This window comes from Papaver somniferum, chromosome 10 (assembly GCF_003573695.1).
Source record: "Papaver somniferum cultivar HN1 chromosome 10, ASM357369v1, whole genome shotgun sequence".
NCBI lineage: Eukaryota > Viridiplantae > Streptophyta > Magnoliopsida > Ranunculales > Papaveraceae > Papaver > Papaver somniferum.
This window is the reverse complement of record NC_039367.1, coordinates 41,792,557-41,936,735: the sequence shown is the minus strand read 5'-3', so window position 1 is coordinate 41,936,735 and position 144,179 is coordinate 41,792,557. Positions and strand designations below refer to the sequence as shown.

General features: G+C 38.6%; 2 protein-coding genes, 1 long non-coding RNA gene and 1 pseudogene across 3 annotated transcripts; 2 read left to right on the top strand and 2 right to left on the bottom strand.

Moving 5' to 3' along the window:
* The first annotated feature begins 61,594 nt into the window (after nucleotides 1–61,594).
* LOC113315563 lies at nucleotides 61,595–73,188 on the top strand (annotated as a pseudogene).
* Nucleotides 73,189–83,131: 9,943 nt separating this feature from the next.
* On the bottom strand, nucleotides 83,132–84,817 carry LOC113317177 (RING-H2 finger protein ATL1-like). The gene has a single exon (XM_026565300.1). It carries the CDS (start codon nucleotides 84,385–84,387, stop codon nucleotides 83,308–83,310), a length of 1,080 nt encoding a protein of 359 aa, XP_026421085.1. The 5' UTR covers nucleotides 84,388–84,817; the 3' UTR covers nucleotides 83,132–83,307.
* A 12,862-nt stretch (nucleotides 84,818–97,679) lies between these two features.
* On the bottom strand, nucleotides 97,680–99,001 carry LOC113317709. Its single transcript, XR_003343875.1, has 3 exons — nucleotides 98,443–99,001; nucleotides 98,272–98,352; nucleotides 97,680–98,182 (listed from the first exon to the last, which is right to left on the bottom strand). It is a non-coding gene; the product is annotated as an uncharacterized LOC113317709 (long non-coding RNA).
* A 14,492-nt stretch (nucleotides 99,002–113,493) lies between these two features.
* On the top strand, nucleotides 113,494–114,257 carry LOC113315562 (vicilin-like seed storage protein At2g18540). Its single transcript, XM_026563825.1, has 2 exons — nucleotides 113,494–113,562; nucleotides 113,634–114,257. The coding sequence occupies exons 1-2, from the start codon at nucleotides 113,494–113,496 to the stop codon at nucleotides 114,255–114,257; spliced, it is 693 nt and encodes a 230-aa protein (XP_026419610.1).
* The last annotated feature ends 29,922 nt before the right edge of the window (nucleotides 114,258–144,179 follow it).

Sequence of the window (144,179 nt, the reverse complement as noted above, 5' to 3'; positions counted from 1 at the left end):
AGAGGTAATCGACTCAGAACCGAAGAAAGAGGAGTATGTTGCACACAACAAAGCACGAGCGTATAAATGGCGTTGTAACATGTTTTCCTGACAGTAACTGAGGTTGGTGTGTATATGGAGAGGATTCGACTCAATTTTCCCTGTGTTGGCAATATGCTTGAACGTGAAAGAGATAAAAAAGGAGAGTTGACTGCTTACAGACGCGTGACGATGTAAAACAGGGGAAGTATTTTCATGCAGAGAGATTCCCGGGATTTTGAGCTATCTTTGGTCGATTTACGTGTGCATCATAGTGTTTGACTTCTTCTAGAGCATGTTTGAGAGTGTCAATAGCAATCCGACGCATTTAAAAGAAGAGAAAACGAAGTTATTCTCGTAACAGATGGTGGAGAATAAAAATAATTAAGGAAGAAATACAGGAATTAAATTCGAGTTTTTTCCATCCTGTGAGTATATAAAGGTTGGTCAGAGGTCAGAAAAGGGGATGGAGAGTTAGGGGACGAAAAAGGGTGAGAAATAGAGTTGCAGAGTTTGTCTCTGCTGCTTCCATTGAAGGAGAGAACGAAGAACATAAGACCCTAAAGAACTGTCGTTCATCTATAGTGACAACGACACAACACTGGAGGGTCGTAGTGCTACAATGACAGTCACAATTATCATTTATCGTTCTCTGTAACAGTTTGGTTTGTAACAATTGTATTTGTTACAAACCCGGTTTTAATCATTTTCTCCCATTTTCATCATTTGTAAACACCTTTTTGAGCAATAAATTATCCTTTGAGCGTGTCTACAATATGAGGATCTAAAACCCAACATTGGGACAACATAGGAAGCTGGATTTCACCATTGGGGTAACTTAATTGATTGTTTATTTACTATTTGCTTTAATTTTTAATGAATTATGATTTCTATTAATTACTCGTGACTTTGTTTGATGGAGCATGCTTAATTCTAGGTAATTTTGATGCGCCATGCTTATGACCTACGTGTAACATTTTATGAAATCTACTTTGGCAAAGAATAGAGTTGGTATTTCCTTTGTGTTGAGCTATAAATATCTGCAATTAATTTCTGAACCCCATGAACATGAAAAACAGTGAAATCCTAAGTCTCAATAAATTCTTCAGCCCGTGACATTTTTTTGTATATATTTTTCTTTTATTTTAATTTATTAATTCTTAAAATCAATCTCATCAAGTCCGAGTGAACGACAACTCTATTTACCACTATAAAAATTCGATCAATTTTTGGCGCCGCCGACGCGGATTTGTTTATAGATTTGTTTTTAGGATTTATTTTATTTGTTCTTTTTACGCGTTTTGGTATTTTTGTTTGCATTCAGATTTGGAGCTAAGCTAAAGAAAAAGAAAAAGTACTGAAAAAAAGCCCAAAAAGGAAAGAAAAGAGAAATCCAAAAGGAGTGAAGAAGAAGATTTTGTATATTATATTATTTTATTTTTATTTATTTATTTTAGAAATTGTAATTAAGGTTTTTATTTTTGTAATCTTTTATTTTTGGACATTTTTTTTCGGGACATTGAACATTGGACTTTATTTTTAAAACCCTAAGGAAGGGTTGGTTTAAATATAAACTGCACAGGGAAGGACGACAATTACGATACTGTCTCGGCCCCTCGGGTTCGTACACTGACATCAGAGTCGGTGGCCCGAGTCGACTTCAACGGTTCATCCCCCGTCTGGAACGTGAGGTAAGAATTCTAAACACCCGCGAATCCCCTGTCAGCGGGTTTACTGGATGATTTTGTATGCATATATGTTGAGGACCTGAAATCGGATTTAAATTTCTAGTAAAGGGCAAGGCCTGGCAAAATCAAGATAAGGACTCGGATTTCGTCACCGTTTCCTTCTTTCCCGCCTTAGGAACACGTAACCTACGCGAACCTAAGCCTTAAAATACTGACTAGAACGAGACCGATAAGGTAACGAGCTTAATAGGAAAGTCATTCGAAAAATATTGGTTACTCTTTTAAGCATACTTCGAAGTTCATGATGGTTTCTGTAAGTTGAATGCGTGACTGCGCCTCCTTGTAATGCCGGTGAGGCCTTGGGTATCAAAGCTCCACTGAGCTTCCCTCGCCTCTATTCAACTTACTTTAACTCGGATTGATTCCAGAGGGGTTTTCTCAAATTGTAACGAATTCCCTTTTGAAGGATTAGAAGATGGTCTAGAAACAATCTAAGGGAGCCATCATGCTTTTTGTTTGCTAGATAAAATAGGCTTGTTGTGTTCGAGTCAACCTTGTTTGTGCTTGTGTAGAATTCCCTTGCAGTTAGGATGTCAAACTGGTATTATAATAGCCATCACAATGAATATGAATATCCAACTGAACAATATGGACATCACTCTTTTTATGACCATAGTGTGAATAGTGGTTGGGAACGCCAACCTTTCGAAGGTTATGGGTCATACCATGGTGATCCCAATTACTATCCACACGTGCATCGGTCATTCGAGCAAGAAATTATAGTAATAGTTCTTCGTCTCTAGAGGATACAATCAAACTTTTGAAAAGTAGTCTTTTTATGATCCTTCTGTTCCTATTCCTTCTCTAGAAGAGTCCCTTAGGGGTTTAGATGAGTCGACACGAAAGTTAGCTGAATCGACATGTAAGTTAGTTGAGGTCAATAACGTAATTATGGACGAAAGGACTGCAACAACGACTGAATCTTTAGAAGATATCCTCAATAGATTAACTCAAAACTTAGATCCAACACTAAGGGAACTTTCTTTGGAGGAGACCCTTGAGAGGATAGCTGAGTCGACAGTAGACTTGAGTTAGAGACGAACGAAAGTATTGCTCGAAATAACTTGAATTTCCAATATAGTGTATCCAATAATACCTTTGAGAATGAAGATAGTTATTCACATAATCAAGATGACGAGGTTATAATTGGTAACACTACTTGTTTAGATGAGGTTCAACCATTTTCATATTATTATGATTATGATGAGGATAGTGATGAAGAATCTGAAATATATAAGCATAATAATAAGGAGTCTGTTACTCCCAATGAGCTTTATAATGATAATGTTAATTCTAGTACAAATCCAAATAATTTTAATAATTATTCACATATTCAAAAGGACGAGGATTTGACTAGAAATATCCTCGTTTTAGACGATGTAGTATTTCCTTTTCACGAAGCAAACGAAGGTTTAGAGGAACGAGTTTATTTAGAAACAATAGTCTTAGACAAAGAAAGTGAACTCGTAGAGATGAGCGAGGATGAACCTGACTTAGAAGAATCAATTGACCTAGAAATTAGGGAAGTTGTGACTAGTCTTTCTAGAGACACTGAAAAATCTAAGTTTGGGGGTGATTATCATTCTCAATGTGCTTTAACTCTTAAAAGGGTCCCTCACTTGGGACTTGACATTCATGCCTCAACCATTTTACAGGATTATCATCATACACATTTTCCCGAACTTCATGTCCAGAATGAGTCTTAGTTGTTAGAAACCCATCCTCTGGTTGATGTGGTTAACCCAGGATATGATACCAAAATTGACTTTGTTTTCCCACCAAAAACTTTTCTTTCAATTGTGGGAACTTATGAGTTACAAATGTGTCAGTTATTAAGTTTTGAGACTAAACCTAATTACTTTAGTAGATTAGGGTCGACACATTTTTCTAAGAATGACCACCACCGTGGTCAACTGTGTGAGTCAAATCTGATTGACTTAGAGGATCCCCAATTATTCAGGTTAATGTTATGTGCTTCTAAGTTTTTATTCGAGTTTTTCCAGACTCCGGGACCTGAACATTCAGATCTAACTTTTGAGAAAATGCAACCCATGAAAATATGTTATCTTGACCCAGTTATAGAACCTGAACCTGAGCCACAACTAGATGTAGTTGTCTTAAATAGGAAACTAGACAAGGGTGTGCTTTATTTGTTAATTTTCTTGGCATGTTGCAGATCCCTTTTACTTGTGATAGCTCTATTTGGTTTTGGTGATCCTCAGTTATTCCGGCTATTACTTTATGATTCTATAAGGTGACTAATCCTTTCTTAGTCTGGCTAAAGACTTTAAACTTAGTACTTCTTGGGAGGTAACCCAATATTCATGCGACACGGTAATATCTTTCCTTATCTCTTTTGCTTCAATTGGTAATAGTTTCTCCTTGTTCATGCTTTTAATTTCATCTTTAAAACATTGAGGACAATGTTAGATTTAAGTTTCGGGGTATGGGAGAAACTTTTTAGTCGCATTTTTGAAACTTCTAGCGTCATGTAGTATCCGGTTAGCTAAGTTTACATACTGTTTCTCACCGAAAAGAAAGAAATTGGAATGCTAGGTATAACAACCTATTGAGACATTAGAGAAAAAGACATTGAGATCCTTGAAATTTAGGAGAGAACTTATTCCTTTTAGAGGGTAACCGTGATGGACCTAACCATACATGATGGAAAGGCAAGTAGGTCAGGAAATGCCAGAAAGACAAAATAACCTCACAATATAGTCTTAGTTATTGGATTACGAGTCTCTCTCAGTAGAAATTTATCATCATCAACAAGCGGAGCGACATCAAAATCTATGAAGAAAGTTGAAGACGTTTAAGGTTTAGAAGCAACAATAGAAAAGAATAATTCAAAAATCAAAGTTGAAGACTTAGTTACAAGAAGTTATAAGAGAAAATGATATAAGTTGTTGGAATTCATGATACCAAGACATCACAAGTTGCGAAGATCCAAGTTTTTAAAGTCCTTCTCTCATGGCCATGTAAATTTTTGTCCTGTAATTTTTGTGTCAACAAAAAAAAAATCATCATTACGTTCTTTTTGTTCTATAATTAGTTTTTTGTTCAATAAGGCCATAGGGAAGTAGAAATTTTTAAGTCAAGCAAGAAATCGAAGAGAAGAGTTAATTGTCAAGGTTCTATGAGGTTCGATAGTTTATCATCAACAGTTGAAGACCGAAGAAGACGTTGTTTCTACTGAGCACTATGAGAGAGTTGAAGAAAGATACATTTGGTTGCTTTGTTAGTCCGCTTTCAATCTGGCACAAGCACTGGTTCAACTCATCACACGTAATTAGTCCAGCTGTGTAGCAGATGTCCCTCTCATCTTTATCTCTCTCCTAATCTTATCCAGCTGTAAATCAGCGGATGCATCTTACAATGTTTATCTATCTGTGTAGCGGATATCTCTTTATCTAGCAGTGTTGCAGATGTGTCTCCCCTTTGCTTTAGTTAGCTTTAGAGCTGGCACCTTTAATTTCTCTGGCATTCTAGTTACTTGGAGATAGGTTGAGAATATGTATGTCCTCATAGCTCTTTGGATACTTGTGACCAATTAGAAGTCATGGTTTTGTGGGTACACCTCTGGTAAACCCTCCTGAGATTAACTCGGTTTTGTTTTTTTATTGATTAGTTTTGCTCTAGGACTAGCAAATAATAAGTTTGGGGGTATTTGATAGAAACATTTTTGTGTCTAATTTGATCTCAATACTATATATTGTTGGCACTCGATTTTGTACTAATTTTGATGTTTTATGTGTTTGTAGGCAATTTTTGGGAAATAAACATTTTTGGAGAAATCGGCTCGAAAAGTTGCTAAAGGCACCTCTGGAGGACAACTGCTATTCGGACCTCCACTTTGGTTAAGGGGCACCTCTGTAGCTAAGGGGTACCCACAGGATATTCGACATCCATGTACTTGGTTAAGAGCTGTCATTCTTCTCCTTCGTTTGAAAACAGAAATTTGGCGGGAAATTATTATATTCACCTGCATATTCTCTATAATGATTTCTGTCAAGATTTTTGTGAGATATTTTCGTCAGAATGAGCTGGGAGTACTCTGTTGAGCTAAAACAGGAGCGGTAATTGACTCAGAACCGAAGAAAGAAGAGTCTGTTGCACACAACAAAACACGAGCATATATCAGGTTGTAACATATTTTACCGACAGTAACTGAGGTTGGTGTGTATATGGAGAGGATTCAACTCAATTTTTCCTGTGTTGGCAACATGCTTGAGCGTGAAAGAGATAAAAATGGGGAGTTGACTGCTAACAGACGCGTGACGATGTAAAACAGGGGAAGTATTTTCATGCAGAGAGATTCCCGGGATTTTGAGCTATCTTTGGTTGATTTACGTGTGCATCATAGTGTTTGACTTCTTCTAGAGCATGTTTGAGTGTGTCAATAGCAATCCGACGCATTGAAAAGAAGAGAAAACGAAGTTATTCTCGTAACAGATGGTGGAGAATAAAAATAATTAAGGAAGAAGATACGGGAATTAAATTCGAGTTTTTTCCATCCTGTGAGTATATAAAGGTTGGTCAGAGGTCAGAAAAGGGGATGGAGAGTTAGGGGACGAAAAAGGGTGAGAAATAGAGTTGCAGAGTTTGTCTCTGCTGCTTCCATTGAAGGAGAGAACGAAGAACATAAGACCCTAAAGAACTGTCGTTCATCTATAGTGACAACGACACAACACTGGAGGGTCGTAGTGCTACAGTGACAGTCACAATTATCATTTATCGTTCTCTGTAACAGTTTGGTTTGTAACAATTGTATTTGTTACAAACCCGGTTTTAATCATTTTCTCCCATTTTCATCATTTGTAAACACCTTTTTGAGCAATAAATTATCCTTTGAGCGTATCTACAATATGAGGAGCTAAAACCCAACATTGGGACAACAGAGGAAGCTGGATTTCACCATTGGGGTAACTTAATTGATTGTTTATTTACTATTTGCTTTAATTTTTAATGAATTATGATTTCTATTAATTACTCGTGACTTTGTTTGATGGAGCATGCTTAATTCTAGGTAATTTTGATGCGCCATGCTTATGACCTACGCGTAACATTTTATGAAATCTACTTTGGCAAAGAATAGAGTTGGTATTTCCTTTGTGTTGAGCTATAAATATCTGCAATTAATTTCTTAACCCCATGAACATGAAAAACAGTGAAATCCTAAGTCCCAATAAATTCTTCAGCCCGTGACATTTTTTTGTATATATTTTTCTTTTATTTTAATTTATTAATTCTTAAATCAATCTCATCAAGTCCGAGTGAACGACAACTCTATTTACCACTACAAAAACTCGATCAATATGTCTATGGTGTTTTTACAGATTATTCAAATGCAAATTATCTCGGAGAAGTAATTTAAGTGCATCATATTTTAATCGACATGGTAAGTAGGTGTACAAGGTACAATCACTTAATCTATTCGCGAACAGTTATGTTACGGTACGTGTACCGGTATGTAAACCTTAATACATAACCGAGTTCCGGAGTCCACAAAACTTTTTCGGTATGCGTACTGGTATGGATACCATTTAAGCATAGCCGAATTCCGGAGTCCACAAAAATTTTCTGGTACGTGTACCGGTATGGATACCAAACCGGTTCTGTAACCACAATTCTTTTCTAATACGTGTACTTGTTTGCGTACCAATCCATATTTACGAGTTCCCAGACTTTTAAAGGTGTGCATACGAATATGCGTACCAAAAATATGTTTGTCGACATATAACTACTTAGTTTCGTGTACTGAGTACATGTATTACGACTTCAGACTTATAACAATTTTCCCGGTTTGTTAGACTGGTATATACACTGTCTTATATCCGAATCTATAGTAGTTCTATATTTCTCTAGATCGATTCGAAACATTTCCGAATAACATCAATGACACGTATTACTGTTCCAGGCTATTTTCGAATGATAAAACTTGAATCATGATTTTGATTGCGAACAATAAATTGTCCTTAACCAAAATTTTATCAAGTATATAAAATGTTCATTAAGCTTAGTCATATTTCGAGAACTAATTACCAAGATAAACTCGACTCGAAACTCTTGATATGCTTGCGATAGTCTAATTAGTTATGCGACATCGTCTCATAGATAGAAAGATGAACATACTTGAGAAATAGGTGTTCATTCTTCACTTACCTTTTGTTGAAGAAGTTCCCTAAAAGCTTCGGTTGATCTTCGCTTTCAAACGGTAGCACGCAATGATAACTGCCACGATGTCTGTTCCTCAACTACACTTCTATCCTAATCCGAGACTTAACTAATTGTAGACTAAAAACCAAGATATGTAATGACCCATCCCTCCACCGATATTGTCCCAACTTAGCCACTGCGGTAATCCGGCAGTGCGTGGGTTTTCAACGGGTGTCACAGCGGTAATCTGACAGCAACTTCCCGGGAGGTCACCCATCCCTGGATTGCTCCCGCACGAGCACACTTAACTGCAGATTTTTCTGCCAACTCTGGAGCCAATTGTGCTGAAATGGCCTCGGTGATAGGAAATGACAAATCATTACTTATATTCCATTCGGCGAAGCACTGCCGAAATTGGGGTATTAGAATACCACCACCTTAAATTGGAGCCGTCCTCGGCTCCAGAATATGTACAAGCCCAGATCTCCGACGTTCCCTGCCCCTCATGAGAAGCACCTGGAACAAACTCGTCCAGCGTTCCTTCCCACCCTCAGTAGGTGACCCGTCGTCGGCTCTGATACCATTTGTAATGACCCGTCTCTCCACCGATATTGTCCCCACTTAGCCACTGCGGTTATCCGTCTGCGGGGTTTTCAACGGGCGTCGCTGCGGTAACCCAGCAATAACTTCCCGGGAGGTAACCCATCCCTAGATTGCTCCCGCCCGAGCATGCTTAACTACAGAGTTTTCTGCCAACTCTGGAGCCAATTGTGCTGAAAAGGCCTCGGTATAATGTAGACGTTTCTTGCCTCATGTGAAACCAGTATCTAGCTCAACGGCCTAGCATACTCTCCCATCCAAGCACAAGCGAACGACCCCTAGTTGTATCCCAAAAAACACTGATATTGTTCCCACTTACCCACTGCAGTTATCAAGCAGTGTGGGATTTTTAATGGCACTACTACGGTTATCCAGCAGCAGCTTCCCGAGTGGTCACCCATCCTATGACTACTCCCGTCCGAGCACGCTTAACTGAGAAGTTTTTCCCCACAACTCAGTCAAGTGTACTCATCAAGCCTCGGTATAATGTAGACGTTCCTTGCCTCTTGTGAGACCAGTATCTGGCATAACACCCCAGTATACTCTTACATCCGAGCACAAGTGAACTGTCCCTAGTTGTATCCCAACTAACACCGATATTGTTCCCACTTACCCACTGCGGTTATCCATAAGTGTGAGATTTTTAGCGGCACTACTGCGGTCATCGAACAACAGCTTCCCGAGAATCACCCATCCTGTGACTACTCCCGGCCGGCCAACCACTACCGTATATCGGGGTATTACAATACCACAACCTTAAATTGGAGTCGTCCTCGACTCCGGAATATATATGCAATCCCATATCTCCAACGTTCCCTGCCCCTCATGAGAAGCACCTGGACCAACCCTGTACAGCGTACCTTCCCACCCTCGGCAGGTGAACCGTCGTCGGCTCTGATATCATTCGTAATGACCCGTCCCTCCACCGATACTATCCCCACTTAGCCACTGCGGTTATCCAACAGTGTGGGGTTTCAACGGTCATCACTGCGGTAATCAAGCAGCAACTTCCCGGGAGGTCACCCATCCCCGGATTGTTCCGGCCCGAGCACGCTTAACTGCAGAGTTTTCTGCCAACTCTAGAGCCAATTGTGCTGAAAATGCCTCTGTATTAGGAAAGGACAAAACATTACTTATATTCCATTCGGCCAACCACTGCCGAATATCGGGGTATTACAATACCACCACATTAAATTGGAGCCGTCCTCGGCTCCAGAATATATTTGCAATCCCAGATCTCCGACGTTCCCTTCCCCTCATGAGAAGCACCTAGACCAACCCCGTCCAGCGTACCTTCCCACCTTCGACAGGTGACCCGTCGTCGACTCTGATATCATTTGTAATGACCCGTCCCTCCACCGATACTGTCTCCACTTAGTCACTGCGGTCATCCGACAGTGTGGGGTTTTCAACGGGCATCGTTGCGGTAATCCACCAGAAACTTCCCAGATGGTCACCCATCCCTGGATTAGTCCCGCCCGAGCAAGCTTAACTACAGAGTTTTCTGCCAACTCTGGAGCCAATTCTGCTGAAAAGGCCTCGGTATAATGTAGACGTTCCTTGCCTCATGTGAGACCAGTATCTAGCTCAACGGCCTAGTATACTCTCACATTCGAGCACAAGTGAACTGTCCCTAGTTGTATCCCAACAAACACCGATATTGTTCCCACTTACTCATTGCGGTTATCCAGCCGTGTGGGTTTTTTAATGGCACTACTGCGTTTATCCAGCAGCAGCTTCCCGAGAGGTCACCCATCCTGTGACTACTCCCGGCCGATCACGCTTAACTGAGAAATTTTTCCCACAACTTAGTCAAGTGTACTCATCAGGACTCGGTATAATGTAGACGTTCCTTGCCTCTTGTGAGAGTATCTGGCCAGTATACTCTCCCATTCGAGCACAAGTGAACTATACCTAGTTGTATCCCAACTAACACCGATATTGTTCCCACTTACCCACTGCGGTTATCCAGCAGTGTGGGATTTTTAGCGGCACTACTGCGGTCATCCAGCAGCAGCTTCCCGAGAGGTCACCCATCTTGTGACTACTCCCGGCCGAGAACGCTTAACTGAGAAGTTTTTTCCCACAACTTAGTCAAATGAACTCATCAGGCCTCGGTGTTAGGAAATGACAAAACATTACTTATATTCCATTCGTCCAACCACTGTCGTATATCGAGGTATTACAAGATATAATTTTGACAACTAAATTTGACAACAAGCTTAACAACACTTGTGAGTTCGACCGAGAAATGCTCTAATAATTAACATGTGTACAACTTTGTACACTCAAAACATGATTCCGACAATCTTAAAATCAAAACTAAGCTTAAAAAAAATCATTATAGAACATACTAGTGTACAAATATGTACATCTCTATAGAAATCTAACAAAATAGCATTCATACCCACATGACAGGTCATTCATTTGTCAAAGAGCATACTAGTGTACTAAAATGTACACCTCTACAAAAACCTAACAAAATCTAGCATCCATACCAACATGACATACCATATATTCATCCAAGTGCATTTCAGTGTACCAACATGTACACATTTATAGAAAAATAACAAAACTAGCATCCATACCTACAAAACAGGCCATGCATTCATCAGAAAGCATACTAGTGTACAAGTATATATATATATATATCTCCACTAAAAAACAAAATAAATAGAGCATTTACTCAAACAAAATAAACCATCCATCACATAGAATTTCAGTGTGCAATATGTACACATCTACCAAAATAGGGTCGATGCTCGGCATGATTCAAAAAAAAGCATGCACAACCTTCTCAGACATAGTTGATTCCCTGCATGTTACAAATAACATATATAAAAAAACATATATGCCGTATACTAAAAGCACACATGATATATTGTGGATGGGGAAAAACAGTTTGTTGGTTCTTTAGGGAAGTGAAAAGACGAGCGTGTTGTCGAGACTCCTCAGCCGAGAAAACTGTTGAACCTCACACAGATGCACTGCAAAGGGAGTGCTTAGATTCGATAGATCAATATGTAGGACTCCGGCCTAAACCAAGTCAACGGCCGTTCCAGTGTCAATTCGGTCGCAAAGAGGGAGATGGATTGATCTGTAGGAGGGAAGCTGAGAATAGTGTGGGATCAGTGATGATCAAGGATTGTGGATGTGTTGAAGGTTTCTGCAATTTTTAGTGAACTAATGAGTTCGAATAAGTTCTGATAGATTGATGAATTCTTGAGATAGTTACTCGAGAAATTCAACAATTGTTGATAGCTAGTGATCATTCGTTGTTTCCAATCATGGATTCAGAGACTTATTTATATTGTCAGAGTCGTGAACACCTTGATCCCTGTAAGTGTGACGGTTTCTTGAGTGAAAGAGTGGGAAAGTGGGAGATTGTGGTAAAGTCAGTTCCATGTCGTATGGAGACTTGACTAATCGTGCACCCACTACTTTGCTAACTCCTTCAACCATTGACACGACTTACTCACATTTCTCGTTGTGGATGAATCCACGTGATGTAGGCCGCCAGACCAAAACCCTAATTGATATCCCCCAATTTGATGTGATTGATGTCTCACGAATCGTGGAGTCTGCATGGCAGACGTGTATTAATTGGTCAGCTGTTGACTGATTAGACAGTGAGTCTAGATTTTGTTGAATCGAGCATGAGTGATGAATGCTCAGCGATTCATGGATCGAACATGTAGTTATCTTAAATGATGTCAATATTTTAGATTCAGTGATGAATTATTGACCAGTATTTGAGCGACTGAGCAAGTATTGCTCAATTCGGCGAATTATTGAATATTGAGAATTTGACGAGCAACTTAGCAAGTATTGCTCAATTCGACAAATTAAATAATTATTGATAATTTGATGTGCAATTGAGCAAGTATTGCTCAATTCGACAAATTACTGATAAATTACTAAATATTGATAGCTGGATCAATATTCGAGCAACTGAGCAAGTATTGCTCAATTCGACGAATTACTGATAAATTACTAAATATTAATAGTTGGATCAATATTCGAGCAACTGAGCAAGTATTGCTCAATTCGACAAATTGATAATTTTGACGTGCAACTGAGTAAGTATTGGTCAATTCGACAAATTACTAATATTACTAAATATTGATAGCTGGATCAATACTTGAGCAACTGAGCAAGTATTGCTCAATTCGACGAAATATTTATTAGTGATGTGACCCAATAAAATATTAAAATATTGGTAGATTACCAAAAATTATATGATTAATTCAGATGTTGGTTGCTGAATCCATCATAAATTCATTAGTGTTTGAATCTTGCTCCGAATGACGATTCGTAGAAAATTTATTCGAAACCCTAATTTCAGATCAATTATTTGTTAACTGATGAATCGCTGAAAATATGTCATGAGTGATAAAGGGACCGACCACATAGAATGATGGGCGTCCATGTGGTGCCCAGTGCTCGAGTGAGCATGCACCAGGGTCCTCAGTTGGAGGATTGGTGAAAGAATTATAATTAAATGCCGGTTTCATCATTTACTGAAATATTGTTGGGTTCAGCATTAGGTGATAAAATCTAGGTATGAAAGATGGGACCGACCAAGAGAGCATGGGACCGGCTCTTGGTGGTCACGGGACCAGTTGTTGGCCGTTTGAGCAATCCCCGGGTTGGTTGGACAAGGTTTGGGCCCAATATGAGCAATTGAGCAAATTAGGTTAGAATTATGAAAACGTGTGGGACCGACTTTGTGCAAGCCCTAGGTATGACTCTGGTCGGTCATGAAGGCATGCACGTGGTGCCGTAGTGTCCGTGTCTCCGTACTGAGAGTTTCAGCATTTTCTGATGTGCGTTCGAGCAACATTGTGAATTTTCAGAAGAGTTTCATCTTGACTGAAATTCTTGATTTTTGTTGGAATGTGCATGTATGCTCAATTGATCAACATTTTGTAAATATTAAAATAAGAGTATTTTAACATTTAAAATTGCCGTAAGAGGCTAGCCGGTCATGTGACCATGTTGGCTTTTAGTTTTTCATGATTCGAGCAAAATTTGAGAAAATATGAAGGAATAATGAATTTTGCTCAAACCAAGGAGTTTCATGAATTGAGGAAAATAATAATTATAAAAGACTAGGAATTGCAAGGTGTGGGTCTGACCATGGCTAGGGCATGGCCGGCCGGCTATGTTTCCCCGTCCCGCATGCCTTTCCCTAATTTTATATTATTATTATTTCATGAAACCGTGATATTATGGAGAATCCATGAGTTTTCGTTGAAACAGAGAAGTTCCATGAGTTTAGGGAATAATAAATATAAAAAGCTAGGGATTGTGAGGTGTGGGACCGGCCACGGCTTGGGCATGGCCGTCCGGGTATGTTGCCCGGTCCCGCACGTATTTCCCTCATTTTATAATTATTATTTTTCATGAAACCGTGATATTATGGAGAATCCATGAGTTTTCGTTGAAACAGAGAAGTTTCATGAGTTTAGGGAATAATAATTATAAAAATCTAGGGATTGTGAGGTGTGGGACCGTCCACGGCTTGGGCATGGCCGGCCAGCTAGGTTGCCCGGTCCCGCACACCTTTCCCTATTTTATAATATTATTTTTCACGAATCCATGAAGTTATGGATAATTCATGAGTTTTGCTCAAACAAGGAAAGTTGCTAAAATAAAGGAGTTTTCATGAGTTCATGAAAATAACAAAATAGGGAAAAATAATTGAAGAGGCATGGGACTGGCCACGGCCAGGGCACGGCCGGCGGCCGGTGGGCCCGGCCTCTGGGCATCTCTTATTATTTTGTTATTATTTGTTTTTTTCTCCTGTTTTGCGTAGGATTCCTCATTTGTCCATATTTTTGAATGCTCGTTTGTGCATCCAGGTGCTCAGTCGTGCATCATTATCGAGTACACTTGCACCATTTTTGTGGGGGTTACTCGGTGATGATCCAGATGCCCGATTGTTGAGTATTTATTACTAATTTATGAAATTCAGTGGAGAATGATTCATGAAACATAGTAATAAAAGTGAGTAGTTCTTTATTATCAATACATATGATCAGCCGTGTATTCGACCATGAATTCGGAACAATAGAGTCGAATATTACCATTCCATGGGATCGTGGATTCGACCATAAAATCGGAGTAATTAAATATTACCATTTCATGAGACCAGCCGTGGATTCGATCATGAAATCGGAGTAATAAAATTATCTATTATCATTTCATGAGATTAGCCGTGATTTCGATCATGAAATCGGAATAATGAGATGATACAATTGTTTATTGTCATTCCATGAGATCAGGCCGTGGATTCGACCATGGAATAGGAGCAATTGTTATTTCCATTCCATGGGATCAGGCCGTGGATTCGACCATGGAATAGGAGCAATAGTTATTGCCATTCCATGGGATTAGGCCGTGGATTCAACCATGGAATAGGAGCAATAGTTATTGCCATTCCATGGGATCAGGCCGTAGATTCGACCATGGAATAGGAGCAATAATAGATCATTCTGAGAATTCAATGGTAAATTTCACGGAAGAATTAATCTATTACACAAGGGATATTAGCCAGTTAAAGCGTCATACCCATTCCGAAGGTGTATAGTCAGAAGACAGCGAGTTGCCGAAATCCTGAAGACGTTGTTGCTCTCAATCTACGGAGAACCGCCTGGATCTATACATAGTCAGGGAACAGTGAGTGTCACCGACGTCCTGAAGGCGTTGTTGCTCTTAATATACGGAGAACCGCCCAATCGTTCTTCTATGTAGAGGCGGGTCTTTCTCATATAGTCAGGGAACAATGAGTGTCACCGACGTTCTGAAGGAGTTGCTACTCTTAATCTTACGGAGAACCTGCCAATTACGTTAATCTACATAGAGGACATGATGAAATGCATGGAAGTGAACGCTCAGCTAGTGGAGACCTTTCAGGAAACATATTCATCATGGCTTCGTAAAATATGAATCGTCACATGCCTGAAGCCAACTCAGGAACATGCAGTATCATGATTTTACGGTTTTGTCCTTTGTTGAAAATTTACCATCAACATTAAGTCCCCTGCTTAGTGAGGGACAGTCATGTTCCGCAGTAAGCATTAGATGGTGATTTTTCAGTTGACGAAATCGGTGGTTGAACTCAGTCGTACAAAGGTAGCTTCAGAATCCTCAATTTACCCCAATGGTGTCATGTACGAGCAAATGCATAGATAAGGACCCTGATAGCAAGATAGAGTGTCATCCCGTGAGTACGGAGAGATGAGGCACTGCTGATTTGGACGCCCGGAGGCTCAGTTTTGGTCAGTTTAGTATTCATGGGCCCGAGCCCAAAAAAGGAAATCTTTGTTTTAGGAACAGATGTTCGTTCGTTCATTAGTTCAAGAAACAAACAAAGATCCTTAGCATAAGAGAGATTCTATTTATTAAATATGTGAGATTTTACAAAATGGAATAAGCTCTCGTTTCGAAGGTGGAGGCTCGCGCGAGGGATTACGTGAGTTTCACATTAACATATATTTTTGTAAAATCAATGTTTTGATTTTGAACAGCTGTTGGAAGTAGACAATCATATATGGTGAAATAATGTCTGTATGTGAGTTTTCACAATTGTAGAATGGACGTTTGTCCAATTTTTGAAAAATCAGTGAATGTTCACACAATGAAAATTTATGTGAAATTAAATTTTTGATTTTCCGCAACTGCTAGAAGTAAGCAATTTTTGATAAAATACTGTTTGTATGGATTTTGTGATCCGATAGTGTATGCACAAAACTAATGAGTGTTCACTCGGTGGGAGTCGCTCACACGGTGAAAATTATGTGAATTGTTCACAGTTTTATGAAAATCACGTTATGGTTTTGAATAACAAATTTTGTTCGTCTTTGCAGGTTTGAAGGAGCGAACAAATTCTCGAGATTGTAGTCACTACAGCTAGTGAAATTGTAAATAGGTAAGAGTTGGATGGTTACCATTTTTGTAGACGCTGTTGTGAGCACCTTTATTCCATGATTCATTGTTTTGTCGAATCCTACGTTTTGTATGAACGATGCGCTGAAATAGCCACTTTGTAAGAATGATTGTCTCCCATGATGATATTTCCAAAGATGGTGTTTCCAGAGATGACATCTCTACGAATGAGACTTTAAGAAATGGTACTCCTGGGACCTCTGAGTGATGGTGAGAGATCCTTCATACCGAGTTGTACTTCTGGTTAGTTTATTAGCTTTACCGCAGGATGATCGTATAGTGAAATCCCGGATCAATGTAGACTCCACGGAAATGGAAGAAAGTCTAGGGGAGCGGAGAACCCAGAAGTAAGGACTACAGGAGGTTAACAAATGACGTGCAGTTCCCAGCCGTTTCTTTGGTGAGTTGTTAGCGCTCCTTGTGTCATGAATTTGACGTGCAATTGGGATAACGAGACCAAGGTTTGTTATTTCTTTTCATACTTTTTCTCCATCTATTGCCAGTCTTCAACTTGTTCCCGGACAAACAATTCAGGAATCCAGCACTTATGAAGAAGTCGATGTAAGTATCTCTTTCGTGTGATTGTGGCATCTCCTTGAATGAAATAATAATAATTGTTGTTAATGAATCCAGGAATAAATCGTTATAGATAAGAAGCATGTTGATGAGGTGCGCTCTTCTTTGGGGCATGGGAATATGGAGAATTCCCGAAATCCTGAACCGAATGGATATATCGGCGTTGTCAATGGAGATTCCGGCATTGTCGAGCCTTCGAATGATTTAGAGACTCCCTTAGTAAGTATATATCCTGTAATCTCTTCATAGAAGTATGAAATTGCTGATTTGTGAATGAATGAATGAGAATCCATGTGAGTATACGAGTAATTTTGTCGAAATATGTCACCAGAAAATTTCAGACTTCAGCCTTTTAGTAAAACGCTGTAGAATCTTCGTCCGAAATGGGATTTTCGCGGTCTGCATATGTATCTTCGTGCCCAGAAAATTTCCAAGCTTTTGTAGAGAATCTGTTTGAGTTTTGAGCATGTTTAGGGCCTGAAAAAGGCGAAATAGTAAACTTCCAGGAGATTTCCAGAACTTTTTCAGATTGTATGTTGTCCAATGTTTTGGCCACATCTCCTTGCTCGTTTCTTCAATTGATGTGAATTTTGGATATGTTGTAGAGGACATACATACGAAGAGATTGGTATATTACCTATCCCTAGATTCTTCACCAATTTCTCCCAACTTGCGGCTTGTGCGGGACAGTGTAAAATCATTTTAGACGAGCTTGTTGTAAAACACTCATGTTGTGTCTTTAGACCATTCGCTTGTGTCTTGAACGGTTGATGAAGGATTTTAATGTCATTGATACATTTGAGATCAGGACCCCTTGATTGCTACATGAGCGGGGTGCTTGCAGTGGCATCTTGTTTCTGTCAGTCGCAAAAACATCAATTCTGAAATCCTGGTCACAGGACCATAACTGAGGTTGCTCTCGAGAGGGGGTGATGTAACGACCATGGTTTCATGTCCAGGTGGTATCATTCCTTTTATGATGAATGATCAGCACATGAGAGTCTGATTCCATGGGTATTGGACTGTGAAACTAATCGCCATGATCAGTGGACCGTCAGTCCCCAGTATTTTGTCAAATCTCTCCTTTTCGTTTTCCCTTCTTCTGGCGAGACCTAGATAGAGGACCCAAATAGAAAAATTGATGCAAAGACCTAGGTGGTCGAAGTTGGAGGTACCTTAACGAAGGATTTAGCGGAAGGACCTGGTGGACATTGATCGACTGTGGAGGTTATGAATCCCGTCTAAGAATTGCTGCTTGCATGTTGTATGCTCTGGAAGCTGTAGGTACCTCATACGACGTCGAAATTCGATGTTTGACCCCAAATTTTGAAGCTAAGAGACTGAGTTATCACATGAGCAAAAAATCACTCAATTTGGAGTTGCAGAGGTCAGACAACAAAGCGTTCACATTTGTAATTTGTAATCCCGTACACATTTTTTAGATTTCGTAGATCTGACAGTAAAGGCCATATCTTTCATCTAGTATGTCCGACTGATGCGCCCTTTTGGTATGTTGTAGAAGAGACATAGACGAACATCTTTCGCTGAGGAAGTATTGTCCCATTCCGCACCCATTGGTACGTTTTTGTAAACCCATGGCCTGAAATGTGTTGTATCTCCTTTGTAGAGGCGATGAGAACATCTTGTAGAAGACTTTGGCTTGTCTCCGTACGTCGTGCAATCTTTGGGAAGACTTTCAAAGTTAACATGCTTTCACGTCTACACATTTTGATATGAATCAATAGTGCTTTGGAGGAGTATGATCCATCGAGTAACACTTCCAGACTTAGGATGTAGAGTACGGACAGTTGATGAAGCGGGATGTTGCTCATAAGACTGTTGTAGATGCTGAGATCACGACTGATTGTGCTCCAGAGATCCTTGTTGATGCTGAGGTCATGGATGGTGTTCCTCTAGAGATTATTGTTGATGTTGATACCGTGGTTGAAGTTGCTCCAAAGGTTACAACCATGATTATCGACATAATATTTGCTCCTCCATCCAGTGAACCTTTGCATGCATGAACTAGTTGATGAATTGAGCATTCCTAAGATGAAGGTGTACTAGGAATTCAACCCAAATTCTCCAGAATATGACTTTACTGTGAAGTGGCTTCAGGAATTGATGTTGTTGCGGAAGATAGCAGCAGCAGTATCCACTCGGGATGTGATCGGTGAGGAGAAAAAGTTCCTTAGTCGTGCATGGGCTTGTGATATAGAGAATTCCCGTATATGAAGTTTCACGGAATCATCTCAGGTTTCCCAGTGTATGTTGAAGGAGTTAGTGTCATCCATTGATGAATGATGTTGCATCTGCTTCAGAAGTCTTATCATGGGATAGTGAAGACTTATCGATTGTAGTTTGGTTACACTTTGATCGTCTTGATGTTGAATCATCTTCGAGATATTTGTGTTGAAGCCAGATGCGCCATTATCGAAGGTGTACTCTTTGATTGGGAGTATAATTTGAAGGCATCTTAGATGCTTGAACGTTGAAGCGTCATGTCCCTTGAGTTTTTAATGTCTTAGGCTTGATCTTCTCGACTCCGAGTATCTTCTGTTAATCCAGCATTCCTTTTGCGGTGGGATTCCACACTTGTGCAAACATTAAAGCTTTCTGATTTTGTGGCACACATGGACACTCCTGCAAGGTTATGGAAAAACGCCCAAAGTGTTCCTTGCCATGCTTGGATATCATCTCAGTAATGAATGTCTCAGTGAGATGCTCGATTCAGAGAGGTGGTGGAGCTATCCATTCATAACGTCTTGCAATAGAAGAGTTGCCATCAGAATGGAGTCCCCATGCTAGGATAACATGTGAGGAAATAAATGACATAAACACGGGAGGAGTGAGACTTGCTGAGTGTAGAACCTCTTGATGAATGTCAATGCATGCAGGTTCTTTGTTTCAACCTCGTCGAAGTTCAAAGTTCTTCCAAGTGCACTGATAATGGAACGTCCACCAAATCTTCTGGATCAAAAATTTCTTCATTTGAGAGATGTGCAACCAAAAGTTCTATGTCAGTACTATCTTTTCAATGTGGATCCACGCTCGTCTGAAGAACATGTCATATCATGGATATTCCTGATTATGTGAAACTTGGTTTCCGTCTAGGTTGAACTTATGTTCACTTTGAGAGTGATATAGCCATAAGTATTTCCGAGCGTTCCTTCAAGGTGTCTGATTGAGATGGGATCACGAATAGCTTCTTGTCGAGTGATGCCTGCGGCTCTGAGGATTTTCAGTGGAATGACATTGATGGCGGTGCCAGTATCGATCAACATTCTTCCGAATTCATTTCCTCTGAGATGGACTATGGTAAGCAGTCCCCAGTCGTGCATCCCCTTGTCTGCGGATGAAGGTTCAAGGAGCATTTACAGGATGGACGGATGTATGACACAATGTTATTCAGTGTCGTGAACATGTCTTTCCTTTGTGCCTTAGACAGATAGAGCAATTTCACAGATATGCTCGATCAACGATTGGACTGCTTCTTTGACTGGTTGTTCAGAGAGTATAAAGGTTTGGGAGAGGACTCTTCTGTACTCCTTCATTCCCCAGTTGAAGCTATTATGGATCAACCTTCTCTTTGAAGATGTGTTTCAAAATATTGCAGTTACTTGTTGGATGATCGATGGACTTATGAAGGCGACGATACCTAGGATTCTCCATTTCTCCTTCAGTTGGCTCTCTCCTGATGAACGATAATTTGATTGCACCATCTTGAACTCAGACTTCCAGTAACTCGATCACTCCTTCATGAGAAGAGAGAATTTTGAGTCAGTATGATCATTTCCCCGTTCGTTGATGCTGAGTCGAGGTTTGCGCATTTTAGGATTGGTTATCTTTTCTTTGCACCTTCAGAGGAGCCTGGGATGTTGGAGAAGCGCTCTGATGCTGTGTATCGGCTTTCCTTTCATTCCTTTCAGCAACAACGTTTGTTAAAGTCTGGGGATTGTACTGATCGTTGACTAAACATAGGCTTCTTCGAGGTTCCTCAACCTTGCATATTTTGCTCTTTCCAGTAAAGCATGCGCGGTAGTTGCTAATTGCTTGCCTGCTTCATGAAGTTCTGAAAAAGTATGGAATCGCAGATTCTCTGGAAAGGCTTTGTAGATTGGGATCATTCCGCTGTATTCATGCTCTCCTAGTGCCTCCATGAATCAACAGTCGTGTTCTCAAGCGTTCCCTGTTCCTTTGTAGTGTGGACGTTGGGGAAGTGTAGCCCTTCGGGAGAGGAATTCTTTGCGTAACAGCAGGATATGAAAGTTGATGACGATGAATCGATGTCTTGTCTTTTCATCGATCCTCCATAAAGCGTTCCAGGACTTCACGAGTGATGAAGCCTGCAGGTTCCTTCGTTGGTGGATTGTCTGCAGCCTTGTGGAATTCATCATCGTCTACTACATGGATCGGAGTGGCTTCAGGATCAGCAGTCGAAGATGTTTCTTTGGCTTTTCCCTTCTCTTGAGTTTTCTCCGACATCTTGTCAGTGACAGTTTTGAGGTGATTGCACAGCTCTTTTTGTGTTGCAGCCATGTCAATCTGGTTTTTGACAAGAGTCTCTTGCACCTTCATGAGATAAGCTTTCCTCTGGTTTCTTCAAGAGATTCGCTAGGAGGTGAATTATTGATAGTGCTAGTAGCATTGCTTGCAACATTGACAAGAGTGATCATTGGAGCACCAACACTCGTAATAGTGGTTGTAACATGTGGCGTGACATTAATAGCCGTAGGAGTGGTATTAGTGGTACCACTGGAGTCTGCAACGTTGAGAGCAGTAGTACTTGCGGTGGCAGTACCACTAGAACTTGCGATGTTAGAGTCGGGTGTTGAACCAGGATTGGTAACTGAAACAAATCTAAGATCGACCATCTTTGTGAGAATTGAGATTGCAACCGAGAGAATGATCTCCCACTGTGGTCGCCAATTTGTGCATGGGGAAAAACGGTTTGCTGGTTCTTTAGGGAAGTGAAGAGACGAGCGTGTTGTCGAGACTCCTCAGCCGAGAAAACTGTTGAACCTCACACAGATGCACTGCAAAGAGAGTGCTTAGATTCTAGAGATCAATTTGTAGGACTCCGGCCTAAACCAATTCAATGGCCGTTCCAGAGTTAATTCGGTCGCAAAGAGGGAGATGGGTTGATCTGTAGGAGGGAAGCTGAGAATAGTGTGGGATCAGTGATGATCAAGGATTGTGGATGTGTTGAAGGTTTCTGCATTTTTGGTGAACTGATGAGTTCGAATAAGTTCTGATAGATTGATGAATTCTTGAGAGTAGTTACTCAAGAAATTCGACAATTGATGATAGCTAGTGATCATTCGTTGCTTTCAATCATGGATTCAGAGACTTATTTATATTGTCAGAGTCGTGAACACCTTGATACCTGTAAGTGTGACGGTTTCTTGAGTGAAAGATTGGGAAAGTGGGAGATCGTGGTAAATTCAGTTCCATGTCGTGTGGAGACTTGACTGATCGTGCACCCACTACTTTGCTAACTCCTTCAACCGTTGACACGACTTACTCACATTTCTCGTTGTGGATGAATCCACGTGTTGTAGGCTGCCAGACCAAAACCCTAATTGATATCCCCCAATTTGACGTGATTGATATCTCACGAATCGTGGAGTCTGCATGACAGACGTGTATTAATTAGTCAGTTGTTGACTGATTAGACAGTGAGTCTAGGTTTTGTTGAATCGAGCATGAGTGATGAATGCTCAACGATTCATGGATCCAACATGTAGTTCTCTGAAATGATGTCAATATTGTAGATTCAGTGATGAATTATTGACCAGTATTTGAGCGACTGGGCAAGTATTGCTCAATTCGGCGAATTATTGAATATTGAGAATTTGACGAGCAACTGAGCAAGTATTGCTCAATTCGACAAATTAATGATTATTAATAATTTGATGTGCAATTGAGCAAGTATTGCTCAATTCGACAAATTACTGATAAATTACTAAATATTGATAGCTGGATCAATATTCGAACAACTGAGCAAGTATTGTTCAATTCGACGAATTACTAATAAATTACTAAATATTAATAGTTGGATCAATATTCGAGCAACTGAGAAAGTATTGCTCAATTCTAAAAATTGATAATTTTGACGTGCAATTGAACAAGTATTGCTCAACTCGATAAATTACTAATATTACTAAATATTGATAGCTGGATCAATACTTGAGCAACTGAGCAAGTATTGCTCAATTCGACGAAATATTTATTGGTGATGTGACCCAATAAAATATTAAAATATTGGTAGATTACCTAAAATTATATGATTAATTCAGATGTTGTTTGTTGAATCCATCATAAATTCATTAGTGTTTGAATCTTGCTCCGAATGATGATTCGGAGAACATTTATTCGAAACCCTAATTTCAGATCAATTATTTGTCAACTGATGAATCGCTGAAAATATGTCATGAGTGATAGAGGGACTGATCACATGGAATGATGGGCGTCCATGTGGTTCCCAATTCTCGAGTGAGCATGCACCATGGTCCTCAGTTGGAGGATTGGTGAAAGAATGATGATTAAATGCCGATTTCATCATTTACTGAAATATTGCTAGGTTCAGCATTAGGTGATAAAACCTAGGTATGAAAGATGGGACCGACCAAGAGAGCATGGAAACGGCTCTTGGTGGTCACGGGACCAGTTGTTGGCCGTTTGAGCAATCCCCAGGTTGGTTGGACAAGGTTTGGGACCAATATGAGCAATTGAGCAAATTAGGTCAGAATTATGAAAACGTGTGGGACCGGCTTTGTGCAAGCCCTAGGGATGACTCTGGTCGGTCATGAAGGCATGCATGTGTTGTCGTGGTGTCTGTGTCTCCGTACTGAGAGTTTCAACATTTTCTGATGTGCGTTCGAGCAACATTGTGAATTTTCAGAAGAGTTTCATCTTCACTGAAATGCTTGATAATTGTTGAAATGAGCATGCATGCTCATTGTCAACATTTTGTAAATATTAAAAAAAGAGTATTTTAACATTTAAAATTGTCGTGAGAGGCTAGCTGGTCATGTGACCATGTTGGCTTTTAGTTTTTCATGATTCGAGCAAAATTTGAGAAAATATGAAGGAATTATGAATTTTGCTCAAACCAAGGAATTCCATGAATTGAGGAAAATAATAATTATAAAAGACTAGGAATTGCAAGGTGTGGGGCCGTCCATGGCTAAGGCATGGCCGGCCGGCTATGTTGCCCGGTCCGGCACGCCTTTCCCTAATTTTATATTATTATTTTTCATGAAACCGTGATATTATGGAGAATCCATTAGTTTTCGTTGAAACATAGAAGTTTCATGAGTTTAGGGAATAATAATTATAAAAATCTTGGGATTGTGAGGTGTGGGACCGGCCACAGCTTGGGCATGGCCGGACGGCTAGGTTGCCCGGTCCCGCACACCTTTCCCTATTTTATAATATTTGTAGATGGGGAAAAACGGTTTGCTGGTTTTTTAGGAAAGTGAAGAATCGAGCGTGTTATCGAGACTCCTCGACCGAGCAAACTGTTGGACCTCACACACATGCACTGTAAAGGGAGTGCTTAGTTTCGAGAGATCAATCTGTAGGACTCCGGCCTAAACCAAGTCAATGGCCATTCCAGAGTCAATTCGGTCACAAAGAGGGAGATGGGTTGGTCTGTAGGAGGGAAGCTGAGAATTGTGTGGGATCAATGATGATCAAGGATTGTGGATGTGTTGAAGGTTTCTGCAATAATTGGTGAACTGATAATTTCGAATAAGTTCTGGTGGATTGATGAATCCTTGAGAGTAGATACTCGAGAAATTCTTTGTGGACGATTGCTGATGATGTAATCATGTCCTTCAATCAAGGATTCAGAGACTTATTTATATTGTCAGAGTTGTGAACACATTGATCCCTGTAAGTGTGACGGTTTCTTGAGTGAAAGAGTGGGAAAGTGGGGGATCGTGTTAAAGTCAGTTCCATGTCGTGTGGAGACTTGACTGACTGTGCATCCACTACTTTTCTAAATCCTTCAACCGTTTGCACGACTTACGCACATTTCTCGTCGTGGATGAATCCACGTGCCATAGACCGCCAGACCAAAACCCTAAGTGATATCCCCCATTGATTGATGTCTCACAAATCGTGGTGTCTGCAAGGCAGACGTGTTTTAATTAGTCAGTTATTGACTGATTTAGACAGTGAGTCTAAGTTTTGTTGAATCAAGCATGATTGACGACTGCTTAGTGATTCCTGAGTATTAATGTAGCTCGTCTAAGCAAATATTGTAAATTCGACGAGTTGTTGAATATTGATGAGTTACTGAATATACATGGATTATTCGAGCAACTGAGCAAGTATTGCTCAATTCGACAAATTGATAATTTTGACGTGCAACTGAGCAAGTATGGCTCAATTCGACAAAATACTGAATGTTGATAATTTGACGTGCAACTGAGCAAGTATTGCTCAATTCGACAAATTGATAATTTTGACGTGCAACTGAGCAAGTATTGCTCAATTCGAAAAAATACTGAATGTTGATAATTTCACGTGAAACTGAGCAAGTATTGATCAATTCGACAAATTACTAATATTACTAAATATTGATAGCTGGATCAATATTTGAGCAACTGAGCAAGTATTGCTCAATTCGACGAAATATTTATTGGTGACGCGACCTAATAAAATATTGGTAGATTACCGAAAATTATATGATTAATTCAGATGTTGGTTGTTGAATCCATCATAAATTCATTAGTGTTTGAATCTTGCTCCGAATGATGATTCGCAGAACATTTATTCGAAACCCTAATTTCAGATCAATTATTTGTTAACTGATGAATTACTGAAAATAGGTAATGAATGATAGAGGGACCGACCACATGGGATGATGGGCGTCCATGTGGTGCCCAGGTGCTTGAGTGAGCATGCACCAGGGTTCTAAGTTGGAGAATTAGTGAAAGAATGATGATTAAATGCCGGATTCATCATTTACTGAAATATTGCTGGGTTCGACGTTAGGTGATAAGACCTAGGTATGATAGATGGACCGACCAAGAGGCCATGAAACCGTCTCTTGGTGGTCATGTGACCAATTTTTGGTCGTTTGAGCAATCCCCAGACTGGTTGGAGAGAGTTTGGGCCCAATATGAGCAATTGAGCAAATTAGGTCAGAATTATGAAAACATGTGGGACCGGCTTTGTGCAAGCCTTAAGAATGATTCTGGTCGGTCATGACGGCATGCACATGTTACCATGGTGTCCGTGTTTCCATACTGAGAGTTTCAGTGTTTTCTGATGTGCGTTCAAGCAACATTGTGAATTTTCAGAAGAGTTTCATCTTGACTGAAATTCTTGATTTTTGTTGGAATGTGCATATATGCTCAACTGATCAACATTTTGTAAATATTAAAATAAGAGTATTTTAACATTTAAAATTGCCGTAAGAGGCTAGCCGGTAATGTGACCATGTTGGCTTTTAGTTTTTCATGATTCGAGCAAAATTTGAGAAAATATGAAGGAATAATGAATTTTGCTCAAACCAAGGAGTTTCATGAATTGAGGAAAATAATAATTATAAAAGACTAGGAATTGCAAGGTGTGGGGCCGACCATGGCTAGGGCATGGCCGGACGGCTATGTTTCCCGGTCCCGCATGCCTTTCCCTAATTTTATATTATTATTATTTCATGAAACCGTGATATTATGGAGAATCCATGAGTTTTCGTTGAAACCGAGAAGTTCCATGAGTTTAGGGAATAATAAATATAAAAAGCTGGGGATTGTGAGGTGTGGGACCGGCCACGGCTTGGGCATGGCCGTCCGGCTATGTTGCCCGGTCCCGCACGCCTTTCCCTCATTTTATAATTATTATTTTTCATGAAACCGTGATATTATGGAGAATCCATGAGTTTTCGTTGAAACAGAGAAGTTTCATGAGTCTAGGGAATAATAATTATAAAAATCTAGGGATTGTGAGGTGTGGGACCGGCCACGGCTTGGGCATGGCCGTCCGGCTATGTTGCCCGGTCCCGCACACCTTTTCCTAATTTTATATTATTATTTTTCATGAAACCGTGATATTATGGAGAATCCATGAGTTTTCGTTGAAACGGAGAAGTTTCATGAGTTTAGGGAATAATAATTATAAAAAGGTAGGGATTGTGAGGTGTGGGACCGTCCACGGCTTGGGCATGGCTGGTCGGCTAGGTTTCCAGGTATGCACACCATTCCCTATTTTATAATATTATTTTTCATGAATCCATGAAGTTATGGAGAATTCATGAGTTTTGCTCAAACAAGGAAAGTTTCTAAAACCAAGGAGTTTTCATGAGTTCATGAAATAACAAAAAATAAGGAAAATAATGGGAGAGGCATGGGACCGGCCACGGCTAGGGCATGGCCGGCGGGTGGGCCCGGCCCTGGGCGCCTCTTATTATTATTTTTTGTTTTTCTCCTGTTTTGTGTAGGATTCCTCATGTGTCCATATTTTTGAATGCTCGTTTGTGCATCGGGATCTCAGTCGTGCATCATTGTCGAGTACACTTGCACCATTTTGTGGGGCTTACTCAGTGGTAGTCCAGATGCTCGGTTGTTGAGTATTATTATCAGTTCTTGAAATTCAGTGGAGAATAATTCATGAAACTGAGCAATAAAAAATGAGTAGTTCTATTATCAATTCATAGGATTAGTCGTGGATTCGACCATGAATTCGGAATAATAAAGTTAAGTATTACCACTCCACGGGATTGCGGATTCGACCATAGAATCGGAGTAATTAAATATTACTATTTCATGAGATTAGTTGTGGATTCAATCATGAAATGAGAGTAATAAAATTATCTATTATCATTCCATGAGATTAGCCGTGAACTCGATCATGAAATCGGAATAATAAGATGATACAATTTGTTATTGACATTCCATGGGATCAGGCCGTGGATTCGACCATGTAATAGGAGCAATTGTTATCGCCATTCCATGGGATCAGGCCGTGGATTCGACAATGGAATAGGAGCAATTGTTATCGCCATTCCATGGGATCAGATCGTGGATTCGACCATGGAATAGGAGCAATTGTTATTGCCATTCCATGGGATCAGGCCGTGGATTCGACCATGGAATAGCAGCAATAATAGATCATTCCGGGAATTCATTGATAAATATCACGACAGAATTAATCTATTGCAGAAGAGATATTATCCAGTTAAAGCGTCATATCCATTCCGAAGGTGTATAGTCAGAAGACAGCGAGTTGCCGAAGTCCTGAAGACGTTGTTGCTCTCAATATACGGAGAACCGCCTGGATCTATACACGGTCTCTCTACATAGTCGGGGAACAGTGAGTGTACTGACGTCCTGAAGGCGTTGTTGCTCTCAATCTACGGAGAACCTCCCAATCGTTCTTCTATGTAGAGGCGGGTCTCTCTCATGTAGTCAGGGAACAATGAGTTTCACCGACGTCCTGAAGGCGTTGTTGCTCTCAATCTTACGGAGAACCGCCTCATTACGTTATTCTACATAGAGGACATGATGAAATGCGTGGCACTGAACGCTCAGCTAGTGGAGGCCTTTTAGGAAACATATTCATCATGACTTCGTAAAATATGAATCGTTGCATGCCTGAAAGCCGTGTCAAAAACATGCCTCATGATTTTACGGTTTTGTCCTTTGTTGACCACCATCAACATTAAGTCCCCTGCTTAGTGAGGGACAGTCATGTTCCGCAGTAAGCATTAAATGGTGATTTTTAGTCGACGAGATCGGTGATTGAACTCAGTCGTACAAAGGTAGTTTCAGAATCCTCGATTTGCCCCAATGGTGTCATGTACGAGCAAATGCATAGATAAGGACCCCGATAGCTGTTGTAGCTTTGAAAGTGGTAGTAAAAGTTCGTTGCTCGGACTTGAATAGATTTTAAAACGAAAATATATGTACAAATTTGTCACAAGATGTTCGAGAGGTATTGGGACTAAGGACTTGGCCAATTCTTCATGCATGTGGTATATTTTATTTATTCTTAACAATTACTACTCAAAACATAAATATATGGACTCTTATTTTGCCAAAATAGATTCTCAGAATATTAGTTATAAATCATAAGCATGGGACATCAAACATTTAAGCAAGCATGCCGCATCAAATAAAATGATAACTAATTAATTAAAATCATTTTTCAATTTTTAATCAGTGCAAAAGTCATAAAAAGAATAAATTAAATTTACCACAATGACGAAAATAGACTCCCTCCGTCGTCCCAATGTTGGGTTTAGCTCCTCATATTAATCATAATCTCAAAATGTTTTATTATTGCTCCAAAGTTGATTACAATTGAGTAAACAATGCAACAGAGAAATCGCAACAGCAGTTCCTGTTGCGAAGACGATGTTGGACTGTTACAGAGAAACAAATGGTGACGGAAAATTAAATGCTGTAGTTTACTTCTCTGTTGCAAAATATGATGAAGAAACTGTTGCGATGAAGATAAACGTTGCAGAGCAGTTGAAGAAACTGTTGCGATGAAGATAAACGTTGCAGAGCAGTTGAAGAAACAGTTGCAAATGGATGAAGGAACCGTGGCCGATTCCTTGTTCTTCACGGGCAGCAGCAGCAGCAGCAACAGAGTTCTGAAAACTCTGATTTCTGCTCCTCTGGCCCTCCTTTAGACTCCCAACTCTCGACTAAGGGTTTCTAACCTTTCTTTGATGTAAACCAACACTTATATATCCTTCAGATTCCCTAGAAACTCGATCAAATTCGAGAATAAATCTCTTATTCTTCACGTGCTGTTTGAAGAATAATCTTCTTCTTGTTGCGTTCCAGGCTGTTTTTAGCTATTCTCTCGACTCAAATATCTTCTAGGACTTGGACTAAACTGTTTTGAAGTATATCCCACGCAAGAATATCTCCCAAATCTTTCAAACCAATTCAAAACCCTAAACAGGGACCGTGTGCACTGTCTTGACTTTGTGTGGATTTTGTGACTTATCCAGCCCAATTAGATGGGTCTAATCGCTTCTAACAGGTCCCTTATGTCTTGTAGAGTCCGTGGGTACCAAATTTGCCCATTGAATCGCCTCCTAGGTCGCTCAAATCCTTGATCCAAAACTGTTGACGCTGCTGCCTTTTTTTTCCGCCAAAACCCACAAACTTTGAAGATGACCTCCCCCTATCCAGTTCCGGTGTCCCTTTAGTATATGCCCTGAAATGGGGTGCCCTTTAGTAATTAGGTTACCCCTTATCCAAAGTGAGAGTCCGTATAGTAATTTTCTCCCACGAGCGCAAAAACCACTTTTTAGTCAATTTCGCCGCAAAAGCTTATTTCTCCAAAAACACCTACAAAGACATAAAATAACCAAATAAGTACAAAATCGAGCACTAACAATATAAACAATTGGGACAAATTAGACACATAAATGCGTCTATCAAATACCCCCAAACTTATTATTTGCTAGTCCTCGAGCAAATCTAATCTAAAATAAAATGACTACACTTAGCACGTGCAGTAAGCCGTTAAACCACTAGGTGGCCCTAGTGGCGGAGTGTTGTCTCCGGGGGGTTTACCAGAGGTGTACCCACAAAACCTTAATACTCCAGAGCTTAGCTATCTACGCAGAACCTTGGAAGGCACTAAAGAATCTCCTTGGTTGGCATACTTATTGACTACAGGAAGAAGTACCCTGATGCGAAATTCCAATTGCTGTACACGAGTTTGCACTCAAGCATACTAAAATTCATATAAAGTGACAGAGCTCTACTCAGATAGTTGCACTATGGACATCATATTCGGAGTCAAAACTAATCACATGGATAGATCAAGAAGATGGATATAGAAAACATAGATGGTTTTGATGTTTACTAAGTGAACGACGTTTCCCATATCTGTCTGAAGGCCTCCGCCAAAATGAACCTATCCTAATGGATTGAGATACTAGTCTGACTAATATCAACACACTGGCATATACAAGGGTACCAGTGGTCGATAACCTAACTCTAGGTCAACACAACTGGCATATACAAGGGTACCAGTGGTCGACTTTATTGAATTTATTCCTTTTGGTCAAATGGTCTGGTCTCAATTTCTTTCTTCTCATTTTTTTTTTTTTTTTTTTTTTTTTTTGGTAACTACCATTTTTTTTCATTTTTTTCTTTTTTCAACTTTCTTTTTTTTTCAACTTTTTTTTTTTTTTTTTTTTTTTTTTGAAGGTATCTCAATCACTCTAATTCACCCTAGCATTGGTAACAACTTGAATCGTGGCCCCACCTATCACTTAGAGAAACATAGTTTAAAAACAAAATAAAATAGAAGTGAAAAGGACTCAACGAGATATGGTGAAACTATCATGTTATTTCTAACACCTGAGCTCTGTGCTTTTATGAATAGACTCTTTAGATGTTTCCATCTAATCAGATTGGTTCCTCAAACTCCTACAATCAAAATGCTTCCATCCACTTAGATTGGTTAGTGCCATCCTAAATAAGCATAAATTTCTAGGCTCTGGAGTTTATTTATTCATACTGCAACTAAGAAGTTTCTCCCATACCCCCAAACTTAAACCTAACATTGTCCTCAATGTTCTAAAGATGAAATTAAAAGCATGAACAAGGAGAAACTGTTACCATTTGAAGTGAAAGAGTTACGGAAGGATATTACCTGGTTGCATGAGTTTGGGTTACCTCCCAAGAAGTGCTAAGTTTAAAGTCTTCAGCCAGACATAGAAAAGGTTTAGTCAACTCGAACCGTATAACAATAGCCGGAATAACTGTGGGTCTTTAAAACCAAAAAGAGCTGACAAAAGGAAACTGCAGTGAACCAAGAAAATGTACAAGACTAGCATGCCCTTACCTAGTTTCTGGATAACTATCGCTAATTGCGGTTCAGGTTCAGGTTCTATGAAGGGGTCTAAATAGACTATTTTCCTCGGATGCATTTCCTCATAGGTAGGATTCAAATTATTAGGTCCTAGAGTCTGGAAAAACTCAGATAAGAATCTGGAATCACAAAATAACCTAAATAATTTAGGATCCTCTAAGTCAATTAGGTACGACTTACATAGTTGACCACAGTCAGAGTAGTGGTCATTCTGAAGCAAATGTGTCGATTCTAATTTCCTAAAGTACTTAGGCTTAGTCTTAGAACTTAATAAGTGACACATTTGAAATCTAAACGTTCCCACAGTTGGAAGAAAACTATTTGGTGGGAAAACAAAGTCAATCTGGGGATCATAGCCTGGGCAAACCACATCAACCAGAGGATGGGTTTCTAACGACTGAACTTTTTTCATGACATCATTAGGTTCGGGAAACCTAGTATGAAGATAATCTTGTAAGATGGTTGAGGCATGGATATCAAGTCCTATGTGGGCGACTTTCTGAGAGTTAAAGGTAAAGCACTAGGAAAGTGATAATCACCCCCAAACTTAGAGTTTTCAGTGTTTCTAGTTAGACTAGCCACAATCTCCCTAATTTCTAGGTCATCAGATTCCTGAAAATGGGCAATTGATTCTTCTAAGTTGTAATATTGCAGTGTATCCTCATTAATCTCTACGAGTTCATCTAAGACTATTGTTTCTAAATCGTACGACTCTGAAACAGTATTCTCAGGGTAAAACCGTTCCTCGAAACCATCATCGATTACAGTTTCTAAATCGTTCGACTCGAAAACAGTAGTCTCAAGATAAACCGGTTCCTCTAAACCTTTATCGGATTCGTAAACAGGACATACTACATCGTCTAAAACGGTGGAATCCCTAATCAAATCCTCGTCCTTTTGAATAGGTGAATAATCATAATAATTATTTGGATTTGAACTAGAAATAATATAATCATTATAAAGCTCAATTGGATTACTAGATTCCTGATTACTATGCCTACATATTTCAGATTCTTCATCACTATCCTCATCATCATAATAGTACGAAGATGATTGAACCTTATCTAAATAAGTAGTGTTACCAATTATAACCTCGTTATCTTGATTATGTGAAAAAGTATCTTCATTCTCAAGGGTATTATTGGATACACTATATTGGCAATTCAAGTTATTTCGAGCAATACTTTCGTTCGTCTCTAACTCAAGTCTACGTGTCGACTCAGCTATCCTCTCAAGGGTCTCTTCCAAAGAAAGCTCCCTTAGTGTAGGATCTAAGTTTTGAGTTAATCTATTGAGGATATCTTCTACAGATTCAGTTGTTGTTGCAGTTCTTTCGTCCATATCTACGTTATTCACCTCATCTAATTTATACGTCGATTCAGCTAACTGACGTGATGACTCAGCTAAATTCCTAAGAGTCTCTTCTAGAGAAGGAATAGGAACTGAAGGATCATAATAAGGACTACTTTTCAATAGTTTGATTGTATCCTCTAGAGACGAAGAACTAGTACTATAATCTTCTTGCTCGTATGACTGATGCGCGTGCGGATAGTAATTGGGATCACCATGGTATGAACCATAACCTTGAAAAGGTTGGCGTCCCCAACCACTATTCTCACTATGGTCATAATACTGATGATGTCCATATTCAAATTCAGGTCGATATTCATTGTATTGGCTTCTATCATACCAGTTCGACATTCTTAATTGCAGGGAAAATCTACACAATCACAAACAAGGCCGACTCGACTCCACCAAAACAAACCTAAATATTTCTAGCAAACAAAAAGCATGATGGCTCCACTTAGATTGTTTTCTAGACCAGCTTCTATTCCTTCGAAAAGGAATTCGTTACAATTTGAGCACACCCCTCTGGAATCAATCCGAGCTAATGTAAGTTGAATCGAGGCGAGGGAAGCTCAGTGGAGCTTTGATACCCAAGGCCTCACCGCTATCACAAGGCGGCGCAGTCACGCATTCAACTCACAGAAACCATCATGAACTTTGAAATGTGCTTAAAGAGCAACCAATATTTTTCGAACGAGTTTCCTATTAAGCTCGTTACCCTATTGGTCTCGTTCTATTCAAAATTTTAGGCTTAGGTTCGCGTTTGGTTTCGTTTTCCTAAGGCGGGCAAGAAGGAAACGGTGATGAAATCCGAGTCCTTATCTTGATTTGGCCAGGCCTTGCCCTTTACTAGGAAATTAAAAACAGTCCGGTTCGTCCTCAAACAATTATCACCTTAAGGCAGACAGTAACCCGCTTGCAGGAGATTCGCGGGTGTTTCGGTTGAACTTACCTCCCGTACCAGACGGGCGATGAACCGTTGTTGTCGACTCGGGCCACGACTCCTATGCCGTGTGCGAACCCGAGGGGCCGAGACGATATAGTAATCGTCGTCCTTCCCTGCAAACAGTTTGTATTTAATTTTTTTTTAATTTATAACCCTTCCGTAGGGTTTTTAAAAATAATGTCCAAAGTCCAGAATAAAGTCCAAATAAAAAGTCCAAAAATTACAAAAATTATGAAAAATAAAGCCTATTTACAAATTCTAAAAAAAAAATATATAAAAGCTATATACAAAAATAAATAAAAATAATAATAAAAATAAAATTAAATCCTAAAAAATTATGTCTTTTTTCTCTTTTAGCTTTTAGCTTTTAGCTTTAAGCTTTTTGTTCCCAAGTCCTTAGTATTCCACTTCGAACCTGTAAATCAAAGACACAAAAAGAAACGTAAAAAGGAACAAATAATAATAAATAAATAAAAAAATTAAACCTAAAAACAAATCTATATACAAGTCCGCGTCGGCGGCGCCATTTTGTTGTAGCTTTGAAAGTGGTAGTAAAAGTTCGTTGCTCGGACTTGAATAGATTTTAAAACGAAAATATATGTACAAATTTGTCACAAGATGTTCGAGAGGTATTGGGACTAAGGACTTGGCCAATTCTTCATGCATGTGGTATATTTTATTTATTCTTAACAATTACTACTCAAAACATAAATATATGGACTCTTATTTTGCCAAAATAGATTCTCAGAATATTAGTTATAAATCATAAGCATGGGACATCAAACATTTAAGCAAGCATGCCGCATCAAATAAAATGATAACTAATTAATTAAAATCATTTTTCAATTTTTAATCAGTGCAAAAGTCATAAAAAGAATAAATTAAATTTACCACAATGACGAAAATAGACTCCCTCCGTCGTCCCAATGTTGGGTTTAGCTCCTCATATTAATCATAATCTCAAAATGTTTTATTATTGCTCCAAAGTTGATTACAATTGAGTAAACAATGCAACAGAGAAATCGCAACAGCAGTTCCTGTTGCGAAGACGATGTTGGACTGTTACAGAGAAACAAATGGTGACGGAAAATTAAATGCTGTAGTTTACTTCTCTGTTGCAAAATATGATGAAGAAACTGTTGCGATGAAGATAAACGTTGCAGAGCAGTTGAAGAAACTGTTGCGATGAAGATAAACGTTGCAGAGCAGTTGAAGAAACAGTTGCAAATGGATGAAGGAACCGTGGCCGATTCCTTGTTCTTCACGGGCAGCAGCAGCAGCAGCAACAGAGTTCTGAAAACTCTGATTTCTGCTCCTCTGGCCCTCCTTTAGACTCCCAACTCTCGACTAAGGGTTTCTAACCTTTCTTTGATGTAAACCAACACTTATATATCCTTCAGATTCCCTAGAAACTCGATCAAATTCGAGAATAAATCTCTTATTCTTCACGTGCTGTTTGAAGAATAATCTTCTTCTTGTTGCGTTCCAGGCTGTTTTTAGCTATTCTCTCGACTCAAATATCTTCTAGGACTTGGACTAAACTGTTTTGAAGTATATCCCACGCAAGAATATCTCCCAAATCTTTCAAACCAATTCAAAACCCTAAACAGGGACCGTGTGCACTGTCTTGACTTTGTGTGGATTTTGTGACTTATCCAGCCCAATTAGATGGGTCTAATCGCTTCTAACAGGTCCCTTATGTCTTGTAGAGTCCGTGGGTACCAAATTTGCCCATTGAATCGCCTCCTAGGTCGCTCAAATCCTTGATCCAAAACTGTTGACGCTGCTGCCTTTTTTTTCCGCCAAAACCCACAAACTTTGAAGATGACCTCCCCCTATCCAGTTCCGGTGTCCCTTTAGTATATGCCCTGAAATGGGGTGCCCTTTAGTAATTAGGTTACCCCTTATCCAAAGTGAGAGTCCGTATAGTAATTTTCTCCCACGAGCGCAAAAACCACTTTTTAGTCAATTTCGCCGCAAAAGCTTATTTCTCCAAAAACACCTACAAAGACATAAAATAACCAAATAAGTACAAAATCGAGCACTAACAATATAAACAATTGGGACAAATTAGACACATAAATGCGTCTATCAATAGCAAGATAGAGTGTCATCTCATAAGCGTGGAGAGATGAGGCACTGCTGATTTGGACTCTCGAAGGCTCAGTTTTGGCCAGTTTAGCGTTCATGGGCCCAAAGCCCAAAAGAGGAAACCCATGTGTTTTAGGGTTTGGAAATAAAAATAATATAAAAGGTAAGTAACCCTAATATTTTTTTTTGTTGATCAACTGAGCATCTCCTCTCTTCATCGCACGCCCGAGCAGCAGGGGAAGAAAAATTTTCACGCCAGCTCCCACCGCCGTTCGATCACCGGCCGGCGGATTTCCGGCCGGCGCCGACAGGTAAGTCCGTGCGATTTTTTTTTTTTGCTGTGTGTTTCATGATTCATGAATTGTTCACAAAACAAAAATCCCATAGTTGCAAGCATATGTAGGATTTATGAAGAATTAGTTTTTAGAAAATGTATGTATTCCCGTTTTTCGTTAGTTTAAGAAATGAGCAAAAATCCCTAATATGGAGGAGATACACAAAATTTTGAATAGACATGGTCTAGTTGCAGTAGTAAAAGTTTTGTTTATTAGGTTTCATGAAAACCCAATTTTGTTTTCAAAGCATGAACTTTGTAAATATTTTTAGGAACGTGTTCGTTCGTAATAAAAGTAGTAAATAATGATCCTTATGGTTAAAGGAATTTTTGAAAAGACCTGGAGTTCATGATAAAAATTTGTTTATGTACTTTCAAAATTTTATTTAGAATATGTGGACCTTTGCAAAAATAGATTAGACCCTCGTTCCATAAACAAATGCTCAACTGAGCAAAAAAGTTTTTTTTTTTTTTTTTTTTTAAAAAAAGGCACGTGACTTATTCACGTTTTATTAAATAGAAATCAAGTTTTGATTTATGAAAAATTGTTGAAAGCGAACAATTTATGAGTTGATGAATTCGTAGTGTATATATGAGTTTAGTGATTTTGTAGTGTATGTACATGTAAAAATCAGCGAATGTTCACATGGAAAGTTATGTGAGTTATTTATAGTTTCAAGAAAAGCCAATGTTGACTTTAAATAATAAGTTTTTTGCTCGGCTTTGCAGGTTTGAAAGAATGAGCAAGTTTTGGGGTTTTACGTTGTTATCACTAAGTTCGTGAAATCGTAAATAGGTAAGAGTTAAGGATTACCATTTTTGTAAACATTGATGCGAGCATCATAGTTGTTCTGTTGCTTTAATTTCATTGTGCTGATGAAATTATGTATGGATATCGCAGCAACTTTGCAAAGATGACTCATTCCCGTAGCACTGCTGAAGACGATATTTCCTCTAAAGAAGATATTTCCACAGATGCATCTTCCAGAGATGATGGTTCCTCCAGAAATGATGATTCTGAGATTTAAAGAGGAAACTTCCAAGACTAAGAACATTCCAATTGTTGAGGACAAGTTCTTTGTGTACCCGTATAGTCCTGAAAAGCGTCCCTTAGGCTCCTCGTTTCGGATGCTCATAAATCCCAGAACCACTACTCAGAACAAGTTGGTGTCTCCTCCATCAATAATTCGGTTCTGTTTGGAAGGAAAGCATTATTCGGCTTCTCATGTGGAATTCAAACTTTCTCGGAGGCCGCTGACACACTTTTCTGGATGGGCAAGGCATATGCTAAGCCATAACCGTGTAAGGACCTTGATGGATAGTGCACAAGTGACACGAGCCATTCAAGATGCTGGGGATTTGATCATTAATCATGACATACCAGGTATTGTAGCTTTGCTTGCCCGTTGGTGCGTTCCTACTCACACCTTCATATGCAGATGGGGGGAATTCACCGTTACCTTAGAAGATGTAGTTTCTTTGTTACACCTTCCAGTTACCGGTAATTTCCCTGAAGAGCTTTCAGCATAGGAGAAGGAGATATCTAACGTATTGGAGGCCAAGATGCACGAATTCAATGAGTCGCCAAAGTCTTTCTATGCTCAATGGTTGTCATATTGGTGGACGAGGGATGGAATTCCTAAAGAACCGGTTGATGGTACTTTGACAATTGCTGTTTTTTTATGCTTATGGCTCTCCAGGGATATCCTTGAAGATCATGGACACTTGTTGAAGCCGTTTGTGATTCGTTTCGCCATAAAGATGGCTAAAGGTGAGAAACTTCCAACTGGTAGTCTATTTTTGGGTTCACTTTTCGCCAATTTAGATTCTTTAGTTATAGACTCCAGTATCTCCAAAAGCTTCATGAAAGACGAAACATATGCCAATACCATGTTCCTCCAAGCCTTGATGTGGGAGCATCTTGAGAGTTACGCCCCAATTCCTCGTAGCATCTTGCAAGGACCCAAGGTCGATACCCGTCATGCCTTCCTCGAGAAGAATAACGCCAGGATCATGCGTTGGTCTACAAAGCAGCCACAATATAAGATATGTATTACTGACGTTCTGGATATTGAATCAGAGTTCAACTTTCGCCCCTGGGTGTCGGTTCCTTCCTTTTTTTCGCAATTGATCACTTTCAATACTTCTCAATAGAATGTCATGTTGAGTAGTGGTGCTGGTCTGAGATATGGAGAAAGATCTTTTATATTAATTTGTACTCCCGGTTTCTTGATATTAGTAATGAATGGAGAGTTCCAGGTAGAAGAATACAACATTGATAGAGCAGCTCGACAGATAGGCGTCGACTAGTGTATCCCAGGTCACCGAATGAGCAAACCATCAGTTGAGTATTTGAAGGCTAATCTAGACTGCACTCATGCGGAGGGAGGTGAGTATTTATTCCCATGCTCTGATCGTGTTAATTTCGTGACTCCGGGTTACATAAACTTCTGGCGTCAGCAACTTGGGCGTTTGCATGAATTTGCGATGGATGTCAAGTCCCCAGTTCGAGAGTTTCCTTCCCCTGACATGATTTCTGCTTGACCAAGATTGAGATACCTTTCCAGTGGTGACAAGAGGAAAGCGTCTCCAAATGCGACACAGGTAAGTGTTTTCCTCATGATTTTAGCAAAAGCATGACATTCACACTTTTAATTGTATTGTTGACTCCATGGTATGGTGGTCGTGCTGTGAGACCCCGAATTGATGTAAACTCTCCAGACCTCCAAGAAAGTCCCCAGGGTGGAGAAGGAAGAAACAAAACAGCTAATAGAATGATACCGAATAATATGCAGTCCCCTGCCGCCTCTTTGGTGAGTTGTTAGCACTTCTATTATCGTTACGATTTCATTGTCCATGTAATCAGGATCTTGAATATTATTAATTTGTTTCAGAATTTTGCTCCATCGGTTATTCACGGTCTTCACCTTGTTTCTAAATGAACAATCCAGGAATCCAACACCGATGATGAAGTGGATGTAAGTATCCTTTGCGTAAGTGATTATGAATTTTTCTTGGTTGAAGTAATGACGATTATTTTTGACACGTCCAGGAGGAGATTGCTGTGGAGATCCAACATGGTCATGCTATTTTTTCATCTTCGAGTGGTGGAGGGAAAGAGAACCTTCGAGAGTCGGAATCGAATGGAGATAACGATGCTACTAATGTTAATGCCGACCATTCCGATCCTTCGAACGACTTGGGAGGTCCTCAAGTAAGTATCTATCTTTTATTATCTTCATAGAAGTATAATGTTGCTGATTTGTTGATGAATGAATGAAAATCCCAATGAATATATGAGAAATTTTGCCGAAATACGTCACCAGAAAATTCAGACCTCAGTTTTTTAGTTAAAATGTTGTAGAATCTTCATTCGACGTCGGATTTTCGCGATCTGCATATGTATCTTCAAGCCCAGGAAATTTCCCAGTTTAATCACAGAATATTTTTGAGTTTTGAGTATGTTTAGGATCTGAAAAAGGCGAAACAACAAACTTCAGGAGACTTTCAGAACTTTTTCAGATTGTATGTTGTCCAATGTTTTGGCCACACCTCCCTGCTCGTTCATCCGATTGTCATGAAAGTTTGACATGTTGTAGATAATATTCATACGAAGAGAATGGTATATGAAACAAACTTTAATTCCTTACCAATTGCTCCCAGTTCACCGTTGAATGCAAGGCAGTGTAAAACCTCCTCAGCTGAGCTTGTTTGAAAACGTGTTTCATGACTTGTACACTATTTGCACATGTATTAAGTGAATAATAAGGAACTTAGATGATGTTAGTTAACTTAATTTCTTAATTTTATGGTTGTATTGGGTTTCCATGCTTGAATCATTCTAATCCCCATGTAATCTTCACATTAGGCGCCAAAAGTCGAAGTTGGGAATAATGGATCCAATAATGATGGTTTGGGAAATCCCAGTGATGGGGCCTCCATACCCGCACCTCAGGGTCATAAAACACTGGTTGTTTATGTCGTGGAGGTGGTGGAAACTCCAATTGTGCCTGAGATGGTGGAACACGAATCGAGAATGGAAGAAGCTGCTCCTATTGAAGTTGTCCCTATGATTACTGATGTTGCTGCTCCAGTGACTGAGAATCGGATAATAGTGCACGAGTATCCAAATGCAGGGGTTTCTTTTTCTCCTTTATTTGGTGAGATACTCCCACATCACGAGTTTGTTGGCGGATTTAGCGTTCCCATCGGATATGCTGCTATGTACAAGAAACTGTGGGAGATGTACGGACACATCGTTGTTACTCAGGATCCTGAGCGTAGTTATTTCTTGACAAGGCAAGTAGAAGCCATCTTGCGTGTTATAAATGATATCCGCATCACAGCTAGAAATGTTGTCACCCGGGATGTACTCTTTGATTGGGAGTACAACTTGAAGAAAGCTGAAGAACTTGGCTTCAATTTGAGGTGGCTTCGTCAAAAGCTTGATGCTATTAGGAAAGCAGTAGAAGGTGACACTCCTTTAGCCACCAGTGATGTCGTGCTGAAGAAGATGAATGAAGTTGCTGAATTGACCAATAAGCTGGAGGCGGAGAAAGCTGCTTTGCAAGTCTTGGAGGATGCAGAAAAGCAGAAATCTTATTTTGCTGACTTTCTTTAGTTCTTTTCCCCTGATATCCTGAACCCTGGATTTCTGAGAGATGTGAGGCTTTTAGATTTTGGTTTTGATTTCTTGATTGGTTTTGAATGGTTGAGGATTTTCTTTTGGATTTTGGTATAGACTTTTTCTTAAAATGAAAAGACTCTGATAAATTACTGAATTCAAATACTGAATGCAAGTATTGCAAACGTTTTGGAGGAATTGAAATTACAGGTAAAATAAAATCCTAAAGTGCAAACTTCAGAGTCTTGAGCGTTTGTCTTAGACATAAAACACCCAATGTTGAATGCTTCATGCGTCAAAAATCTTGAGCCAATTCTCATGAATCACTGGGATACTTGTCTTGCCCTTGATGCTAGCCAATTTGTAGTATCCTCTAGCAACTGACTTGGCAATCATGAAAGGTCCTTCCCAGTTAGAACTCTTTGTGGAATGCAAATTGAGTCTGGTTTCCTTAAGAACCAAATCTCCTTCATGAAATTTGTTAGGTTTAGTTGCCCGTGCTTTGAATATTTTCTGTTGGTTCGGAATTCCTCGTATAGTGAGATTCCATGTTGGCGGAGCTTTCCAATTCTGAGCGTGAAACCTTCTGACGAAATCGTGGGCGTTCTCCCCAGGTTTGTGTGTGAGTTCCATCAAGGCTTCGACTTTTCCCAAATGCTCGAACGGTTGGTCATCTTCCGAGTCAGAGCTTTCCTCGATAGAGAATTGTGCAACTGAAGATGAAGACATCGCAGTAACTTTTCCATCATGAATCCGTGTACGTCCCAGAACCATGTCATATCCTGGATCTTCTCGGATTATGTGAAATTTTGTTTCTGACCAGGTTTCTCCAACTTTCATTTTGAGGATAATATATCCGTAAGCATCTCTAGAGATTCCTTCATGGTCTCTATTGAGACAGGAGCGTGAGCTGCTTCTTTTCGAGTGATGCCAGCGGCTCTGAGAGTCTTCATAGGAATGATATTAACAGTAGTGCCAACGTCAACCAACGCCCGCTTGAATTCATTTCCCTTGAGGTGAACTGTGGTGAGAAGTCCCCAGTCGTACATCTCCTTGTCTGTTACCGGAGGTTCAGGGAGTATCTCCTGAATGTCTAATCGTTTTCCAGACACAATGTGGTTCAATGCAGCAAACATATCATTTCTTTGAGATTTTGATAAGTACAGTAACTCACAGACATGCTCAATTAGGGATTGGACTGCTTCTTTGACCGGTTATTCGGAGGTTGTAAAAGTTTTGATTGGGAGAGGATTCTTGTGCACTCCTTCAGTCCCCAGCTCTCCTGAATCGGCATTTTCTTTGAATATACGTTTCAAGTTTCGACAGTCACTGGTCGGATGACTGACATGCCTATGGAAACGACAGTAACGCGGATTCTCCACTTCCTCATCTGTTGGCTCCCTTCTGACAGGAGGCAGGTTGATCGCACCATCTTGAATCCAGATTTACAACAACTCGATTACCTCTTCAATAAGAAAGGAAATTCTGGTGCTTGCTGATCACTCTGTTGACGTTGAGCCGGCGTTCGAGCGTTTCGAGTCTGGTTGTCCTTTTTTGGTGCCTTCGTAGACGTTGGAGGAGTATCCTTATGTTGATGTGCGTCAGCATTTCTTTTGCCCCCTTCGGCGACATTCGTGGAAGCCTCCACATTATATTGTTTGTTGATTAAATGTATGGGGGTGGTGCTTCGAGTGCTCGATTCCTCGGCCTTGACGGTTTTGGTTCTTTCTAGCAAAGCTGGAGCAGTAGTTGCCGATCGCTTGGCCGCTTCGTGAAGTTCCGAGAAAGTCTGAAAACGAAGATTTTCCAGCAAGGCTATGTAAACTGGAATCATCTCGTTAATGCATAAATCCGCCAGTTGTTATTCAGTAACATTAGGATCATGACAATCCAAAGCTTGAATTCTAAAATTCTTCACATAGTCGTTCGGATTTTCAGTATTCTTCTGAGTCATCCTTCCCAAGTCGGAAAGAGTAACTTTCTCAGAGACGAAGAAGTATTTCCTGTAGAAAGCATTAATCATCTCTCCCCAATTGGCTATGCTTCCTGGTGCAATGTTGTTGTACCAAGTATATACTCGACCCGTCAGGGATTTTGAGAATTCTTTCAAACGGACAACATGGTTGTGTTCATGCTCTCCTAATGCTTCCAAGAATCGATAAACGTGTTCTCGAGCATTCCCCGTTCCATTGTAGAGTGTGAACATTGGAGAAGTGTAACCATTTGGAAGAGGGATTCTTTGCGTAGCAGCGAGATATGGAGGTTGATGACGGTCGGGCGGTGTATGGCCTTTTCCACGATTCTCCATAAAACGTTCCAGATCTTCACGAGTGATGAAACCGGCAGGTTCAGGTTCTGCAGCTTTGCGGGCTTCATCATCGTCGGGGACTAGGATAATTTCGGGATCCATAGTTGGAGATGTTTCCTTTCCTTTTCCCTTCTCCTGAGTTTTGTCTGACATCTTGTTAGTGAGGGTTTTGAGGTAATTACATAGCTCCTTCTGAGTAGCATCCATATCAGTTTGATTCTTGGCGAGAACTTCCTGAACCTTCATGAGATCAGCAATAATAGGTGGATTTTCTCTGATTTCTTCAGGATGCCGGCCGAAGAGAGGATGATTTTGGACATTGGCGTGAGGAGGAGTGTTTTCACCACCATTGTTGGAAGCAGGGATGGTTTCCGGAATACCATCATTGTTGTTGTTGCTAGTGCTAGCGTCGTTAGCATTTGTAACTAACCCAGACCTAAGACCATCCATTTTGTGAGAATGTGAGAGTGCAACCGAGAGATTAATCTCCCACTATGGTCTCCAATGTGTAGATGGGGAAAAGTTTTGCTGGTTTTTTAGGAAAGTGAATAATCGAGCGTGTTATCGAGACTCCTCAACCGAGCAAATTGTTGGACCTCATACAGATGCACTACAAAGGGAGTGCTTATATTCGAGAGATCAATTTGTAGGACTCCGGCCTAAACCAAGTCAATGGTTGTTCCAGATTCAATTCGGTCACAAAGAGGGAGATGGGTTGGTTTGTAGGAGGGAAGCTGACAATTGTGTGGGATCAATGATGATCAAGGATTGTGGATGTGTTGAAGGTTTCTGCATTAATTGGTGAATTGATAAGTTCGAATAAGTTCTGGTGGATTGATGAATCCTTGAGAGTAGATACTCGAGAAATTCTATGTGGACGATTTCTGATGATGTAATCATGTCCTTCAATCATGGATTCAGAGACTTATTTATATTGTCAGAGTTGTGAACACATTGATCCCTGTAAGTGTGACAGTTTCTTTAGTGAAAGAGTGGGAAAGTGGGGGATCGTGTTAAAGTCAGTTCCATGTCGTGTGGAGACTTGACTGATCGTGCACCCACTACTTTGCTAACTCCTTCAACCGTTTTCACGACTTACACACATTTCTCGTCGTGGATGAATCCACGTGCCGTAGACCGCCAGACCAAAACCCTAAGTGATATCCCCCATTTGTGACGTGATTGATGTCTCATAAATCGTGGAGTCAGCAAGGCAGACATGTTTTAATTAGTCAGTTATTGACTGATTTAGACAGTGAGTCTAAGTTTTGTTGAATCGAGCATGATTGACGAATGCTCAGTGATTCCTGAGTATTAATGTTTCTCTTCTGAGAAAATATTGTAAATTCGACGAGTTGTTGAATATTGATGAGTTACTGAATATACATGGATTATTCAAGCAAACGAGAAGGTATTGCTCGATTCGACGAATTACTGATAAATTACTGAATATTGATAATTGGATCAATATTCGAGCAACTGAGCAAGTATTGCTCAATTCGAAAAATTGATAATTTTGACTTGCAACTGAGCAAGTATTGCTCAATTCGACAAAATACTGAATGTTGATAATTTGACGTGCAACTGAGCAAGTATTGCTCAATTCGACAAATTGATAATTTTGACGTGCAACTGAGCAAGTATTGCTCAATTCGACAAAATACTGAATGTTGATAATTTGACGTGCAAATGAGCAAGTATTGCTCAATTCGACAAATTACTAATATTACTAAATATTGATAGCTAGATCAATATTTGAGCAACTGAGCAATTATTGCTCAATTATTGATTAATTCAGATGTTGGTTGCTGAATCCATCATAATTTCATTAGTGTTTGAATCTTGCTCCGAATGATGATTCGTAGAACATTTATTCGAAACCCTAATTTCATATCAATTATTTGTTAACTGATGAATTGCTGAAAATAGGTCATGAGTGATAGAGGGACCGACCACATGGGATGATGGGCGTCCATGTGGTGCCCAGGTGCTCGAGTGAGCATGCACCAGGGTTCACAGTTGGAGAATTAGTGAAAGAATGATGATTAAATGCCAGATTCATCATTTATTGAAATATTGCTGGGTTCAGCATTAGGTGATAAAACCTAGGTATGAGAGATGGACCGACCAAGAGGCCATGGGACCGTCTCTTGGTGGTCATGTGACCAATTGTTGGTCGTTTGAGCAATCCTCAGACTGGTTGGAGACAGTTTGGGCCCAATATGAGCAATTGAGCAAATTAGGTCAGAATTATGAAAACATGTGGGACCGGCTTTGTGCAATCCTTAAGAATGACTCTGGTCGGTCATGAGGGCATGCACGTGTTACCATCGTGTTCGTGTTTCCGTACTAAGAGTTTCAGTGTTTTCTAATGTGCGTTTGAGCAACATTGTGAATTTTCAGAAGACTTTCATCTTGACTGAAATTCGTGATTTTTGTTGGAATGAGCATGCATGCTCAATTGATCAATATTTTGTAAATATTAAAATAAGAGTATTTTAACATTTAAAATCGTCGTGAGAGGCTAGCTGGTCGTGTGACCATGTTGGCTTTTGGTTTTTCATGATTCGAGCAAAATTTGAGAAATTATGAAGGAATCATGAATTTTGCTCAAACCAAGGAGTTCCATGAATTGAGGAAAATAATAATTATAAAATACTAGGAATTGCAAGGTGTGGGACCGGCCACGGCTAAGGCATGGCCGGCAGGCTATGTTGCTCGGTCCCGCACACCTTTCCTTAATTTTATATTATTATTTTTCATGAAATTGTGATATTTTGGAGAATCCATGAGTTTTCGTTGAAACGGAGAAGTTTCATGAGCTTAGGGAATAATAATTATAAAAAGCTAGGGATTGTGAGGTGTGGGACCGGCCACGGCTTGGGCATGGCCGGCCGGCTAGGTTGCCCGGTCCGCACACCTTTCCCTATTTTATAATATTATTTTTCACGAATCCATGAAGTTACAGAGAATCATGAGTTTTGTTGAAACGGAGGAGTTTCATGAAATTGGGAAATAATAATTATAAATGGCTAGGGATTGTAAGGTGTGGGACCGGCCATAGCTTGGGCATGGCCGGCCAGCTAGGTTGCCCGGTCCCGCATACCTTTTCCTATTTTGTAATATTATTTTTCATGAATCCATGAAGTTATGGAGAATTCATGAGTTTTGCTCAAACAAGGAAAGTTGCTAAAACCAAGGAGTTTTCATGAGTTCATGAAATAACAAAAAATAAGGAAAATAATGGGAGAGGCATGGGACCGGCCACGGCAAGGGCATGGTCGGTCGGCCGGTAGGCCCGGCCCTGGGCGCCTCTTATTATTTTATTATTATTTTTTGTTTTTCTCCTGTTTTGTGTAGGATTCCTCATCTGTCCATATTTTTGAATGCTCGTTTGTGCATCGAGATCTCAGTCGTGCATCATTGTCGAGTACACTTGCACCATTTTGTGGGGCTTACTCAGTGGTAGTCCAGATGCCCGGTTGTTGAGTATTATTATCAGTTCATGAAATTCAGTGGAGAATAATTCATGAAACTGAGCAATAAAAAATGAGTAGTTCTATTATCAATTCATAGGATCATTCGTGGATTCGTCCATGAATTCGGAATAATAAAATTAAGTATTACCATACCACGGGATTGTGGATTCGACCATAGAATCGTAGTAATTAAATATTACTATTTCATGAGATCAGTTGTGGATTCAATCATGAAATCAAAGTAATAAAATTATCTATTATCATTCCATGAGATTAGCCGTGAATTCCTCATGAAATCGGAATAATAAGATGATACAATTTGTTATTGCCATTCTATGGGATCAGGCGTGGATTCGACCATGGAATAGGAGCAATTGTTATCGCCATTCCATGAGATCAGGCCGTGGATTCAACCATGGAATAGGAGCAATTGTTATTGCCATTCCATGGGATCAGGCCGTGGATTCGACCATGGAATAGGAGCAATAATAGATCATTCTGGGAATTCAGTGGTAAATGTCACGACAGAATTAATCTATTGCAGAAGAGATGTCATATCCATTCCGAAGGTGTATAGTCAGAAGACAGCAAGTTGCCGAAGTCCTGAAGACGTTGTTACTCTCAATCTACGGAGAACCGCCTGGATCTATACACGGTCTCTCTACATAGTCAGGGAACAGTGAGTGTCACCGACGTCCTGAAGACGTTGTTGCTCTCAATCTACGGAGAACCTCCGAATCGTTCTTCTATGTAGAGGAGGGTCTCTCTCATGTAGTCAGGGAACAGTGAGTGTCACCGACGTCCTGAAGGCGTTGTTGCTCTCAATCTTACGGAGAACCGCCCAATTACGTTATTCTACATAGAGGACATAATGAAATGCGTGGCACTGAACGCTCAGCTAGTGGAGGCCTTTCAGGAAACATATTCATCATGGCTTCGTAAAATATGAATCGTTGCATGCCTGAAAGCCGTGTCAAAAACATGCCTCATGATTTTACGGTTTTGTCCTTTGTTGAAAATCCACCATCAACAATATTATTTTTCACGAATCCATGAAGTTATGAAGAATTCATGAGTTTTGCTCAAACAAGGAAAGTTTCTAAAATCAAGGAGTTTTCATGAGTTCATGAAAATAACAAAATAGGGAAAAATAATGGAAGAGGCATGGGACTGGCCGCGGCCAGGGCACGGACGGCGGCCGGTGGGCCAGGCCCCTGGGCGCCTCTTATTATTTATTATTTTTTTGTTGTTTTTCTCCTGTTTTGCGTAGGATTCCTCATCTGTCTGTATTTTTGAATGCTCGTTTGTGCATCCGGGTGCTCAGTCGTGCATCATTGTCGAGTACACTTGCACCATTTTTGTGGGGCTTACTCGGTGATGATCCATATGCCCGATTGTTGAGTATTTTTTACTAATTTATGAAATTCAGTGGAGAATGATTCATGAAACATAGTAATAAAAGTGAGTAGTTGTTTATTATCAATCCATAGGATCAGCCGTGTATTCGACCATGAATTCGGAAAAATAGAGTCGAATATTACCATTCCATGGGATCGTGGATTCGACCATAGAATCGGAGTAATTAAATATTATCATTTCATGAGACCAGCCGTGGATTCGATCATGAAATCAGAGTAATAAAATTATTTATTATCATTCCATGAGATTAGCCGTGACTTCGATCATGAAATTGGAATAATGAGATGATACAATTGTTTATTTCCATTCCATGAGATCAGGTCGTGGATTCGACCATGGAATAGGAGCAATTGTTATTGCCATTCCATGGGATCAGGTCGTGGATTCGACCATGGAATAGGAACAATAGTTATTGCCATTCCATGGGATCAAGCCATGGAATAGGAGCAATAGTTATTGCCATTCCATGGGATCATGCCGTGGATTCAACCATGGAATAGGAGCAATAATATATCATTCTGGGAATTCAGTAGTAAATGTCACGGCAGAATTAATCTATTACAGAAGGGATATTAGCCAGTTAAAGCGTCATACCCATTCTCAAGGTATAGTCAGAAGACAACGAGTTGCCGAAGTCCTGAAGACGTTGTTGCTCTCAATCTATGGAGAACCGCCTGGATCTATACACGGTCTCTCTACATAGTCAGGGAACAGTGAGTGTCACCGACGTCCTGAAGGAGTTGTTTCTCTCAATCTACGGAGAACCGCCCAATCGTTCTTCTATGTAGAGGCGGGTCTCTCTCATGTAGTCAGGGAACAGTGAGTGTCACCGACGTCCTGAAGGCGTTGTTGCTCTCAATCTTACGGAGAACCGCCCAATTACGTTATTCTACATAGAGGACATGATGAAATGTGTGGCACTGAACGCTCAGCTAGTGGAGACCTTTCAGGAAACATATTCATCATGGCTTCGTAAAATATGAATCGTCACATGCCTGAAGCCAACTCAGAAACATGCAGTATCATGATTTTACGATTTTGTCCTTTGTTGAAAATCCACCATCAACATATATAAGCTGAAACATATTATGGTGTACAAATGTGTACACCTGTATGGAAACCTAACGAATTCTAGCATCCATACCTATAGGACAAACCATACATTCATGTACACCTCTATAAAACCTAAAAAAAGCTAGATCCATACCCACATGACAGGGAAATATTCATTACAAAGCATTTCATAGTACAAACATGTACACATACACAAGAAAATAAAAAATCTAGCATCCACACCCACAAAACAGGTCATGCATTCATTACAGAGCATACTAGTGTACAAGTATGTAAATATCTATAGAAAAATAAAAAAATAAACCATTGATTCAACAAAACAACTGTAGGATCAGAATCTCGCAGCAATAATGCCTCAGCGAAATTATTAACAACACAACACAGCAGTGTCGCAGAACAACTTCAGAAACGAAATAATAAACGACGACAGCTAAATCATGAGAAAAATGTGATGGTCCTGCGAAAAATAGGGAGTTTGCGAGATTAACATTTGTAAGGTTGCGAGAATGTCGCAAGCCATATCCGAAAATAAAGGACAGATTAGCTGTCATCCACTATGTAATTCCCTGTAAATAGCCGTTCAGTTGTAAAGGAAAGGGAGAGAGGTCTTTTTGAGTGAGAAGCAAGTAATAGGAGAGAGAAAATTTAGAGTAGAGGTTATTTTTGATTTCTTTATCTTTTCTTGTAAGATTTTTTAAAGATTTATCAATAAAATTAAGATTGATAATTCAAAAATGAGTTGAATGTTAATGAAATCTTGTGAGGGGTGTCGTGTAGGATTTCCTACAACTACATAATGGCGCTAGAAACAGGGAGTTAAAGATTGAAGATTAATATTGTGATTTATTAGAATTGAAAGTAATTGGTGAAAAAACTTACATAATCTCTTACAATTTTTTTGTATTGAAAGAATGGCTAGAATCAAAAATGTATCGGAACAACCGATAACTGCTAGAAGAATAAGTAAAAGACTTGCTGGAAGGGAGAGAAATGAAATTGGAGAATCTACTAGAACGAGAAATGGTGGAGAAAATAAAATTCAACAACCAGTTCAACAAACACCAGTACAAAATAGAACTATGGGTTATGATAGAATGAGCATACACACTTGGCGATCAAATTCAGCAGAAGAAGTAGAAGAAGAGCAGCAAACCAGGAACCATAGACAGATAGAGATAAATCAAGAAGTAGATGAAGGAATAATTCATGGAGATGAGGAAATTGGAACGTTAGAAACGCTGAGACAAAGAATACATGAAGAAAGAAGAGCTAAGGCGGAAGAACGTGCAAATCTAACAAGGAAAAATCACGAATTGAGGATGGAAAATATGAGACTACAGAGTAGAAGATCGAGAAGTTCTACAAGATCATATTCAAGATAGACTAGAAGAGAGATGAGGCGAAACTCACCCACAGTTAATGCTAAAAATAACATTCGAGATGAAATACCAAATCCTAATGAAGAACATCGCGAAGATAGAGAAAGGACTGATGATCGTTACGTTCCACAAAATGAAACTTTTGATGATAGGCAAAATGATAGAAATCAAGAGAATGGACAACGTCGGGGACGAAACAATCAAAATAGCGAAGGGAATCGAGAGGAAGGAAGGAGAATTTTACATGAGATAGAAGCTCAAAGAAATCAACAAACGATTGAAGAAGAAATTGAAAGACATTATGCTGAACAAGCACGTTTATTTTGCGAACGTGAAAGATTGAGAGCGGAAATGGAAGAACAAGAACTTCAGGAGACAATAAGCCATAAAAATCACGACAATCGAGAAAGAAGGCGTACACAAAACCGGAATAACGGTAATCTCAATGAAGAGTATGATAGAGTACAGAGAATGGCTGAAAGACAACGAATGAAATTGATAAGAAATGAACAAAATCATGGAGGGGAAAATAAAAGACATTAACATACGCGAATTCAAAATAGAGATTAGGAAGAGAATCACAGGAGAAGACGAGATGAGGATGATGATGAAGAAATGCAAAATTTCGCGAGAGAAGAAAGACATGAACGCAGAAGAAGGGAGGCGAAATTAAAAAGACCAATGGATCAAAATTCAGGCATAAATGAGCAAATCTTAAAAGAATTGGAAGAAATGAGAGGAATGCTAAATAATATAAGAGAAGTAGGCAGAAGACAATTAGATGAAGCTATAGAAGAAGCTGTGAAAACTCCATTTACAAGATAAGTACAACTAGGAGGAATACCTCCGAAATGCAATTTTCCCGCATTAACCAACATCTTTGATGGAACAACTTGTGCAATTCAACACATTAAAGCCTATGTGAGATGCATGTTACAGTGGGAAAATCATGATGTCGTATTGTGCAAGTATTTTGGATCCAGTTTAACAGGAGAGGCGTTAAAATGGTTCGAAAGTCTACCAAAAAATACAATAACATCTTTCAATCATTTGCAGACCACATTCTTGGGGACATATATAAGTAATAATTCTTCGCGACCTGGTATTGAAGATGTGTTTGGATTAAAACAAAGGATTGGCGAAAGTCTGAAGCATCTGACCAAAAGGTGGAGGACTATGTGTAGTGAGATGGCTGGCCGTGTGGATGAGAGATATCTTATCTTGTCATTTATCAATGCTATGTTCGCAACCAATCTATTATATGTCCAAATTTTCAGAGTCAAGAACACCATCACAATGACCGAACTGCGAGAACTTCAGGAAGAGTATATTGTTCTAGAGGAAAGACAAAATGAAATGGAATCACACCCAGTTGCGAACACCAATTCACAAGAAGCGAATGCAAGCTTATTACCTAAACTAATAAACACAGTGGCGATCACTTCGCAAGTACAACAAGAAAAGGTTACGGGCAACAACCAACAGAAACTGGTGGCTATGGGAAGCCGAGATCAAGAGGAGTATGAAAGAGAAAGGAATTTCTACAATCGTGGTGGAAATAATAAGATTCAAAGACTTGATCATCCGCAAGAAACTTATGGAAGTCAAAGACAAAATTATAATAAAGGACAAGGAGATCACAAAGTAGTATGGGAAGAAATCAAAATGCCACCTCTGAATGCAAGTGTGGAGAAAATATGGGAAGCTATAATTTTGATGGAGAATATACCAACACCATGGAACATGGGAACGGAACCACCTCAAAGTCGCAGAAGTCATGAGTTCTGTTCTTATCATCATTTTCACGGACATACTACAAATGATTGCAGAAATGTAAAGAGAATTATTCTGAGAATGATAGATCAAGGAAAATTAAACCACTTTCTGGTAGGGCACCCAAAATCCCAACCATTACTTCCACCACCAACAGAGCATCAAAGAGTAAACACGGTGAAAGAGAAGGAAACATTCTTCGTAGAAGTTGGAGCAAAAACAAAATATCTATTCTGTCACTCTATCGTACATTCATATAAGACAGTTGAAGATTTTCATGACAATGTTTTGAGTAGAGTGTTCGCAAGATACAATGATGGAAGAGAAATTATTAATATTGCGAAAATCTCGCCACTAGAGGAATGGCAGAAACAAACTATTTCTTTTACCGCAGAAGAAGTCCCCGAAAGTGGAGAGGTACATGACAATCCATTGGTGGTAAAATTAGAAATTAATCCAAAACCGAAAGAAGATGAGGATGATGAAGCTTCATGGGCAATTAATAGGATTCTAATCGATACTGGAAGCTCTGCGAACATCTTATTTTATCATACTTATAAAACTACGGGAGGAAGAGATGACGATCTTATACCATCAACATATAAGATATATGGTTTTAATGGTACTGCCAACAAGCCTAAAGGGGAGGTTACTATGCGAATTCCATTGAAGGGAATACCTTCTGAAATCCTGTTCTGTGTCGTTGACGTAGAATCACCCTACAATGCATTAATTGGTCGACCTTGGCTACATGGGATTCTAGGTGTAGCTTCAACTTTCCAACAGTGCATCAAATTCCCTCACCCCAGCGGTGTAGGAATCATAAAGGGAGATTGGGTTGAAGGAAAGAGGTGTTACGAAACTGAGGTAAAATCCTGCGAAGGAAGAGCAAACAAGAAGGAAAGTTGGCGACACAAAATCAAAGAGACACAAAGAAGTGAGAGATTAATGGTGGATGCAATCGAACGAAAAGAAGAAGAAATGTTGCGAAACTAATGCTAGCTCAGAATAAGAAATGGTGAACATACCACTACCAAGGAAGCAGTAGCAGAAAATAACAAAGAAGCAGAGAATGGCAAAGGTAATAAAAATAAGAAGTGTATGAATGATTGATTTGTTGCGACACTCTCGCAACAAATAAAATTCTCAAAAGTACATTTTACTGAATGATAAAAAAGAGATTGAGAAGTGCAAATACAATATGATAATGTGCGAGAATCTCACAGAGATAATGAATTCTACAAAAGTCAATCAGAGAACAATGAAAAAAGAGAAAGGAGCGAACCTTTATGGCGTACACCCTAGTTCGCGAATACAATTTCACAAGAGGCAAATGTAAGACCTAAAGGGGCAACCAGGGGGAAGATAAGGGTGGCACCCTCCATTAGGGAGCTGATAAGTGTCTTAAGACGCAAATGTCATGAGGCTTTTTATTCGCAAGGGTATTAAGGCTTGTCATATTTGTGCGACAATCCTGAAGAGGCAATAATACAAAAGAAAAAGATAAGACGAGATCAATGGGTTTTCGCATAAAAGTGCGAAGACGTCCTGCGATTTCGTCGCAAGACGGCAATGTAATGGGGCTTTATTTTCGCAAGAATATTTAGGCCTGTCATATTGTCGCAACATTCCTGAAGAGGCAATAATACAAATGAAAAAGTTATGGCAAGATCAATGGGTTTTTGCATGAAAATGCAAGGACTTCCTGCGATTTTGTCGCAATGACAAGAGGTGGCATAATAAGACCTTTAACTAGGAAGGCGAAATAAGACCACACAGGAATGAGATTTTGAAAAGAATCAAAATTCACTTCGCATATGATTGCGAAATTATACATAAACAATTGCGAAGTTGAGGCACAAAATAAGAAAAATCTGCAAAATCTCTCATTTGGATACAAATAACAGAGGCAAGTATGGGAATGAATGAAATTAGAAAATGTTATTTGTCTCCACATGATAGATTTACGCAAAAATTCAAAAATTAATGATTATGTTGATTAACCATGTTGCAAGGAAGAATTGTTTTAATGAATGCAGGTCGAAATGAAAGAAACTCATATATTAAGGAATATGGGGAACCAAAAGAATTCGCAAATATACAAAAAGAAGGAACAAATGTACAAGTATTACAGAAGATCAAAGAAAAAAACAAAGACTACTTATTAGTTGATCCTTCATCATCTCCATCAGACTTGTTCTCTTCTTCGTCTGCATCAGAACCTTTATCTCCATCAGAACCTTTATCACCATCAGATTCTTCATCATCATCTTCGCTATCAGAGATGTTCAGACTAGGAATGTTCTTTGGGATCTCCTCCAAGAGACAAGGATAATCAGAGTGAGGAATACTATGGTCATCACAAACCATTTGAATATTTTGATTGCGAAAATGCAGAGCGTCATTCTTAAAGTTCGCAACAGTGATCTTGATTTGATTCTTTAATCTAGAATATTTGTCGTTGCGAGAAGAAAGATTCTTTGCGAGTACCTCTTTTTCAGCTTCAAGTTCCTCAACTCTTTGGCGATATCTACTTTCAGATCCTGCGAAGCATATAGCAATTAATCAATAACTTGATAAAAACTCGTGAAAACTCAAAGATTAATAAAGGAAAACAGTTAATGACCTTCTCTCTCAGAAATCATATCTCTAATCAAGGTTGTATGCTCAACTTGGAGACTAACATTTACACCTAAACCTTTTCTGGTGTTATCCAAGATTGTCACGGCCCAAGCGAACTCATCATCACTATTTATGAGAAGACGAGAACGAACTTGGTTTTCCTCTTGCTAAGCACAAAATTTTGACGATTGGCTTCATCTCATTCAAGTTGAACTTCAAGAAGAATTTCTTGGAATTTCGCCAAAGTCTCAGCACCTTGGTTAGAAATGTGATCCTTATCATCTATGAGACTGCTAATTTTGGTTCTTAGCTCATTGATTTTCTCTTTACAATTAAGAAAGAAGCGCTTAAATTGGTTGGCTAAGCCTAAACTAGATCTATGGTCAATCTCTAAGAGGCGAAATTTGGATCTCAGTTCATTCAGAGAAAGAGATGAAATTTTATCATTTGAGAAACTATTTAAAGATTTATTAAGACGCTCAAGAAGAGTATCATTATCCAAGGCATTAGGAAATGAACGAAGAACGGTAGCTTCATCAGAAAGACCATAAATGTCTGCAAAAAGGATCAATCAAATAAGATAAAACAACAAGATGAATGAATGAAGGGAAAGGAGAAAAGTAACGTACCATAGCGTTGATTATTAGCTTGCCGAAGACTAGAGATTTTATTCTTGTACGAAGAAGAATCAATTTCTAGTTGTTTGTTCTTCTCGCAAAGACCTTTGACTTCAATTTCCAGTTGCTCATTCTTTGTACGAAATTGAAGATTCTTCTTTTCAAGAATTTCGCGTCTCCTCTCCAGATCTGAGGCAACAACGAAAGAAGCTTTTCCAGCCTGCGAGAAAATGTAAAAAATATTGAAATAGAAAGGTATTTTGAGTTACAATAACGAAGAAGTAAAAAGACGAAAGCATACCAGACTATTAAGAGAATGCAGGAAGTTGGGAGTCACCGATCTATAAACTCTGCGAAGAGAACTATCACCATCCAATAAAGGAACATCGCAAATAGTGGCGAGAGCTTTGCAGGTATTAGCGAGTTGACTCTCTCCCATTCCTTGCCAAGAATCAGAAAAGATACTAGAGAGCTTAGCCATAGAAGATTCAGATGGAGAATCTTCATTTGCAGCAAGGTTATCATTATCCTCATCATCCTCATCACTCTCGGAGTTTTCATGAGAAGGAGTATTTTAAGGAGAGAAAGAAAGGATTTTTCTTTTCTTTGAAGGAGGAGCAGTCGTTTTTTCCCTGTGAAGAGCATCCTTGCCTTTATCACCAGTCTTCGCAATATTGGCAGGCTCTTCTATTTCAGCAATAACCTTCACACACAGATAGAAATAAGAAATAGAGGCAAAAATATATTGTTTAAAATCATAAGAGAATATTTCTTACCTCATCTGTGTATGAGCGAAGAGCTAACAAGGTACTAGCCTTACCAGTCTTGTGGTAGCTATCTTTCAGTTTCTGGATCTGTAGAATTTCGCAAGAGTCAGCGAATAAAAGAATAAAACTAAATGAAGAAATGTAAAGTGGGCGAAACTGGAAGAAACACTCTTTCTTCTTCTCGGGCCAAGAGAATACCCAAGGTTGATAAGTAGCGAGATTCTCAGGAAGAACATTTGACCCAGCAATGTAAGGTCCTTTCAGCATCAAGGGAAAAACACACCATTTATCATCTTTGGATTGGCGATGGGTTGTGTTCTTACCAGAGTGCCAATCAATGTCTTGCATGAGTATTTTACCTTTATCAATATTATCTTTCCTTTTCAAGCGAATACCCCAGCGAGTATTCTCTTTCTTCATGGAGATCAATTCATAATTCTCAAAGAAACTCGCTACTGTGTATTTTTCAGCGATTATCTCCAAGTCTGCGAATTTAGGATCCCTAAGTTATTTAGAGTAAAGAGATCCTTTACCAGCACCACGATTAGCGAACTCCAGCATCAGACGGATGCAATCCCCACTTAATTGAAAGATAGCTCGCGAGAAGTTTGGATGAGCGAGAATCTCATAAAATAAAGGAATGTCAGGGTCATAAAGAGGAATGGGGAGACCTGCGAGAATTTGACCCAGCGAAACTATGATTATCTGATCGTCACAATGTTGATCAGAAAAAAGTTTAATAGAAAGAATTGATTTGGCAATTTTCACCAGGAATAGTAGAAAGTGTAAAACCTCTCTCGTCGAGATCTTTTTGGGTTTCCTTAAAAGTTTTCTCATGCTTTTGACCGCTTGGAGGCATATCTGAATATAGAGTATGGGAATGGGTGAAAAGTAAGAAGATTGAAGAGAGAAGAATTATAGTAGCAAAACTTACGAAGAGCAATAGAGCTGCAGAGATGAGAGAGTAAAAAGAGAAGAGAAAGTAAAAAGAAAATGGAAAGAAGAGTAAGAGGAATATATAAAGAATATTTTCTTACTCGAATAAATAAACACCATTAATGCGAAAAGACGTGAGCGGTTGAAAAGCAGCAGTTACAGAAGACGTGTCAAGAAATAGATGGAAGAAAGGATACGTGTGATAAATGCAGAATATGAAGAGATGGACAGCTGCAGCATTTCTCACATCGTTCTCTACTTCGGAGAGAAGATATGAGAAGAGGCAAGATGTAGGATCAGAATCTCGCAGCAATAATGCCTCAACGAAATTATTAACAACACAACACAGTAGTGTCCCAGAACAACTTCAGAAACAAAATAATAAACGACGACAGCTAAATCATGAGAAAAATGTGATGGTCCTGCGAAAATTAGGGAGTTTGCGAGATTAACATTTGTAAGGTTGCGAGAATGTCGCAAGCCATATCCAAAAATAAAGGACAGATTAGCTGTCATCCACTATGTAATTCCCTATAAATAGTCGTTCAGTTGTAAAGGAAAGGGAGAGAGGTATTTTTGAGTGAGAAGCAAGTAAATAGGAGAGAGAAAATTTAGAGCAGAGGTTATTTTTGATTCCTTTATCTTTTCTTGTAAGATTGTTTAAAGATTTATCAATAAAATTAAGATTGATAATTCAAAAATGAGTTGAATGTTAATAAATCTTGTGAGGGGTATAGTGTAGGATTTCCTGCAACTACAACAACACATGGATTCATCACAAAGAATTTCAATGTACAAAAATGTGTGCATCTACCAAATAGGTTCGAATGCCACTATGATTCAAGATAACGTACACAACCTCTCCATACATGGTTTATACCCTGCATATTACAAAAAAACATATAATAAATGAAGACATCAAAGATCAAAATTACGTATAAAAGATCTCAAAAAAATAGTTATTCTTAGGATCAACCAACACACATATAATAAATCAATTGCTAACAAAAAAGATCCGAGTCACATCTAAAAAGATATCAAAATTGAATTAACTAACACAGAGATTTAAACTCAAAAGATTTGAATCACGTTAAAATATATCAAAAAATAATTTTTCGAATCAACATTAAAAGCATCATAAACCGCAACATATATAGTGTACAAGAAAGTACACATTCTATAAAATCAAATTAATAAAAGAAATCAATTACGCTATCAATTAATAACCATGAAAAAATTTCAGCATGATAATAAAACAAACGACGAAATCAAAAATCTATAATCGAATTGATTTCATATTATACATAAAAAAAATATCAGAAAAAATTAAAATCAAAAACAGAAATCAGAAAGAGTTGCATGAAAATCAAAACCTAAGAAATAACAAAAACAAAATCAAAAAGATCGAATAAGAGATGAAACACCAAATCGATTTCATATATTGCATCAAAAAAAAAAATCTAAAAAACAAAATCAAACGAAAAATAATTTATCAAAAACTATCCCGTGATCGAAATCTGATGAATAAACGACTTAATCAAACAAAATCACCTCCAAAATCTTTCTCAGCCTCTCCCTTTCTCCCCCTCTTTCTTTCTGAATATCTCCCAGTTGTAAATCCGAGATCTGAAAATAAAAAACTTTTTTCATGTATATAACTCCGAAAAGATACTTTTAGTACCGTAGGAATTTTGAGTCGATCTAATTTGGACTAACTCGTCCAAATTTTGGACCAAACTATTTAACCGGGCGATTTATGGACCAGCGAGTACTGGGCTTGTGAAGGGAGGACTAGAGCGTCCAAAGCCCATGAAAAATGGGATTGAACTTTTAATTCCTACAAATCATAACTGTTATCCAAGGGTGTTACTCCATTTCTGAGGTTTGCTCTAGATATTTTGTATCTGACATCAAATACATACCCAATAATGAAAACCAATCACAACTCCCAATAATGAATAATACTAGAGGTCAATGCAATCCCTCTTACTGATAAGCACCTAGGTTCTCCCCTTTTCACTAATAGATCAAAAATTTCATGTTTTGAACCTTTACTTGATAACCTGAGAACTAGAATGTCTGGCTGGGATGGAATCAACCTAAACAATGCAGGGAAAACAGTAATGATAAAAAACGTTACTTCGTCAGTTTATGTGTATCAAATGAATTGTTTTAAAATACCAGTAAAAATTTGCAATCAGATAACAAAACTTCGAAGAAACTTTTGGTGGGGTAAAAATGAGAAGGGTTTGAACGAAAATGGGAAAAAAGGGGTTTGCTTAAAAAACTGGAATTATATTTGTAAAAGACTGGAAGAGGGAGGGATGGGAATAAAGAATGTTAGGAAGTTTAACATCGCCATGATAGCTAGGACGGGATGGAACCTAAATCAAAACCCTGAGTCCCTATGCGCCACAATTTTAAAGGCCAAATATTACCCAAACTGTGATATCTTACATATAAATAGAAAACCTAAAACAAATGATAGTTGGTTATGGAAAGGAATGCTTTCAGGAATCAACCAAATAAAGAAATGCTGCTTCTGGGATCTAGGAAATGGTAGAAACATCGACATTTGGGATGATTTATGGGTACCAGGTACTAATATACCACTTCATAGAAACCCTCAATCTTCTGAGGACTTTACTAAAGTTAGTGAACTAATAACTGAGGACAAGACCTGGGACCATGAGAAACTTGTTAAATGCTTCGATAATCAAACAGTAGCAAAAATAAAGTAAATTACAATACCAAGGGAAGAAAAATTGGATACACCAAGATGGAATCTAAAAAAAAAGGTATGTTCTCAGTAAAATCTTTGTACAGTCATATAAACAATGATGAAAATGTGGAAACTAAATGGAGTAGGATATGGAATATGAAGACAACACCGGCAGTTAAAATCTTCATCTGGAAGGTTGCCCATTCCATTCTACCCAATAGCATGAGAGTGGCAACCATTTTACCTGATATAGATACTAAATGCAAACTGTGTAATGAAAGCCAAGAAACTTTATCTCATTTGTTCCTTCATTATAATTACGCCACTCAGGTATGGATGCACTTCAATTTCAATATGGATTTCATTAGGAATAGTACAAAAACATTTCATGATTGGTTAACAAATTGTTTTGAAAACCCGAAAAAGAAAACTTAGAACATTATTGTAACTGCCAACAACATTATTGCCTTTATTAATAGCTACAATACAGTGACTAAATCAGGTCACAATATAATGGAGGATATGTATTACACTTCCAGAAATGATGTTGTCCTCCAAATTATTAAAAACCATGTTTTAGAGAAAGGAAGAAATCTGTCTCTACATTTTAACATTGCACTGACCATAGCAGATTCTTATATGAGAGCAGGGATTGGCTTAACTTTGATTGATCACACAGGTACAATCAGAGAAGCAAGAGGCTCCTTTATTGACAGTACAGCAATAGAAGAACTTGAAAAGGCTGGAGCAGAAACTGCTTTCCAATGGGCAACATGTTGGAGTGGCCACAAAATCTCCTTTAGAAGTGATTCAGAACCAACTCTGGTGCGGCTGGTGGGAATGTATGCAGAAGCTAGAAGACAGCGCTATCTGATCAGTGAAGATTATGGAAACACAAAAAAATTTGAAATCAACTTTCTAGCCCAGGACTTTACTTTGGTTATGAGAAATGATGTATTATGGGCAGTAAAACTTTCTATTTTTTTTGTAAGAAGTATGAAATTAAACATAACTGGACAGACTATAGCCTAAGGGCTTTATTAACCTATCTGAACATTCAACAGTGGAATGAAAATGTAATGAATACTCGGAACTCCATTTCTGGAACTTCTGAGCAGCAACTATTAATGTATTGAGGTCCTTCTCTTTTTCTAAAAAAAATCACAACTCTCAATTATTCTGATTCCCTTTGTTGAAAAAAACCCCAGACAGTGAAAAACAAGGAAAAGTCTGGAATGGAAGAAAGAATATGAGTTCCGGGTCGACTAAGAAGATTCTGGAAGCTTTTGAAGCAATGAAATTTGCTTTCGGCAACACCGATGTACAGCTTTGACTGGCTTGCTTGAAAGCGGGTCTTCATTTGGATCAAGTAGGTGATAATCCTGAAAAAACCTTGGAGTATGCTAATAAGGCTTTGAATATTTTTGATAAAAATAATAAAGTGTCTTTATCAGTCGCAATGACTTTACAGCTGACGGTGCTTTACTTGTATGTCTTGTTTTTTAAGCTCTTTAGAGCTGGGTCAGAGAGCTGTATGCCTTTGTTAGTTGTTGTTAGGGCTTGTAGGTCTTAGTATATTTTTTTCTTTGGGCTATTTTACATTTTTTTGTTGTTAGGGCTTGTAGGTTTTAGTATTTTTTTTTTTGGGCTATTTTTCCTTCCAAAATCGCTAACTAGCATTTCCTTCCCAAAAAGATTGAAATTAGTGAATTCTCCCATCGTTAGTTTTTTTATCCAATGTTTGGCTAGCTGAGTCACCACTTGTGCATGCGTGGCACAAACTGTACAGTGTTTCATAACCTTCCCAAAACACCCTTTCGCTGAATACAAACTTTAAACACGTGTTTAAGAATACTACATGTTCTTCTTTTCCGACACCAGCACATCATCACCAATTGTAATGGATACTATCTGATTGAACCAAATCGGTGAAATCCAGGTAAACCCGAAGTCTAATCTTCCTTCATATTGTTCAAAGTCTTCTTTGGATCGATCAAACCCAAGATTTCATATTAATAAATTTGGGTTCAATCTCTGTGTTTATTGACATTTCTCAACTTCAAATTATGTGATTCAAACCCTAACTTCTCAAGACCTTCAACAATCAGCACAATACATCAATACCATTTCTATCTGCATCTCAGAAACAACCTCAAACTCATCAAATCGTACTTCATTTTAAAACCCTAATTTCACCATACCTTCAATTCCAGATCCATTCTTAAATCTGAACCAAACCCATATCTTTTTTGTTCATAACGGCAACAACCCAAACTCAAATCGAGTTTAACCCATCATTCAGCAGAATCTATACATCCATCTCTGAATCTTCAAATCTTCTCATCTCCGTTGTAATCAATAATTGATAGCAACAACATCTTATTCAAGACTTGAATTCGAAATCCTTTACAACTGACTCGAACTCAATCTCTGCCATATTTTCCCCTAAATTAATCTACCTTCATCCAATTCAACAACGTCAGTTCTTCAAGATGGGTTTAATAAGTACTGGCAGTAATGGGTTTTCTCCCTGGGTGTTGATTCATGGTATGGGTCAGTGAGATTTGAAGATGGAAGAGTATGGATTGGATTTGGGTGAAGAAATCAGCGAGAAGAGCAATGATAAGATGGACTGCATACGGCTGGTTTGAATTGTGCTGTTGAATTCAAGTTTGTGGGACGTGAATAAAGATGGAAGCAAGCTTTGTTTCAAACTGTTGGTGCTATGATATGAAATTGGGTTTTACTGAAATTTTCCAATGAAGAGTGGTGAATTTGTGTCGAGAATTCAAGTCTCGATTGAGAAATGAAGCAGCAACGAGAAGACAAGGTCTGCATGCTAGATGGACAGTTCAATTTGGGGATTTTGATGGCTGAAATTGGTTGCAGTCGACGGTGGAATATGCTAAATGGATGAATTTGTGTGGGGTTTTGATTCAGAAATGTGGGTTTGGCATCCTTCTGATTTTTTCTTTTCTTTTTTTGATTGAAATTTTCTGATTTGAACTTGGGGGCTCTTTTAATGGCGGATTGAGAACCTGTTGACGAGCTGGAGAAGTAAAATCAATTTTGTTTGTGAACGGGATGGTGGCTTTGGCTTAATTTGCCGAAACATATGAGGGTATTTTGGTAACTTCGTCTGACATGTGTAAAATTTTTGCCACGTATATGTCCATGCTGACTCAACTAACCGAACGGTGGATGGAAAAACTAACGATGGGAGGATTCACTAACTTCAATTTTTCTGGGGAGGAAACGCTAATTAGCAATCTTGAAGGGGAGGAAACGCAAAATAGCCCTTTTCCTTTTGTGGCAGTTGATCGGTGTTTTCTTCTTCTGTAATTCTCTTTTTCCTTTTTTCGATAAAATTTAACCTTTTAAGTCAAAAAAAAAATTAGCCTAAAAATAGGCCAAATTGAAAAAGTTAAAATAACACTTTTTCAGAAACGGATGGAATATTTAGAAAAGGTTTGACGATAGTTTAGGGTATGTTAATACAGCTAATAGGATATTGAGTAAGTTAGAATTAGAGGATACTGTTAGTTAAAGTGATATTAGACCTGTAATGCATGCTGCTCAGATGAAATTAGCATACGTAAACAGTGCGTTGGGTAGAAAGGAAGAAGTTGTGGTTAATGTAATGAGATGTTTGGAGTTAAAGCTCCATGTTCTAGAGCCAGACAGTAAGGAAATGGGTGTAGCAAATATACAATTGGCTGAAGCTTATGTTGCAGTTTTGAATTTTAAAGAGGGGTCACCGTATCGCTTAAAGGCGTTAGGAATTCATAAGAAACAATTAGGGGATAATTCCCATTGGAGTTACCCGCGACGTCTTCATGGTGTTTTTTATGCGGGATTGGAAGAACACGAGGAGGCTTTACAGAAAAATGAACTCCCCCAAAAGCTTTGAAAGAAATGATTGCATTGGGGAAGTATGACGAGGCAGTTTCCGGTTTGAGGGGTGTTGTGTGGCAGACGGGGAAAGATAGCAAGACTCGAGCTTTCACTCTCATATCAATGGCAAATGCTTTGTGTAGTCAGGAGAAATATGCAGATTCAAAGAGTTGTTTAGAGATATCTCTTGGTATTCTCTACAAGATAGAATCTGAAGCTCCTGTAGAAGTTGCAGAGGCTTACACAGAGATATCTATGCTTTAAGAGACTATGAACAAGCTTGAAGCTGCTATCTCATTCTTGAAGAGATCATTCACTATATTAGAGATCGTCCGTCGAGAACTTCATTTTTCTTTTTCTTTTTGAAGGGTAGGTTGGTTGGTTAAGAACTTCATTCTAATGGGTTGGTTGGTTGCTTTTATTGAAGGATAAGGTGCCTCAAGCAATTATATACTTGGAGAGTGCAGTTGATAGGCTGAAGGAGAGTTTTGGGAGTAAGCTTTCGGGGTTGGGTATATGTACAGTAATCTGGGGGCTGTATATCTCGAGATGGAGAGGCCTAAGCCAGATGCACATATGTTTGCATTGGCGAAAGAGATCATGGATGTGTCACTTGGTCCACATCATGCAGATTCAATAGACCTTGTCAAAACCTTTCAAAAGCTTATGGTACCTTATTATACCTTACTCTTTGGTTTCATATTTTTAGATAGTGCCACACTGGGCTCTCTAAAAATGTGATTTTACCATATTTGTTCACATCTACTTGTCCATCCTACCTATTCTTTTTGTTTCTCTTAAAAGTTAATTCAGGAGAACATCATTCTTGTTCCCGATGGATTGCAATCACCTTGTTTTGTCTCTTATTGAGAGAATTTTGGCCATAGTTATGGATAACAGAGGTCAAAGCAAGGGTTCATGTAGTGATTTTTTTTTTTTGAAGCATGCAATAAAATAAAAACCAACTAAATTGTTATTACACGTGGGAATGTGATTCCCATAGAATCGCTCAAAAGAATTTGGTTAAGAAAAACCGGGTTCGTTTGTTCCCAAATTGATGTTGATAGGTTTCTCGCTTGGCTGCCGTCAGCTGCAAAGTTTGCCAGTCCATCCGCTGCTTGGTTTCCTTCTCTATAATTATGTTGAATAACACAACATGGGATTTGACGCATTCGATGTATGATTTCTTCAATCATTGCAGAGATATACCATGGAGATTCCTTTGGAGTTTTAATGAAGTGCACCAGATTTTCCGAGTCCGTCTCGAATATGACTTTAGTCCAATTTCTTTCATTTGTTGCTCTGGTTGCTATCACTGCGGCCCATGTTTCCGCCGTTAGCGCTGTGGTTATACCTAGAGGTTGTGCAATAGCCAAAACCGTGTGCGCGCTTGAGTTCCTGCATATGAATCCTGCTCCCGCTATTCCCGGGTTGCCTCTGGCTGCTCCATCGGTATTTATTTTAAACCAGTCTGATGTTGGATACTCCAACCCACTTGAATGGTTGTAGAAGATTTTGTTATGTTTGTTGTCAATCTGCAAGGAAGCTCCCCGGAGAGAACTGGAGGGGAGGTCACTTTTTCCCATTCAAATTCATGTTGTTGTGCGAAAGATCTTGTCAGGATGTCTTCATGGGTGGAGTGTGTCTGATTGAAAACTAGCTCATTTCTGGTTGTCCATAGAGACCACAAGAGGAAACAACAGGATGTGATAGAAGAGGTATTACCTCGATTTTGCATTAGTTGAGAAATGGTTGTTTGGTGGTTTATGAGAATTGGTTGGAGGTTACCTTGGGGATGGGTTGTTGATATGCGGTTAGAGAGGGTGTTCCAGCAGGACAGAGCCACCGGACAATGAACCAACATGTGATTGGTTGTTTCAGGCTCAGAGTTGCAACGGGGGCAGAGGTTGGAAGTGGAGAGATTGATGTGATGGAGTAGAGAGAAGGTTGGCAAACCTTCATTTATAGCTTTCCACAAGAAAAGCCGTATTTTTGGCGGACACGGTAAGGTCCACAAGAATTTTGTGTTTGGAAGGGGTTGAGGGTGAGGTTGTGGGAGAGAGTTGTTTTCTTGCTGGATTAGACAGCTGTACCCGGACGCTGTGGTGTATTTACCAGATTTAGAGTGGGGCCAAATAATTTTGTCTGAGATATTGTTAAGGGGAAGGTGGATATTTATAATATGTTGGGTGGCAGTGTCAGGTAGGATGTTTAGCTGATCGTGATTCCAGTTATGAGAGATGGGGTCGATTAATTCTGCGACATATTGAATAGGAGCGCATTGGATTGGATCAAGGTTTTGAAAGTGAGGTATCCAATTAGCTTAGATAGGGGTATCTAAACCATTTCCTATTTGGTGAAATATATGCTTTTTGATAGTTGGTATGAGAGATGACATTCGTTTCCATTGCGGGCTTGCGGTACTAGGTATTGAAATTGTACTTTGCAATATAGGCTGATGGTGGAGGTATTTTTCGTTGAAGAGGCTTGAGAAAATGGAATGTGGATGGTCTTGAATATTCCAAAAAAAATTCGTGAAAAGAGATTTATTGTGATGACTACTCTTCCTGATGCCCAGCCCTCCCTCCGCTATTAGCTTGTTTAGCTTGTTCCATCCTAATGGGTGAAGTTTTCGGACCGAAGAATCATGACCCCAGAAAAAATTCCTAGTGATTCGATCAATTTGTTTGTGAACATGGATTGGGAAAATTTGTGTTTGCATGAGGTGATTTGAGGTTGATGTTAATGAGGTTTTTATTAGGACTAGTCTACCTGCAGGGGTAAGGCATTTTGTGATCCATCCTTGAGCTTTGCGTGCCAAACGCTGGAGTAGTGGTTCGAAGATGTGACTTGAGGTCCTCCCGTGTTTGAATTGAACTCCTAAGTATATAGGTGGGATTTAGGTGGTTGGAATGCCGAAGAATTGGTGAAGAGTATCTATGTGTTGTTGTTGTAGTCTTGGTCGGTGAATGATGGTTGATTTTGTTGCGTTGATAATTTGACCAGCTGAAGAACCGTATAATTGAAGAATTCTCTGAAGATGGTTGCTACTTTCCTGGGTAGTTGTGTATGTGATGAGTAAATCATCAGCATACATTAGGTGTAGGATGGGGGTGCCTTTTTTGATATCCGGATTTCTTGAACCAGTTTTTTTGCCTCCAATTTGGCAAGATTTTTTGATAGAATTTGCGCGCATATAATGAATATGTAGGAAGATATAGGATCACCTTGTCTAATGCCTCTGGTAGGAGTAATGAATCCATGCGGAGTACCATTGATGTTGATTGAGTAAGTTACCAATTTGATACATAGCATGATATAGTCCACAAATATTGATGGAAAGCCTAGTTTTGTAAAAGCTTTTTTGATGAATCCCCAGTCCAGGCTATCATAAGCTTTTTGGATGTCAAGTTTAAGAGCTATTTTGGGGTTTTTTGTGGTTGAAGATGTTCTAATATGATGAAATAGCTCACTGGCAATTGTGATGTTATCATGTATGGATATCTTAGGGACAAAGGCACTATGATATGGACTTATTAAGAATGGAAGAAGAGGGAATAAGCGGTTGACTAGGATTTTTGAAATGATTTTGTAGTTGACATTGCAAAGGCTTATAGGTCTGAATTGGGATGGTTTTGTTGGGTTGTCAACTTTCGGAATTAGTGTAATGTTTGTATGGTTCATGAGAGGGTGGATGTTTAAATTATCGAAAAAACTTCGAACCATAGCAATTAATTGAATATGGGTGGTGTCCCAGAAAACTTTAAAAAACTTACTGGTGTATCCATCTGGACCAGGAGCACTTTCAGAGTTGATGGAGAACAACACTTGCTTGATTTCCTTTACGGTTACGGCTGCCAAGAGCTGGTCAGATTGTGAAGGTGTCAATCGTGGAGCTATATCTTCAAAGAGTTCTTCGTCCAGAGTTGTGCTTGGGGCTGAATATTGAGTGGTGAAATGATCGAGGATGATCTGGATCACTTGATCCTTATCACCGACCCAGTTGTTTTGATGATCATGTAGTTGCTTTATGTTGTTGCGGTTTCAGTGTATGGTTGCCTTGGTATGAAAGAAGGTTGTATTATTGTATCCTGATTGGAGCCATTGTATTCTGGACCTTTGCTGCCAGTATGTTGCATGGCATTGAAGTAAAGTTAGGTGATGATTGGCAACTCCTTCTCGCGATTTATCCAGAAATTTAGTTCTTCTCCGATGTGAATAGCACATTGATGTTGAGCCATCTTAAATTGTGATCTTGAATTGCATATTAACTTTGGAAGATGTCCAAATTTGTCTTTGTTCCAGTCCATTAGTGTTTGTCCTGTTGTGATTAACCTGAGTTGAAGATCCATGGCAGAATCTGAGTCGCTTTGTCGTGTCCATGCGGATTCGACGATTTGCTTGAGTTGTGGATGTGTCAGCCATAGATGGTCAAACTTGTAATTTTTTGCCCTTGACAGTCAATTGCTTTGGTGTGTAGCAAGATGGGCGCATGATCCGATGCAATCCTTGAAAGGTGGGTGACTGCAGCATGAGGGTTCGATGTGCGTCAGTGTTGGGTTGCAATTGCTCTATCCAGTCTTTCCATGATTTTGTCTTGACCCTGTTGGTTGTTTGTCCAAGTAAACGGATCTCCTCGAAATCCTAGAATGATGAAACCCATTTGATCTATCATTGTTAGGAACGGTTGAGTCTGACTATATGTGACTTGTCTGCCGCCTTTTTTCTCTGATTGGTCCATTATGTCATTAAAATCCCCTATCATGAGCCAAGGAGTTGAGTTGTTGTGATTTGCAAGATTATTGGGAAATATTGCCAAAAATTTGTTCTTGCATCTGGATGAGGAGGACCGTAGATGCCTGTGCAGAGCCATGGTTGTGCCGGAGCTGGGGGAGTAAAAATGACATGAATGTAACTTTAGGACTGGAGAAGTACCCGAATGTTTACGTTGTTCCACATGAGACATAGTCCACCTCTACCACCTACTTTGGGAACGGAGGTTAGGTTTTGGAATTGAAGTGATCGCGCAAGATTCGACATATATCGGTCATTTGCTAAAGTGTCCGAAAGGAATAGGATCTCGGGTTTGTGCAATGATACTATATCTTGTAGATGTTGTATTGAAGTTTGATTGTTGATGCCTTGGCAATTCCAGGCTAGAATGTTCATTTTTGATTTAGAATGGTTTTGGGCTTGGGTGAGCGTTTTGGGTGATTTGAATAAGAAGGGACAGATTGTTGTAAGAATTTGGGCTTTGACACAGGTTTTGAAAGGTCGTTGTAGTTGGGATTGAACTTGGGATCAAAGTGACCACAGATATTGGAAAAAAAATTGGGTGAGTAAGGGTTATTAATAGAAAACTTCAGGGAAGAAACTCGCTGACCTATCCCAAACTAAACTTGGTACGGTGAGAATGACTAAAAACAACTTCGAATTAATTTGCAAATTTTTTATATTAAAATAAATAAAAAAGACTTTAATTTGTGTTACTTACCTGGGCTGGCATCGTTGACGACCGCTCTTGAACCACATTAGGATTAGGGCGTGGTTTTGAATGGTGGGGAAAACAACATTTTTTTATTATTATTATTATTATTTATTTTCTTTATTTTTTATTTTTTTGAAACAAGTTAAAATGAAATAAAAATCAACAAAAATTACTAACGATTACTATACGCAAAATACGGATTAGCTCCGTAAAGACCGATTACTAACGATTAACAAAAATTGTGTAAAAAGGTTCAACACTAACAAGGCCCAGAACAAGAAGACCTATCCATCTAGGGTGAGAAAGCTAAAGAACCACTTAAGCTAACTCTGTATACGTGTTAAGAAAAGGAAAAAGCAAAAGGACACCTAATCTACTAGTCAACGTCACCCCGCTCGTCACCCCGTATACTTTTCTGCTTTTTCAATTTTACTTGCAACTACAGCAAGCTACAGTGATTACTTGCAATTACAACAAGCTACAGTGAAAACAAGCTACAGTGAAAACTTTGATACGGCGACAAGCTAACACCGAAACAGAAGAGCACCATTAATGAATTAAAGATCAAACGATCAATTCCAGCTAGAAAAAAATGGAATTTCATCATAAAACTGTCGTGAAAGAAACGACAACAATACAAAAAAACAAAAAAAGATCAACTGAGAAAATGAAACCACAGTACCAAAACTCAAAATTAAGATGCATAGCAATATCCATAGACAAGACAGGCGAAGTAACGTTTATCGGATTAAAATCATCAAATTAAAATGGTCTAGGAACTGTAAACACAAGGACAAAAGGCCTAGGAAGAAAATCCGAAAGTCTAAGAAAAATCGAATGTCTAAGGAAAATTAAAAGAGTAAATCCCATCGACTTTTACCAGTTTACCTGAAAAGAACACCAAATCAACCAAAAATCGATTCCCCACCATCTTTAACACCGACGAACAATTCCCTGTGGTTCATTTATGTTTGAGGTTTCATGCCATGTGCTTGCTGCTGATTGTTTGTTTGGCCTTCTTTTTAAAAAAAAAAGAAAAAACAGTGGCCATACCATGTCTCTTTACCTTAGATGCAATGGGTTAGTGTTTTTCTTTTTTGTAAAAGCTACTAAGTTTCCTTGCATCGGTAAATTTATATCTAGTATGTAGTTCTCTTTTGAGTTTATTCGAATTCACTGTATCCTACTGGTATGAAGTTCACACTCAGAATCCACCTTGTCTCATGGTAATCCTCAATCCTCAGCTGAATGATCTATACCTACAGTATCTGAGGTCAAGTGCAGTACAGAGAAAAGCTTAGACTTTCACCATTGACACGAAGTTTAAAAAATTGATACAGAAAGTATTGTACCTTCTAAGCTCCAATACACTTCAAGTTATTCTGTCTCTCAAGAAACCTCTCTTTTCGCACCACATTTGTTCAACTTGTGCTCATTTGATTTTTCTCTTCTCACTTTCCATATCGCTCAAACTTGCATTTACCAGAAAAATTGTGATACCACAAAAGCTTCTCTACTAATTTAATCATATAGGGGTCAGACCCAAAATTTGTGATCGTTGTTAGCACTCCTCTTTACTCTAACGGCAATAGAAATATTAGGTGGGCAATTTGGTGCTGAATGAACCATCATCCTTCATATATGATTAATTGTTAAGGATCGAGCAAGAGAGAGGAGATGATTAATTGTTAAGGATCGAGCAAGAGAGAGGAAAGCATAAACGCGGAAGCATAAAAGATTACATTGATAAAATCTTGGTGTGTCTTTCTCATTAATTTCTCAGGTTATTTATACAATCACAAGACTTGGTTCTTACGACACAAGACTTGATTCTCAAGATATTCAAGATACTCAATTCTTAATATAACTCTCGCAACTTAATATGCGTATCTCCTAAATATAGACTCTCTTATATTATTTCCTATTACCCTCCCTCAAGATGGAGCATGTAGATCACGAATGCCCATCTTGGACAAAAGAAATTTAAACTAAGCTTTCACAAATATCTTTGTGAAAAATTCTGCCAATTTCGGTTCTCGTCGTAGTTTAAGGATGTATCGGTCCTCGTCTTCGTAATTTAGGGACATTACGGTCCTCTTCATAGTTTCAGGACGTTTCGGTCCTCTTCGTAGTTTCAGGACGTTACGGTCCCCTTCGTAGTTTAAGGACATTTCGGTCCCATCTTCGTAGTTTTAGGACATCTCGGTCCCCTTCGGAAGTTTAAGGACATTACGGTCCCAATCATAGTTTTAGGACATTGCGGTCCCAACGGAAGTTTAAGGACATTTCGGCCCCAATCGTAATTTTTGGACGTTGCGGTCCCCTTCGTGACATTCTCCATGATCTGTTAGATCACAAACATATCGTATGCCTTGCTATGCAATAATAATCTTCATAATGTTTCCTTCGCACAACCTTGTTGGCGTCTCTTTTGTTTCTTCTTCTTTTCTCGCTGTTAAATAAAATCCAGACCTTGTCGATCTCCTACATCTGCAACGAACTATTGACTCAAGCCATCTTCACAGCGTCTCATTCTTCACTATCTCTCTGTCTCATTACTGCCATCGATCATTATCACACTTTTTTTTCCTTCTTCTTCGAAACCACCATAAACTCAAGCCTATCCTCTATGTTCTAAATCTGCCCAAATCTCTTTGTGTTATTCTCAACTTCAAGAATACATCTTGACCCAACTCTTCTTACGTGCCCAGTAGACCCATGATTCACCATCAAAATATGCCACATACCATCAGCATTCTATCACTAACACACAACAGTATAAGAGTACAAGCTTCTCCTCTTCTCATCAAAACCAAACGCAACTTCGGTTATTACCATGGCTTTGCGTATTTTTTTTTTAATCTTCTTTTTCTTATTGGAATTTTGCAAAACTCTTTATCAAAACATCTGACTTCTCTTCCTCTCCTCTCTCCCTCTCACCTTGCTCTGATACCATGTTAAGGATCGAGCAAGAGAGAGGAGAGCATAAACGCGGAAGCATAAAAGATTACATTGATAAAATCTTGGTGTGTCTTTCTCATTAATTCCTCAGGCTATTTATACAATCACAAGACTTGGTTCTTACGACACAAGACTTGATTCTCAAGATACTCAAGATACTCAATTCCTAATATAACTCTCGCAACTTAATATGCGTATCTCCTAAATATAGACTCTCTTATATTATTTCCTATTATTAATTGCGTGAATTATGCTATAACTTTTGTATTTAATATGTATCATTGTTTATGTGCAGCTATACTGTTGCACTGGAGGTCCAGCAGCGAGTAATTGATGCATGGGAAAGCCGTGGACCTACTGCGCATGATGAAATGAGAGAAGCTCGTCGACTCCTTGAGCAATTAAAAGAAAAGGCCCAAGGGTTATCCTGTAATGGTGAGGATGAGGTTTTCCCCAGAAAGGCTCTACCTTTGCCCCTTAACAGTGAGTGTGCGCCTTAAACAAAAGGTAAAAATCTAATATTAAAAGTTAGATTTAGTAGTTCTTTTTTGTTGTTTGGTCGTCCTATTTTAGGATGTTTCTGTTCATAAGCAGTTCTATAGCATGTACATTTATTTATTTTCATTGAGAAGTTTGGTTTTGATTCTCATGTTCGTCAATACTTACCCTGTACGCAACTTTGACATCACAACCTTCTTAGTCTGCTGCATCTCTTGACATTTTTTGGGATAAATTTTACTACAATGTCATTTTCAGGGGCACAAGTGTTGTATTGTTTCCCCATTAGTCTTCGTGGTAATTGAATATTTGTCCCTATTTTTGATGGTCTATACAAATATCTTTATCACACAATAAATATGTCCCTCTTCATTCCTAAGCCCATCAGGGGTCCAATGAGGTTTTTATTTCTTCCAAATTTTCCCTCCTATCTATTGTTTTTATCTATACCTACTTACTTCTTCTTCTTCTTCATTTAGCAGCGAACCCTCCATTGTTCCACCACCATCGGCAGCATCTCCATCGTCACCACCACCACCATCTCCATCTCCGTCACCACCAGCAGCGAACCCTCCATTGCTCCACCACCACCATCACTATAACTACCACCAACATCTCCTTAATCACGATCTACATCTCCATCTTTCCAGATCGAAAATTACTTTCTCCTTCTCTTCTTAGAACAACCATCGCCACCATCACCACCATCTCCGTTGTTTTTCCTGCTTTTTTCGCCGCTGTTACAATCGAAATATCGATTGAGAGAAAGATTTTCGATTGAGAGATATTTCAACCGAAATATCGATTGAAATTTATTTTAGGTTTCATTTTAGGTTTCAGAGATTTTTCAAAATTGATTTTGTGTTGATTTCAGTTGGGAAGAACACAGATGATTGTGGATCTAAGATGATTCATGAAGGAGATGTCGCTGTTGTGTGTCAATTCAGCTTGATTTCATGACCTTGTGCTGAAGTTGAGAATGAAGCAGAAATGGTGATTTAGTGAAATTAGGATTTGATTTTGTGATTTTGAAGAAATTGAAGCTAGGGTTTGAGCTCATGGTGGTTCAGATGGTTTGAATTGGTGTTGAAGCTTCAGAGTAGACAATGGTGCTGCTGCTATGGATTATAGATGATGTTTGATGGTTTTGTTGGTGGATCTGAAACTGCATCTGGTGGAAAAATGGGTCTGTGTTTTAGCATATATGAATTGCTGTTAATGTATGCCAGAATGGATTGGAGATAAATAGATGTATGTTAGGGTGCAGTTGAGCAGAGGATGATGTTGGTGGCTACTGCAATGAAGGAGATGAAACTGTTGTTGTTTATGAAGCTACAGGTGATGATCAGTTTTTTGTTTGTTAATATGTTTTTATGGGATCAACTCCTGTTGTTGACCCAACTTTTTATTGGATTAACTATGGTTGTTGATCCATCTATGGGATCAACTCCTGTTGTTGACCCAATTTTTATTGGATCAATTATGGTTGTTGATCCATCTGTATGGATCAACTCTTGTTGTTGACCCAATTTTTTATGGGATCAACTAATGTTGTTGATCCTTTGAACTCCTATTGTTGACGATATTTCCTTGGATAAGTATAATCATGCTTGTAGTTTAAATCATGTAAATTTCTTCTAATATTGAACTTGTGGTGCAATGGTAGCATGACTGACTTCATGTCAGATGATGCGTGTTCGACTCACGCCAAGTTCACTCCATTTTACATGGATCAACTTCTACTGTTGATCCTTTTTTTTTGGATCAACTATTGTTGTTGATCCCCTAAACTAGATGAACTTCTACTGTTGTCTCTATTTTTATTTGGATCAACTATTGTTTTTGATACAAAAATATCTGAACCAGTGACGGTGGCGGTGGTGGCGGCGGTGACGAACTAGTAGTGGTGGCGGCAACAGACTAGTGGTGGTGGAGGACTGGTGGTGGTGTAATGGTGGTGCTTAAGGAGTGGTGGTGAAATGTTAGTGGTGGTGGTGGTTGGTAGGTGGTGGTTGTTGAACGGTGGTGGTGAAATGGTAGTTGAATGTTAGCGGTGGTGGTGCTACTGGTGGTGGTGAAGTGGTAGAGGAAAAAATTTGTTCCATTTTGAAATAAAAAAAAATATTATATGAGTGAGGGTATTAAGGTAATGTAATATTAAATGAATAAGGTTATAAAAAAATAGGGATATATTTATTGTTGAATAAGGATATATTTATTGGGTGTCAAAAGTAGGGATATATAATTAATATACCCTTAGTCTTTCACCCTTTTTCTCGTTACTCCTGTAATTGGATTTCTAGCTGGTTCATTTTTAGCGTCATCTCTTGGAGCCATTTGGCCTGCTCAGGTGTCCCATGTTGATGTAAAACGAACTCTACAAGTTGTTCGTTCAAATTTACAACAACTAGGGGTTATTCCCTAAGATGCAAATAAGTTTCTTTTTCATTGTACCAACCACATCTATCTGTCTTTTGATTGAGCTAATATTGTTTGGTTGACAGTTTCCTGATTGTCAAACATTCTCTTTGTATAATAACATAAGCACATACGTAATCTTAGGAAGAAAAAAAGACTGTGCACCTGTGTGTACAGGTACTTCATGTTGTTTTGTTTACGATCTAACTTTGAGCTGATGGGAACTAGTTGCCTGTATTCATTGTATCCAATTCAACTGGTTGTTGTACCAATTACTTACTAGAAATCTTGTTATGATATATGACTTCAAATTTCATCTGATTCAGATCAGGCATCCTTTTTGCAGTTTCACACTAAAGTCCGAGTCAAAACATTTTGTTGGTAATACAGTATAATCTTTCTTTATTTTGAGTGCAGCTAACAATCTGTACAGCATGTGTTCTTATTTTGATGCATCTTCAATCATGTTTTGTAGAGCTTTAAATAGATAAAACAGTTCTGCTAGGATTGGTACTTTGTGATAATTATAATCATGGTAAATTTTAGTAAATCGTAAGTCAACCGTTTGGCTCATTTAGGATTCATAGGGATAGGCTTGACCTCTAACTTTGAACATAAAGAATAAGAGAAGCTTAAGAATTCTTCTTCTGTTGAGCTACTACTGTTGGTTATCGAAGACTAATTAATTATTTCCGAAAATTAGCCGTGATTATTTCGGGAAGGGGTTTCCTAAACCGGTTAGAATTCTTGGTGGCCAAGTTTGTAACCTATATAAATAGGTAGTTAGGCCTTGTAGAATTTGTACATTGTGTAGAAAACGATTAAGAGATCGGCGGGAGATTTCTTGTATAGCTTTTAGGGTTAAAGCTAGGATTTCGTTGTGAGAGCATATTGGTGAGGAACAAGAGACAAGGTTATCGTCTCGGGTAATTGTTGCGGTGTAACCAAGGGTTTGCTGGGATTCACACGACGTTATAATCGTTTTTCTTCATAGTGGATTTGAGTTGGTGCGGCTCAAAGTGGATGTAGACAATATATACAAGTTGTATGTATTGGTCGAACCACTATAAATCTTGCGTCTTGTGAGTTGATTTATCTTTCTCGTATTATTATAGTTGCTTGTGCTTGGTTTACTTATTATTCATCATAATATCTCAAGATCCGTTATTCCGCGGTTGTCAGTGATTCTCTAAGAAATTCCTGACAACTGGTATCAGAGCCAGGTTAGAGCTTTAGGGTTTATCGTAGTACGATTGGAGTGGGAGTTATGGGTGATAATAACGAAAGTACGGTAGCTAGGGTTAAAGTTTTTAATGGGAAGAACTTTGCGTTTTGGAAGTCTCAGATGGAAGACTACCTATATGAGAAAGACCTTGCTGATCCATTGGGTGGAGTTGCGAAAAAGGGAGCACGCAAAGGCGATGAATGGAATACTCTTGATCGCAAGTGTGTAGCCGTGATCCGTAGATGCTTAATGGAGGAAATATACAATAACGTACAAGAGGAAACTAGTACGAAGAATCTTATGGATAAACTTGAAAAGTTGTATCAAAAGTCATCAGCCTCGGGGAAGATTATGTTGTGTGAACAATTATTTAATCTGAAGATGCAAGAAGGCGAAGCGATTTCAGCACATCTTGGGAAGTTTAAATCAATTATTTCCCAGCTTTCAAAAGTTAGTATTACATTTGATGATGAAGTTAAAGCTTTACGGTTGTTGTCTTCATTACCAAAGAGTTGGGAGACTGCAAGGACAACCATAAGCAATTCTGCAGGGAGCGAGAAGTTGAAGCTTGATGATGTGCAACAAAGGTTGATCGCTGAAGAGGAGAAAAGAATAGAACAAGGTTATGTTTCTAGTTCTTCAAGCTCGGCCTTAAGTATGCATGATGAAGATAGAGGCAGGAGTTCAAATAGGAACAACAACAACAAATCCAGATGGAAGTCTAGGGGGAGATCTCAATCCCGGCCTAGAGGTGTTGTTGAGTGTTGGGCGTGTAATAAAGTAGGACACTTCAAGTGCGATTGTCCGGAAAACAAAGGTGCTAATAATGGTGGAAACAAAGGTAATCAAGAAGAGGTCAACGTAGTTGTAGCTGCGGAACCGGTGAAGGTCCTTGTTGATAACAAGAATATGATTACGGAAGGTTTTCTACTACTCTCTAAGGACAAGCAAGATGAATCTTGGATTATAGACTCGGGAACTTCTTTCCATGCAATGGGTGATAAGCGTATTATGATCTCTTATAAAGAAGGATACTATGGCCAAGTATTCTTGGGTGACGGTGAAGCATGCGATATCATCGGTTTGGGTGATGTGATCTTGAAAGTCAATGGTTCGACATGGAAATTGAAGGATGTACGACACGTTCCAAATTTGAAGAAGAACTTGGTGTCTGTGGTCCAAGTTGTGATGATGACTGTGAAGTGGTGTTAACGAAACACAATTGGAAAGTAAAGAAAGGGGCTATGTTGTTAGCTCGTGGAGTTAGAGTCGGTACTCTATACCGGACTTCAGATGGAACTACTTTAGCAGTGGATAGTAGTGGTGAAGACACTAACTTATGGCATAGAAGATTAGGGCACGTGAGTGAGAAGAACATGAAGATTCTATGTTCGGGAGGATATCTACCTAAGGTGATGTCTGTTGATATGAGTTTTTGTGAAGACTGTGTTCTTGGAAAGCAAAAACGAGTTAGTTTCAGCAGAGGAGGAAGAGACTTGAGAAGTGCAAAACTTGATTTGGTTCACACGGATGTATGGGGAACAATTGATATTGCATCTCACAGCGGGTTCCAATATTATGTCACCTTTATTGATGATCACTCAAGGAAGGTGTGGCTTTACTTCATGAAGAATAAGTTCGAGGTTTATGAAGTGTTTAAGAAGTGGAAAGCTTTGGTTGAAAGATAAACTGGTCTGAAGTTAAAGTGTCTAAGGTCAGACAATGGTGGTGAGTATGACAAGACAGAATTCTTACAGTTATGTGCTACGAATGGAATTCGTTTGGAGAGGACAGTTCCAAGGATACCATGGGAGAATGGAGTATCAGAACGTATGAATTGGACGTTGAATGCACGTGCAAGGTGCATGAGGTTGCAGTCTGGTTTGCCCGAGACCTTCAAGGCACATGCAACAGAGACGGCTGCTTATCTAATTAACAGGACACCTAGTAGTCCATTAGATATGACGATACCAGAGGAGGTTTGGACTGACATATAGGTAAATCTTTCCTATTTGAAAGTTTTTGGTTGTGTTGATTATGTTCATCTTAGTTCCGGTGAGAGGTCTAAGATAGGTGCTCAAGCAAAGAAGTGTATATTCCTTGGTTATGGAATTGACGCTTTTGGGTATAAACTTTGGGACTATGAGGGTCACAAAGTTATTAGAAGTAGAGATGTCACTTTAATGAGAATGAGTTGTACAAGGACAAAAATACAACTCAAGTTGAAGATGTCAGGTCAAGCAACGTCGATAAGGAGTTGTCTATCGATATTGATGATGTTTCTGGAAGAAGTGTGGAACAAGAAGAGCATGATGTTGTTGATGGCAGAGAAGTACAAGTTGAAGAGACTTCTACTGCAGTGGGAGTTATTCCTACAGTTTCACAAGAAGTACGAAGATCGTCACGAACTCCTAAACCAAACCCAAGGTATGCTTTGAATTATCTATTACTTACGGATGAAGGAGAACCTGCAGATATTAAGGATGCACTAGCGGCTGATGATTCAGGCAAGTGGAAACTTGTTATGGAGGATGAGATAAATTCACTTGATGAGAATGACACTTGGGTGTTAGTAAAATTACCAAGAGGTAAGAAGGCGTTGCATAACAAGTGGGTTTATCGGATGAAGTCTGAAGCAAATGGAGATAGTCGCTACAAGGCGAGGTTGGTTGTGAAAGGTTTCCAGCAAAAACCTGGTGTTGATTACAACAAGATATTTTCTCCAGTTGTGAAGATGACTACTATTCGAGTAGTGTTAATTCTAGTGGCTTCTGAAGATCTCTACCTTGAACAGTTGGATGTAAAAACAACTTTTCTTCATGGTGACCTATATGAAGAAATTTACATGAAGCAGCCATAAGGATTCATAGTAAAATGCAAGGAAGAGATGGTGTGCAAGCTAAAGAAGAGTTTGTATGGTTTAAAACAAGCCCCGAGACAGTGGTACAAGAAGTTTGATAACTTCATGCATAGAAGTGGTTACTCACGTTGTAATGCAGATCATTATTGTTACTTCAAAAGGAATGATTCTGACTACATCATATTACTACTGTATGTAGATGATATGTTGGTTGCCGGAACATCTCTACAAGAAGTTGAGAATTTGAAGAAACAATTAGCAAGTGATTTTGATATGAAAGATCTTGGTGAAACAAAGCAGATTCTTGGTATGAGGATCATAAGATACAGAGCTAAGGGTGTACTTATGCTTAGTCAGGCTGAATATATTGAACGAGTGTTGAAAAGGTTCAATATGGAGAATGTTAAACCAGTTAGTTCTCCACTTGAAAGTCAAATTCGTCTTTCAAGTATGCAGTGTGCGAAGACAGATGAAGAAAAGGAGTACATGTCTAACGTACCATATTCTTCGGCTATTGGGAGTCTAATGTATGCTATGGTGTGCACGAGACCGGATATTGCACATGCAGTGGGAGTAGTGAGTAGATATGCAAGCAACCCAGGAAAACAACATTGGGAAGCTGTGAAGTGGATTCTCAGGTATTTGAGAGGTAACACAAACGTACCATTGTGCTATGGAAAAGGTGGTTCTATTTTGAGGGGTTATGTGGATGCAGACTTCGCAGGTGATGTAGATAAAAGACGAAGTATGACCGGTTATGTTTATACTATGGGGTCAGCTGCAGTGAGTTGGAACTCAAGGTTACAGAAGTTGGTGACATTGTCTACTACATGACGGAAGCGAGCAAGGAAATGATTTGGTTACAAGGATTATTAGCTGAGTTGGGCAAGGAACAAGGAGATAATGTTATGTTTAGCGACAGTCAAAGTGCTATACATTTAGCCAAGAACTCAGCCTATCATGTTAGGACGAATCATATAGATATCCGTTATCATTTCATTCAGGATCTCTTAGAAGAAAGAGGGTTGAAGCTCGAGAAGATTCTTGATTCGAAGAATCCGGCGGATATGTTTACCAAGGGAGTTACATCAGACAAGCTAAAGCTCTGCAAGGCTTTAGTTGGTCTCTCAGAATGAGGATCTGGGAGGGGAGCCGCACTAACAAGGAAGATGTTTTAGCACCGTCAATCCAAAGTTGAAGAATGGAAGACAACCAATAAGTCTTCAAAGTGGGAGATTGTTAGTTATTGAAGACTAATTAATTATTTCCTAAAGTTAGTCGTGATTATTTAGGGAAGGGGTTTCCTAAACCGGTTAGAATTCTTGGTGGCCAAGTTTGTAACATATATAAATAGGTAGTTAGGCCTTGTAGAATTTGTACATTGTGTAGAAAACGATTAAGAGATCGGTGAGAGATTTCTTGTATAGCTTTTAGGGCTAAAGCTAGGATTTCGTTGTGAGAGCATATTGGTGAGGAACAAGAGACAAGATTATCGTCTCGGGTAATTGTTGCGGTGTAACCAAGGATTTGCTGGGATTCACACGACGTTGTAATCGTTTTTCTTCATAGTGGATTTGAGTTGGTGCGTCTCAAAGTGGACGTAGACAATATATACAAGTTGTATGTATTGGTCGAACCACTATAAATCTCGTGTCTTGTAAGTTGATTTATCTTTCTCGTATTATTATAGTTGCTTGTGCTGGGTTTACTTATTATTCATCGTAATATTTCAAGATCCGTTATTCCGCGGTTGTCAGTGATTCCCTAAGAAATTCCTGTCAACTACATGTCTACATCCTTCGGTGGAGTCAAAATTAATTGTTGCCTGAAGTTGTTAGTTGTAGTCAGGTGGCTGGATGATGAAGATGTGATCTACTCGAGTACTAGTATCCAAACAATAAGAACTCTGAAGACAAATAAAATAAGAACTCTGGAAAACAGAAAGTAACAGCCCATAATATATTCTTGCCACACAGATGCCGATATGCACACATGCAAATGCACACGAAAGACGCCGGTGCGTGCGCACGTACATACATATAAGACACTGAAACAAAGAAACAAGAACCCACAGGAGCTAATCACCACATGAGAAACCCTAAACATTGTATACAATAATGTGCTAATCATACATAGATAGCAGTGTTTATTGTTTTATGTCACCAAGAGATACCCTAAAAGTTAAATAATCTGTGTTTAGATGTAAAGAAATGATGTATGGAGTAGAATCTTTCAAGGAGAAACTACATTTATATTGGTGTGACAAGTTGGTCACTAGCGGTGGCTTCTTTGCTTTTCTTTTTACTACAATTTGGAACGATGTGTGTCCAACTCAGCATGCATTCCCATATGCTTTTGCCTGCAACTTCTGCTAATCCTTGCTGTTCCTCTGCTTCATCACTCACTTAAGTTAAAAAAGCTTGTTAATCACAGTACACATGTAATTACCCTTTTGTTTATTATTTTCTCTTTCTCTATAGATCCAACCCATTTTTATGGAGATTATTGAGAAATTAATGTGATACTTAAAACAAGCTCCCTGAAAAAAGTTCAAACCCCAAAGTTCAGGGGAAACCCATAAACTCTCACTCTTTATTTTTATTTTTATTATTCTCTTCAAGCATGTGGGTTGCCATTATATTGCCTACGTTTCCTCTTCTTCGAAATTTTGAGTTCTATCCATTGACTTAATGCTCAAGAAAGGTAACAAAACTAGAATTTGGATCTCCGAGTCTCTTGACTAAAATCACTTGTGAATTTGACTGTGCAAGATATAAATATGGTTTTAGAAGACTTTTGGGTTACAGTCTTTGGATTCTTCTTCTGTTTTCTCCCTCTCATACAGTTTCTATATCAGTTTGGACTTTTGACTGAACATTTTTTTGTTTACATTGTTTGAACAGACTGTTGTAGATACCCTACTAAGCCAATCTGTTTGTAGGCTATTGGCACTCGGGCCTTACTCAGACATCTGGTTGTACCCTTTCCGCATAGATGCCTTAATCAGGGTTAAGTAAACAAGGTATGAGAGTGAGAGAAATCTGTTTGTGTTCAGAATCTTCTCATTTTTCCCGTGTGCAAGGAAGGTACAACAAATAGCACAACCGTGGGTGCCCCGTAAGTTATTGCTACAAATACAATGTTTTCCATCAGCATTTTCTTACTTAATGAATAATTGTTCCTATTTTCACTTCGTAACAAAATGTCAGGTTACTGAAGAAGTTCATTGATTTTTGGCTTTTCTCACTATAGAAAACACAAAAGAAGGGAAAAAAAGCTCACAATCGAATCAATTATACTTTATATAAAAAGAAAAACTCAAAAAAGTTGCTATTATTTGAACATCTTATCCCCACGATATGGGCTCGACCAATGATGTTTATAATCAAACTAATCATTAAGCATAGATTTGTTCTAATCAACCAAAAAAGAACAGATTTGATAGGGTTTGAAAATTAATCTCGCTCTCAAGTATTTACCCAAGATACAAATTTGCTATACACTCGATTTTATACTACTGTTTATAAAACTACTATCTCTCAACAAGTGTAAAAAGAATTGTTCCAGAAAAGAACCAAAAATTAAAACTCAAAGATGAATTACACTAGGTTTTTACTGTTACGACTCATCAAACTGCAAAGGAGTAATTGCATTCTTAGATCCTCGTCCACTTCCAAACGAAAAGAACGATCGACTTCGAATTCTACTGCTAGAATCTTGTTGATCACTTGTACTAACATCATTGAATTGTTGTCTATTCTTTTGTTGTATAATCTCTTGAACAGATAGATATAGCTGTCTATCAACTGAAGAATCCATAGAAATTGATCTTCTAATGGGTTGTATCGAAAACTGATCATCTTTTTTCCCTCTAATATCAATGCATTCATCTCCCATACTTGAAACATGATGATACTTTCTAGCCCTTTTCTGTATTGATTTTGGCTCTAACTTTCTCATCGGCCAAGGATTGGCAACATTTGACTGACTCAAAATTTCTCCTGATTTCCCCGTGTCTTGTCGCCGAATAGTATTAAGTTGATCTGAACTAGTATTATTATCATTGTCACCCTTGATTTCAATGACTACGAAATCTTCATCCGTATTAATGACGGTATCTGTAAAAGGAGTTTGATCCTGTGGTGAAGAAGTTGGAGCTATAATTTGATGAAAAGGAAATCTAGTTGGCGTCGAGATACTGGATCTACAAAGCGGACAATTATCATTCTTTTGAAGCCAAATATCAATGCAATCAATATGAAAAGCATGACTACAACCAGGAAGAACCCTTAACTTCTCTTGTTCTTGAAACTCATTCAAACAAACCGCACATTCATGGAAACTACTGTCTTCATTATCACCTTCTCTTCTCTTAAATTGAAATATTGGGATTGCTCGAATAACCAATTCATCGACACCACGGTGTTCAGCAGCTGGATCATAAACCATCAATGGGTCTTCATATCTTCTAAAGGAGAATCTTCTCACAACACCAATTCGATGCCAATTTAACCAACATTTGATTACAAATATATAATAGCCTATCAGTAGTAAAGCTGTTGTCATGATTCCTAGTATTGCAATAACTAAGATTGGTGAACTTGTTTCTGTTGAATGTGATTGTTGGCTTTTGATCGGAGATAATGCTGCATTGAGTACTTGGTGATTATACACTTGTAGTTTATGTAATGGATCCATCAAGACCCCCCACCCAAAAAATAAAATTGGATCTTGGGTATTTAAAAGCTGATAAATTGGTAAGTCGTAAGATCTAAAGAGACGGAGATAGAGAAGAGCTGATGATGATGATGCAATTAATATGGAGAAAGTGAGAGAGAGCAAGAATTGAAAATGGTGCACTACCAAATGGGTGCGATTGAAGATCCCAAAAGGAAAATCACCCACATTGAGATTATGAAGAGAGGAGGTAATGCAGAAGAAGAGTAGCTAAAGAGATAGATAGAGAAGTCCCATCAGCTGAGAAATGAATGGGACATGTATGTAGGTAGTAACAAGAGAGGGACTTTGCTTTGAATTGAATTTCAATTTCAATAGGGTTGAGTTGAAAATGAAGGTAGATAGATACCCAGAGTATTAATGGAATCAAACTTTTGGTGTGATTTTTTTCTTTCCAAGTTGTCTTTATGGAAGAGACATCTCAACCAAATATAATCAATAATAGTAGTAGATGATATTTATTTATTATTACAATATCCACGTGAAATGGGGTAATTAAAGTACAAGGAAACAAAGAGCATTGAGCTTCCTACGTAAGATTTGTTTGTAGTAATTTTATGTGCAACTAGACTAGGCTTAACGGGGACTAGTTCCAATTTTCATTCAGTCCAGGTGTGTAGACTGTAGTAGTGGAACCCACTACAAGAAAAGCTGCTGCTTCCAATGAGAAAAAAATGTTAAAAGAAAGTCAAAACCGTGTGAATCGAAGTCAGGTACGTAATGAAGAACAAGAGCACCAGACCAGACCTCAAAAACCTGCTGGTCCCACTAAACAATCACATACACAAAACCTAACTGCTCTCTAGTCTCTCCTCTCTCTCGCGTGGAAATCAGTTCTTTTTTAAAGTAAAGTTTACTTTTAAGTCCTCGAGTCAAAACCGAGTATGCATGAACTTACAGCACAAGCTGCACAAAATCAATAAAGAAAGAATGAAAGAAAGAAATTTCCTCATTTCATCAGAACACCTTTGTTCGTTTGTTTTTTGTTGTTTGTTTTGATACATTCCGCGGGCTAAAAGCCTTTTTTGTTGTTTGTTTGTTCACATCTGCTTTACATTATCAATCAATAGTGTGGATTGTGGACTGAAAATAATCTTTGTTGACAAAGTAGGAGGAAGACGGATCTATAAACAAATTAAACGCTTTAATTAAAGTAGGGGTTAACTTCGTCCAATCTAAACTTAACTACGTCGCTACATCACTGTCTCATGATATATTTGCTTGGGCATGTATACATACATAACATGATCCATTACTGTTCTTTGCTTCTTTGTGGGTGTTGTTTTATTAAGCCCAGCATAATTTACAATGAGATGACGAGGACACCATTCTGAATGTCTATTAGTCCTTCAACTAGTTGTGCTATGTTTCGGAAAAGTTCTGAAAATCATGAAATTCCCTGATTGAAAATGATACAATGGAAACATATGGTCGGCATGATTAATATTTAAGCCAGTATGTAATAGGACGGTTCCATTTTGAGTTGGGTTCCAAAAGGGGAGGACTCTTCTTATAGACAACCACACCTTTGAGTGTGAGAGTTGGGATGCCAACATCCGACATTATGTAGAAGAGTAGGGGTGAGCATCCGCAGGTATGGACCGGTTTTCACCTCATCCGCATCCAATTCAATTTATTACGGATCTCAAATTTGACATTCACATCCATTTCAACATCCAACGAATTTACATCTAACGGATGGACGGATTAAATACGCATAATCCAATAGAGTTATTTTAGTTATAATTTATAATAAAGAAACAAAATCAGCATAAATGACTTTTTATAAAGTGGAAATCAAATAAATGCCCCTACTATCCATTGGACTTCAAAAATACGCCTAGATATTTTATATATACCCTCCCGTAAGGATATCCAAAAAAAATTTAATTCCATTATTACCCGTTGTATTTTCATTAGTAATTCATTCACCACGGTCTCCTTCCGCTACCCTAAAAGCGCCGACGAAAATCATTCAACCCAAACTCCAGCACCCCCACCACCATCTCCATCGCCACCATCAACAACAATAATAACAGTTTACTATTGTCTTACAAATTCCACCGTCACAACATTTTTCTATTGAGTCTCCTACAACCTTCCACTGAAATCACAGTCGTTATCAATGTATCTAAAAAACATCCGACGAATCGATTAAAACAAACGTCGGCACCAACATCTCCATCGCCACGATCAACAACAATTCATCACTTCCTTCCGCAAAGCGCAATCGTTATCAGCGGATCTAAATTCATTTTATCGATTTTGATTTAGAACTAATTTTTAGGTTTTCTATTTTCTGAAGTAATGATTTATTTAATAAATTGAACCAATGATTGCTAATATGTTGCAGATCAGGCAACTCAGCTTGCTTATTATGTGTTCCAATTGATCTCCTTCTCAGAATCATTTCAGTTTAGGGCATTTTGTACTTTCTCTTGTTTTGGTCTAATCCTTTTTCAAAATTAAACGTTTCACGGCTTCCTAATAACATGCATGTAAGAAATGGGAAAGTTGCGTACATTAACAGTCACTGACCTTTGTATGCTTGTCTTGTTTTATTCTATTTTTTGCTTCGTCTAATTTTTTGTACCACCAATTCTATTTACCAGGTAGTGTTTGAAAATCTGATTACATTACACCTACTGCAGATAGGTTAGGTATGGATGTTGGAGCTGTACTGGACAATGTAAGTGTAGTTTCTTTTACTCCCCGTAAATCTTGAACTGCTAACAGTGGAGGTATTGTTGAAATTCTAAACTTGTAACTTAAGGATCTTCTAACAAAGTGTTTGATAATGACTCCTATAATGAGTTTTTGTTTTGTATTTAAACTTTTGCTTGGTTTGGCTGCAAAAATGTTCCAGGGAGAAGAGCCTTTCATACTTTTAATAAATCACTTGCTTGTAATCTTTTTTGTATTACGTGTGCTTTTGTGTGTTGTGTATGTAGATGCATGTTCCGGTATAACCATTACAAATTGAAGACCCATCTGTTATGACAATATCATTATAACCATTGCAATGACAATTTAATTCTTGGTAGAGCAGCTCATATGCAAAATGCAAGTACTGGAGGAGGAGCAGCTTATATTCTAAATGCAAGTACTGGAATTGGATCAACTTATATGCAAAATGAAAATCTCAGTTATCTAGGGACTGTCGTGGACATATTAAGGTTGCTAGTCTTATACTCCTTATGAATGCAATTTTGATTGACTTGTTAGTTTAGTATGTTAACACATTTTTTGCCCTATGCGATATCTCTAGAGCTTTCTACTGTCTATAATTCCAACAAACTCTTATGTAGTGATTTTTTGAAATTGTTTTTTTGTTGTAAAATGTGCAGGCTCCTAGCCAAATTTAACAAAGAAGATCGCTGGCCACATACTTTTGTTGGAGGTGTCGAGGTATGTATGGAACTATTTAATAATGATTATAAGTTGTGAAAATGCGGGGTACCAAAATGCACCACCTACTTTTTTTCAGGAAACATGTATGGACTAAACTCAAATACAATTCCGAGAGTTACAACTTAATGAATCTCAATTAGGAATTGTGTTAGAACTTTATATCTCTTTCTCTCACAATCAATATGTAAACGGAGACAAGTCCGTGAACCTGTTTATAACGTGAGAGTACTTGGACGATACCAAAGATCAATATCCAAGATCAATCAAGTCGTATCCAACAATTACGATGGACGTATCTACTTTAATTGATTTATGTACAAACGTGAAAACAAATAATATAATGCGGAAAAAGAAATAACACAGACACCAGAAATTTTGTTAACGAGGAAACCGCAAATGCAGAAAAACCCCGGGACCTAGTCCAGATTGAACAACAAACTGTATTAAGCCGCTATGGACACTAACCTACTACAAATAACTTCGGAATGGAATGTATTTGAGACTGAATCTACCTTCACGGCGATTCATTTATACTCGCGTTACTTATGCCCTTGAATCTCGCAAGACTTTGCGCAATTGATTCCCTTAGCTGACGTCCTTTACAGCCTAATTAATAGTTGCTTCAATTCAATTGAAGACTTTAAACCAATCTTCCTCCCACATATAAGCCTATATGTGATTTCCGTTTTGATCAAAGATCAAGGTGAAATATGAAATCGTTTGCAATAGACAAAGTCTAGCAAACCTCAAAATCCGGTACTTACAACTCCCTCAGAGTAGCCTAGATTACTATTCACCTCACAAGTAATTCCTACTCTGATTTCAACAAAGAATTGTTAAGGAGGAATATACCCGTGGAATCACAAAGTCTGAGACAAAGAACTTTGTGATTTCTATCTATCTCGCCTGATCGGAGTGAGACTCAACAATCAATATCAAGATCAAGATATTTGGACCTGGTTTCACGAATACCTAAGTGAAGTATTTTTAGTCACTAAATCTAAAAAGATTTAAAGGAGAGGACGACTCTAGTTCACAACGAGGACATATAAGAAAAGTGTAGGGGATTCAAAGATCCCAGTTGCTTGAGGTTCTCCTTATATAGAATTTCAAAATCAAAGGCTTAGATTAAAGCTAAGGTAGATTTGGAATCAAGCAATCAGTATCCACCGTTAGATGAATCTCTGATTTGAGATTAACACAATAAAATTTACACTCTGGTTAGGATGAACCGTAACCGAACTGTGTACAAAGACTTGTTCATGAAAGGTTAGCCGAAACTAGCCAGACGAACTATAAGCTTAATCATTTTCATACACACTTAATAATTTAATCTTGAGTTACAATAATGTGATCAAATATGTATAGATATGTTTTTTAGAGAGTTGTTCAAATGTCGATCATCTCATACAAATAATTCTGATGCATCTGAAAATATTCGACTGGGTAAGTATGCATACATGGTAAGTGTACTTCCAGTTCGTGAGTTATTTTGCCATGGCATGTGTACCGAATTTGTATACCCTTAAGACAAAACGAGTTCAGGAGTCAATAGATCTTTTTCGGTTTACATACAGGGCATGTGTTTGATAGGTGTCTTAAACACCTTGATATTTATCTATTGTTTATGCTTTCTTTGGTTGTAAAATATGTATCTTATGTTTGCTTTTGAGTGTTTAGGTACTTTGGAGTCATTTAGGTCAAAAGAAGAAGAAATTGTCCATTTGAGGCAAGAAGGGCGGAAGTGTCATTTCACATATGCAAGTGTTGATTTGGAGAGAAGTTATTTCTCATTATTTGCTTTTATTTCTTCATCTATGTCTGAAAAGCATGGCATCTTTAGTGATGTAGAGAAATTGAAGAGAAGCAATGGATCTGAGAATTAAGAGACGACTGTTATTGGTGGAAGAATTCAAAGTAGAAGAAAAAGACAAAAAGGGAATTTTATAGGCGAATGATATGCGGAGTCTACCCATGGATTAGAAGGCAACCAACTGAGTTTGTTTAGTGGTTGTGATTGTGGTGGCATGTATCATATGGCGCCTATAGCAAATTCACTCATTACCTAGCCCTAAATTCAAGAGAGTTGTTTATCTCTTACCATTGTTTGTCTGAAATTGAGAGAAGGAAAACGAGAAACAGCGGATGTAAGAGAAGAAGGAGATGACACGATGATGAATTGAAACTGATGTATTAATGTCGATTTAAGAGGATGCTTGTATTGTTTCTGCCAATTGAAGACTACAGTGAAGAATTAGGGTTCAATAATTATTCTGATTGAGAAGGATTCAGTTTCAGGAAGGATATTTGTGACGTTATGGAGCAGATTTAGGAGATGTTGAATGGGTTTTATACGAATTAGGTATTGAGATTGAGAAGATGGTGATACTGAGATTTTACGGGTGTTGCTGCCGTCGAATCGATTCAAGAAGAAGGGTTTCTGTAACTTAAGATCTGGGATTTGTGGTATGATGATGATGGTGAAGCAGTTGAAGTAAATCTGAGAATGATGGTGGAATAGAGATGGTGAACAAGAAGTTGATATTGGGTTTGCCTCTTGAAAAAGTGAGGTATTACAACCACACCCAAAATTCGTACGACAATCTCTATGGACTAAACTCAAATATATTTCCGAGAGGACCAACTTAAAAGCGAGATTCAATCAAGAAATATATCAAAGAGTTTTATCTCTTTCTCAATAGAACCAGTAAATCAACAAGATAGAAATCCGTGAGACTGATTGATATGAGAAATAACTTGGACGGTACCAAAAACCAATGCTCAAGTGTCAATCAAGTTATATCCAACAATCAAGGTCGGATTTATCAACCGATTGAATTACGCAGAACCTATGATATTTCAATTATATAAACAAATATAATGCGGAAAAGAAATAACACAGACACCAGAAATTTTATTAATGAAGAAACCGCAAATACAGAAAAAACTCGGGACCTAGTTTATATTTGAACACCATACAGTATTAAGCCGCTACAGATTCTAGCCTACTACAAATTAACTTCGGACTGGAATGTAGTTGAGCCCCTGTATCAACTTGGATTGTGGATACCACATTTGGGTGTAAACTTGCCTTGTTGACACAAGATTATGATGTCAATTTTTTTCTCTTTTCTTATGATTTTTGTTTTTGGGGTAAACTTCGGTTGTTGACACCATATTATTATTTCATTTTTTTTATTCTTTTCTGATTTTTGTTTTGGGACCAACCTCGGTTGGTGACACCATTTTTTTTTTCTTCTTATTTTCTTATTTTTTTTTTGGGATCAACTTCAATTGTTGACACGTTATTATGATGTCAACTTCGGTTGTTGACACTATATTATTTTTTTATTTATTTTCTAGATTTTTGTTTTGAGGATTAATTCTGGTTGTTGACACCATATTATTTTTTTAATTATTTTCCTATTTTTGTTTTGAGGATCCACTTCGGTTGTTGACACCATATTATTTTTTTTTTATTTTTTCATGTTTTTTGGGATCAACTTCGATTGTTGACACCATATTATTTTTTTTCTTGTTTTCTGGTTTTTTTTATCGACTTCTGTTGTTGACACCATATTATGATGTCAACTTCGGTTGTTAACATCATATTATTTTATTATTTTTGTTTAGGGATCAACTTCGGTTGTTGACACCACCGGCGGCTGTGGTGGTGCCAGCATTGGTGGTGGTGGAGTGGTGGTGGTGGCGGTTGGTAGGTGGTGGTCGTTGAGCGGTGGTGGTGGAATGGTAGTCAAATGTTGGTGGTGGTAGTGGATATGTGGTGATGGAATGGTGGTGGTGGCGGAGGCAGTGAAGTGGTAGAGAAAGAAATTTGTTATATTTTAAAATAAAGACAAATATTATAGGGTTTGGAGTATAAGGTTTTGTGGGTACACCTCTTGTAAACCCTCCGAGACTATAACTTGGACACTAGGGCCACCTAGGGGTTCAAAGGCTTGTTGCACACGCTAAGTGCAATCGCGATGCATGCGACAGTGAGTTAGGATTTTATTTTCTAGATTAGATTTGCTCGAGGACTAGCAAATAATAAGTTTGGGAGTATTAGATAAACACATTTTTGTGTCTAAGTTGTCCTCAATTTTGTGTATTGTTGGTACTCGATTTTTGTACTAATATTATGTTTTAATGTATTTTTAGGTATTTTTGGAAATAAACATTTTCGGAAAATTGACTCGAAAAAGTATTAAAGGCACCCTCATTTTGGATAAGGGCACCCCGGGCACCCCGGTTGTTAAAGGCGCCCATGTTTTGGATTAGGGCACTTCATCCTCTAGCTTTGAATTTCAAAATTGGCGGGAAAATAGTGCACACACAGACAGAATTAGGGTTGAAATTTAGATTGTGTCCTAGGAAAATTCAAGAGCCGAAACTCATTGGGTTTTTTTATTTTGACTCAATAGAGCTAGTAATGATCATCGTTTATACCACAATTGGCTAGAATGGTGGATTTAAGGATTGAACAGATTCCCGGGTTTTCTTCCTGCGGAAACTCTGTTAAGGTTTTGGAGTGAGACTCGAGCACTGGATTTGGTTTCTTAGGGCCTGTTTGGACCAAATAGGGATGGTATAGTCGATGGTTTCGGTTAGAATTGGATGAATCGTCGTGATGAATAAAATAGAGGCGTGAGGTTTCATGGGATTGTTTTACTCCTTCCCGTGTTTCTCTGTGGTTGGCCTGTGATGGGAGAAGTTTTGACTCAATCTGTGTTGTGTTTGGAGTGAGTAAACACGAATTGACAAGCTGCAGACGCGTGCAGGATAAGAAAAAGGAAACAAAATATTTCCGACGCTGGCAGAGTTAAGGAGAATAATTTCGGAGTTATTGCAGAGATTAAGTCCATGTCGAGTATAAAAAGAGTGTTCGGAGGTCATAGAAGAAGTACAGAGAGTTTGGGGAAAAGTTAGAACATCACATAACCGGAAAACTTAAGTTGCAGAGGAGAATAGTTTGGTGCTGGTGAAGAAGATACAAAGAACATAAGACGCTATAGTATTGTTGTTCATCTACAGTGATAGTGACACTACATATTTATCGTTCTTTGTAACAGTAATTCTGTAATAATTATACTCGTTACAAATACCCGGTTTTAATCATTTTCACACTTTCATCATTTGTAAACCATTTTTGAGCATAAATGAAATCAACTTTCGAGCGTGTTTCCATCATGATGAGAGGCTAAGTACCCGGTGACTGAGACAACGGAGGAAACTCTTCACTCATGCTTGATTGGTAATTTCTTTAATTATTTATTTTATTTAATTCACTAAGATCAACATAAAAATAAAAATGGTTTTCTTAATTAGTTGTGAATCAATTTGATGTATTGTGCTTAGAATTAATTCTTCGATAATTCATACTTAGGGATTACAATTTTAATATTTGGACACCTTAAAGATTAATAATGAATTAACGAGAAAAGAGCTTAATAATAATTCTTGAAATATCATTATAAACCAATCAACTAGAAGGAATAGTGGAATCCAGAGCCTTGGTCTATTTCTAATCTTGAAATCAATTTTGAATTAGATTTTCTTTATTCTTAAGTTTTATTAAGTCTAAAATCTATTGCTTTCACAAGTCTTAACGAACCTTTTATTACAACAACTTTGAAATTTTATCAGCTACAATATCCAGAAGCCATGTTTTGATATCTATTCTAAATTTTAGTATTGATATGTTAATGTGCACATAATTGTACGCATATAGATTCTTAAAATGTACATATTTATACACATATTGGTTTTCAATGTGCACGTAATTGTACACCTATTGATCATTAATGTGCACATAGTTCTACACCTGTTGATTTGTTATATGTGCATAATTGTACAATATATATATAGGTAGATTGACATGATTACATGATTATTTTTGTTACAAATTTATTGATAGATTGTTACCATCAAGTTGATTTGTAAAAAGAGATCATATGAGAAATGTCCTAAACATATGTGCTTGTGCCCATGCTTTTGTTACACTGACTAGTTTTCATCTTTCAAGGTTGAGTCTATCCAAAAGGTATGTATTTTAGATTTGTTGGGGTTTTGTAGGTGTGTACATAGTTGTACACCATTGTACAATCTCAATAATATATATGAGTTGTTTTGTGGGTATGGATATTTGTTTTATTGATTTTTTATATGTGTGTACATAGTTGTACACCACTGTGTTATCTCAATAATATATGCATGTTTTGTGGGGTATAAATGCTGGATTTTTGTAGCACGTACATAGTTTATGCTGTCATGATTTTATGGACTTTTTTGTGGGAATGTATGTTGGATTTGCTAGATTTTGGTAGGTGTGTACACCATTGTACAATCTCAATACTATATATAAATTTTTTTTTGGGTATGTATGACCGGCCAGGCTAGTGATGCATAATGATTTCCCGTTACAGTGAATCTACTTCACCCACAAGTATTCAGTCTTGCACACTTTCATCAAAGTATGCATCTGCCTTCACTCTTAAGGCTTTATGCAAAGGAAGTTTTCATCTTCTTTCTCTCTAACTCTTTATGCCCCCATAAGCATAAGAGGTTTGCCATGCATCAAACCAATTGATCAACTCACACAAATCAACAACATAAGAACATAAAGATATAATGCAACAAACTCATTTTATTGCACTAAAGGAATATTACAAAACCTGGCCATCACATGGACCAAAACAGGCCATCATCCTCTTGGTGATGCCTTATTCTCTCAAACAATGAGACTAACTTTCTTATATGTGAACCTACTGATTTTCTAATGTCTCTACACTATTTATACAGTGGTTACAAGGGCAAAAAACCATGCACAACACTTGCACACACATAGAACAACCGTGTGTCCCAAAAGGTAGTTCCATAACCGCCAACATTGTTTTTCAACTGCTAACTTTTGTGTTGTCCAGCCAATTCATGTTGCACTTGTCCCAAACGGTTTTGGACACTCTAATAAGGTTATAAACTCATTTCATAGCCCTTCCAACTTGTCTCGCACCTTTGGCACGCTTGTGAATCCAATAACCAACTTATAACCGCCATCTGAGCCATATTGCACCACTGTTGCGCATTTCTGAACTTGGCCTTGATCCAGTGCACGACCATCTTGGCCCTGCAGCCTTCTTGCTCTAAGCCAATGTACGGTCAATCATTGTGCTTCAATCATCAAGGCCAACTCCTTAAGCTCATTTTGATTATTCATTCGCCATATGCTTCACTTAGCCAATTTGCTTGACAATAGCAATGCTACTCTTGAATTACTGAAATAAGAAGAGGCGGGACAAAAAGAAGGAAATAGGGGATTTTTAGATTTGGGGAATTCCTTTTTGCCTTATTTTCTCATTTCCTTCCCGTGATTTTTGCTCTTCTCTTTCAAGCTTCAGAGCATGATTGAAAATTTAAATCAGTAAGCTTTGTGGACATTTGGTGACATCGATTTGCTGATTACGTTCTTTGTGAGTTGGTTTTGTTGACAAAAAACCCTTTCCATTTTCTTCTAGTTTTCATATACGATTTTTGGTCTTCAAGACCCCAAGAACCAGTACTGAAAATGCTCTGTTTCGCTTCATGAGTTCTCATGAGAGTTTCTACACACCAGAACTACTAATCAATTGCTTGAGTTGGCTAGTGTTTTGGGTACCGAGAAATTAGGTTTTGGAAACAGTTTTTAGTCTGTAAATCAGTGGAAAAAATTGTGTTCCTGCCATGTAATAGAAAATTAATAAAGGTTTTGGAAGTAATACAGACACGAAATTTGGGTTAGAATTTGATATGAATCTGGTTAAGTTGGATTTAGATGGAAAAATCAGCTAGTAATCAGGTTAAGAAAAGTGGTCCATTGCGGTTCAAATGAAGTGTGATGAATGGCTATGAATTGTGATTCCAAATTTGGTAATTCGGGTATCTTCCTAATCTAAATTTGCAGGAAGCGAGAAGTTATGAGAGGGATTGAGTACAACACAAAGGCTATCTCATTTATATTTGATACTAGTAATTTTTGGTTGTGCTAACGGCGCCGCGTAAATGCACGTCTTCATATATGGTTGGAATCGCGGCTGGCAGTAAAGGTATGTTCTAATAAAATGGGTGTCTTGATCAAATCTTACATTTTGTAAGTCTCAACAAAGAATGCTTAAGAGCAAGTCTTATGGTGGAATCCATCATATTCCAAGTATGGAAAAACCATGGAATGTCAAGTCTAGTGGCTTCCAAATTTGCATTTTTCATGTAAAATCCAAGCAGTGTTCCATGGTTTCGTGTAATGGTCCGTGAAATCCATGGTAGTGCTAATCATATTAGCGTAAAACGCTATTCAGAATAGCGCACTAGAAGAGGAAAAGCGCTAATCAGAATAGCGCTCAACGCTAATCAGAATAGCGCACTAGAAGAGGAAAAGCGCTAATCAGAATAACGCTCAACGCTAATCAGAATAACACAAAACGCTATTCAGAATAGCACAAAGCGCTAGTCAGAATTACGTTTTTTTTATCCCTAGATTTAAAACGAGTCATTGGAAATCTAATGGTTGAGAAAAAAGCGCTAATCTTAATAGCGTTTTGTGTTATTCTGGATAGCGTTTTGTGCTATTCTGATTAGCGTTTTTTTAGCACTATTCTGATTAGCGCTCAACTAAGCGCCATTAAGATTAGTGTTTTTGTTGTTCCACCACTACATTTGCACTTCCATCCACACGGTGGCGTGGAGGATGAAAGATGGAACTCTTCCACCATAATACTTCTCTAATACTAACTTGTCCAATAATGATGCATGTGGTCACATAATCCACAAGGGTTACACAGCGAAACTTAGTTTTGTGTTGTTGGGATTATGTAAGTGTCGTTCTATGTAGGTTGTGAAGTGGTAGTGACTAGACATCTTAATGGATATTTTTGGCTAGATCGAACTTTACTAAGTACAATGTGATCTATTGATTAAAATAATGGCTACTTTAAATAATATACATGTCATGAAGCTAAGGAATTGAGATGGTGATCTTGATCTACAGGTGTGCTATAGTTAAGAAATTGATGTTGCAATATTAATCTAAATATATATACCCGTACAGTGCTGAGTGAAATTTAAACGGAAAATGGGTCATATGGCCAAATCCCATAAAATGTGGGAGTAATGGACTTGTAAAATATAGGTCTGGATGAAAAAGACACAAAAAAATTTAGTCATTTATGCCCTTTACTTCAAACTTTATTCTTTATCATATGCTTTTCTCTCTCATATTTATTGTCTCCATCCAATTTTGAATTAATCGCGAGAAAGGTCTTAACTTCCGGAATATAAGTTGGATTTTAATGAAATTTATATTTTTGGAAAGTGCTCGAAAATCTATACAAAACAAGATCCATTGTTGATATGAAATTCGAAAAAAAATAATTTAATTTTAAACCATGTCGACGATACGTTATGCATCCAGGTGCAACCTGACCAAAATTTATTTCCAATAAAAATATGCATTATGCACCTAGGTGCAATATGGCCAGAATTTATTCATATGAAAATATGCATTATGCATTCAGGTGCAACCTGCCAAAATTTATTTTCTATACGAATATGTATGATGCATCCGGGTGCAATCTGACCAAAACATTTTTCTTATAAAAATCAAAAAAATATACATCATGCACTCGGGTGCAACCAGGAAAAAACCTATTTTTATGTCAAAATATACATTATGCACTCACGTACATTTTGTGTACATCGCGGATAAATCTATGTACGGTATATCCTAGTAATCACCTGTACACAACCAAAATCACTAGTTGTTGATCTCAAACAATAATTCCACTACCATTTTCACCATCAAAAAAATCAAGTAAAAACAAGTATCAAAGAAAGAAAATGAAATAACAAAAATTCAAAAATATATTCGTTATGTCCTTGGGTGCAAATTGACCAAAATTTATTTTGTTGTCAGAATATGTATTATGCACTCAAGTGCATCTTGTACTTTTTGTGGATAATGCGTTATTATTAGCTATGGTTGTTGGATTAACTATAGCACAAGGTTCATCAAAAAGTATCACAGGTTCCTCCACTAAATTAAGTTGTTGTATATGTGTAGCCTTTTTAATGTAAATACACTGCTACTATACCTGCTTGAAATTTAGCTAAATAAGTCTAGACACCATGTGCGCAAAAGCTCTATCCGAGAGGGGATTTGATTTACACAGGAATTGATGGGGTAAGTGCGTCGGGAATCTCACTGTTACTACCATTAAGCAATGTCACATTTCCATCACCATCACATCTACGATAACCGAATCACCCTCCTTTATCTCTCCAAATATTTTTTCGGCCATGCTATCATTTTTTGCATCTATAGAACAAGAACCCCAACCAAAAATTTAACATTTTCAATACCCTAATAAGCTAAGAACCAGAAACGAGAGAAAAGTAAAGACATACCTGATTACTTGCTTACTTGCTCCCTAATCACGACCACCTCTTTTAATTTCATCCCCCACGGTTACCACCACCACCCTCCTCCTTCACCACCATTAATCAACAAACACCGTTAATAAATTTTTGTTTTTAAATAATTGGTATGAATTGGAAAAAATGTTCTTGAAATCATACCAATTTATTATTTGTTATCAATTCCAGTAGCAGAAACATTATGGATCTGATGTAGACCTAGGAAAAACCCTAACTTTACCCAATTAGCATCATAACAAAGAGAAGAATTAAAAAAAAAAATCAAACAAGTCAACCCATAGATCACTTTTATGGGTTTGTTCTTGAGAAGTGAGAGATGATACTTGTTTTCTTCAAGCAAGAACACTAGAGAGAAAACAACGAAGATGGCTGTTTCTCAGCAACTTGGAGTTTTTCAATTAGTAAAACAAATGATGTATTTGAGTTAAAATTGGTCTATGTCGGGGTCAATCGTCTCATTTTTTAGTTGAATTGATCGGAGAGATTTGACACGGTGGTGCTGGAAAAGATTGTATTTCTCGGAGAAGAAGATGGAATCTGGAACAAATTTTTATTTCTCGCAGAAGAAGATGGCTTCAGGGCTTAATAGTAACTTAGGGTATTAGATGTTAGTTTGGGTTTGGGCAGAATGGACACGGTGGCTATTAAAACCATAAATTTGAATATATGGCTATTTGAAAGGTTGGCGTAGTTGCTTGTCTTAGACCCAGGAATAGGGGTGTGCAACGGATGGACGGTTGCGGATTAGGGGTCACCCGCAACCAAACCGTCAAAGCTGCGGATTTGAAAAATCAAACCGTGACCGGTCCAATCATCCGCGGATCCGCGGATTGTGCGGTCCGGTTGCGGATTAACCGCGGATTAGGGATAAAAAAAAAGAGATCTGGGCCTGTCTTTGGCATCGTGTTTTTAGTTGGTAGTCGTTACTACCGTTGCGTAAAGCCTAGTGGAAGCTCATTTAAGGTTTTACTTTACTATTGAATTGAATTGGAAGCCTAGTGGAAGCCCATTTAAGCCTAGTGGAAGCCAATGCTATTGAATTGGGGTTTGGGCCTGTCTTATGTTATAAGGTTTTACTTTACTAACCTACGGTGCGGGTAATCCGCGGTTTTCAATATTCAACCGCACCCAAACCGCGAAAACGTGCGGATTTGAGAATCCCACCCGTGTCCGGTCCATACGTTTTGCGGTTTGGGTGAAATCCGCAATTTTGCGGACGGATACGGATCAAATCCGCGGTTCCGGTTTTTATGCTTACCCCTACCCAGGAATTCAAATCTAGGCCTATTTAACCAAAAAACTGGAAATTTATATGGCTTAAAACCGAAACCACAATCCCCTTGTGAATGTGCTGTTCATTTTATTTCCCTTTGGGTACTTTCCTTTAGTTTACAAGTTTCCCGTACAGGGAAAGGAGTATATACAACTGTATTCTCATTTTACAATTCTCCCAAAATTATCAAGACTAATAGATCGAGTGTGATGGGAAAAAAATAAAAAAATAGTTACCGTTGCATCTAGTACTAATCTTTATGGAAAATGGGTCATTTATCCAAATATTTTTAAAACATGGTTCAAATGGACGAGTAAAAATTATTATGGGTGAAATGGACACCAAAAAAATAGCAAGGATAAAACTGGATTCATCCTGACTTAAACTTAAAAAATAGCAAGGACGAAATCAGATGCATCTTGATGTAAATTAAAAATAAGAAAAATTATTTGAAAATGGGTAGGATGAAACTGTTTACTTTCCTGGTTATTTTTACATTTTTGTCCATTTAAACAGAATCAAAATCTAAATGTCCTTTTCACCCAAGAATTATTGATTTTGGTCTTTTTAACCAATTTTGTGTAATCTTAATTTATGAGTACTGCTAGCTTATATGTTTTCTGAACATTATTGGCATTAAAGCCGGCATATTTGTTACCGGCAAATCGACACAAATGAGATATGCACGACCTCTTATGGTACTACTTTGTCTTTTTATGATTAGTTTTTATAAGGAAAATGTGTCTTACTCCATTCTGGTTTTAATCCATAAACCAATCTCATCTTCTTTACCGTTTTTGATTTTGTAGAATTAAATCTTGTAAAAGATTTTGATTCCGTTTTACTTTTATATTGGTAGAAAGGAAATAGGATATAAATGGTCAGTCGATATTTATCTCTCTTGTCTTTTAATCTTCTATTTCCTCTTTCTGTTTCGGTGTGGGTTTAGTCAAATTCGGGAACCGTCTACTGACTCTAAGAATTTTATGATACTGTGCACCATTTATTGGATGAGGTCGATGGTATAAAATTGTGCTTTTTGATGTAAGGATTAGCTAACGGTTGTCCCTTGATCAACAAATTAGCTAAATAGTTTCGAGTGTCGATACCGTTTATTTTGATGTTTTCCAATGTGAACCTTGTTATTGCTAGGCTGTTGGGTGTTCATACCCTTGCTGTTGAAAACGAAAGGAATTTCTAACAATGCTGAATTGAAAGTCCATAGGTTAAAGGCTAAGTGTGAGGTAAGCCACTAGTAGAGTTATAAAAGGAAGTTGCATTTTAAATTCCCAATTTGTGTAACCTTGTTTTATTGCATGCACAGATGTTACTAATTGATCATTTTTTATGCGGACTTGCTTTGAACAGTACCTTTATTAGATTTGGTAGGAGTTGGACTTCCAAGTTATGTTCATGAAAAGATGTATAAAAAGATATACACATTTCCTACGGTCGATGATAGAGTACCTACCTTATACACCCGTAGATATTGATATTACATACCACTATACCACTAAGTGCACTGGGGATCAAAACGGAAGGTATTAAATTATACTATACTGTTGGCTTGGACTTCCACTTGTGTATCTCTATATTTTCAGCCATTGTATGAATAATTTTGATATCGTTGAATGCTTGGAGGAGTATGTTAAGTTCATTGTTAAAAATGATGTCTTTTCTCTCTACGTGTACGACTCCTTCTCTCTCCTCCCTGCCTGATTTCCCTTATTCCTCTCTCTCAAGCCATTTGTAGCCGTTACTTTTGTATTTTAGTCTCTTAATGGCTAGTTTCTGTCGGCTCCTATCGGAAATTCATGCCGGACCTATATATTTTTCTCTGAAATTCTTCATCATTTCTTCTCAAATCTCTAATCTTTCTTGTCCTCATAATGAGCAATCACAACTGCAACTTCCTCAACCGCAACATGAATTCTAACAATTTTTCAAAGTTTAATGGCATCCCAAATATCATAGAGATCACAGATACCACAGAACTCACATGCACCACAAGCATCTCAGGCAGCAATGGCACCACAAATATTACAGAGAGTTCTAAGTTCACATCAATTTCTAGGCTAGTAAACAATTCTCAAAACTACTTCTCTATGAATCAGAATACTAGAAACCTTGTCAAAGATGTATCTACATATCCATGGTCTTTCTTAGACTCTTTTCTTGTTTTCGACTTCTCTGATGACAATCTTAAAGCCTACAACTCATTCATTCATTGGATTCACACCTCTAATATCCAAACACAATCACTGATTGAGTCAAAATCCCTCATCAATCTAAGCTATAACAATCCCACAAATTTTACCACTAAGCATACAATTTCTATCAACAACCTCTGGTACATTCAACTCTCATTGAAAGAAATTCTACAGTATCATGAAATGGCTCCCCATGAATTCAAATTTATCAAGCATTATCCCAAATTTCAAAAACATCCAAGACATTCCAATACCAAGATAATCAAATCTAAGAACCACAATTATCCTTACACAACACATAAACCAGAAAATAACCTAAATTGTTCAAGTACTAAACAAACAAACAAACCAAAAATATTCAAAAAACCAAGAAAAGTAGACCCAAATATAACATTCAACATCAACCCACACCCATCAGTAAAACCCATAGCAAATGTAAAATGGTAGCTAAACAAGAAGGATGGTTGATTCTCTTATTGCAGACTGAGACGAGTCTTACCCCGAGTATCCTGACTAACACTACGGGATCGGCTTCGAGTCACGTGAATCACTGGATCAACTTTACGCCGCTTTGGAACAGGGGATTGATCCTCATTCTCAGCATCTACCTCACTGGCCTCAGCATCATTGGGAGAACTGATAGGTCCACTCTCTGGAGTCTCAGGTACATTCATCTCAGGAACAAACTCTGGATAATATGGATCGGTGAATGGATCGGAGGAGGGATCGGTTGCTGGTTCTCCCTTGCCTGTAAAAATCGCTCGACCAATCTTACCAGTAGCGAGACAGAGACAATCCATCACTGGGAAGCGCATTGGCTCGTCATATCGCCAGGGTTGACTAGCCAATTGACGTACCACAAATCTCTCATCAGCAGATAGAGTTACAGATCGAAATCCAACTCTACTCAATCCAGATACCATGAATCGGTCAGCAACAACAACAACGCCCTCATGCACCTCGAATGGTCCATACTTAGGGTGAAAAGCATACAACACCCATTCCTCCTTCGAACCCATTTGAGGATGATCTGCAAATATGGGAATTCCAGTAACATACCTTTTTTCACCGCACCCAACAGTAGCATCTTCAGATACAAACGGATTACTAGTATCCTGATTGATGGGAGCAGGCTTGGGCTGATTGAAGTATTGTCGAAGACGATCAACTGGAGAATCAACCAACAATTCATGCACAATTCCTGGAGGATCATCTCCTTGCAGACACTCCTCGACTTTTACATTCACATTATGTTGCAGATCATCCAAATACCAAGAGAAGTTTGCTTCAAATCCAGGCGATTCGCAACATTGGGGGAATGCAATTTCGTAGGGAAATCGATTGACGGCATATTCTCGGGGATACCAGTGAATTCTTGGCTCTATATCAACCTCCACCATCTTGCGTTTTCCTTTTCGATCTACATCACTCTCAGGATTAGCCATGTTGAATGGATTGATTTTATCAGGATTGACAAAAAAAATAGAGAGAAAAAGAATGAGAAGTTAGAACAGTTTCTAACACTGGAAGAAGAGATTATAAAGGTCTTCATCAACTGATGTTGGGACTTCTCAACATTTAATGACGACGATTCCCAAAAGAAAAATCCTTTCATCACTAAAGCACTCTTTCCCTACTCTGCCGTTTCAAATTTTCCGCAACTAGACCATAATTGCATACACCCTAAGTTTGCTAAACTGCCGATTTGTATCACTAATTAAACATTATCTGCTTCTTTTGACAGATGGAGAGTGGAAGTGGGCTAACACTACACTTGGCGCTAACAACAGTTCGGTGCATTTGACTGCTCATACCAGCCACACGCTCACAACTCAAATGATCACAGATCGGTCTGGACCACAAACCACTGCTGATTGGCAAGCTAACGCTTCTCTGGTCATGCAAAAGCCAGCCCACAAATCCATTCTTAACTCAATGTCGAATTCGGTACATATATCTGCTAATTTCTATGCACGAGCCAAGCACACGTACACGACTCAGACATATATAACGCTGAATGATCTCAATAACCCATCTGAATGGTACTCTGACACCCCTCTAGTCTTTTTCAAATTTGATCCCAATGTTGATAATCACATACATCAATTAAGGATAAATATACCTCCCTCTCAATGGCATATTTTACTCATTATCTGGCAATTTTCTGTCCTCAATCCTTTCTCTCAGCATGATATCATAGTAACAGGTCTAAACACTATGCACAGTAGATATCAATACCTCATTAATGGCCATATCAATACCTTTGATAATAATATGGAATCTTTTACCATAAATAGAACTCACGGACTAACAAATTATTATCACAAGCATATATTGTTTTGCTCTGGACATTGGTTTATTGACAGGTTTCTCTCACAAGGTTTGCCAGTAGTCAACAACATCAAATTAGTCAGCAAAGCCAAACAATACAAGCACTGGAATCACTTGGATAGCACATGGTACTTGTACTTCGTCTCTGATTACATTTGGACTATAGAGCATCATCCTTATCACCTGCAACAAAACAACAAAACATACCCTAAGTACAAAACATACCTACACCACAAAATTCAAATTAAAGTTCTTAGTTCAAGTACTACTCATACCGCCATTATGTCATTCATCCATATCACCGCCATCATCACTAAAAATCATTCCATGGCCTCCTCCTCAGGAACTAAATCCCCAGATCAAGTTGAAAATCTAGTAGAACAGATGAACTCTTCTCTAAACATCCGTGAAGACCTTTTTCCAAAAGTTTTTATCAATTCTGAGAATACTCTACCTAAAAAGAAAGAAGATTGGCAATGGGTCTTCATTGGCAGATATTGTAGCAAAATATCCCATGAAACCAGAACTATCTCAAGGTTCATCAACTCAAACTAGGAGCTCAGGACAAATGCAGAAGTGAATCTTTGGAAAAGAGAAGAAACTATTACTCTATCAAACTTGGTAGCATAGAAGATTACAACGTGTTTGAAAAAGGAGGTACCAGAGGAATTTTTGACAAACTAATAGTTTTAACTGAATTACCACCTGCTGGCCCTGATTTTATTGATGAAGCAAATTTCTACAGAGTAAGGATTTGGGTACTGGTTAAAAGAGTTCCAAGGCACATCATCCCTTATATGAGTAACATCATCAGACCAGTTGGAATCTTTCAAGAAGCTAAGAAATCTTATGGGAGAGATGAAGATGAAAAGAATCTAAAGGTGCTTTTAACCATTGATGTAACCAGAGCTCTAAAATTTGGCATTGATGCTTATGAAACCCCTACCATCTCATACTGGCTTGAAATGGCATACGCTCTGAATGGTATTGCATTTTGCAAGGTATGCATAATTCTTGATCACCCTGGCCTACTATGTGAGGAAAAAGCAGAAAAGCCTCAAAATGTTACCCATAAAACCCATCCATCAAATCTTAGTAACTCCTATCCCTCAACTTCCTACATCCCAAACAATTCCAACACCAGTAGCCCTCAACATAATATCAAAATAAGACACTACACTGACATGGATGTTGCTGAGGAGTTTCCTATCAAAATGAGACTATCTCAAAGACATGCCATCCTCAAGAATAACATAGAAGAAATTGATGGTCCAGAGGATTACATCATCTTTAAAGCTGGATTACATCAACCCATCAATGGAGAAATTCCAACTACCAACTTTGAAGCTATTGCCTGTCAAAATAAACATAAAAAACTCATTGATAGTAGTAGGAATAAGGACAAATTGATGAAGAAGAAAGGTATCAACATCAAAGCTGCTGCTAGGAACCATCATCCAACTTCTGAGAATGGTGTGGAGAATACTATCATCCCTGGGAATATTTTCCCAAAAATCAATATTGTTAATCAATACCCAAACACCAAGCAGTTAGCAAAAAAATGTTTTTGAGTCCCTCCCTTCTCTGGCTGATATTCAAAATCAAATCAATGACGATTTCAACAACCAGAAAAAGTTGCTCTGGGAAAGAAGAAAGAAGGAGTTTAAACTTAAGGCTGTAGACACTGCTTTCCATCCACAACTGATTAATCCAAAAAGAAAGCTCTTCATTTTCCCTGCTGCCTCTGGACATCTCCTCCATCACTGGGACCAAACTCAACCTACCAAGAAGAGCAACACTCAAACAATGCAAATGGAGGAAGATCATTTGACTGATATGACTAATGGACACCTTGAGGGAGCAAATCCTTTCCTAATTCATCAGGTAACTCTTACTCTAACTTTTTATCTTACTTAATGCTTGCAATTTACTTTTATCAAGATTACTCTAGCTTTCATGACAACTTTCAAGTATAGCTTAAGTACACATAACACTACCATGATGCATCATAGTACTACATACTTAGGATACCTAATTATCATTTTCACCTATCCTACTGTTTCTTACTTCTGGCAATTTTACTCTGTCATGTCTTGGATTTGCCAAGGCCTAGCACAACCAAACACTAGTAGACATCTGAATAATATGTTAAATAAACATAATCCTGACATCTTCTTTTTATCTGAAACCAAACAACAAACTAGAAATAAAGCTATCCTTAGCAATATAAGTGTCACTAATTTTTGGTTTGTTGAACCTAGGGGAAAATCCAATATTGCTGGAGCCTTGTCTTAACCTGGAAAACCAACCTAAAGGTCACTATACAAGACTTCTCAAACCATCATATTAATTAGTGCCATAGTCTATCCTAATATATGGGAACCTTGGTTATTCACATGCTATTATGGAAGTCCTTATACTACCCTTGATAAAGTGCATTCCTGGAAAATGATAGAAAAAACTGATAAGATTAATACCCTACCTTGGCTGATAATGGGTGATCTAAACTTTGTATTCCATGATCATGAAAAATTCAGTCAACGTTCTATTGATTCTTATGAAGCTAACATCTTTCTGGAGAAATTGGAAGCTGCTAATCTTACTGATTTGGGTTACACTGAATGTACATTCACATGGACTAACAAAAGAGTAGGCCCTCACCTCACATAACAAAGATTAGACAGAGGGCTAGCCAATGAAAGTTGGCTTGAAATCCGCCCAAATTCCACTATTTCCAACCTTCCTGCAATTGGCTCTGATCATAACCCCATTCTTCTCAATACCAATCCTAACTGGAAGCAAGGACACATTACTTTCAAATTCTTTGGTCCTTGGCTTGATCACAAAGACTGTAAAGAAATCATAGCTGAATATTGGAAGACTCAGTATAAAGGTTCTCTTGCTATCAAGATTGCTAGGAACAAGGTAATATATGGTAATATCAAAACCAAACTAGAAGACAGTCTTCAACACTTGGAATGGATCACTAAAAATAAATTTAACAATAATAGAGGACATGCTATCATAGAGGCTAAGAAGAAAGTTGAACATTGGCAAAACATTCAAGAAAGTTTTTGGAAGACTAAAAGCAGAGATCAGCTCATCAAGCTTGGAGAAAAAAACACCAGTTTTTTTCATTTATCTGCTAAGAAAAGACACAGAAGGAATAAAATTGTCTCAATCCAACAAGAAGATGGCTCTTGGATTCACAACAGTAATGAGATAGCTCTCTGCTTCACCAATCATTTTTCCACTATGGCCACTGCTGAACCTATAACCATCAATCAATCCCTCGTAAACCTCATACCCACCACTATCACCAACACTGAGAATAGTAATATGTTAAGGACCCCTGATGCAGTGGAAATCAAGAATATTCTATTTAGTATGGCTGGAGACAAGAAACCAGGCCCTAATGGCTTCCCACCAATTTTTTTTCAAGCCAACTGGGAAGTTGTAGGTGAATACATCACCAACATGGTCCAAAATTTCTTCACATCTGGATACCTTCTTAAAGAGATGAATTATACTTTCATTTCTCTAATCCCCAAAACTGAAAATCCTAGTACCCCATCTCAATTCAGACCTATCTCTTTATGTAATACCACTTACAAAATCATATCCAAACTTCTTGCTCAAAGACTCAAACCTTTTTTATCCAAACTTGTATCCCCATTCCAATCTGCTTTTATACATGACAGAGAAATCTCAGACAACATAGCAATAGCTCATGAACTTATTCATCATATGAATACCACAAAAGGGAAAAAAGGAGCTAATGGTACCATGGGCATTAAGATTGATATGACCAAAGCTTTTGATAGGGTCAACTGGGGAATTCCTCATCAAAGTTATGACTCAAATGGGATTCAACACTCAATGGTGCAACCTAATTCATCAATGCATCTCCACCACCAACCTTGTTGTGTTGGTAAATGGTTCCCCAGGAAATTTTTTCAAACCAACTAGAGGTCTCAGACAAGGAGATCCTCTATCTCCTTACCTATTCATATTCTGCATGGAGGCCCTCTCTAGATATCTGATCTTTGCAGAGTCTCAAGATCTTATTCATGGAACAAAAATCTGCAATGAAGCTTCTGCCATTAATCACCTCCTCTTTGCAGATGACTGCATGATTTTCTGCAAAACCAATATGGAAAAATGTAACAATCTCATCAAGATTTTCCAAGATTTTGGTCAATCCTCTGGACAGTTGATCAACTTTGCTAATCAGGAATCTTCTTCAGCAAAAACACTGCTCCAGACATTGCAGACAGCATAAGTGATGCCATGCATGTTCAAAGGATCAACAGTACAGATAAATATTTGGGCTCCCCTCTCTTCACCAATAGAAGCAAATTTCAAGCTTTCAAGCCTTGTGTGGATAAACTAAAACACAGACTTGCTGATTAGAAAACTAATTTATCAACAACAGGAAAAGTTACTATGATCCAAATTGTCACCTCAACCTCTAGCATTTACCAAATCAACTGCTTCAAGATCCCAAAAGGTAATTGTAAAGAGATAAATGCTATACAAAGGGACTTCTTGTGGAACAAGGAACAAGATAAATCTAAAGGCTTATTCTACATTGCTTGGGATGCTGTCAACAAACCAAAGGATATAGGGGGATTATGATTCAAAAATATGGAGTATTTTAATCTAGCTATGATCTCAAAAATTGCACGGAAGTTAATTGAAGAACCAAACTCTCTCTGGAGCAGCACCATGAAGGCATCTCATTATCCAAATCAAGAAGTTATCAAAATGACCACCAAGCCAAAGAATAATGATTCTTGGATATGGAAAGGAATTCTGGAAGGCATCTCTTGCATTCAAAAATACTACATCTGGAAGATAGGGGATGACAAAAATATTCACATTTTGGAGGATAGATGGATTCATAACCTGCCTACATAATATAAAAAAAAACCCAATGCACTTCAAGCCTCAAAACAATCAATCAACTTTTCAATACCCATGGAGAGTGGGACACAGACATCCTAGATTTTTAGTTTACCTAGGATATTTAAAACATCATTCTCCAGACAAACCATAACCCTAACACTGAAGACACTATAAGGTGGAGCTTAACTCATACAAGGAAATTTACTGACAAATCTTTATATGACAAGCAAATTAATGACAAGTATGTTAATGATAATCTCATAGCTCCTTAGAGGCAAATCTGGAAACTTGATACTACACCAGCTATCCAACTCTTTACTTGGAAATGTGCCCATGGCATTCTTCCAACCAATGCCAAGATAGCCAGCATTCTGAACTACATTGATCCCATATGCAACTTCTACAAGAGTGCTCCTGAAGACATCACACATGTTCTCTTGGCCTGCCCAGCTGCTTCTGATGTTTGGGCAAAACTCTTTAGGGAGAATCATAAACTGTTTACTGCTTACAATTCCTTCCATGATTGATTGGTTCAACAATTGGTTTCATCCCAACAATCCCACTGTTAGCTGGAATGCTACTTTTGCTACTATTTGTTGGTTCATCTGGAAAGGTAGACGTGATTTGGTTTTCAGGAGCATAAGCCCTATTGCTGCTACTACTGCTCTGAAAATCACTCAACATCTGTGTACCTTTTGTAGAGTTAATCATAACCCACGACATATTCTAAATAATCTCTACTACCAGGAGAATTCCAATGATCAGAACTTAAGACTTAGCAGTATGATCAGAAACAATAAAGAAAATTTTGGAATCACTATTAGCCTACACATCTTGGAAGTAAACAATAACATGGCTAATAGTGATTTACCATCTTATACTAACTTTGCTTTTATGGCAATGTCATTCACAGGTCAATGTATGGGAGCAAGGAACATCGAGGACACTACACCTAGACTCAGCAGAGCAGGCAGAGCAAGCAGAGGAGCTCAACTTGCACTGGTCAGGGGCAAGGAAATGCAACAGACAAACATTGACTTTTCAGGGAGGTTTTACTCAGAGCAATGACAGTAATTTTGAAGCAATAGACTTTGTTCTAGGAAAGCTTACAAAGCTAGCTCCACAGCAAAACACTACTGCTGCCAACTTAGCTAGGCTATCTAGTTACTCTCCCTTACTTCAAAACTTTAACTAGAAAGGTCCTAATCTCCAGTTACTTTTGTATGCCTTACAGTCTTTTCCAAACCATGATATTAGGGATAACTGTAATAACTCTAAAATTATTGTGGGGGGGGGGGGGGGGGGCATCTTGGTGCTAGCCATATCCCAGATGATCACCTTGTTGTTCCTTCGAGAAGGTAGCTCAGTTGAGCTGCTCTTCTCTTTTATTATAAAATTTTTTTTGTTAAATTCATTGGACTTAATCGCATCAGTTGTGTTGGATTTATGGAACTCACAAAATATAAATATATAGCGACATACAACACAGATGTAGTTTGTTGTTGATTTCAAGTTGCATGTACAGGTACAGAGGTTGACATCTTGCCATTAATTTATAACTATTAAGGTAGTTGTAGGTGATATGATGGGCTAGGGATGGTTGTTGCTATGCTTCTCATAATATCCATACTATCTAACGCCAAGATAGTTATTGTTATGACGAGAGATAGTTACTACCAGTGAGGTAGTTCATACTATCTAAACCGAAAGTGACGAGATACGGTCGTGCTTGATCCCTTCGAGCAACAGAGAGGGTACGTATGTAGGCAGTCACTATGCGGTTCAGCACAACTTTGCGAGGTTGTTCATATCGTCGTAAAAGAGTTGGTTACTGCTAGGAAGTTATACCATCTATTCGGAGATGATTCCTGATGAGCGTCGTTTACTCAACAAAGTAATAAGATATTTTCCACTAATTAACAAGTAATAAAGCGGTAGTAAGGATCGTTCCCACGAGGATAATGCAATTGATATGTTATTTAAATCAGCGAGAATATAAAATAAGGATAAAAAGGATAATAAGAAAAAGATAATGAACAAATCCTTCGCCGTTACTAACCGTTAACTCAACATTGTGCCCGTTTATCTCTTGTTAGAATCAATTGTCACCAACCGTAGAATAGCAGGTACGCTTAGCTATCCCCAAAACTCCTTATATCACCGGATACGGAAGCGCTCGACTACCAGATTCTATTCAAAAGAACCACATTGAGGTTCGCTTACAAGATGTAATTCCCCGAACCCATTAAGCTTTATGAATTTAGGTTTGATCCCAGCAGTTAAACTCGGTACGCTCGGTCCACTTACTGGTGTTGTCTTTACTCGCAATTGCTCCACAGAATCCCTCCGCAAGGTCTTATGATTTCTACTTGTGTAGGAGATAAGCGACAATTACGGATCGACTCAACTCTCTACTAGCATTAGAATGATTAATAGACTAATATAGTTGGCCACCCAAACCAATCTAAGAATCAATGATAAACCTTCGATATAGTAAAAACAATCCACAATGATTAACTTTAAATAAACTTGTAAATAATTGAGCTTCACAATTAGAACTTTGAATTCATCCTTCCAATAAAAAGAATATAGAAAAGAGATAGTTCTCCCCCCTAAGGGGGAGAAAAACAGTGAGTAGAAGATATATCAAATTGTCTATAGGCTTCCCTATATATAGAGTTTTGTAACCTCTTCTTGAAGAAAACTTGGAAACCTAACTAAGATAGGAAAATGCACCTCCTTAAGAATTGTGTCCCGTGCATCACATCCCGGACGAAGTAGCGTGCAAACTCTGGACAAAAACACACGTCCTATGCTGTTCATGTAAAGAAGTAGCTGAAAACAGCTAATGGGCTCACGCTGTGGACATGTCCACCCCATTGAATTCTTGGCTTGTCACTAACTGTCGGAAACTCATGACTCAGAATCGTGGATAGCACTAGTACATAAATGGCCTTTAGCCACGCCAGATATAAATTTCCCTGTCACGCCTTTTTGGTTTTGGCGTGTCTATACGGTATACTTTTACCCTATAGACACGCCATGTTCTATGGGCGTGTTAATATAAGTGCTTTCAGCCACGCCAGGGCTAGTAGCGTGTCCAAATATCAACCGTTTAGTCACGTTAACTTTTAATTTTTGATTGGGAGTGTTTACAGACTAGTCTATGGCCACGTTAACCAGTTGTGGTGTGTCCATAAAAATAGTCACGCCACTTGAGGCGTGTTTAAAATGTTAGTTTTATTAGACACGCAAGTATGCGTGTCCATAGTGTACGATTTGCGGACACGCCGGTTAATTTGCGTGGCTATAAATTTGGTTTTATTAGACACGCTAGTATGCGTGTCCATAGTGGGCGTTTTATAGCCACGCCGGTTGTATTGCGTGGCTAAAAAGTCCGGTTTATTGGACACGCTAGTATGCGTGTCCATAGTGTGCGTTTTATAGACACGCTGGTTTATATGCGTGGTTAAAAAGCTGGTTTTATTAGACGCACAAGTATGCGTGTCCATAGTGTGCGTTGATAGACACGCCGGTTCTATTTATTACTGGGTATGGGTATACATGAAATGGGATGTAACTGCGACAACACTGGCCCAACTCTGTTGAGGGACTTTTTCTTCTCCAGCCCAACAGTCATTAGCTGACTTTCAAAAAATAAATAAAAAAGCTTCTGCTGAAATTCGAACGCATGGTCTCGACTCGAAGGAGGTAGGTAACAAGACGAATCAATCTACCAAGCTGCCCATCTATAGTTGTTTAAGATTAGTTACAATAACCTGTTTCTGCTATTCCATAGGGACCAAAGGATAGTTACAATCTACAAATGAATCATTTGATGCTCCGTAACTCACAAAGAAGAAATTCTTCCTCTTCCTCCTCATGCTATGCAACTCATCCATCCCTTTTACCCCAAACCTATATTTCCATTTTCTCCTCCTTTACTACTCTTTCACCCCTTTAATCCCAAACACTAGTACTAATGCTTGGACTTGGTTTTGTTGTTGTTTCTTGTTTGCTGCTGAATCCATTAAAATATTTTGGTGCTTAAGTGTTTTAATGGATTCAACAGCAAACAAGAAGACAACAACAAAAATAAGTCCAAGATGCTCTGCCAAGTTAACCTGCAGCGAATGGCTATAAATAACTCATCTGATTGACTTGCCTTCTATGAATGCATAAAACCAAACGGTTGACCTAACAATGCACCTATTAATTGGAGTAAAAGCTAATTAATTAAGCGACTAGATTTAGGCTTTGGAAATAGGGTTTAGCAGAGTAATGATGGCTTTGAAGGGGGTGCGCATGGCATTGAAATGACATTAATAGCCAAGCGACAGACACTTGACCAAGCTCCATAAAAGACCATTTATGGCTAAGCTACTACCATTATTTAAACAAGGCAGGGGGATAAACGAATTATTATATCAAAAGAAGAAATCATAGAAATAGAGATTAAGAAAACAGATAATGGCAGAGAATGCTAGTAGTTCAGCAAATGGAAATCAAAACGAGCCACCACCCGATTCAGATGCAATGGTACGTGCAAAGTTGACAATTGGGACTTTATCAAGCTCTGAGATTGAAAGTTGATTCCTTTTCTGAATCAGAATAAGATAAGGAAGAAAGAGCAAGAGGAGCGAGAAGAATTTGAAAGATTAAGGGTTGAAAATGATGAGGAATTTCAGTTGTGGATGAGAAAGTTGGATACCAAAGAGGCACGTCGACACAGGAAGAAGCTTCAACGACGAGGAGAGTGGAAGTGTTCATGGGGGAAAACTCACAGTGCGACTGAAAGTGATAGTGAAGATGAAGAAAAGAACCGTGAAGGAGTAGAAGATGAGGAGAGCAGTGATGATTCGATGAAGAGAGATGAGAGAGCAAAAGAAGAAGAGAGGAAGAAGAGGAAAAGGCAAGAGTTTAAAGATGTGATGTACAAGTGCTATCTCTCCGAAAAGAAGAACAACCCTCGTAAGTTTGCTCGAACCATGTCAGAACCCCTGAAAGTGGATTCTGACGGAGAGGAGATTCCTGGGTTAGACCTCGATGGAGAGCCTGTTTTTTCCGACGGTGAGATGGTGGTTTGCAGTGAAACAGAAGATGAGGAAGAAGAAACCGAAGATGATGATCTCCAAGATCCCTACACATATTCATACAATGATGATGGTACTGGTGCCTACTATGAAGATGATGAGTTAAACTACAACAGCAACAATGATGGCGATTCTTGGTGATTGCCTTATAGGTACTGTCAAATCCCTTAGAACTAGAGTAATGTGATATTTTGATTACTATTTCTCTTGTGCATCTTCGTGAAAACTTGTGGGGATGTTGATGGTATTTTATGTTGCTGAAGAAGTGTATTGAGAATGAGGTTCAATTTCAGACATTTGGTGGTTATTTTTTGTTTGATAGATGCATGGTGTTGATGAAGATCTTAGAAGATGTAAGGTGATTTTGGGGTTCAGTTTGCAGCAGGTGCATTGTTTGGATAGCAGCTGGGAGAGTTGCAGTGGTTATGGTGGGTAAACCTTTTATGTCAGGTAGATTAGTAATGTTGCAGCTTTGAACTTTGGTTGTAAAAGGAAAGTTGTAATGGCACTGGTAGCCTTTCGGGTGTTTAGAATTGGTATTCTGTTTGCTTCTTTAGATGTAATTAAACTAGTTGTGTTCTTCTAGTTGTTTGAATTTTCAGTAGTATTAAACTTGTGATGGATGTAGGTATGAAGGGTTTGAAGAAATTTGTCAGTTTTTCTTGCTTTTTTGATTTCAGTAGTAATGGATTGAATACAATAGATGTACAAACAAGCAATGTTCTTTATGAATGATTCTAAAATTTCAATGATTGTAAAGTAGAGATTGGTAGGAACGACTGAATTAGTGAATCAATAGGGTATATAAAATGCTGGTTAAGATGGTGTAAACTAGGGTACTACTCCAGTTTATAAAATGTTGTTGGAGTAAGATTAATTCAAAGACTATTTTAGGCCCAATTCTATAAAAAAATCTATGTGCAAGCCTAGTACTATTACTACTAATCCTAACATGACATAATATTAATTCAACAATCAGTATAGCCAAATCCAAACTCATCCAACATTGCTAAAACCCATCTGCATACAAACCCCACCATGATTTAAGAATCAAATTTTTTCAACAATCCATACATTCATTCTCTAGTTAACATGAAAATTCAAACTGCTGACTTAAATTTGTACCAAATTCAGTACCATGATGATCATCATTACCAAAATAGTATAACCCAAAACCAAAAACAAAGGCTAAGAGTATATAATTTACACTAACCAGTTCCTTGAACAAAAACCAAAAAATGTTCCAACCTAATCATTCATCTATTAGCAAACACAAAGAACTACATTCTATCACCTGGCTTCATTATCGCTTAGATGCAGTCGTTTGAGAAGCAGGGTCTGCTGTTGGTTCTGGTGCTTTCCTTGCAGTTCTACCCTTAATGTCTTCCCGGTAGTAATCATCCTTGGATGTCCTTTGCAGGTCAAGTTTATCTACCTTCGACAATTTATACTCATTCCGACAAATAACTGTCGTACTGAATTCCTCGTCGGCTTCATCACCAGCATATTTCCAGATTTGGGTAGGTGCACCTAACACAATAGACTTTTTATTTTTTATTTTCCCAGTCTGGCACATAAAATACCTGCTTAGCTTGGGAGGCTACAATTAAAGGATCATCCTGGAGTCCCAAGTTATCAAGCTCAACCAAAATGTAGCCAAGTTTGTCTTTTAAGACCCCTGCTTTAGTAACCCATTTACACCTGAAAAGTGGCATTTTCAACGAATGATATGTCAGCACCCATATCTCTTGTAAAACACCATAATAATCCGCCAGATTAAGGGTAATCCTCGCTTTTCTAATGTTCGTGTCAGTTGCCTCTACGTAAACCCCGATATTCTGGTTAACGGAACCATCATGAGATTTTGTGCGAAACAGGTATTCATTGATGTGATATGCTTCGTATGTCTCTACTTGTGCATTCAGTGGGATTGATAGCCACCTTAAGTCCTGATTGAAGTTTTCCCTAGAGTCTGCTCACTCACTCTCAACCTGAAATACATTATAAGGATTAGCCTCCTTCTCAACGCAAAAGTTACATATAGCAAGAGTGACATTTTCTGCAAACTATTACCACTTTCTGTAACCATTTAGCGAACTCTTCACGATGTTTTTGATCTAGCTGTCTATCACTCATACTAGGATATTTAGCCTTCAAGAAATTCTGGTGTCGGTTGGACAGTGCAATGATTAATGTTATTATCTTTACAAAAATTTGGACACAAAATCAAAAACTAAATAAAAAATGAGGTTATTTGGTTAGATCTAGTTATACTTAATCAATGTAAGGACTAACTTCAGGCGAATTCCGCAATACATAGAAATGCGCTTTATCAAACAAATCATTATCAATACGAGGAAACTTAGGATTTGACATTGGTTTTCCCCTGAAAGAATAAGAATATTCACCAGTGTCAGATGTGTTGAGTTTGTCTGGTGGAATTCCGATTGTATCATGCATGCTTTGTTGGTGCTCACTGATAACCTCAATTGTCTCTTACACAAGGTTCCCTTCAGCAATGCCTCCTCCAGGTCTATTTCTGTTTCGCACATGCCCTTTAATGACCTTCATGCACCTTTCAAACGGATACATCCATCGAAAGAATACAAGACCACAAATTTGCACTTCCCTTGTAAGATGCACAGTTAAATGAACCATGATGTCGAAAAAGGATGGAGGAAAGTATTTCTCGAGCAAGCACAACGTCACAACGAGATCCAACTGCAATTTTTCTAGCTCTGCCACCCTGATTTCTTTGCTAGATATTGCCCTGAAAAAGAAACAAAACCTGATAATAGCATATCTTGTTGGCTGCGGCATAATTGATTTAATTGCAATAGGAAAAAAATGCTGCATTATCATGTGATAATCATGCGATTTTAGTCCGATAAGCTTTCGATCTTTTCGATTCACAAGGGTTGAAAAGTTTGAAAAATACCCTTGTGGAACCTTTATCTCGGATAATGTTGCACAAAACTTGTCCTTTTCCTCCGGGCTTAATGAGTGACATGCTGCCTTTAGTATATATCCCCCTTTGCCATTTTCCCGAGGTTGCAACTCGTCTCTAAAACACATCTCCTTCAGGTCCATTCGAGCAGCAAGGTGGTCTTTCGACTTAAATTCATTGTTCAACAATGTTCGAACGATACCCTCGCATACATTCTTTTTGACGTGCATGAAATCTATGCAATGGTGGACAACATGATACCACCAGTAGGGGAGGAGCCAAAACCATATATTAAACTTTTTCCAGTAGGGACTTTCGGTCTCCTTCTCCTTTCCCTTCTCCTTCCCCTTCCCCTTTTTTGGGTCGATAGTCTTTTCGATTCTCTTCATCTTTCCACCTCTTCCACGGTTATCCTGCACGAATTCCACCACAATGTTCTTCCATCCCTTTCTCCATTTATTTTTTTATAGACTTTACCTCATTGTATATTTATGACGGGGTCATAAGTTCCGGAGCCTTTTCATTTTCTTCTTTTCCGTTGAACCCCTTCTAACGTCTGAATGGATGATCGTATGGTAGGTATCTTCTATGCCCGGTATAAACCTCTTTTCTACAATGTTTTATCCTGACATAGTAAGTATTTCTCCCACACACCTTACAAACGTCTCGTCCATGGTAAGGGCAACCACACAGTGTACTGAGAGCCGTGTAATCATTTATTGTCCATAAAACAACCGCATGTAGAGTAAACTTCTCCCGTTTCAGCGCATCAAAACATTCGACTCCCTCAAACAATTCCTTGAGATCCTCGACAAACGGTTGTAACATAACATCAATGTCCTTACGAGGCCCCCCATCGATAATTAATGACAACATGGTGAACTTTCTCTTCACACACAACTCTGGAGGAAAGTTGTAAATCACTGTCAGAATTGGACACACACTGTGCTGTTTTTGCATGCCTTTGTTTATGTCAACCCCGTCAGCCGAAATGCCTAGCCGCAGATTTCGAGGATTATCACGAATTATGGGATATCTTTTATCTATATTTTTCCATGATGGTGAATCCGCCGGATGCTTTAAAACACCCTCTTCTTTCTTTCTGGTGTCGTACCACAATAAATATTCGACAATTCTCTTTGATTGAAACAGCCGTTTCAGTCTTGGGATAATTGGGAAATACAATAAGACTTTTGCCGAATTTTTTTCATGCACCTCTTGGATGGTGTCGTCAAATTTCCATCTTGATTCCCCACAGGTGGGATACTTGATGTGATCCTTGTAATTCTTCCTATAGAGAATGCAGTCATTGATGCATACATGTATCTTTACGTAACCTGAACCCAAATCTCTCATCACCTTCTTAGCTTAATATGTACTTTTCATCATCTCATTTCCTGGAGGGAGCATGGATTTTTACAGTGGTAGAAGTTCATTAAAGAACTTGTCGGAAGCTCCGTTCTTGCTCTTCAAGTTAATTCCATATTCGAACGCTAATAATTTTGCGACGATCTCATGATCATCATTTTAGTATACTCGGGTCAACTATCAGTATTCTAATTAATGTTTTATTTTGTTCACACTACCAATAATTCATCAGACGAGCAACACTTGCTCGGATGAACAATATTTTCTCAAACCAAGGAATATTGGTTCAACCCTCAATATTCAACAATTTATCGAATGAGCAATACTTGCTCGCCTCAACTATCAACGTGAGCATTATACCTCTGTCTCAACAGACACGTTCAATTCATGAGTCTCAGAACATTTTGCAAAATCATGTTCAACTCAGCAAATACATAGACTCATCATCCCATGAAGTCATGAAGTCAACAACTGACTAATTACAACACGAGACGTCAATCGTGTCACATGGGGGGATATTAACTAGGGTTTTGGTCTGGCGGTCTACGGCACGTATGTTCATACACACGATGAAATGTGAGCAAGTCGTGCAATCATTTGAAGGAGTTAACAAAGTAGTGGATGGAAAATAGACCAAGTCTCCGCACGATGAGCAACTGTTTCAAACACGATTTCCATTTCCCGACTCTTTGATTCCATCAACTGTCACACGTCATGGGATCATGGTGTCTATAATTCCAGCAATATAAATAAGTCTCTGAATCATGATTTAAAACAAGGGGAATCTCACGTCAAACAGATAACATGAGATTAAGAACTCATCATCTAAGCAATTACTCTCAACAAAGATTCAAGCATTCAGAACTTATCTTATTCAGAATACACAATGCACCTACAATCTTTTATTACCATCGATTCCACACATTTCTCAGCTTCCCTCCTACAGACCCATCCTCTATTGTGACCGAATTTACTCTGGAACGACCATTGTCTTGGTTTAGGCCGGGGTACTACAGATTGATCTCTGAATTCAAAGAACTCCCTTCTTGCAGTGCATCTATGTGAGGTTGAACATTTCGTTCGGTTCAAGGAGTCTCCTCCGCACGGTCGTCTTCTCAATTCCGTAAAAACAAGCAAATCGTTTTTCCCCATCTACAGATTGGCGACCACAGTGGGAGATTAATCTCTTGGTTGCAATCTCACAATTTCACAAGATGGCTGGTTTTAGGTCTGGGTTAGTTACAGGTTCCAATACAAACGACGCTAACACTAGCAACAACAATAATGAGGATATCGCGGAAACAATTCCGGCCTCTAACACTGGCGGCAGTGATGTTAATCCTCCTCACGCTAACACGGAAGGTCATCCTCTGTTCGGCCGACATCCTGAGGAAGTCAGAGGAAACCCACAACCTACCATGGCTGATCTCATCAAAGTGCAAGAAACTCTTGAAAAAAATCAAACTGATATAGCTACAACACAGAAGGAGTTGTTTGATTATCTGAAGATTCCCACTAACAAAATGTCACAGAAAACTCAAGGAAAGGGAAAGGAAAAGGAGAAATCCTCAGATGCTGATCCTGAGGAGGTTCCAATTCATACGGTGGATGACGACGAAGTCCGCAAAGCCGCAGAACATCCATCAGCAAAGGAACCATCAAATTTCATTACTCGGGAAGATCTGGAGCGCCTTTTGGAGAACCGTTGAAAGGATAAGACATCACATGTCCATCGTCACCAGCCTCCATATCCTGCTGCTACGCAAAGGATCCTCTTCCAAAAGGTTAAACTTCTACGACTTTCACTCTGTATGATGGAACTGGCAATGCTCGAGAACATGTCTCTCGTTTCCTGGAAACCTTGGGAGAACATGAACACAACCATGTTCTTCGCCTCAAGGAGTTTTCAAAATCTTTGAAGGGCAGGGCATACACCTGGTACAACAACATCGCACCAGGGACTATCAACAATTGGGGAGAAATGATTAACGCCTTCTACATGAAGTACTTCTTCGTGTCAGAGCAAGTCACTCTCTCTGATCTTGAAAAAATGTTTCAGAGGGTCAGTGAAAATCCCAATGACTACGTGAAAATATTCAGAGTCCAAGCCCTGGACTGCCATTACCCAAATGTCACGGAGCAACAACTAGTAGACTTGTGTATCAACGGCATGATCCCAGTCTACAGAGCGTTATTGGAAAATCTTCGTTTCCATACCTTTTCAGAGCTTCATGAAGCGGCGAAGAGATCGACAACTACTGCACCCGCTTTACTGGAAAGAACAAAGGCTGAATAACTGCGAGACACTCGAGGTAGCAGACGTATGATCAACAAGCAGTGCAACCTCCAGCCTTCCATAAACGCTGTTGCAGAAGGGGGAAAACGAAAAGTCGAACCGCCGCGCAAGCATACCTCAACTCCTTCAAAAGCACAAAGGAAGGATAAGAAAGATGCACAAACCTCGACCTAGCATCAACAAACGGGAAATGATCAGACATACTCAGACCTCCCTCTTTACAATGAAGAAGTGATCGAGTTACCAGAAGTCTAGGTTCAAGATGATACAATCAAATTGTTGTTCATCAAAGAGAGGCAACTGAAGCAAAATGGATAATCCCAGGTATTGTCACCTTCATAGACTCATCAATCATCCAACAAGCAACTACAATGTTTTGAAGCACATTTTCAAACAGAAGGTTGCTTCAACTGGGTACTGAAGGAGCACACAAGAATCCTCTCCCAATCAGAATCTTTACAATCTCTGAACAAACTATCAAAGAAGCAGTTCAATCCTTGGTCGAACGTGGATTGCTCTATCTGTCGAAGGCACAAAGGAGAGACATGTTCACAGCACTGAACTACATCGTGTCAAGAAGTACATTCCGGAAATACTTCTTGAGCCTCCATCCACAGACCAAGAGATGTAAGACCGGGGAATGCTTAGCACGGTTAATCTCAGAAGAAACGAATTTGGAATAACGTTGATCGATGCTGGCACCAGCATCAAAAACATTCCACTGAAAACCATTGGATCCACAAGCATCACTCGACAAGGAGATACTCATGTTCCCATCTCAATCAGAGACCTTGAAGGAACGCTCGGAAATACTTATGGCTACATCACTCTCAAAGTGAACATAAGTTTGACCTGGACAGAAGCCAAGTTTTACATAATCAGAAAAATCCAGGATAAGACATGTCCTTCAGACGAGCGTGGATCCACGCTGAAAAGATGGGTACTTACAAAGCACCTTTGGTTACACATCTCTCCAGAGAAGAAAGTTCTGATCCAGAATATTTGGCGGACGTTCCATTTCAGAGCACTTGGAGGAATTTCGAACTTTGACGAGGTTGATACAAGAACCTGCAAAATATGCATAGACATTCATCCAAAGGTCCTGCACTCAGGAAAGTCTCATTCCTCCATGTCTATGTCATTTATTTCCTCGCATGCTATCCTAGCATGGGGACTCAATTCTGCTAGCATCTCTGCTATTGCAAGACGCTATAAGTGGGTAATCTCACTTCAGCAATATTTTACCAAGTGGTTGAATCTGACATTTCTTTGAATCGAGCATCTCACTGAGACATACATTACTGAGATGGTGTTCAAGCACGGAAAAGAACAATTTGGGCGTTTCTCCATAGCCTTGTACAAGTTTCCTTGTGTACCACAAAATCAGAAAAGCTCAGATGCCCGCACAAGTGTTGAATCCCACTACCGCGATGAAAGGAATGCTGAATCAACAGAGAATACTCGAGGCCGAGACGATCAAGCCTACGACATCGGATGCTTAAAGGGTGTGAAGCCTCAATACTCAAGCATCTAATAAAATCCTTACAACAACTGTCAATCACCTACTTCTCCAAGGCCAACTGAAAGTCAAAAAACCTCTCATCTCTGAATGCTACCTTCTTCAAAAGCATTCAAACTGTACTCCCAATCAAAGAGTACACATTCGATAATTACTCCTCTATCTTCACCACAATATATCTAGGGTGACACACTGATTCAACACCGACACGATCAAAGTTCAATCGATAGGTCTTCATTATCCCGTGATAATACTTCTGGAGCAGATGCAACATTGGCACAAACTCCTTGAACACGCTGGGGACTTGATCTTATTGAATAAAGTACGCTGGTGCTATTTTCCAGAACATCATCAATTCCCAGACAAAGCCACTTCGCGGCTCACTTGATGGAGGAGCAACACTATGTTTATAATCATGGTTCTAGCCTTCTCGGTCTCTGGAGCAACTCCAACCATGGTATCGACATCAACAAGGATATTTGGAGGAACTATGTCCATGGTCTCAGCATCAACAAGAATGTCTGGAGAAAATTCAATCGAGATCTCAGCATTAACAACGGTCTCAAGAGCAACATCCTCATGACAAAGCTCCATCAACTGTCCATTCTCTACAACCTAAGTCGGGAAGTGTTACTCGATGGATCATACTTCTCCAAGCATTAATGACTCATATCAAGACGTGTGGACATGAAAACATGTTAGCATCAAAGTCTTACCAAAGCTTGCACGACGGACAGGCACAAGCCAAAGTCTTCTACAAGATGTTCTCATCACCTCTACAAATGAGATACAACATGCTTCAGGCCATGGGTTTACAAAAACGTACCAATGGGTGAGGAATGGGACAATGCTTCCAAACGATGTTCATTTATGTATCTGCTACAACATACCAAAAGGGCGCATCAATCGGACATACGAGCTTAATGATACGGCCTTTACCGTCAGGTCTACGAAATCTGAAAAATTTGTACGGGATTACAAATTACAAATGTGCACGCTTCGTTGGCTGACCTCTACAACTCCAAATTGAGTGATTCTTTTCTCATGTGATAACTCAGTCTCTTATATTCAAAACTTGGGGTGAAGCATCGAATTCCGACGTCGTATGAGGTTCCCACAGTTTCCAGAACATACAACATGCAAGCAATAATAATTAGACGAGATTCATAACTTCCACAGTCGATCGGTGTCCACCAGGTCATTCCTCTAAGTCCTTCATAAAGGTACCTCAAAATTCGACCACCTAGGTCTTTACATCAATTTTTCTACCTGAGTCCTCTATCTAGGTCTTGCCATAAGAAGGGAAAACAAAAAGAGAGATTTAACAAGATACCGGGGACTGACGGTCCACTGATCATGACGATCAGTTTCACAGTCCAAGACCCGTGGCACCAAACTATCATGTGCTAATAGTTCATCATAAAAGGAATGATACCACTGGGACATGAAACCATGGTCATTACATCATCCCCTCTCGAGAGCAACCTCAGCTATGTTTTCAGAAGTGATGTTTCTACGACTGACAGAAACAAGATGGAACTGCAAGCACCATGCTCATGTATCAATCAAGGGGTTCAGATTTCAAAATTAATAAATGGCATTGAAATCCTTCATCAAGTGTTCAAGACACAAGCAAATGGTCTAAAGACACAACAGGGGCGTTTTACAACAAGCTCGTTTGAGACGATTTTACATTGTCTTGAACAAAGAGGCGAGCTGGGAGAAATTGGTGAAGAATATATGGATGTATCATATACCATTATCTTCGCATGGGTGTTCTCTACAACATATCCAAAATTCACATCAATTGGATAAACGAGCAAAGAGATGTGGCTGAAACATTGGACTACATGCAAGCTGAAAGATTTCTGAAAGTCTCTTGGAAGTTTACTGTTTCGTCACTTTCGGCCCTTAAACGTGCTCAAAAGACAAAAATATTCTATGTTTAATCTTGGAAATTTTTTGAGGATGAAGAAACATGGGTAGATCACGAAAATCCGCCATCGGACGAAGATTCTACAACATTTTCAATGAAGACCTGACTTCTGAATTTTTTGATGACGAATTATGACGAAATTATTCAATGATCTACATCTGAATAAAAAGCCATGCCTTCCGCGCGAGATCAGACTTCATCTTTAGCCGCTAGTCTCATTTGCTGAAGCCGGCGACGTTTTGCTATAAGCTGCAAGCCTTTCATCTTCAGCTTTCCTGTTCAGTAATAACTCATCTCGTCCCTGCTTCTCTTCTGCATCCGCTAAGGCTAAGAAAGCATTGATTCTACCACGGACGACTCCCAGATGATCGAGAGACATACAATGCATCAGCTTTCCAGCGTCTCTGAAAGTTTGATTCACCTCGGCATGAACATCTGCAGAAGTCTTCATCTTTGACTTGATATTTCTGGAGCGTTCCCCGGAAGGGCCAGAAGAGTGGTTGTAACCAGAAGTCACTGCTATCTGAGGCGAAATACATGGATTCATGGATATACCAATAAGAAACGCGTAACAAAATGGTAACAATCCAATTCTTACCTATTTACGATTTCACTAGTTGTAGTGATTATAACGTCAGAATTTCGAAAACTTGCTTGTTCCTTCAAACCTGCAAAGATGAGAAAAATTCATTATTCAAAATCATGACTTGATGTTCATGAAACCGTGAAAAACTCACGTGAATTTTAACATCCACTGGTTTTTCAAAAATTGGACAGACATCCATTCTACAATTGTGAAAACTTACATATAGACATTATTTCACCATGTATAATTGTCTACTTTCAACAGTTGTTCAAAATCAAAACAATGGTTTTAAAAAATATATATATTTAACTTGAAACTCACGTAAGTTTGAATATATATCTATATATCTATATATATATATATATATATATATATATATATTTGCTCCCTCGCGCGAGCATCTGTCTTTGAAGCGAGAGTATATTTTCAAAGATTTCTGAAAGCTCCAAGATAAAATTTTCATGAAAGCTCATAAATAAAATTTTATTACTAACAGACGCACTTTGTTCAAAAAAAATTCTCTCGTACGAGCATCCACCTTTGAAATGAGAGTTTATTCCACTTTGTGAAATCTCACATATTTAAAAATATAAAATTTTGTTTTTCGTGAAATCTCATAGACAAAATTTTTATCATTATACTCAGGTCTATTTTGTTTGTTTCTTAAACTAACGAACGGACGAACGAAATCCACGCTAAAACAGATTCCTTTCTTGGGCCTAGATCTGTGAATCCTAAACCGACCAAGGTTCCACCATCAAATCAGCGGTTCTACACCAATTTATGCTCGCTGGATGACGCTCTATTATGACACTGGGGTTTGCGCTCAAACCATGGTTCGCTGGGTAACGTCTTAACTTACGATTAAGTTCAATTATTTATATTGTTATAACCGGAAAATCACCATTTAATGCTGACTCAGGAACAAGACTGTTCCTCACTAAGCAGGGGACTTAATGTAGATGGTGTATTTTCGACAAAGGCTAAAATCGTAAACCCATAATTATACAAACTTCTGATCCAGCAATCAGACGCAAGTATCGAAACACGAGTCTCTCATCGAATCTCTGACTGAGAATACTGTCTCTCAGAGTACATGTAGATATGTAGTCTCTCGTCTAGCCAACGACATATCTTATGAATACTGAACACTTCAGTAATTACTTCTATATAGAATCACGAGATTGGACGGCTCCTAGACAGCTTGCTTGCTAGTATAGAGCAAAAACGTCTTTAGGATACAAACAACAGTTTTCCCTGACTATATAAAGGATATGACGCTTCAACTAGCTCATATCGCTCAGAATAATTAATGCTCCTAGATGGTCGTACTAGTATAGAGCCATCAATTAATTATTCCTAAATTCTTGGATTCATCCACTGAATTTCTGAAAATATTCAAATATTTTCGTAATATTTCGTTACTTCAATCTATGGTTCTTCCCAGTAGAATTCCATGGGTTAGTAATAAATATTCAACGTAGGGCGTCTGAGTTACCTTCGAGTAAGCCCCGACTCAAAAGGTGCAAGTGCATTCGACGATGATGCACTAACAATCACCTGAACGCACGAACGAGTATTTCAAAATACGACGAAACGATGAACCTATGCAAAATAGGAAAGAAAATAATAAATAATAAAATATTGACCAAGGCGCTGGGGGACTGGGCCCATTAGCCGGCCGGCCGTGCCGTGGCCAGTCCCACGCCAGTTTTATATTTTATCATTTTTTGTTATTTTCCTTGATCTTATGAAAATCCTTTCATTTGAACAAGTATTCTTCGTTTTGAGGAAACTCCTCAGTTTCATGGTGTTTCCTTCGCACCAAGAAAATAATATAAAATTGGGAAAAATGTCGTGGGGCCGTGTTTATTGGCCAACCGGCCATGCCTTGATCCCGACCGTCCCCACACCTCATGGTTCCTTATTATTTTATTAATATTTCCCTAATCTCATGAAAACTCCTTAATCTCATGGTATTTTCATAAAACTATAAAAAAATATAATATAAAATTAGGGAAACTTGTGGGACCGGGCCCCAGCCGGCCGACCATGCCTTAGCCGATCCCACACGTCCCTTTATTTTATTATTAATATTTTAAGTTTCCTTGATCCCATGAAATTCCTTGATTTCATGGTGTTTCTCTCAAATTATGAAAATTCCTTCAAATCATGGAAATTATACACAAAAATTACATAAAATTAGGGAAACGCACGAGACCGGGCCCCAGCCGGCCGACCATGCTCAAAGCCGGTCCCACATGCCCTTATTTTATTATTTGTTTCCTTGATCCCATGGAAACTCCTTCACTTCAAGGAAACTCCTTAATTTCAACAAACTCCTTGATTTCATGATATTTTCATAAAATCATGAAAAATAATATAAAATTAGGAAAAGGCACCATGGGACCGTGGTCACTGGACGTCCGACCATGCCTTGGCCTCAGCGGTCCCACTCCTCATCATTTCTTCATTTTATAATTATTTTCCTTCATTTCATGAAGTTTCCTCAGTTTCAGCAAACCCCTGATTTTGTCATATTTTCTCAAATGGTTGCTCAAATGCACGCCAAAAAATATCAAAATTCTCAGGACTGAGAGACAAACATTTTGACGACGAGAGCATGTTACCTTGACCGACTAAGGTTGGCTCTTTGGCTCGCAAGGAGCCGGTCCCACGTATTTTCATGAATTGACCTAATTGCACGTATTAGGTCCAAAACTCCTCCAAATAATTTTGGAATTTTCATAGAGTAATCGTCATTCGATCTCGTGACCATCCAGGTCCGGTTTCATGACCCCTTGGTCGGTCCCTCACCTCTTCATAATTAATAAGGTTTTACCACCTAAGGCTCAGACGAGCATCGTATGAGGAATGATTGAACCAGCATTTGATCATTCTTTCACCAAATCTTCAAGAGATCTTGGTATTTGCTCACTCGAGCATACGGGCGCTACATGGTCGATCCTTGATGCCATGTAGCTGGTCTCTCCTTCATTCCATGGTTGAATTTTCAATAAACCATCAAATTGGTCATCAATTGATCAAATTAGGGTTTTTGAGTCCAAGGATCATAATTCCAGATTCGAACGCTAATAATTTTGCGACGATCTCATGATCATCATTTTATTATACTCGGTTCAACTATCAGTATTATAATTAATGTTTTATTTTGGTCACGCTACCAATAATTCATCAGACGAGCAACACTTGCTCAGATGAGCAATATTTGTTCAAACCAAGGAATATTGGTTCAACCCTCAATATTCAACAATTTATCGAATGAGAAATACTTGCTCGCCTCAACTATCAACGTGATAATTATACATCTGTCTCAACAGACACGTTCAATTTATGAGTCTCAGAACATTTTGCAAAATCATGTTCAACTCAGCAAATACATGGACTCATCGTCCCATGAAGTCATGAAGTAAACAACTGACTAATTACACCACGAGGCGTCAATCGTGTCACATGGGGGATATTAACTAGGGTTTTGGTCTGGCGGTCTACGGCACGTGTGTTCATACACACGATGGAATGTGAGCAAGTCATGCAATCAGTTGAAGGAGTTAACAAAGTAGTGGATGGAAAATCGACCAAGTCTCTGCACGATGAGCAACTGGTTTCAAACACGATTTCCATTTCCACACTCTTTGATTCCATCAACTGTCACACTCCATAGGATCATGGTGTCTACAATTCCAGCAATATAAATAAGTCTCTGAATCATGATTGAAAACAAGGGAAATCTCACGTCAAACAGATAACACGAGATTAACAACTCATCATCTGAGCAATTACTCTCAACAGAGATTCAATCATTCAGAACTTATCTTATTCAGAATACACAACGCACCTACAATCTTTGATTACCATCGATTCTACACATTTCTCAGCTTCCCTCCTACAGATCGACCCATCCTATCTTGTGACCGAATTTACTCTGGAACGACCATTGTCTTGGTTTAAGCCGGGGTACTACATATTGATCTCTCGAATTCAAAGCACTCCCTTCTTGCAATGCATCTGTGTGAGGTTGAACATTTCGCTCGGTTCAAGGAGTCTCCTCCGCACAATCGTCTCCTCAATTCCGTAAAAACCAGCAAATCGTTTTTCCCCATCTACAGATTGGAGACCATAGTGCGAGATTAATCTCTCGGTTGCAATCTCACAATTTCACAAGATGGCTGGTCTTAGGTCTGTGTTAGTTACAGGTTCCAATACAAACGACGCTAGCACTAGCAACAACAACAATGAGGATATCGCGGAAACAATTCCGGACTCTAACACTAGCGGCAGTGATGTTACTCCTCCTCACGCTAACACGGAAGGTCATCCTATGTTCGGCCGACATCCTCACGCTAACACTAGCGGCAGTGATGTCTCTTGTTTAATACAAGATAACTTCCTTTTTCTTCAAATTCTTCCTGTTTATAAGGCAAGAAGATATTCTTATCTTAAAGATAATAAATCCTTTACCGGTGGATCCAAATTTCCCGCAAATATTCTTTTTGAATGTTAAAGATGAAGGGTGCCTCTTATCCTTCTGTTGGGGTGCCGATAGTAATTTGGGTGCTGAGAACAAATTTGGGCTGCACATAACCGCGGGTTCCCCTTAGCCAAATCCGAGGTCCGCTTAGCAAATGTCCTCCGGGGATGCCTTTAGCAGTTTTCGAGCCGATTCTTCCAAAAACGTTTATTTTCCAAAAATACCTACAAACACACAAAACACCAAAATAAGTACAAAATCGAGTACCAACATAGAGAAAATTGAGGACAATTTAGACACAAAAATGTGTCTATCAATATGGTGGATGACGACGAAGTCCGCAAAGCCGCAGAACATCCATCAGCAAAGGAACCATCAAATTTCATTACTCGGGAAGATTTGGAGCGCCTTTTGGAGAACCGTTGAAAGGATAAGACATCACATGTCCATCGTCACCAGCCTCCATATCCTGCTGCTACGCAAAGGATCCTCTTCCGAAAGGTTACACTTCTACGACTTTCACTCTGTATGATGGAACTGGCAATGCTCGAGAACATGTCTCTCGTTTTCTGGAAACCTTGGGAGAACATGAACACAACCATGTTCTTCGCCTCAAGGAGTTTTCAAAATCTTTGAAGGGCAGGGCATACACTTGGTACAACAACATCGCACCAGGGACTATCAACAATTGGGGAGAAATGATTAACGCCTTCTACATGAAGTACTTCTTCGTGTCAGAGCAAGTCACTATCTCTGATCTTAGAAGAATGTTTCAGAGGGTTAGTGAAAATCCCAATGACTACGTGAAAAGATTCAGAGTCCAAGCCCTGGACTGCCATGACCCAAATGTCACGGAGCAACAACTAGTAGACTTGTGTATCAACAACATGATCCCAGTCTACAGAGTTTTATTGGAATTTCTTCGTTTTCATACCTTTTCAGAGCTTCATGAAGCGGCGAAGAGATCGACAACTACTGCACCCGCTTTACTGGAAAGAACAAAGGATGAAGAACCACGAGACACTCGAGGTAGCAGACGTATGATCAACAAGCAGTACAACCTCCAGCCTTCCACAAACGCTGTTGCAGAAGGGAGCAAACGAAAAGTCGAACCGCCGCGCAAGCATACCTCAACTCCTTCAAAAGCACAAAGGAAGGATAAGCAAGATGCACAAACCTCGACCTAGCATCAACAAACGGGAAATGATCAGACAGACTCAGACCTCCCTCTTTACAATGAAGAAGTGATCGAGTTACTGATCGCTGTCGTATGCGTCAAAAATAAATTCACTTTCCTAAAGTATATGATAAGAAAGAGTTTGTTTCCACAGAGAGGCGATTGTATCTATTAAGTATTAAATTTTCTAAGTAACCAATTAGGGGGATTTCTGATTTTATAAAGCAATATGAATTAAATTAAAATCAAAGTAAATAGTAGAATGTAATCAATGAGAGAAAAATATTGGTCAAGGAATTCATCTTCTATCTTAAACAAGTGCTTGCATTCATGATTAAAATTACAATTTAATCTCTGTTATTATCAAAAGCCTAGAGAATCAAGAGAGCAAGATAATCTATTAATTTCCTAAGTTCATCAACATACACATTAGAGCTGCGTATGTGAATTCTACCTAAAGAATAACCTAACACCTTGCACTAATTAAGTTCAATTCCCAGGAGGATTAAGTTTTGGAAATAGGATAATCAATGCAATTGTCATACATTGCGCATGACAATTAGGACAAAGGTCAAACTCTACATATGATTACAAGAGTTTATCACTACAAACCGTAATCATATCATGCTCTTTTATTCGGGGTTATCGTTTGATGAAAAACCCTAAAATAGCTATGGAAAAGCATGCAAGTTCAATTAATTGGCCACTTAACTAAAGAAACACCTAAATCCTATCACAATACATCAATCATGTGATTATTAAAAACAGTAGAGATTTGAACGATAATCAAGAGAGAAAACTAATGCATTAATCAAGCACAAGTTTTAGAAATAGGACTACATCCTTAACCAATAATGAATAAATTAGATACTCATAGCTATGAAGTTCATCATAATCAATAATCAAATAAATAAGATGAAAGCAAAGCAAACCCTAGTAGCGTAAACAAAAGCGGCTCTCTCCTTAGCTCCAAGAATAATATGTCATCCTATAAGTTGTAGAAGTCTTCTCTTTTATAGCTCCTCTTGTTCCAAAATTAGGTACAAGTCTTCAAAGTCCATTAGATAAAAATCCACGTGGCCCAAAAGTGAGAAAAACCCATGTAGAAACTCTGCCAAATCGTCGCCGAAAATGGCTGGAAGTTGGCCGGAGAAGTATCTTAGGTAACCGATAAAGTCTGCCCGGTCACCGGTCAAACGGGTCAAATCGCTCAAGGTCAGACGAGTCAACTCGGTTAAAGTCAGACCGAGTCAGAGGCTGAGTCAAACAACTCAGCTGAGTCAGAGTCTAACTGATCTGACTTGTCAGGCCATAGTCTTGCACAAGCCATAACTGTGTGTTGCACAATGATGGTGCATCACACAGCTCATTCCAGCCATGTTGGCCCTGCACTCATCTCTGCTACTCCGTCTTAGTCAGTCCACTAACCCATTGTTTACAGCCTGCAATTCAGCTGCATTTCTCAAACACCTGCAATCTTTTCCATCTGCACTTGAGCCCTCATTCAGACCCATGGCAATCACCACAAACACCTGCTCAGAATCACCACCAACTTCATCATCAGTTCCATAAGTAAACAACATCATCAATACCATCACATTCATTCTTAGCTACTTCATTACCACCAACCAGTGCTCCACTTCGGGCAGTTCTGTGATGCAATATATCCCAACTTCATCTAACTGCAACAACTGCGACAAGTTAACAATACCAACTTGCATCTGCAATGCTCAACCCTTGTAATCTCAGATGCCGCACCTTCAATTGTATTTCAGCTTTGTTAAAACTGATCAGCAGCTGAAACTCCAATAACTCTTACTTAACCCTTTAGCTCAAAGGACCTCCCATGTACAACTGCAATCATCATTACCTGCTAATTTGTATCTGACCTAGGCATACATCTAATTTCACAATACTCCTCCAGTACCACCAACACATTTTAATCCAATTCTATTTCATCTCAGTTGAAATACCCATTGCAGCACCCTACAGCCTCAGACCTGCGATACCAATAATCATCAACAACACCGGCCTCAACTACTCTGCAGCTTCTCTCCGAATGCATCTGCCATCAATAGTTTCATTCATCCTCTGCAATAACGGCCACTTGCGCCCTGAAATCGTCAATACTTGCTCTTCCAGACTCCGCAATCGTTCAGTCATTCACAACCCATCTCTAGCAGCAAAACTACACTGCCATAACACATTTCAGCGCACGCCCTTGACTGCAAATCACTCTTCAGCCTTGTAGGTTTCTGTTCCATTTCAGCCACTACCAACACTGGCTCCATCTTCAATACCAAAACCCTCTGTTGAACAACAACTCTAGCTGCACATGCTTATTCTGATTCATTCTAAGCATTCACTTGAGCATCACCAGATTGCAGCTATCTCTTGCAATTTCATCTCCTGCTTAATCATAACTTATCTTGACAAACCCTAAGAATCATCACAGATACCCATTAATCCATGGCCTCAGCTTCTTAATATTCTTTGTACTCAACAACATCAATTTCTTCTCTCGGATTCAGATCCAGAACAACCCATATTTCTCAACCAACCATCGAAGTTTGAATCTAACCATCATCAACACCGCAAACAACAACAACAACTGCAAAAATCCATTAACTGAAATCACTTAGTTGACTAAACCCTAACTCCATTTCGATTCAGCCTTCAATCCATAAACCATACTTCAAATTCTTTCCATCTGCTTCACAGTTTCACCTAAATCATCATGAGAACCCTAATCTTGTTCAATTTAAGACACAGTTCAATAAATCATCAACTTCATCTTCACCAGCAACGTCCAAACTCGAACTCAAGAACGCCATTAATCATTCTTCCTCAAAATTGACGAGAACTTCAGCCATCAACCCCATGAATTTCATCTGGCAAACCCTACCTTCTTCTCGAATTTATTGCTTCAAATGATGGCATCAACTACAAGCCAGCATCACTTCAGCTCTTCTTTTAATTCCCGATCTGAATCTTCACAGTCTTCTTCTCTCCGTGTTGTTCTTTCTTACAACAGCCGTTTTCTCATCTCTGAATTAGTGGTCGAATGTAATGATGAGTATAGATTTTAGTGTTGCAGGAAATGAAAGTGATACAGCTATCCAGGTGAGGAAGATAAGGGGTACCCAGATGACTCTTGGCACCCCAAGAGTTGACGCAGGCCACCACAGTGATACTTGGCTTGTCAGTTTCAGGAAACCGATAACCTAATTCACCTCCTTCGCCCGCACCTTAGCCTGATCAAAGTATAACTCGCGTGTGAATTGCCCCTTTGTGAATGATTTCTCCTTATTTCGCTCCACCAGCAGCAGTTGCCTCTTACTTCTCAGACCCACTTCATCTCTTCAATTTCTATTCATCACTAAAGCAGTCGTGCTTTTCAGACAGAAATTTGCATCACTAAAGCCGACATACTTTTCAGACAGAGATGAAGACATAAAAGCAAATAATGAGAAATAATCCGTCTTGTCCTTTTGAGCGACGTTTCCTCTTCTTTTGTTCCAAATGACTCCAAAGTACCTAAATACTCAAAAACAAACATAAGATACATAATTTACAAGAAAAATTAGCAAAGAAAGCATAAATACTAGATATAAAATTAAGGTGTTTTAGACACCTATCAGTTACCGGAAGTCTAGGTTCAAGATGATACAATCAAATTGTTGTTCATCAAAGAGAGCCAACTGAAGCAAAATGGAGAATCCCAGGTACTGTCACCTTCATAGATTCATCAATCATCCAACAAGCAACTGCAATGTTTTGAAGCACATTTTCAAACAGAATGTTGCTTCAACTGGGGACTGAAGGAGCACACAAGACTCCTCTCCCAATCAGAATCTTTACAATCTCTGGACAAAAAGTACAATCCTTGGTCGAACATGGATTGATCTATCTGTCGAAGGAACAAAGGAGAGACATGTTCACAACACTGAACTACATCGTGTCAAGAAGTACATTCTGGAAATACTTCTTGAGCCTCCATCCAAAGACTAAGAGATGTACGACTGGGGATTGCTTACCACGGTCAATCTCAGAAGAAACGAATTTGGAAGAACGTTGATCGATGCTGGCACCGCCATCAACAACATTCCACTGAAAACCATCAGATCCACATGCATCACTCGACAAGGAGATACTCATGCTCCCATCTCAACCAGAGACCTTGAAGGAACGCTCGGAAATACTTATGGCTACATCACTCTCAAATTGAACATAAGTTTGACCTGGACGGAAGCCAAGTTTTACATAATCAGGAAAATCCAGGGTATGACATGTCCTTCAGACGAGCGTGGATCCACGCTGAAAAGATGGGAACTTACAAAACACCTTTGGTTACACATCTCTCCAAAGAAGAAAGTTCTGATCCAGAATATTTGGCGGACGTTCCATCATCAGAGCACTTGGAGGAATTTCGAACTTTGACGAGGTTGAAACAAGAACCTGCAAAAGATGCATAAACATTCATCCAAAGGTCCTGCACTCAGGAAAGTATCATTCCTCCATATCTATGTCATTTATTTCCTCGCATGCTATTCTAGCATAGGGACTCAATTCTGCTAGCATCTCTGCTATTGCAAGACGCTATAAGTGGGTAATCTCATTTCAGCGATATTTTACCAAGTGGTTGAATCTGACATTTCTCCGAATCGAGCATATCACTGAGACATACATTACTGAGATGGTGTTAAAGCATGGAAAAGAAAAATTTGGGAGTTTCTCCATAGCCTTGTACAAGTTTCCTTGTGTACCACAAAATCAGAAATCTATGATGCCCGCACAAGTGTTGAATCCCACTACCGCAATGAAAGGAATGCTGAATCAACAGAGGATACTCGAGGCCGAGACGATCAAGCATACGAAATCGGACGCTTAAAGGGTGTGAAGCCTGAAGACTCAAGCATCTAAGAAAATCCTTACAACAGCTGTCAATCACCTACTTCTCCAAGGCCAACTGAAAGTAAAAAAACCTCTCATCTATGAATGCTACCTTCTTCAGAAGCCTTCAAACTGTACTCCCAATCAAATAGTACACCTTCGATAATATCTCCTCTATCTTCACCACAATATCTCTACGGTGACACACTGATTCAACACCGACACGATCAAAGTTCAATCGATAGGTCTTCATTATCCCGTGATAATACTTCTGGAGCAGATGCAACGTTGGCACAAACTCCTTCAACACACTGGGGACTTGATCTTATTGAATAAAGTACGCTGCTGCTATTTGCCGGAATATCATCAATTCCCAGACAAAGCCACTTCGCGGCTCACTGGATGGAGGAGCAACACTATGTTGATAATCATGGTTCTAGCCTTCTCGGTCTCTGGAGCAACTCCAACCATGGTATCGACATCAACAAGGATATTTGGAGGAACTATGTCCATGGTATCAGCATCAACAAGAATGTCTGGAGAAAATTCAATCGAGATCTCAGCATTAACAACGGTCTCAAGAGCAACATCCTCATGACAAAGCTCCATCAACTGTCCATTCTCTACAACCTAAGTCTGGAAGTGTTACTCAATGGATCATACTTCTCCAAGCACTAATGACTCATATCAAGACGTGTGGACATGAAAACATGTTAGCATCAAAGTCTTCCCAAAGCTTGCACGACGGACAAGCACAAGCCAAAGTCTTCTACAAGATGTTCTCATCACCTCTACAAATGAGATACAACATGCTTCAGGCCATGGGTTTACAAAAACGTACCAATGGGTGAGGAATGGGACAATGCTTCCTCAGGAAAAGATGTTCGTTTATGTCTCTGCTACAACATACCAAAAGGGCGCATCAATCGGACATACGAGCTGAAAGATACGACCTTTACCGTCAGGTCTATGAAATCTGAAAAATTTGTACGGGATTACAAATTATAAATGTGCACGCTTCGTTGGCTGACTCTACAACTCCAAATTGAGTTATTCTTTTCTAATATGATAACTCAGTCTCTTAGCTTCAAAAGTTGGGGTCAAGCATCGAATTCCGACGTCGTATGAGGTTCCCACAGTTTCCAGAACATACAACATGCAAGCAGCAATTCTTAGACGGGATTCATAACTTCCACAGTCGATCGGTGTCCACCAGGTCATTCCGCTAAGTCCTTCATCAAGGTACCTCCAAATTCGACCACCTAGGTTTTTACATTAATTTTTATACCTGGGTCCTCTATCTAGGTCTTGCCAGAAGAAGGGAAAACAAAAAGAGAGATTTAACAAGATACCGGGGACTGACGGTCCACTGATCATGACGATCAGTTTCACAGTCCAAGACCCGTGGCACCAAACTCTCATGTGGTAATCGTTCATCATAAAAGGAATGATACCACTGGGACATGAAACCATGGTGATTACATCATCCCCTCCCGAGAGCAACCTCAGCTATGGTCCCGTGACCAGGGTTTTCAGAAGTGATGTTTCTACGACTGACACAAACAAGATGGAACTGCAAGCACCATGCTCATGTATCAATCAAGGGGTTCAGATTTCAAAATTTATAAATGGCATTGAAATCCTTCATCACGTGTTCAAGACACAAGCAAATGGTCTAAAGACATAACATGGGCGTTTTACAACAAGCTCGTTTGAGACAATTTTACATTGTCTTGCACAAAGAGGCGAGCTGGGAGCAATTGGTGAAGAATCTAGGTATGGATCATATAACATTCTCTTTGTATGGATGCCCTCTACAACATATCCAAAATTCGCAGCAATTGGATAAACGAGCAATGAGATGTGGCTAAAATATTGGACTACATGCCAGCTGAAAGATTTCTGAAAGTCTCTTGGAAGTTTACTGTTTCGTCACTTTCGGCCCTTAAACGTGCTCAAAAGACAAAAATATTCTATGTTTAATCTTGGAAATTTTTTGAGGATGAAGAAACATGGGTAGATCACGAAAATCCGCCATCGGACGAAGATTCTACAACATTTTCAATGAAGACCTGACTTCTGAATTTTTTGATGACGAATTATGAAGAAATTCTTCATTGATCTACATCTGAATCAGAAGCCAAGCCTTCCGGGCGAGATCAAACTTCATCTTTAGCCGCTAGTCTCATTTGCCGAAGCCGGCGGCGTTTTGCTATAAGCTGTAAGCCTTTCATCTTCAGCTTTCCTTTTTAGTAATAAATCATCTCGTCCCTGCTTCTCTTCTGCATCCTCTAAGGCTAAGAAAGCATTGATTCTACCACGGACGACTCCCAGATGATCGAAAGACATACAATTCATCATCTTTCCAGCGTCTCTGAAAGGTTGATTCACCTCGGCATGAACATCTGCAGAAGTCTTCATCTTTGACTTGATATTTCTGGAGCGTTCCCCGGAAGGGCCAGAAGAGTGGTTGTGACCAGAAGTCACCACTATATGAGGCGAAAGACATGGAGTCATGAATATACCAATAACAAACGCGTAATAAAATGGTAACAATCCAACTCTTACCTATTTACGATTTCACTAGCTGTAGTGATTATAACGTCAGAATTTCGAAAACTTGCTCGTTCCTTCAAACCTGCAAAGACGAGCAAAATTCATTATTCAAAATCATGACTTGATGTTCATAAAACCGTGAACAACTCACGTGAATTTTAACATCCACTGGTTTTTCAAAAATTGGACAGACATCTGTTCTACAATTGTGAAAACTTACATATAGACATTATTTCACCATGTGTAATTGTCTACTTTCAACAGTTGTTCAAAATCAAAACATAGGTTTTACAATATATATATATATATATATATATATATTTAACGTGAAACTCACGTAAGTTTGAATATATATATATATATATATATATATATATATATATTTTTCTCCCTCGCGCGAGCATCTGTCTTTGAAGCGAGAGTATATTTTCAAAGATTTCTGAAAGCTCCAAGATAAAATTTTCATGAAAGCTAATAAATAAAATTTTATTACTAACAGACGCACTTTGTTCAAAATAATTCTTTCGTACGAGCATCCACCTTTGAAATGAGAGTTTATTCCACTTTGTGAAATCTCACATATTTAAAAATATAAAATTTTGTTTTTCGTGAAAGCTCATAGATAAATTTTTATCATTAGACTCAGGTCTATTTTATTTGTTTCTTAAACTAACGAACGGACGAACGAACATCCGCGCTAAAACGGATTCCTTTCTTGGGCCTGGATATGTGAATCCTAAACCGACCAAGGTTCCACCATCAAATCAGCGGTTTTACACCAATTTATGCTCACTGGATGACGCTCTATTATGCCACTGGGGTTTGCGCTCAAACCATGGTTTGCTCATTCAGTCTAAATCCGGTAACGTCTTAACTTACGATTAAGTTCAATTACTTATATTGTTATAACCGGAAAATCACCATTTAATGCTGACTCAGGAACACGACTGTTCCTCACTAAGCAGGTGACTTAATGTAGATGGTGGATTTTCGACAAAGGCTAAAATCGTAAACCCATAATTATATGAACTTTTGATCCAGCAATCAGACGCGAGTATCGAGACACGGGTCTCTCATAGAATCTCTGACTGAGAATACTATCTCTCAGAGTACATGTAGATATGTAGTCTCTCGGCTAGGCAACGGCATATCTCATGAATACTGAACACTTCAGTAATTACTTCTATATAGAATCACGAGATTGGACGACTCCTAGACAGCTTGCCTGCTAGTATAGAGCAATAACGTCTTCAGGATACAAACAACAGTTTTACCTGACTATATAAAGGATATGACGCTTCAACTAGCTCATGTCGCTCAGAATAATTAATGCTTCTAGAAGATCGTACTAGTATAGATCCATCAATTAATTATTCCTAAATTCTTGGATTCATCCACTGAATTTCTGAAAATATTTAAATATTTTCGTAATATTTCGTTACTTCAATATATGGTTCTTCCAAGTAGAATTCCATGGGTTAGTAATAAATATTCAACGTAGGGCGTCTGAGTTACCTTCGAGTAAGCCCCGACTCAAAAGGTGGAAGTGTATTCGATGATGATGCACTAACAAACATCTGAATGCACGAACGAGTATTTCAAAATACGACGAGACGATGAACCTATGCAAAATAGGAAATAAAATAATAAATAATAAAATATTGACCAAGGCGCTGGGGGACTGGGTCCACTAGCCGGCCGGCCGTGCCGTGGCCAATCCCACGCCAGTTTTATATTTTATCATATTTTTGTTATTTTCCTTGATCTTATGAAAATCATTTCATTTGAACAAATATCCTTCGTTTTGAGGAAACTCCCCAGTTTCATGGTGTTTCCTTCGCACCAAGTAAATAATATAAAATTGAGAAAAATGCCATGGGGCCGTGTTTATTGGCCAACCGGACATGCCTTGATCCCGGCCGGCTCCACACCTCATGGTTCCTTATTATTTTATTAATATTTCCCTAATCTCATGAAAACTCCTTAATCTCATGGTATTTTCATAAAACCATGAAAAATATAATATAAAATTAGGAAAAATCGTGGGACCGGACCCCAGCATGTCGGCCATGCCCTAGCCGGTCCCGCACGTCCCTTTATTTTATTATTTTAAGTTTCCTTGATCCCATGAAATTCCTTGATTTCATGGTATTTCTCTCAAATTTTGAAAATTCCTTAAAATCATGGAAATAATACACAAAAATTACATAAAATTAGGGAAACGCATGGGACCAGGCCCCAGCCGGCCGACCATGCTCAAAGACGGTCCCAGACGCCCTTATTTTATTATTTGTTTCCTTGATCCCATGGAAACTCCTTCACTTCAAGGAAGCGCACGCCAAAAAATATCAAAATTCTCAGGACTGAGACACAAACGTTTTGACGACGTGAGCATGTTACCTTGACCGACTAAGGTTGGCTCTTTGGCTCGCAAGGAGCCGGTCCCACGTATTTTCATGAATTGACCTAATTGCACGTATTAGGTCCAAATAATTTTGCAATTTTCATAGAGTGATCGTCATTCGATCCCGTGACCATCCAGGGCCGGTTTCATGACCCATTGGTCGGTCCCTCACCTCTTCATAATTAATTAGGTTTTATCACCTAAGGCTCAGACGAGCATCGTATGAGGAATGATTGAAACAACATTTGATCGTTCTTTCACCAACTCTTCAAGAGATCTTGGTATTTGCTCACTCGAGCATACGGGGGCTACATGGTCGATCCTTGATGCCATGTAGTTGGTTCCTCCTTCATTCCATGGTTGAATTTTCAATAAACCATCAAATTGGTCATCAATTGATCAAATTAGGGTTTCTGAGTCCAAGGATCATAATTCCAGATTCGAACGCTAATAATTTTGCGACGATATCATGATCACCATTTTATTATACTCGGTTCAACTATCAGTGTTCTAATTAATGTTTTATTTTCGTCACGCTACCAATAATTCATCAGACGAGCAACACTTGCTCAGATGAGCAATATTTTCTCAAACTAAGGAATATTGGTTCAACCCTCAATATTCAACAATTTATCGAAGGAGCAATACTTGGTCGCCTCAACTATCAACGTGAGAATTATACCTCTATATCAACAAACATGTTCAATTCATGAGTCTCAGAACATTTTGCAAAATCATGTTGAACTCAGCAAATACATGGACTCATCGTCCCATGAAGTCATGAAGTCAACAACTGACTAATTACACCACGAGACGTCAATCGTGTCACATGGGGGGATATTAACTAGGGTTTTGGTCTGGAGGTCTAAGGCACGTATGTTCATACACACGATGGAATGTGAGAAAGTCGTGCAATCAGTTGAAGGAGTTAACAAAGTAGTGGATGGAAAATCGACCAAGTCTCCGCACGATGAGCAACTGGTTTCAAACACGATTTCCATTTCCCCACTCTTTGATTCCATCAACTGTCACACTTCATGGGATCATGGTGTCTACAATTCCAGCAATATAAATAAGTCTCTGAATCATGATTGAAAACAAGGGGAATCTCACGTCAAACAGACAACAAGAGATTAACAACTCATCATCTGAGCAATTACTCTCAACAGATATTCAATCATTTAGAACTTATATTATTCAGAATACACAACGCACCTACAATCTTTGATTAACATTGATTCCACACATTTCTCAGCTTCCCTCCTACAGATCAACCCATCCTCTCTTGTGACCGAATTTACTCTGGAACGACCATTGTCTTGGTTTAGGCCTGGGTACTACAGATTGATCTCTCGAATTCAAAGAACTCCCTTCTCGCAGTGCATCTGTGTGAGGTTGAACATTTCGCTCGGTTCAAGGAGTCTCCTCCGCACGGTCGTCTCCTCAATTCCGTAAAAACAAGCAAATCGTTTTTCCCCATATACAAGCACTAACCATTTCTATAGTCTCTGCAGCATGTGTTGGTTCATCATAGTGCGGACCGTCGCTGCCATTACCATCCAGAAGTGTCCACCTTGATGACTCATCTCCTTCTCCGTGCTTAGACCATACATCATAATTTTGAATGAATCCAAAAGAATTTAAATGAAACTTAACTTTACTTGCCTTGTGCACGTAGAGTTTGAGACATTTCACACATGGACATAGAAACTTAACTTTGCCATTGTCCTATGGTTTCCGTTTCCCATTCGCAATATCCTGTTGGTATGTATACGTAACAAACTTTATAAATGCATCGACTCCGTCTTGATAACGCAGTTGGGTTATATCAGTATACATCCAAGATTTATCCATTACTCTAGGATCCATTATGAATTCTGAGGTACCTGGACGGAGAAAAAACTTGTCAACATCTTGTGAAAATTTTATTGTGGTCCGAATAAAACTACGAATTATCATTGCAAAGAGTAATACATACACAAAGAGTAATCACAAATCACAATGTGAGTTCAATTATCATATATGAATCATACAAATAATCAGAGGTTAGATACCTACATACAGTTGCATGTGAAGACAATATTTACCCTACTATGACCATTAGAGTTACAATCTCAGTTAACAAAGCAGTACTGAAAAGAATTACTTACACGGTCGATCCGATTATTCTGCAAAGCAAAACTGACAGGGAATATATGGTTTATCTAGGAGATGAATCAGATGATCAAAGTAAACCACTTGTTTCGTTTTCTAGGGGAGGTTAGAAGATTTAAGAGTAGAAACATGAAATGATTTAAGAAGAGAGAGATGAACACAAAGCGTAAAAGGAAATTTGGCAATATTTTTACTAATAAATAAATTTGGCAAAATATTTAAGTGTATATCGTAAATAATTTGGTAAGATAGGAAGGTAAAGATCCTTCAATTTGCATGCCACACGTTCTATGTTAAGAATTTTCTCAGTCAAATCTTGTTATCCTACTGTATAATTTTCTGCTTTGACGGCTCTAAAAGACCGGAGTTAGATGCGATGCAACTAATATTCATTCCATCCTGAAGATTTTTTTTATTCGTACCCGAATTCAGAAAATAAATCAAAATGATAGCTAAAAAGCGGAGTACGTGTTGCTGCAGTTGTTATAACGGTACTAAAGTAAAAAACTAACTTTGTAAAAAGTGGAGTACGTGTTGGTGCAGTTGAAAAATAAAACCGTAAGAACTGGAAGAAGTTATGGCCCCAATTAGAATTAAGTGAACTACAACACATTACTCTATTTGTGTGTTCTGTCCAATTAGAGTTAATATCTAAAACCAAAGCTTGATTCATCCAATTAACATACTAGGTTTGATCATTGATGGATTTCATTAAAGTCTCACAATCTGATTCAAAGATAACATAATTAAAGTTCTTAGAGGGTGCCAGAGTAACAGCTGCCAGCATAGCCTTACATTCCAGCTCCTCAGCTTTAACTCCTATTTCCATTCCTCCATTGCAGCATTGTCCTTGCACCCGAAAGCAACTACCTGCACAATTCCTCACTATTAGCCATATTCCACCTTGTAATGAATCTGACTTAAAGAAGCATCAAAATGTAGAAGAAACATGATTAGTTCCAGGAGACACAAGTTTATTAATGCCATCTATTGGCATTGTCCTATTTGGAGTTATGTTCTGAAAAATCTTTGAACATCAAATAGTCCAAACTGATGCTTAACTAATTAAAATATGGCCCATCTGTTAACTAATTAAAATTAAATAAATGTACACAATTGTGCAGGGACCTATTATGTTTGACCATTTTTTGATTTTAATTGTTGGTCAGGGACTTGAGATATGGCATGATACATGAGCCAAACCATGCTGCAGTTCAAGATATGGCCCATTTGTTAACTAATTAATCAATTATGTCAGGAATACACTAGTTTTTTGATTAATGAAATCAAGATATTGCAATACACCAGCGTCACATAATGCATGTCAACATGTGCTGGCTCTTCCGGATATGCAAACACATAAACCCCGGTAAACCGTGCATGATCAACAAGTGATGGTGTCTATGAATTTTGTAAAAAATCAATTATGATTGTAGTAATAATGTAGTAGGAAAAATTGCTAGTGAAATTCAATAAGGAAGGACTATTTTGTTAAATAAAGAAGGTAAAATTTTAATTTTAACAAGTGTACTATCTCATTGACATGAATGCTTAACGTGTTAGGATATTTAGAGATTTATTTAGGGTTTCAACAAGATTATAGGAGTCTAACTAGAACTGACAATCTGTAGTCTAATCCTACAATCCTAATACAATATTTTTCTGCTGGGTCTCGCAAAATCCGCAAAATCGCACTTTCCATATATCACCTTGATTTTCGTTTGTTATATTCATG

Coding starts and splice junctions, on each gene's coding strand:
- LOC113315562 (XM_026563825.1), top strand. CDS start 113,494: ATGGCAGAGAATGCTAGTAGTTCAGCAAATGGAAATCAAAACGAGCCA. Junction 113,563..113,633: donor CACCCGATTCAGATGCAATG/GTACGTGCAAAG, acceptor TTTCTGAATCAG/AATAAGATAAGGAAGAAAGA.
- LOC113317177 (XM_026565300.1), bottom strand. CDS start 84,387: ATGGATCCATTACATAAACTACAAGTGTATAATCACCAAGTACTCAAT.